The sequence below is a fragment of the Candoia aspera genome, chromosome 4 (assembly GCF_035149785.1).
Source record: "Candoia aspera isolate rCanAsp1 chromosome 4, rCanAsp1.hap2, whole genome shotgun sequence".
Classification (NCBI taxonomy): Eukaryota; Metazoa; Chordata; class Lepidosauria; order Squamata; family Boidae; genus Candoia; species Candoia aspera.
In genome coordinates, this window is record NC_086156.1 from 111,510,389 (window position 1) to 111,612,594 (window position 102,206).

General features: G+C 42.1%; 4 protein-coding genes and 1 gene segment (V, D, J or C); 3 read left to right on the forward strand and 2 right to left on the reverse strand.

Annotated features, from left to right (window-relative positions):
- Positions 1-24,230: 24,230 nt before the first annotated feature.
- On the reverse strand, positions 24,231-28,311 carry LOC134497116 (vomeronasal type-2 receptor 26-like). Its single transcript, XM_063302827.1, has 4 exons — positions 27,532-28,311; positions 26,216-26,443; positions 25,528-25,654; positions 24,231-25,138 (listed from the first exon to the last, which is right to left on the reverse strand). The coding sequence occupies exons 1-4, from the start codon at positions 28,309-28,311 to the stop codon at positions 24,231-24,233; spliced, it is 2,043 nt and encodes a 680-aa protein (XP_063158897.1).
- An 8,402-nt stretch (positions 28,312-36,713) lies between these two features.
- On the reverse strand, positions 36,714-40,782 carry LOC134497117 (vomeronasal type-2 receptor 26-like). Its single transcript, XM_063302828.1, has 4 exons — positions 40,003-40,782; positions 38,687-38,914; positions 38,011-38,137; positions 36,714-37,621 (listed from the first exon to the last, which is right to left on the reverse strand). The coding sequence occupies exons 1-4, from the start codon at positions 40,780-40,782 to the stop codon at positions 36,714-36,716; spliced, it is 2,043 nt and encodes a 680-aa protein (XP_063158898.1).
- A 7,504-nt stretch (positions 40,783-48,286) lies between these two features.
- LOC134497118 (immunoglobulin alpha-2 heavy chain-like) lies at positions 48,287-59,138 on the forward strand (the record flags this gene model as incomplete). The annotated part of the gene is made up of 3 exons (XM_063302829.1): positions 48,287-48,299; positions 50,492-50,800; positions 58,840-59,138. Coding segments are annotated over exons 1-3 (621 nt in total), but the record flags the coding sequence as incomplete, so codon positions are not given.
- Positions 59,139-74,914: 15,776 nt separating this feature from the next.
- LOC134497119 (uncharacterized) lies at positions 74,915-81,494 on the forward strand. Its single transcript, XM_063302831.1, has 4 exons — positions 74,915-74,939; positions 77,694-78,014; positions 78,460-78,747; positions 81,166-81,494. The coding sequence occupies exons 1-4, from the start codon at positions 74,915-74,917 to the stop codon at positions 81,492-81,494; spliced, it is 963 nt and encodes a 320-aa protein (XP_063158901.1).
- A 2,953-nt stretch (positions 81,495-84,447) lies between these two features.
- On the forward strand, positions 84,448-93,866 carry LOC134497120 (Ig heavy chain V-A1 region BS-5-like; the record flags this gene model as incomplete). The annotated part of the segment is given in 2 exon segments: positions 84,448-84,735; positions 93,495-93,866. Coding segments are annotated over 2 exon segments (660 nt in total), but the record flags the coding sequence as incomplete, so codon positions are not given.
- Positions 93,867-102,206: the final 8,340 nt, after the last annotated feature.

Genomic DNA, 102,206 nt, shown 5'->3' on the forward strand with positions numbered 1-102,206 from the left:
TTAGGAGAACAATTATTTTGTTCTGAGAAAGGTGTGCACCATGAATATTATATTAGGAAATATTTATTGTTTGCAGTATTTTTCATATTTGGAAACTGGAAAAAGGGGAAAAAATAAGGCCCCTATAATATCAGTAGATTAATTCAACCCCTAAATTTATCCTCACACCTATGCCATATAGAAACATATTGCTCCATTTCCTCATGCTTAGAATATAAACAAATTTGTTTTGGTGACTATACATTGCTTTGAGTTGGATAAGAATGAAATGGAATTAAAGTATCCTAAGTAAATAAATGGATCAAACTGCCTTGGGGGTTCGGGGGTGGACTTACCTTTGCTGAGGTGTTTCAACAGAAGCCTACCCCTAGATATGGGCAAGAAGGGACAGATGGCATCAGCCTTTATGGTGGTCCAGGAATTAGCTTTGCACAGCAGTTCTTGTAAGGTTTATTCCTGTGCCATAGCTGAGTGAGAACATAATTTGTTTAGTTGCAAAAGAGCTATAAAAGGCCCATGACATCATAAAGACACAAGAGAGGATGTTATCCATCCTGGATTAATGCAAGTGCCATGTGTGGAGGGGTGAAGGGGTCCTTTGTCCTAGACAAGAGGATGCTGGAGATGCAGAAAAGATACTTTCTTGCACTACATGAGTTCAGCTGGCACCCTGACTCAGACTTTGATCAATTGGACTTCAAATCTCATTTATACTCAGTTACTCAGGCTGCAGGAAATGAGATAATGGAATGGTGGGTTCTAGACTTCATTGCTTCTATCTCTATCCCCCATCAGTTCCTTTTTGTTGTACAGTTAAACACTGTGGGGCCCTGGGTCACAGTGATTTCCTCCAGCACAAATACTTCTCAGAAGATTACAGAACCACAGAGAGCATCCAACAATGGGCTTCTACTTTTCTCAACAGCATTGTAACTGCATTTCCTTTGGTGCTATCAAACATTTATGGGCAGCACCAAGGGAAGTTGTGAAGGCCACTGGCTTTTAAAAATCATGCTCATATTAACAAGTAACCAAGGTGATTTGTCTACTAGATTCACATCTTTGCTTTGGTTCCTGGCCACTGAGGCCAACTCTCATAAAATATTGCACCCATAACCTCTGCTGAATGGAAAGAATTCTCATGGAAAGAAAAGTCATGAATTAATAGATTGTGGAGAACTTTCCACTTTTATGGCCATAGAACAAAAATGCAATAAACAGGCAGAGTTCAACGTGATCAATGTGGTGGGTCCCATAACTAGATTCAAGCACAATTATTATCTGTTAGAGGTAGCCGGGCTGTCAACTCTTAGACCACTGTCCAGAAAAAGTTAAAATCTATATATGTATATGCTCAAAACTAGAACCTTTATTTGTAAGCTAAATTTCCTGGGTAATGATATGAAGTGCTCCAAATCCTGGTGTGCATAGGTGCACATTTGCACATGTTTGGTTTCTTCAGGTACGTAATAAGGGGTTAGTAATTGGGATGGCATTTACACAATGACATACAGTGTGAAAGCTGTACACAAAGAGATTTGCTTTCTCACCCATAACTCTAGAACTGGAATAGTCCAGGAAAAGTGAGAATCCTTCCCAGAATTCAGAATTTATCAACTTTATTCATTGCCTCAAGGAGATTATAATGGTCTTTGACATTCCTAACTTTAAAATCCATTGATCGTGACCTGTGATATTTAGGAGTGAAGAAAGAGCTACTTGGAATGAGAACAGATCATAACATCTGGTTTCATTAGAAGATACTGTGTGCACTCTGGAAGTAGAGGAAAAGTTGATAGTTTGGTATACCTACACATGTAGCTGTGGATAAAATGGAATAGGCTTCTCTGCCTACCTCCTATATAGCTAGTTCTGATGGCCTCGTGCAAATTACGTTCTGCTGTTGCCTTCATTAATTGGAAGGCACACATAGAAGAGACTGATCTTTCAGTCCAACAAGATTTCATTCTGCTTCACATTTGCAGAGGTTTTCTCTTTTCTTGAAACCATGGATCTCAGGTTGTTGCTGAATTTCCTGGTGGTTTTCCCGGCATGTAAGTCCGGTTACACTTTCTGTTGAGAGATAGAAATGCTGACACTTGGCCATGTGGTATTTTTTTCACATATTTTCTTCTGCACTGTTTTTCTAAAAATGCAGGCATTTCCTCAGATATTACACTGACTGAATCTGGTGGTGACCTGAAGAAGCCAGGAGAGACTCTACGGCTGACTTGTACACTTTCTGGATTTTCCATCACAAGCTATGGAGAGAACAGGATCCGTCAGGCCCCTGGAAAGGGACTGGACTGGAATGGTGTTATCTGGAGTGGTGGAGGCACTAACTATAACACTGCTCTCCAGAATCGGATCAGAATCACAAGGGATACATCCAACAACCAAGTGTTCCTTCAACTGAATGCTTTAAAGACTGAGGACACCTGCACTTATTACTGTTCAAGAGACATAGTGAAGAAATACTTTGCTTGAGCAACACAGACACTTCTCTCCCTCAAAATGAGGCATTTGGAGTATGGGTGTGGGAGCTGGCCAAAACCTGTTTCTCATGCTTCGTTAACTGCAAACGCCTAACACCCAACACCTCACAAGTTCCACTGTATACTTCAGGTTGCAATGAAATGGAAGATTATAAATCCTTACACTATTCTGTAGTGAATTTTTTTCCAGCAAGGGAGGAAACAAGGAGCTGTGTACATTTATGAGAATATATGTAATGTCCTGTGTTGTGTTGTTTTGTTTTGTTTTTAAATGTGGCAGCTTTAGTTGAAGGATTGATTATGCTTACCCAGGAACTCCAAAGCCTTGCACCTTTCCAAGTTGTGCTTTTCCCTGCTTGGCCTCTGGACTTTCTTCCTCTGGACAGTCCTTCCTTTCTCTGAAGGAAAAGCACCTTCTGTCCTTTTGCTGCTGGACTTCTCTATTTGCTGGTGGCCACAGAGCTCCAAAAACAATACCTTTCCTCTTCTCCCCACATACCTGAGTTAAGGTTGTTCTCTTATTGGCAAGTTTGCCATGCTGATGCTGGGAGAAAGGCTCAAATGGGAGATAAAGTTGACACCAACTTGATGGCACATAATCCATCAATCAGTCAGTCAAATAGAGTACTAAAATCTGCATAGGATGAGAATTGAAAATCAATTATTTTCTTGGAATATAGAGGATAAACTTGCTCAGCAAAGCTACTTGAACGGATTGCATTCAACTGCTACATGTCAAAATGAATCTTTGCCTCTTCTCAATGTTGGTCTCTTATTGCACCTTTTTATATGAACATATGGACAGCTTTCAGATACCACATGAAGCCATGATTGTCTTAAACATGTTTTACTGAATCATTCACCACAGAATCAAAACGAGTCTAATTATTTCAAATGTTTATCAAAAGGCAAAAAAGTTTTGTAAGGTATGGCCCACTTTGACAGGTACAAAAGTGGCTAAATTGATATGAGCTGAAAGCTTCTGCCTTTTAATAAAATTTGTTAGTTGGAAAAGGTGCTGTCAGACCCTTTATAATTTTCTTCCACCACAGATTAACATGCCTCTACTCCTACAATCACCACTGAAGGTGGTAAGTCAGTCAGTGAGCAATGGTACAGCCATATACTTCCCAGGTCCAACAATCTAATGGAATGTTCCATCTCCTTGTTATGAGGCAGCGAGAACTTAAGTCTCTTAAAAGGGAAAACGTATGCAGACTAGTTTATCATAAATTAATCTCTCCCTCTGCTGCAGCTTCATTCACACTTGACCTCCTGTTCCTTCTAGAGAAAGATCTTCAAAGAGATAATAACAGAGAAGAAAAGGGATCATGAATTGGCTTCACCTAATTTTCATTCAAACAACTTTGGAAGGTATGTCACTGCTGATGTCCTCGTTTTCTTCAGCTCATTCTCAGAGATTATCTGTAGATATCAGAAAAAAATGTTTTGATCATTAATTATGATAGTTTTGCTTTCTTATAATTACAGTGATTCATTTCCATCATCTGATGGCCTTCTTGCCTTCCTCCAGGTGCCCTTTCTCAGATTTCTCTCACCCAGGCAAGTCCAGTAATCAAGAACCAGGGAGAATCACTCAAGCTCAAATGTACCATAACTGGTTTTGCTATTAATAACCATTACATGGATTGGGTGATGCAGAGGCCTGGGAACCCATTGGAGTGGCTGGTACACTATCGGATACCGAGGCACAGTGCTTTTTCTCCCACAATACAAGGAAGATTAACAGCTTGCAAAGACAGTTCCAACTTCTACCTACAAATGAATAACTTGAAAGTGGAGGACACAGCTGTATATTATTGTACTAGTGAAATACACAATGATGGAAAGGATTCATGGCAAGCAAAAAGAAACCCCCTTCTTGCTCTGGGGCATTCATGTTTCATGATATACAGCTGTTGGCATGGTTATTTATTATTAGAAACTACTGTTTCTAAGAAAATAGAAAGGGGAATCTCCCTGTCCACAATGAAGTCTAGTTTTGTGCATGAAAAATCCAAGATTTGAATTACCATCTGTTTTCGCAGCCATCTGCCTATCTCACAAATCACGTTCCTCTAAACACCACCCCAAGCAGATGTTGGAGAATGCACATTCACATTGACTTATGTGTGCCTATCCTTAGATTTTAGAAACTGGAACATAACAAATGAAACAAAATGAAACACTGCATTAATGACAACTGTATGTTTAGTTGTAGAACTATGTAACATAAATCAAAGACATTGGAAGTAAGCTTATGATCAAAATGCTTACAATATAAGTATGTCACTAATTAGATGATGAGGCATCTGGCTCTTTAACATTTATTATTGGAAAAAAAATAATACAAAGCAAGGTAACCAAAAACAACACAAGCTTCAAGGGAGTTACTTGATTCCTTCAAGGAGATAACTCGCTAAAGACAGTTTCACAGGGCTATCATAATTCTTCCGTTAGATCTCAGTTGAAGGTCATTGGACCCCAGCAAAAGTTCCTTGAGGATACACATTGTAGCACTTCAGAGACCCTTGGATTGTTAACAAACAAAGGTCCGTAACATCACTATGCAATAGACCCAGAGCCTGAAGACCACACTCTGTGGGTTTAAAACACAAACCATGGTTAGAAATAACTACTGGTAATTGTTTAAGACTCTCAAGAAGGGAATACCAATTTAGAATATCACAACTGTGAGCAGGTGAACCGTATTTGCTCACTTTCAAGTCCCAGGTTTCCTGAAACTGTGAACCGGCAACAGTTGAAACATCTAGTATCCATAGCTGGCCAAGTTTGGATACAGTAAGGTCTGGTTTGGTAAAGGAAGAGCCTGGATCAGTTACACCCATGTTTTTGCCCTGTCTTTGCACACTAGTTGTTCCAATTGTTGCAGAGCCCTGTTGTGCCTGGCACACGTGGTGTCATGTGTGATTCCACATGCCTGCAATATGTGGTGATTTTTTTTCCGAGGCCCCACAGGACCCCTACATTTCTTATCAGTCAACTGCTGGTTTTCTCCTCAAGCACTCCTAGCTCTACTTGGAAGCACCCCACCCCTTAGTTGGATTCCACATAGAAACAACCAAAGGGAAACCCTGGAGGGATCCTTGAGCCAGAGGTTACTGGCTGGATCTACTTTTGACATAGATAGATCCCTCCCATCGATGGATTGCACTTAGGCCCTCTGCCACTCTGCCCATGATTCATCTTTGGTGGTAATACAGTATTATTAACCTTGCATGGGTGATTCACAATATTTGAGATGACTCGAAAGGCCTCCTGCCCCTTCAAAGTTTCAGACAGGGCTCTGGTTTGCACAGCTAACTTTGCAAACCAATCTTTCTGCAGTATCAGAATAGTGGTGGAAAAACAGGGGATCCCTATGCCTATCTTTGATGGAGGCATGCAGGAACCCAAGGGCAGTATCCTTAGGAAGCCGTAGCCACTGTCGGCCTGCCAAACACACCTGTCTGTCTAACTTTCTCAGGGTGTTCCTATGAGCTGCTCCTAAAACCAACTCATGCATAAAATTCGGGACAAGGTAACCTGTAAGTATTCACAATCAAAGGTGCTCTAGAGTTCTCATTCAGCATCCCTTCTAACTTGCCAGTATGTCTAATCTTAACCCATCCTTTCCAATCAAACTGAAACCCTAAATACCTAACTGATTCCTTCAAGTCCAGGGGTCTAATGGAACTACCCATATAGGTATAAGAGAAGACAACATCACCCCTTTCCTCTTCCCATCTTTCACTATGGTCAGACCAATAGATTTTGCGGGGTTCAATGCCAGTCCTGTCATATGTAATCCCTCACCTAACACATCCAGCTTTTCCTGGAGACGAATGGGATGTTCTGCTAATAACACTAAGTCATTGGCATAGGCCATCACTTCCAGATGTTGGCCACAAAAATTGTAGCCAACATCTGGGAGCAACCTTAAGAGAGCCATAGTTACTCCTGCCGTTTACCTGCACTTCATTGAATTTCTACACTTTGACATTCAGAGCACTTACAATATAAGACATATTGAACCAGTCACTTTGCAACCCTTCATGGGACCCTTCAGAATCACGATGAGCCCCAAAATGAGTTGCTACCTGTCCCATCAGTTCTGGTAGGAGGGGTATGTTTTGGGTCTTGTCTATTAAAGAGTATCATCTGGTGGGATCCAGGAAGAGTGCTTTCTCCATTGCAACACCTGCCATTTGGAAGACATTCCATCTGAAATTTGATTGGCCCCAACCTTGCTGGCCTTTTCTAAAGGTCATAAGACTTAGCTTTTCTCTCAGTCATGGGGATTGGGAGGTAGTTGAGCTTGTGAGTTGTGTGAATGTGTTATTGATGAGTTTACCCCTGGTTGCCATTCTTTGCTTTTTGCTTTGTATATTTTTATGGGTTTATTGATTGATTGATTGATTGATTTGCATTACATGGCTATTTTTTTGTATTTAAACCACCCAAAGTCACTTGGTGAGATGGGTGACCATATGAATCTAATAAACTAAACTAAACTAAACTAGTATTGAATTACCAGATTGGCTTGATCTATATTTGATTGGGTTCATAGTTTTTTTCATCATTTTCATTCAATACAGCTTAATTGCCCCTAACACTCAGAAAAGCAATAAGCCAGTTCCCCAGTCCCCAACCACACAACCTTGGAAAAGGCACTTCAGTGATTTTTGTTTACCCTTAATCCTAACTTTCTCATGGTAAAGGGAAGGATCCCTTTGAGTGAAGTGCAGCTACTAGTGACTACATTCATGCAGTTTTCTTGGTGACTGTAAAAAAGTGGTTTACCATGGCTTTCTTTTCAATTGTGCTTTGATTTAGCAGTCTAGCCAACAAATTCAAATTCTCAGATGGTCTTCCATCCAAGTCCACTCTACAAATATTTGAGACATTTGTATCTACAAATATCTGATATTTCTGGTGGACTCCCATCTATATACCATATAAACTCATGGATAAGCTGAGAATTTTAGCTTCCAAAATACACTCCCCAAATTGGGTCCAGCTTATCTGCAGATGGGCTTGTCCATGAGTATTTAAAGTAATACTTCTTTTTTTAAAGTACCCATACATCCCATATATACTCATGGATAAGCCCATCTGCAGATAAGCTGACCCTCAAATGTTTAACCAAAATACCATGAAAAATGCACTATCCATGGATATGCCAACTGTGAAAATTAAAACATACAAAAATTTTGAGGGTTGGCTTATCTGTGGGTGGCACATTTTTCATGGTATTTTGGTTAAAACCCTGAGGGTCAGCTTATCGACAGATGGGCTTATCCATGAGTATATATGGTCCTAAACAGTCTTGACCCTCCTTAGCTTATAAGCCCAGACAAGATTATCCATATATTAAAATTGTTTAATAGATCTTCCACATTTTTGTGGAACTGTAAGTCTAACCTCATCAGGTGTGGCGAAGAGTAAGTACTGTAAAAACTAAATAAGGCCATCAAATGCTTTGCAAATGGTGGGAAGAAAACATGATGGGTCTGAACCCCATAGATGTAAATTTACAAATTCACACTGGCAGTGTATAATTAGCTGCTTCATTTGGCTTCATTTCAGATTATAATCAAGATTCTTATATAGCCAATGCCATTTTTCATTGGCTACTCTTGTGGCTGGCAGAGATTTGATATGGACCAGAAGAGATGGTCCATATCACATCTCCACTAACTTTAGATGTTGCCAACCAGGTACAGAGATGAGATATGGAAATTTGGTCCTCAAGCAGCAAGCATCTGTTTGTGATGCTGTTGGATTTCAATGCACAATTTCTTTTTAAGTAATGGGCACTAAGAATACCATGCAAATTATTTTGTTGCATGGGTTCTTTAAAGGGAAAGATAAGACTACACACAGAGAAACCAAAGATTATTGAGACCATCACGTTCCTTTTAGCCAGAGATCAGATTTGCATTCAGTTTAGAGCTGTAGTCCTGAGCTACTGTATTTGAGATCTACTCAATCTTTTGATTTGAAATTCAGAGCACCTCTCAGTCTTACTGCCTATTCAAAGTGGAGTTGGAGAATACTACGGAAGAAGGAGATAGTTCTATTACTCTCTCCCCTCCTCAAATTCATTCTGCTTTAAAACTAATTGTTGCAGATGTGAGGTCACTCTTTCCCATCCAGCTCTTCTCCACCTTGCATTGTTCATTTCCATTACTCAGGGACAGTGCAGAAGGTCTCACCTTCCATGGGGGTAGATGCTGGAATGTGGAATGCAAAGAAGTGAGGTAACAAGAAGGAAGTTATACAAGATTTGAACCTCAGCATAAACAAAGATCATGAAGGGTCTACTCACATAGTTACAAGGGATGTTGTTGTTTATTCGTTTAGTCGCTTCCGACTCTTCGTGACTTCATGGACCAGCCCACGCCAGAGCTTCCTGTCGGTCGTCAACACCCCCAGCTCCCCCAGGGACGAGTCCATCACCTCTAGAATATCATCCATCCACCTTGCCCTTGGTCGGCCCCTCTTCCTTTTGCCCTCCACTCTCCCTAGCATCAGCATCCTCTCCAGGGTGTCCTGTCTTCTCATGATGTGGCCAAAGTATTTCAGTTTTGCCTTTAATATCATTCCCTCAAGTGAGCAGTCTGGCTTTATTTCCTGGAGGATGGACTGGTTTGATCTTCTTGCAGTCCAAGGCACTCTCAGAATTTTCCTCCAACACCACAGTTCAAAAGCATCAATCTTCCTTCTCTCGGCCTTCCTTATGGTCCACTTGTCGCAGCCATATGTTACTACGGGGAACACCATTGCTTTAACAATGTGGACCTTTGTTGTCAGTGTGATGTCTCTGCTCTTAACTATTTTATCGAGATTTGTCATTGCTCTTCTCCCAAGGATTAAGCGTCTTCTGATTTCCTGACTGCAGTGAGCATCTGCAGTAATCTTCGCACCTAGAAATACAAAGTCTTTCACTGCTTCTACATTTTCTCCCTCTATTTGCCAGTTATCAATCAAGCTGGTTGCCATAATCTTGGTTTTTTTGAGGTTTAGCTGCAAGCCAGCTTTTGCACTTTCTTCTTTCACCTTCATCATCAGGCTCCTCAGTTCCTCTTCGCTTTCCGCCATCAAAGGGGTATCATCTGCATATCTGAGATTGTTAATGTTTCTTCCAGAGATTTTAACTCCAGCCTTGGATTCCTCAAGCCCAGCATGTCACATGATGTGTTCTGCGTACAAGTTGAATAGGTAGGGTGAGAGGATACAGCCCTGCCATACTCCTTTCCCAATCTTAAACCAGTCCGTTGTTCCGTGGTCTGTTCTTACTGTTGCTACTTGGTCATTATACAGATTCTTCAGGAGGCATACAAGATGACTTGGTATCCCCATACCACTAAGAACTTGCCACAATTTGTTATGGTCCACACAGTCAAAGGCTTTAGAATAGTCAATAAAACAGAAATAGATGTTTTTCTGAAACTCCCTGGCTTTTTCCACTATCCATCGGATATTGGCAATTTGGTCCCTAGTTCCTCTGCCTTTTCTAAACCCAGCTTGTACATCTGGCAATTCTCGCTCCTTAAATTGATAAAGTCTACCTTGCAGGATCTTGAGCATTACCTTACTGGAATGTGAAATGAGTGCCACTGTTCGATAGTTTGAACATTCTTTAGTGTTTCCCTTTTTTGGTATGGGGATATAAGTTGATTTTTTCCAATCTGATGGCCATTCTTGTGTTTTCCAAATTTGCTGGCATATAGCATGCATTACCTTGACAGCATCATCTTGCAAGATTTTGAACAGTTCAGCTGGGATGCCGTCGTCTCCTGCTGCCTTGTTATTAGCAATGCTTCTTAAGGCCCACTCAACCTCACTCTTCAGGATGTCTGGCTCTAGCTCACTGACCGCACCATCAAAGCTATCCCTGATATTGTTATCCTTCCTATACAGGTCTTCTGTATATTCTGGCCACCTTTTCTTGATCTCTTCTTCTTCTGTTAGGTCCTTGCCATCTTTGTTTTTGATCATACCCATTTTGGCCTGGAATTTACCTCTGATGTTTCTAATTTTCTGGAAGAGGTCTCTTGTCCTTCCTATTCTATTGTCTTCTTCCACTTCCACGCATTGCTTGTTTAAAAATAATTCCTTATCTTTTCTGGCTAACCTCTGGAATTTTGCATTTAATTGGGCATATTTCCCCCTATCACTGTTGCCTTTTGCTTTCCTTCTTTCTTGGGCTACTTCTAGTGCCTCAGCAGACAGCCATTCTGCCTTCTTGGTCTTCTCTTTCTTTGGGATGTATTTTGTTGCCACATCCTGAACAATGTTGCGAACTTCTGTCCATAGTTCTTCCGGGACCCTATCTACAAGGGATATAACATTGCTTTTCAATCTAGAATGCTTCATAAAGTGTCTGTCCTATATTTAGAATCAATCTGGCTGATTCACTGATTGATTAGTTTGTGTACTGCCAAATCCAAACAGACTTATAGTGGCTTCTGATGTGTGTGCAGAATCCAATGCTTTTGTCAAAGTAAAAACAAAACAAAACAAACAAAAATGCATTGTTGTGCCATTGCATCATTGCACCTTTTGATGGATGTGTGTGATGTCTTCTTGCATGTGCAAAAGTGGCAGAGTTTTCAGCCTGATGGTGTGGGCTGATACAGCATGAGGCCGCTTTCAACATTTGCCCCAACCCTCAACCTCCTCCATATCTCTAAAGTGGATTCGCTTAGCTTGGATTATCCACAAAACCAGCCATTATTTGTGCAAATCATGGTTTATATTGCTGTATATGGGGACTAGGCTTGATGGCTTGTGACTTGCTTATATCCATTGCTTTTATTTAAAGCAAATCATACCTTAGTGTGGTCTGTATGTACCCAATCCTGCACTGAATTTATAATTTTATTTCTCTTTTCCCTTAAGCCCCAGCTTCATCCCAGAAGATCTTTTGCTTGAATCTCATAGCAGTCCTCCTCAAATGAAAGAAAATTTAGGTGGATTTGCTCATGTTTATTCTTGTTCATGCTCATCTCCATCCCCCTGGCAAATGTAGGATCATAAGCTCTATGGCAGGATGCAACCTTACCCAATTTATATTCCAGACAATACCACCAATAGTTTGGTATCCTAAAAAAAGAGTTGGATGCTATGGGCTTTTTGAATTGAGGGCTGATTCCCGTTTGCTCCTTGACATCAACTCTTGCATTTGTGAGCTCTTCCCTCACCTTTTTATTTCATGTTTCTGTAGCCCTATCAAAAATATGCAAACCAAGACTTGCATTTTATTTTTAAAGGCCAGCGTTAACCTTCTCAGAAAAAGGTTAAGACTTCCTTCAGTCTGTGTCAGTCATCACAGATTTATTAAGCCTTCCACTCATCACAATGCTATGGTTCTTACACAACTTGAAGTTCATCACATTGCCTTGTAAATCTTTCTATCTTCTTTTCTTAAAATGATGGGTGTTTAGCAAAGAGTTAAATTTTGGGAAGATTTAGTTGCTTGGTATTGACAGGGATATCGCTTGATCCTACTTGGTTTTGATAATTAATTACAGTCATCTAACTGCCTTTTTGCTTTTCAGATGGGGTTTCACAAATCACTTCCACTCAGTCAGGTCTAGAAGAAAAAAGACCAGGAGAATCCACAAGACTCCCCTGTTCTGTATCAGGAGTTGACCTAAGCAGCTACGGCATGTAAATATCCTGGCAGTTTCCAGGAAAAGTCTGGAATGGTTGGTTTAATACTATACAGCAACTAGCAACAACCATTGTCCAGTCATTTGAGGGAGATTCTTGGCTCCAAAAACAGCTCTGAATTCTATCTGCAAATGAACAGCCTAAAGCAAGAAGACAGGGCTGTCTATTACTGCACAAGAGATACACAGTGCTGAGACCCTTATCTTCTCTCACACAAAAAACTCTTTTTTTGCCTTAGCCTGAGAAAGAAGTTCCTGGAGGTGGTGCTCGTGTTCCACCATGCTGTTATTCAGAAAAATGTTCAGAATCAAAAAATAGGAGAAACCACAAGGAGAGGACAAAAATAGAGACAGAACCATATGTTTACCATATGGAGCAGCTGTCTAGAAATAGTGCCCTCAGAGCTGAAAGACATTATCTTTTGCTTATTCATTGAAGATATTTAGATGTATGAGACTCTCCTCTCCTAATTTGGCATTATACTTTCAAGGATAGAATCGGGGGACTCATAAAAAGGATGGGCACCATTTCTGATGTAGGAAAATGGCTGCAATCCATTATTAAAGTACAGGTCACAGTGCCTATGTGAATTAGAAGTTGAAGGGACTTTGAAATATAATATAAACATGTAAAAGATATTTGGCATGGGAGAAGAGTCCCCCAAACAGGGTTGCCCTCTACAAAATAAGGGCTCTATTTAAGTTGTATTGAACATGGTTATCAAGAGCTTGTTGCCTGAGCACTAACCATGCTCTCTCAAGGCCAGGTAAGGTCAAGTATTGAGCTGATAAACCACAACATTCTAAATCAAGATCAATACTTGCCTACCATGATAAAACAAAGTTATCTCCTAAGGTCAAAGAAGCATGGGGGCTGACTATGAAATCTAACCTAAGACAAAATTTCAGGTAGAAAAACCACACTGGCATTTCTACAGAAATGGGATCTAAACTTAGTAAGAATTATAGAGCCAGTTTGGTCTAGTGGTTAAGGTGCTGGGCGAGAAACCAGGAGTCTGTGAGTTCTAGTCCTGCCTTAGGCACAAAAGCCAGCTGGGTGACCTTGGGCCAGTCGCTCTCTCTCAGCGCAACCCACCTCACAGGGTTGCTGTTGTGGGGAAAACAGGAGGAGGAAGGAGTATTTGGTATTTGGCCTGTTTGCCGCCTTGAGTTATTTATAAAAATAATAAAGGTGGGATATAAAAGGTGGGATATAAAATGAATAAAATAAAATAAATAATAAATAAATTAAGTAGAAGAAACTCCCAACAGTCTTATGTTCTCTGTCATCAGCCTATAATGATAACACAACCAAAGATAAACTGTCTCTGCAGGTATCAGCATCTTGGTCATGTCTGGTTAGTACATGGATAAGAGAATACCAGGGAATACAAGACAGCTAGACTGAGATAAAGGTGTTCCAGTTTTCTATTTCCCTTTCCTTTCCTTTCCTTTCCTTTCCTTTCCTTTCCTTTCCTTTCCTTTCCTTTCCTTTCCTTTCCTTTCCTTTCCTTTCCTTTCCTTTCCTTTCCTTTCCTTTTTTAACTCCCAATAACCACTTCGACCCAAACTCACAAAGCACTGGAAACTTACAGGGCTTTGCATGTCCCTTCGATGGCTGGGGCTGGCGCTGGGGGGTGGGGTGGGGGAGAGACTTTTCTTTCACAAAGAGAAAACTTACAAATAAAACAAAAAAGAAACTGTAAATTATAAATGCCTTCAACTATTTTCCGGAGGCTATTTTTTAAAAAAGTCCAATTTCACAATATTCTCAAATCTTTCTATTCTGTATCTCCAATGTATCTGTCTATGGCTGACTTCTGTCTTTCCGGGATCTTGATCCCTATTGTCTCTCTCATAGAGCTATACATCTTTTTCTATAGAGTTCAATCTGTCTTTTATCCATTTTAGTTTCTGCTTTCTATTTGTGTTCTGATAAAGTCTTCAATTTTTTATTTTTTATTTTGTCTTTTCTGCTTGTTTGATTCAAGCTGGGCTTCTTGACGTTTCTCCTCTTCCGAGTCTTGGCTCCATCTGAAGCTCGAAGAACTTTTACCTCACGTGGGTTCTGAGGGAAGGGGGAAAAAAGGCCCCCTTCTCCCCCATTTTATCAGCTGCTGCCTCCTTTCAGGCTGCCTCTTCTCATCAGGGCCATCTATCTCTGAGTTTGTCTCTTTATTTGACTCCTGGGCTTTGGCTGTGTTTGTTCAGCCTCTTCTTCATGAGCCCTGTGGCTGCAGAGCTCCCCAGTAGCCATCTTGTCTTCCCTCCTTCTTGCCTTCTGCCCAGTGCTGCTGTTTGATTGGCAGCTGCTGTTGATTGGCAGCTGGAGTATCCTGACGATGGGGGAGGCCCAAGAAGGGAGGCGGGGGACCGAGAACAGGGCCTTTTCATCTGCTCAGGCAGGCTGTCCTTCCACAAGAGAAAAGGGGAAATACTGATTGATTTTCACTGGAATAGGGGTGCTGTGACCTTCCTGGTCCTGCTTCAACTCTTTTGATACCCCTGACCATGATATTCAACTGAGTGTTTTAAAGGCTGAAGATATGGGCACTTTTAACCGTGCAAGAGACACAATGAAGGAATGCTTTGCTTGGGCAGCCAAGAAACATCCCTTCCTCAAAATGAAGCATTTTGGGTGTGGGAGCTGGCCAAAATCTATTTGTCAGGCTCTATTAACTGTAAATGTGTCATAGCCAACACCACACAAAATTCCACTGTATACCTCAGGTTGCAATGAAATAGAAGATTACAAATCTTTACACGATTATATAGTTAATTTCTTCCAGCAGATCCGGTGGATCGAACTACTGTACCGCAAGGTCACCAGTATGGTCCGATGCGCAGTGGGAACATGGCCTCCCTTCGCCATCAACATCGGAGTACATCAAGGATCGGCGCTTTTGCCCCTACTATTCATCCTCTGCATGGACACTGTGACACATGACCTCCAATCGCCTCATCCATGGTCACCCTTCTATGCCGATGACGTCTTCTTGGCAAATAAACAACGTGCAGACCTCCAAGAGCAAATACAGCAATGGAATGAACGGCTCGGTGAATTTGGACTTCAACTGAACATTATTTTATAATTCATATATAATTCATTCATTCATTATTTTATTTATTCATTATTTATTTATTAAATTTATATCACCACCCATCTCCCCCAATGGGGGACTCTGGGTGGTTAATTTTTTTTTCCCCCCAGACGGCTGTCGTGTTTTTGAAAGCCGCCTTGATCAGCGTTACAGGCAAGTGTGCACTTTGGGGGTTCAAGACACTTCTTCCAAAATGGGCATCCCAGGGAGGGGAGGGGAGAAGGGGGTTACCGGAGGCAGCAGCTGGGTGGGCACATGGGTCAAGAGTCATCCAACCCCTTGGGCCACCAGAGGGTGGCAGCGGGGGCAGGAGGCGTGGGGCCCGGGGAGGCGGCGGTGCATCCGGCCGCCTTGTAGTCTGCGATCCTGTGCTGGACAATGGAGGGCATCAGCTGCACGTAGGCGGCCATTAGACAGTGGTTGGAGCGCACCAGCTTCCCGGCACAGCCGTCCAGGCAGGCCTCCTCATCGCGGGTCAGCGCGCGGTAGTTGAGGTTGGCGAAGCATCATTACCCAGCCAGGTAACATCATCAGTGTCTGCAAGCAAACAACCAAGCTCAGAGAGCACCAAGGTCTCCACTGTTCAACTCTGGGCTACATATATTCTCTTCTATTGGGTTCTATTTGCTACTGTAACTGAGAAAACTTTCTGTGAATGTTTTCTGGGATTAATATATTGTCCAATGAATCATCTGAGAACAAAAGAGTTAGTAGTAACCATCTGGGTAGCCATGTATTCTTCTCGGTATTTCTGTTCTTTTTCTCCAAGCCCTCCATCTTCCCCTACCTGAATTTTCAGCCGCTGTCATGTTTTTGGCTCTTAAGAGAGGCAGTGTTGGCTATTCCTCAATGGATATATAAGTGTTATTTCATTAAATTGTTTATGTCCATTGGTGCTCAGTTTAAAAGGCAATAGAGCCTTCATATAATCAAAATTTCTAAGAACAATTTTCTAAATAGGTCTGCTTTTACTGACTAAATGTTACAAGAAAAATGACATTTATTAACCTATCAATATTCCTTAGGCAGGGAAATTAAGACTTTTCTAGAACTTGGATGGGAGCATATAGAATTCCCAGGGCTCTAGTCTAGACTGGAAAGTCAAAACCAATTCTGGAAGACAATCACATCAAACTACTTCCCTATCAGTGCAAAGAAAACAACTTGGTCTTGTCTGTGGGTTCACCCTGAACTGAGTTAAACTAGGTGGCAAAGTTCAAAAGAGGAAACTATAGGAACATGTGGGGTAAGCAGATATTCTTGGGAGAAGGCGGCCGCACAAGTAACCCAGTCCTATAACATGTAGGGCTTCAATGGTGATACCATCACCTTGACTCACACCTGGAAACTTACTGGAAACCAGTGCAGCTCACAGACTAGCAGTGTTACATGGGCATTCCACACCAAGTGAAGCTTCCAGATGGTCTTCAAGGGCAGCCCCATGTAGAATGCATTGCAGTACTCCAATTGACAGGTCACTAATGTGTGATCCCATTCAGCAACGGGCAAAACTGGTGCCCAAGATGCAGTTGCACAAAGGTCCCTGTGGCCCTCAGGGTTGAGCTGCAACTCGTTCTACCCCATCCAGACCCCCAAGCCTCCAGACACTGGGGCAGAACCTCAACAGCTTAACTTGGATGGATGGGGAGAAAGATGCATCACTGGGTATCATCTGCATATTGATGATGCCTCACCCTATACTGGCAGATGACCTCATCCAGTGGCTTCAAGTCAATATTGAAAAGGAGGGGGAAAGGGCAGAGCTCTGAGGCACACCACAAAACAGGGGCCAAGGGCTTAGTCACTCCCCTCCCACCAGCACTGACTGGAACCAGCCTCAGAGGTAGGAGGAGAATCTCCACAAAATTATCAACTTTGTTCTCTTTTGACAGGTTTGCATAGCTTGGTAGAATGTGAGTAAGACTTGACTGCACTTCCATAGAAAATAAAGTTGTTTACATTACATTGCATTGCATTGCATTGCATTGCATTGCATTGCATTGCATTGCATTGCATTGCATTGCATTTATAATTTTCAAATAAAAGAACTGTTAAGGAAACTTTCTGTGTGGTTGATAAATCTCTATACTATTATGCAGTCATGGACTTGCTGAGGTTACCATATTTCACGTTTGTTTGTTTGTTTGTTTATCTATCAGATTTGTCACCACCCATCTCCTCCCACTGGTATATGAATGTTAATGTTTTAATAAAACCAACACACGAAGAGGTTCATGCGTATGTAACAACCGAGGGGATGCCAGGGAGGATTTTGAATTTGTGGTCCTGAACTCTACACCATCTTCTTTAGATTCTTCTCATGCAGTCCAGTTCAAATTTGAAAAATGCTGGAGAATACCATGAACATATGTATTCTGTGTCAGGGTTTGACCTTAGCAGCAAGAGCATGTGTCCACAAGTCTCCAGATAAACATCCTAGTATTTATCAACTGACGGTGCTAATATGATCACCGTCAAAGAGAAAGAGATACTTCCATCACTGTAATGGATACAAAGTGGTGTGAAGGTGGCTTTTTCTCATGCAAAGGAGAAAGCTTCTAGAAAAATGACCCTCAAGGCCGCCCTTATATTCCACCATACTGTCACTTTGGAAGTAAATACTGTATTATAAAATGAGAAATAGGAGTAACTACAAGTGGAAGACGAAACCAGAGCAGTTTTATGTTAAAAGCAGGTGCTTAGAAAGCATACTCTTTTAGGAGAAAGATGGTTTGACTATTGACCTGCCTATCCCTTTCTTTGACTTTCAGGTTTTCAGCTGCAGAATGGAAGAACTAAGGGACAGCATCTCTCCCAATTGAAACTCTGATTTCACTCCATCAATTAGTGGTTGTGTTTATGAATGTGCATGTGTTACTGTGTGGGTGAGTTGAGTTCCCCTGACCTTTGTGAAGAGGAGGAGGTGGGAGGTTGATTTTGTAGTATCCTGCATCTGTATGATTGCAAACAATCATATCTGCTGTTGGTTCTCTGAATGAAGATATTAAAATCCCCAGAGATGAACCACAGCAGCATCTGGACAACCATACTAGGGCTCAGAAACTAAGCAGAGTCACACCTGTTTAGTCCCTAGCTGAGAAGGTAAAAGGAGAAAAAGCAACAGGCATCTGTTTTTAGGGAATAGCAGGATTATAGGCTAGACTGAGAAGATTCTGTAGGAAGATAATGGCAAACCAATATCACAGCTAAGGAAGCTGCTTGGATTTGTCCATGAATTCACCAGGAGCTGAATGTGACTTGAAAAACATACTTGGCCCAATATGCAACTAAATTTGATTCTCATTTTGTATCTTCTTATACAATTATTAACTGGCATTCTTTGCAATGCCAGATAATAAGTGTATAAGAAGATACAAAGTAGACATGTGGCATTCATGCTCTGAGATAATGTCATTTTTTTTTTTTTTTCTGATGATACTGCTACTGTGCTGTATTGGTCCCATCTTTAGCATCATGCAAATGTTTCAGGCCTTCTTTAGAGTCACAGGTTGGAGCTGAAGTCTCTAATTTGTCAATATTTTTTTAAAGATATTTTTATCTGCCTTTATTATTTTTATAAATAACGCAAGGCAGCGAACATACCTAATACTCCTTCCTCCTCCTATTTTCCCCACATCAATAACCCGGTGATGTGAATTGGGCTGAGAAGGAATGACTGGCCCAAAGTCACCCAGCCGGCTTTCATGCCTAAGGTGGGACTAGAACTCATGGTCTCCTGGTTTCCAGCCTGGTGCCTTAACCACTAGACCAAACTGGCTGTTTTTGCTTTCTTCAGGTCCCCAAGGATTAATCATGGATCTGATCCTCTAGATAAATGTCTTAATGATCTTCCATGCATGTAAAAAACAAACACAATTTTATCCTTATATGAGGCAATGATTTTTCTTTTTCCATCACATTTGCTTGTCACCTTTTTTATTTTTGTCCCTTTCCATATTCTTTCCTGATGAACACAGGTATCTCTTCACAAATGACAGCATCTGTATATTTATACAACATAGTGTAAACTACTATATTGTAGTTTATATTTGTAAATTGTTTTATTTTTATAGGATTTTAATTGTTTATTATTATAGTTTTAATTTTATTGAAAACCTCCCAGAGTCCCTCTTTTGGGGGAGATGGGCAGTAGCAAAATTTGAATAATAAATAAATAAATCTGGTAGCGGGTTGAAGATGTTAGGAGAGAGTCTACAATTGACTTGTACTGTCTCTGGATTTACCATCACCAGCTACAAAATACACTGGATCTGTTACTCCTCTGAAAAGGGATGGGAATGGGTTGCTGTTATCTGGTGTGGTAGAAGTGCTGTATATAACAGTATGCTCCAAACACTGTCACAAGGGATGCATCCAAAGGGCAGGTGGTTCTCCAAATGAATTGCTTGAAGTCCGATGACATGGCTGTGCAAGAGACACAGTGAAAGAATCCTTTGTGTGAGCAAAACCACAACTTCCTCAAAATCACACACTTGTCATCCATGTCCTTGTGGGTAGGGGTTGAAGGCAAAGTTATTTTTGACATCAGATCAACAATAACTCCTGATGTCCTACACTATATACAGTTCAATTGTATTTCCTCATTTGAATATCAAATGTAAGCATAGACATTCTCAGACATTTTTATAGTGAACGCTTGAGGCAGCACATTTTATTTGAATTTATCAAAGATCCTGTTGTGGCTGGTAGTTTTCTGAAAATAGAACCTTCAGCCCTCATATATGTATGTATGTATGTATGTATGTATGTATGTATTATGTTACGCAGGGACAGTGCTTGGATGGGGAACTACCTACAATTCTAGGCCCATGAGATAATTTTGTAAATGTTTAAACAATGTATCAAAAATACTTGTACTACATCATTTAAATTGGGTTATAAATAGTTTCCCTTAATATTGATATTAATACTAATGCTTAATACTGATCCTTTTATTTTCCCAAATCTGTAATTAAAGATTGGAGTGTTACAACTGGCAGGATGTTCATAATTCATTCTATGTTAACCATAAACCTCTGATGACCTGCATCAAACCATCTTGCTCCTTCCTTTATAGTGTAACAGAATAATAGATGCTTGTTTCCTGGCATGAGAAGTGGTCGATATCTCTGTCTTATTATTGTAACACCTTCCTTTTGATTATGCTAGCTCTAGAAGCCCTCTAGCTTCTACACCTTGTTACCCCTTCCCTGTGAACCTGACCATGGCACTAATGTAGCCTGCTGAGATCCATGTTTTTGCTGTTTCCCCATGATGTTGACTTCATGGAGGAAAGTTGCCATGTCTGGATTTGCTAAAATCTGGAGAACCACAAGATGGAAGCAAAGAGATAAAGAAGATTGTTGATTGCCATCTCTTCCAGATTTTTGTAGTTCAGATAACAATAGTTCTACATTTAGTTATGGTATGGTAAATTTAACCTAAATTAAATTAAATCAGGACAGATAGTTGGTGTTGCAGATATGAAATCACAAAGGAAGTCCTACTTCTGGGCTGAGACTGATTGATGGACTTAAGCCACCCTTCTTATAAACAGGTTTTAACTTCCACGTGAAACTCAGATGCAAATGAACTCACTGAGCTGTTTCTCCTTTAAAGAATCACAACCACACAGAAGAGCATCACAGACCCAAAGGTGCCATTGCTCTAAAGGAAGGGTGCTTTCCTTACTGCCCAATGGATCTTGCCATTCTTCTTCTTTCCTTCATAGCAGCTCCTGTGTGTGAGTATCTTGAAGACAGAACAATGAGATAAAACAAAAGCAAGGTTGTGTGCTAATTCCTGCTTTGTCATTAACTTAGATGTCCACTCCAGTGTCCAACTTGTGGAATCTGGAGCAGGAACCGTGGCTCCTGGAGGATCCTTCAAATTAACTTGCACAGTTACGGGTGACTCCATCAAGAATGTATACTGGGAGTGGATCCGCCAGGCTCCAGGAAAAGGATTGGAATGGGTGGGCCAGATCGACTGGGCTGGTAGTAACTGGAGGACATACTATGCCTCATCCCTCCAAAGCCGAGCCACCTTGACTGCCGATGCCTCCCGCAATGAGTATTATTTGTCAATGAGGTCCCTGACAGCTGCAGACTCAGCCACATATTACTGTGCACGGAGGTCACAGTGGGATGAAGCAAAGGAGGAAGTGTGCAAAATATAGTTTTGGAGAAGATAGCTGCTTCTGGGCCTTTGCCTGAGGAAATTGTATGCATTCCCAGAGATGGATTGAGATATCTTAGTTCTTCTTTCAGGCTTAAGAGGGGAACAAGCTACTCTTTCAGGTCAACAAGCTGTAGGACTACACTTTAGAGTTTGTGCCGCACCGGGAGTCAAAGCAATAGAGGCAGGATGTGGATTGGCAATGGCACTACAAATTCCATGCCAGTTTATTTTTTTCTGTTGCAAGAATGGATGGAAGAGTATTTGAATTCAGAGGTGTGGATTGACTGGCCCTTAATGATAGTTATTCTCAAGCAGTGCTGTATATTGGAGGATTTTAAGGATTTTATTCTGTTGTTTAATCTCTCTCTCTCCTATCTATTCAATCACTGGAAAAATTATGTGATATAATATCTATCTGTAGCTATAGAGGTATCTATACACACACATACACTCATGGTGGCACCCTTGATCCATCATCCAGTAAATGAGCCAAATAACAGAATGATAAAAACCAAAATCAGGCAAGAGAGTTGTATTTTTTTAAATCAGGAAACAGATGTCAAGAAAATCCTGTCTTGAAGGAGTAGCTGATTTTGGTAGCTGCAGAACTTAAACAGTAATATATTTTGAAGCAGACAGTAAGTTGTTATTGAACAAATATAGCCAATTATAAAGCCAAATTTCCTTTCTCCCATCTTAGAAATGTCCCTCAGTTGATCACAGGTCCAGATCTGCTTCAATATAATTGGATTTTCACAAGGACCAAGTCTGCATTTTCAGCACTGTGCATTGATTCCCATCTTCCATGATTCAGCTGTATATGAACTACATGCAGGAACCATAAGGAGAATGCATAATTAGAAAACCAGATTAATCAAGTTGAACCTCCAATCTCTCTGAGATTTCCTCCCATCCATACAAATTGATTTTTTTGTGAAATTTTGCTCTGTCTTCAAGAAACTGGCAAAGAATTAAAGAGCACTGCAAAGTTGCAAATGTTTGCCATACATGTATTCTTGTGAGTGAGTCTTAAGAGGTGCATACCTGGACATCTCTCTGCTTGATCATTAAATATAATAAATGGGAAAATGGTGTTGATTTATTTTGTTCTGTAAGCTGAAAATAAGTCTTAATATAGCTGTGGATATAGCCATCTGTTCACACACCAAAACAAATGTATCAATATATCATGTCACATGGCTGCTTTCATTAGAATTTGCATGGAGAGGAGATGCAAGATGGATGCCTCATAGTTATTGTGCAGTTTGAGTTCAGCTCATACTGGTTTCTTATAGAAGGAGCATTAGCTGGAAAATGCAAATTGTTTTGGGTAGTGCTCTTTTTACAGGGGAAAGGTCCCAGATGGAGGGTGCAATAACACGGTTAATTGTTAGAACACAACTGGTTTTTAAGTCCTCTAGTAGTTGCCATCTTTCAGAGTGATGGACCTAAATCTGTTGATGTGTTCCTTAATTATATTCTCTACATGTAAGAAAGGGTTATATCTTTTCATTAAATTGATGCTGTTATAGATTCTGTGGTCCTTCCTTCCTTCCTTCCTTCCTTCCTTCCTTCCTTCCTTCCTTCCTTCCTTCCTTCCTTCCTTCCTTCCTTCCTTTTGTATTTTTAAGGTATTTTGTTTTGTTTCTTTCTTCTGTTCTTCCTTGCCATGTAGATGTTTCCTCAGATGTTCCTCTAGTAGGTGACGGGGGCTTTGTCATGTTGAACCAAAAGTCATTCCCTCCAACATCTTCAGTAATCTCTTGAAATCATCAGTCTCACAGACGTTACAGTTAGGGTTAGGGTTAGCGTACACTACAGTTTAATTCAGACCACCTAGCATCTTAAATTGAAGGATGTGAAATGTGCCTTGTATGAAACTGGTAAACCAATAGCCCACTTTGAAGCATCAGCATTAAAGATCTCCAAGCGACCCATCGGAGAAGGATAAATGTGTGCCTTTATGTTGGGTGATATGCAAATACAGCAGGCCCTACCTTTTATAATCTCCCTCGTCAAAAGCAAGGGAGCATTTGGAAAGCCTGAAGGGCCTTGCTGCAACCCCAATGCCTGTTGAATCTCTCCCAAGTCATAGGGGAAAATGATGCCGTGGCTATATTTGATGCTTTTTTCTGGGCATCTGGGAAGGTACCTTACTCCTCTTTTAAACCTGGGGGAATGATTTATGGTCTATAGTGCAAAGATTGGACGGTACTTTTCTTTGTGATGGATATCAGGAATGAGAATAATTCTGAGAATGATTGAATGGGATGATCCTATTTGGTTTTGCTTGTGTTTCACTTCTCGTTTTCATTCACTCATCATTTTGACCCAAGAGGGTTCAGAATTGATACGACCTGGGGAGTCTGTACAGTTGAAATGTGCCACCAGCAGATTTATTCTGAATAACTATTATACAGATTGGGTAAGACAGAAAACAGGGAAAGGATTGGATTAGTTGGTGAGGGACTGGAAATCTCAGAAACCAATTTGTTATTCACCTGCCATTCAAGGGCACTTCACAGCCTGCAAGGACAACGCCAATTTTTATTTGCAAATGAACTATTTGAAGTCTAGTGTCAGACATATTTGAACAGCAATCAGGCCAAATGCAAATCACAAACCTATTCTTCATCTTTCATTGTATAGTTTTCTAGCATCTTCACTTTAATTCTGGGAGGGTGAACAAGTAAATTGAAAAAATAAATTGACACTAAATTGAATTATTTGATCTGCAGATACATAGTCCATTGGATCTCTCCCAAAGTAGGTATTCATAGTGCACTCTTTCTTCTCATGAGCTGCTCCTTGTTGTTCAGCTCAGGCTTTAGCACAATTATGAAACATTTGGGGAAAAAGATGCATCCCAACAGCCCAGCACTGGAAGCCAAGATGGAGAAGATCTCCACAGCTACCATGTATTTCCCTTTGGTGCTGAGGTAGGTTGGCACAAAGGACAACCAAACACTGGTGAAGACCAGCATGCTGAAGGTGATGAATTTGGCTTCATTGAAACTATCTGGCAACTTCCTAGCTAGAAAAGCAACACTGAAGCTGACGATGGACAGAAGCCCCATGTAGCCTAAGACTAGATAAAACATAGCAGCAGAGCCTTCGTTACACTCTGCTACTATCTCAGTGGTCAGCGAGTCCATGTCCAAATTGGGGAACGGGGGAGAGATTGCTAGCCATACAGCACAGATGACCACTGGGACGGAAGAGCCAGAAAGGACAACGCAACTGGTGAGCCTCTTCCCCACCCACTTCCTCATACTGGATCCTGGCTTGGTGGCCATGAAAGCTACCACCACTGTGATGGTTTTAGCCAACACACAGGAAACAGCCAGTGAGAAGATGATGCCAAAGGCCGGTTGCCGGAGGAAGCAAGTCAGTACCCCGGGCTTACCAAGGAATAGGAAAGGTGAGAAGAAGCAGAGCAGAAGAGAGATGAGGAGAGCATAGGTGAGGTCCCGATTGTTGGCTTTGACTATGGGACTATCTTTATGCAGGTGGAATATTTTTAATACCAGAACTGTGACTGAGAAAAAGAAGGTGGAGACTGAAGCTAAAGAGATGCCCAGAGGTTCTTCATAGGACAAATAAACTACGATTTTGGGAAAACATTGATCTTGTTCCTGGTTTGGATACTGATCATCTGGACATTTGAAGCAATCTTCTGTATCTGGAGCCAGGAAAACAGATAAAAGCACTGTCAATGCATATGTGAAATCAGACAGTTCTCATGTCAACCTTTAAAAGGAGGTCCATTGTTCATCAGATTTTTGTCATGGTTCCATGAAAGAAACAAATGTTGTGATGAAACGCCCATTATTGTGAAACTGTCCTATTGTGCGACCACTATGCTAGAAAAGTCAGTATATTCATTATTTGGATTAATCACATTAGCTTAAAATTATACTGTGTTCTGGATTTCCTTCAGAGCACAATACCTGTACAAATTACCTCCTTCAGTGCAATCTCAAAACTCTTCATATTAATGTGGTACTGCTTTAAATTTTTAAGAGGGATTTCACACGTTGTAAAGCATCAACAAGCCAAAGGAATATTTACCTCTTTTGTTGGAAATCTTCCCTTCTGGGCACTGATCACAAGTGTAGCAGCAAAACTTCTTTCCTTCTTCTTTTCTCTTTTGATAGCCAGGCTGGCAGTAATCATTACACAGGGAAAGGGGAGGGGCCTTTTTCAAAAACATTTTAATAGATCGGTTAGGTAGAGTTTATCTGCTATTATACAACAAATGAGTGAGACAGTTAAACAGCAAGGAAGGAAGGAAGGAAGGAAGGAAGGAAGGAAGGAAGGAAGGAAGGAAGGAAGGAAGGAAGGAAGGAAGGAAGGGAGGGAGGGAGGGAGGGAGGGAGGGAGGGAGGGAGGACTTTTTTCATAAATCTGATGTTGGTCTACAGGTTAAAAAATGAATAAAAGAGGAAACAGGAAAATTAGATTGGATAGATTTGTCCATTAATTTCTACTAAAAATAGAGGAACAATAACTGCCTTCCTTTTGCTCCCCACCCCAAACAGCAATACTGCAAAAATAGGGCATCTCTCTGAAAATATTCTTTCCATTGCAAGTATTCCATTTCTCCTAGGAGTGGGATTTAGGAGTGACCCATATAGATTTTAATATTCTAATGTATATGGGACATTATGGAGATTGAGTTTATTTGTTTGCTTGTAATGGAAAGGGAGAACATCCCAACAATTAAATTGGCCCTTTGAGAAGACTTAGCAATCCTCACTTGGTTGATGCTTCCATGCCATTTAATCTTGTCATCCTCAATGACTAATTTCTTTCCTTGAGAATCCTTGGTCCCCACCCTTCCAACCTTCACTTTGTGGAAGGAGTTGTTAGAGGAAATGAACATGTTTATTATGTCGAATCCAGATCCCATCTCCTTATTATCATTAAAGGACACCGTTTCTCCATCTGTGTTGTTAAACGAAATGGTCTGAAGGAAGCGGTAGAGCTAAGAAGATAAAGGAGAACAAAGCAAGGGAGAGTTAAGAGAAGGGATCTTTTCATAACTCAGACTAAGAATAAATCAATACAAATGTTGGCCCTGTCATTTGTCACCCTTCTTCTTGTTCTCTTAAACGGTAGCCCACCTTCCTCTTCTTATATCAAGCTCTTCATGGTGGACCATGGTAGACCAGATAAGGAAGGAGAGTCCATGGGATAACCAGAAGTATACTTTACTGAGATATAATAGAGCCTTTATTAAGGCTATAATAACAGAATCTTACAAGTCTGCCTGTTTCTTCCCTCTCCTCCCATTTACACCTGAGCCAGTTGGGAGTGTGTATGTGTCAGTCTCTTTGTGATGCTTTCCCACCTCTTTGGGAAGCTTAACGCATGTTTCTTCTCCCCCAATGTTTTCCTAACAGCCTTTGGATTCCTTCTTTATCTCCCTGGAGCCCTACAAAATATTACTAACTTTGTTAAGGGACTGAACTAATGCAATAATGGAATAAGAGAACCAACTCTAATAATGTAGTGATCTCAACCAAAAATTCATTCATTCATTCATTCATTCATTCATTCATTCATTCATTCATGCATTCATTTGTTTTCTCTCCCACCTTCATTATTTTTATAAATAACTCAAGGTGGGGAACATACTTAATACTCCTTCCTCCTCCTATGTATTCTTCCTCCTATCTATGCAGAAATCTCTGTCTGGAAGCCTGAATCTATACATTTCGCTTCTCCATTTCTTTAAAAAAAAAAACTGCTTTTAACCTGATTCATCAACACATGTGTGGATTTTTGAAAATTCTTCTTTACAAAATATAGTTGTAAAGATGAGTGAAAAGAGTTTTCTCATCTTCAGAACTAGCAAATGCAAGAGAACTCTTCTCCTCTCCTCGATGAAGGAAAATATTTTAAAACATCCATGAATACTGTATTTTCCTGCTAGTTATCAGTGGGGAAGGGACTTCCATGTAATTTAGTTTCATATGATAACGTTTTTCAATGGTTCGTAGAGTTTTTTTTTGTTTTTTTTTTCATTCTCTCTTTCCTTTTTTTTTTTTTTTTTCATTCTGGAGACATTACCTGCCAAGGATTTATATCTTCCAGATGTTTTGTACTCCTGACAGCGTTGTGTTTTGGTCTAGATAAATCCATGCTGTGTAACGCATGGGCTACAGCAAGGACTGCATTGTAGATGCTGTAGCTATGGCCAGTCATGACCATTTCAAACAGAACCCCTGGTAGATCACTCAAGGACTCTGTTCCACTACAAAGTCTGTGAGTCTCTATTAGGTTCTCAGGAGCTGGAACTAAGCAACCAAAGGCTTGTGACCAGAACTCTTTGAAAAAGTCATCAGGTTGTGCTTTTTCTGGTTTTATATTCTGAAGGTAGATCTGAAACTCTTCACATTCACTGGAGTGGATTGCGAAAAGAAGGGTACCTTGGAATATTTCAAATTTCCAATCCTTTGACATAGCTGTTGCAGCAAAATCAATCTGGCCTGTCATAATCCACACCTTTTCCGTATAGTTAGTACCAGCCAAAAATAACGCAGTGCTTAGCCACATAATAGTTAAAGTTTCACCATAGACAACAAGGGTCCTAACGTTCGGATCTGAGTAGAAAGCATTGATATTTGCAGAAATAATGTTCAGTTCTTCGAGTTCAGGGAACCGGCTATCAACTGGCATTCTTTGTACAAAGGCTGAACAAATTTCATTCCAAAGGAATAACGACTCCAGCTTTTCCAGGAAACGTTCTCCGCTTTCATCATCTCCAGCCAACAGGCCAACCCAGGTCCACCCAAAATGTTTAAGTAAGTAGATAATCCCTGTATACTGATGACCTTCATTGGAGACCATGTGGTAAAAGGAAGATGTCTGTACCATATCGCTAATTTGCATAGGAAACGATCCATATGTGAGCTGAAAGGACATGCTCAGAGATATTCAGATATAGATGAGGAGCGGGTTTCTCAATGCATTTTTATAGACATTATTTGTAAGGATAGGAATTAACAGTGAATGAAAGAATATATCTATCTATCTATCTATCTATCTATCTATCTATCTATATATATCGATATATAATTTATTATGCATTTTGTTTACTAAGCGTATTAAACACTAAGATCCCTCAAAGGTTTAATAGCAAAGCAATAAACACCCACATTAACAATTCAAAATTTATTTAGAAAGATACGTTTGGGTACTGGGATGCTTTAAAAACTAATAAAGAAGTTATGTCCCTCAAGTCAGCAGAAAATAGATTCTAAAGAACTGGAATCTGGAGTAGGTGGAACGAGTTTTTGACTGAAGACCACTCTCAGTTGAGCATGCAGCATCTGTACATAACATTTCTCACATTATATCAAAATGAGAAGGTGGCCTGACACAATCAAATACAAAAAGGGGTTTCTCTCAAGGAACTGGAACCCAAGGAGTATATGGTTTTAAAAATAATAACCAGGACTTGGTATATTGTCTGCAAATAAATTTGCAGAGTTGGAATGGAGTGTCCCCAGTCCAAATGGGCTGCTGAATTTTGTATTGATTGAACTATCTGCTGACAGCTCTGTGTGAAATCTGTGATGGGAGTCAATCCTGGAGAGTGCTAGTACATGTAGCCCCATAATTTTAGGGTTATTTCTTCTACCAAATAGGACAATTGGTCCATTCAGCTCTGCACCCTTAGCACTGAAATGGTAATCTGAGACTTCAAGAAACAGAAACATGCAGTAAACATTTTACTATGGAGCTAGAATTCATTCCATCAGGTAGGATCATGATTAGAATTCCGACGATGGTGGAATCTGGGACAGTCCAAGTCATGGACTCTTGTGCCAGAACCTTGGGACTAATGATGCAGCTACTGGAAACAGGCATGACGACGGCATTGGCAAGAAATCCCAGTTTCTACCATATGCTTCTATCTCTTCCAAATCTTTGGTACTCATTTCTTCATTCACTTACACACTTCTCTCTCCCTCTGGAATGTAAGACTCACTTTTGGAATGACAAAAGGAATTATTAGAACAAAGTGATAGGGCTGCTCTGTTGAGGTGCGGATCTTACCTGCGGAATCTTGTAGAGATTTAAAATGTCTGCCACATAGGAGGAAATGTCGGGGCTGATTCCCCCAATGAGTGCTAAATGTCTTCTGTGAGGGTCACATTTGTAATTGGGGATAAATGTCTGTGACTTGAAAAGCAGGTCCAAAGTGATACGGTAGGTCATCCTTGCATCAAAATGGCTGTCATAGATATGGAAGCCAAGGGTGAAATTTGGCAAGATCGTTGGATTCTGGTTGATCTTATTCACAGCAAAGGCAAGGGACAGGAGGTGCTGGTAGAACTTCGGCAACATACTACAAATAGAATCATACAACTTTTGTGAACCACATCTACAAAGCATGTCCTCCTATTGCCACCTTCCTGGATCACTCAGCTTTCAATAAGACACAATTAATTGGAAATGTTCCCATCAACCTTTTTCAGCTCCTTCATTAGAAAAATCAGGGAACTTGATAGAGGAAAGCTCCAATGATTTAGAAAACAATCATGAAACTGATTAGGGACAATTCCAGTAGAGAACTCCAAATGGATAAAATGGGATTTAGCAGATGTTGGTATCTGGCTATGCAATTACTGAATGCAACTGATATAATCCCCTTCTTGGCTTGTAATTAACCGCATATATTGTTCCTTTTGTCGGAGGGAGAAAAAAAAAATCCTTTGAACAATTTTCTTCTCTATGCTTCCTCTTTTGTCCTGCCGTTGTGATCTCTACTGTCTCTACTTTCATAGCTATTTATTAATGTGATTTTAATTTAAACGTCAAAAATCATTGACCTTTTGAAATTTCTCAAATGTATTAAGGCTTTACCTTAATTTACTTTTACCTTTATTATTTTCCTTATGTTTCATGTTTAACGTGCCAGTTAAAGAGCAAAAATTCACATCAGTGCTGAGGTGCAAAATTCAGGGTAACTACTAGATGGTAAAGAGCAGATAGGATGTTCTCCTGCTTTTGCCGCCATTAAATGCCTGACCAGTTATTTTGCAGGTCAGAGAGGATAGCCCTGATGGCAGAGAAGGGGAACAGGCAGCAACACAGACATACTTACAGAGGAAGTTCATCACCCAGTTTCTTAGAAGGAGCTTCATTAAAGGTGTATTGGAAATATATATTTAAGATATGAGAAACAATCCCACCAATCAGGACTTTTCCAGGTTGGTACCACTCATGTGGAACAGGAAAGGACTCATTAATAGAGCACTTCCTGGTGTCTGGTTTACCTCTCCCATAAGGCAGAAGAAGTGCAAGTATTGTTAACGCAAACATCTGACTCCAAATCTCTCTAGATGGAAGCACTTTTGGGGCCATCTGTCGGTTGAGAGCTGATCCTTGCAAACGTAAGCAAGCTACATCATCTGGCAACCAACTCCGTAAGTGTAGCACAGAAAAGGAAGCATCGTTAAGGACAGCACAGCTTTGAAAGTGCCCCTCAGACTTCTAGCAACGTGGTGATAAGGAAATCATTAGCTAAATGGGTTGAGGAAAGCTACAGTATTCAATGAGACAGAACTCTGTCTTCTTCCTGGTCCTCTCCCAGCTTGGAATTTTGCAAAATAAAGGTTTTATAGCTCCTTGCAAGATTGCTTATGGATTGCATTTTTGACGCTGTCTAGAAGTCCCTTGGGTGAACCCATTACAGAGAACAAATGGCCTCAGATAATTGCAGGGAAGATAATTACTACTACTGCAATACTGGGTCTCTTTGCAGCAGAAAAGGGAGTAAACATTTTTTTTTTCCTTTCATGTATGTTTAGAGAAACACATGGAAGTTGATTTCATGATGATGCAATGAGATGATTGAGCTGAAATGACTCAGATGACCTTTGCAGAGGAAAACTCTCAGAATATGATTTTCCTCAAACTCCATTTTGGTAGAATAATCCCTGGGAAGCACGTCCCCTTTGCACTAGCTCAGGTTTGGACAACAGTCAACCAAACCCTGCAACACCAACATCAACATACTGAAGATGATGAATTTAGTTTCAGTCAAGAGTGTCTGATAACTTCCTAGCCAAGAAAGCGGCTATGAAGCTAATTATGAACAGAAAACCCAAGTAGGCCAGGACAAGATAGAACATGATGTTAGATCTTTCCCTGCATTCTGCTAGGATGTCTCCAGTCACTGAGCCTAAGTCAAAATCTGGGAATGGAGCAGAGGTGGCCAACTATACAACACAAATGCCTGTTTGAATGAAAGAATAGGAAAGCACGGTGGAGTTAGACAGCCTTTTTTCCAACCACTTCTTCAACTTTGATTCTGGTTTGGTGGCCATGAAAACTACAACCACATTAATGGCCTTAGCCAGTAGCCTGCCCTTGGCCTACTGCAGTTATTGACCATTTTTTCTCATTCTGCTTGAAAAGTGGTGTTTTCAGCTGCTGCCAGTAAAAATTGTGCCCAGAAATCTTTCTGTGGTGCATCATTCTGAAGGAAGTTTGGGAATGGTCCCATTAGTTTCTGTGGAATACCCCTGGGTATCTGGCCACTGATTTTCAGTGATGTTCCCATTCTGCCTAACAGAAATATCACTGCAGAGAGAAGCCCTATTCTGCTGCATGGCCAAGGCAGAAGAAACATCCAAGGTGCAGTCAATATTTCTTTGAGCCATTTCTTCTTCTGCACTAGGGCTCCCATAGACTTCTCCAGGGTGAAGGAAATGCAGGTGCACTTCAGACTTGGTAGACAGCTAAGATAATAATAATTTGAAGTTGCTCTTTATATATCATAGGCCTTTAGGTTATGGACCCATCTCTATGTCCACTCTGCATTTACCATTACATGGTAATATGAATTACAATTGCAATATTTAATATGACAAGACAAGACATCAAGTTAATTTCTTACTTTAATTTCTTACGGTCTTAGACCAGTACAAAGATAGTGTTCTGTAAAATATATGTACATAGTCTTTCTTAACATGATAGCAACTTAGGATAAAACAGGAGGATAAACACTAAAAGAAAATTAAGATACATTTATAGACTATCTAACTAAGCTCTTTCAGTGCAATCTAAGATACAGCCTATACTTAATAAGAATATAGATATGAAGAATGTATTAAGAATATTTTAAGTCTATAACGTAAAACATGAGTATCTAAAATTACCACTATGTTTTATATATAAAAAGAAAATTTAAATGATTTACTATTATATGCAGTACATCACAGTAATTAGCCCATCAGGGTCTGATGGATCTTCATTGCTGCAGCACAGAACCTTGCTACCTGTGCTGTGACGATAGAGTTTTCATCTATAAGCAGCAATTGGGTATAGTCAGTATCTGTGTGACCTGGGTATTTACTAATCAGGGGTATGATGAGTTTGGTATGAATGTCTTTATAAAAAACGCAATGCAGAAGAACGTGGTCTACAGTTTCTACCTCTCTGGAGTCACAAGGACAAAGCCTTGCAGCCAGTGGTATTTTTTTGTATTTACCCTCCAATACCACAGAGGGGAGAGCATGACAATGAGCGAAAGAAAAGGCTCTCCGATGGCTGCATGTTTCAAGCTGTGTGGACGACAGGTTCATAGGGAGGTATCATATAAATTCTATTTAACTCACTGAGGTGCCATATCTGGCTTTGCTAAAACCTGGAGAACCACAAGATGGAAGCAAAGAGATAAAGGTGATTATTGATTGCTATCTGTTCCAGATTTTTTCAGTACAGATACAATAGCCTTACATTTAGTTATGGTATGGTAAATGGTGTTGCAGATATGAAACCACAATGGAAGTCCTACTTCTGGGCTGAGACTTTAGCCACCCTTCTTATAAACAGGTTTTAACTTCCACGTGAAACTCAGATGCAAATGAACTCACTGAGCTGTTTCTCCTTTAAAGAATCACAACCACACAGAAGAGCATCACAGACCCAAAGGTGCCATTGCTCTAAAGGAAGGGTGCTTTCCTTACTGCCCAATGGATCTTGCCATCTCCTTCTTTCCTTCGTAGCAGCTCCTGTGTGTGAGTATCTTGAAGACAGAACAATGAGATAAAACAAAAGCAAGGTTGTGTACTAATTCCTGCTTTGTCATTAACTTAGATGTCCACTCCAGTGTCCAACTTGTGGAATCTGGACCAGGAACCGTGGCTCCTGGAGGATCCTTCAAATTAACTTGCACAGTTACGGGTGACTCCATCAAGAATGTATACTGGGAGTGGATCCGCCAGGCTCCAGGAAAAGGATTGGAATGGGTGGGCCAGATCGACTGGGCTGGTAGTAACTGGAGGACATACTATGCCTCATCCCTCCAAAGCCGGACCACCTTGACTGCCGATGCCTCCTGCAATGAGTATTATTTGTCAATGAGGTCCCTGACAGCTGCAGACTCAGCCACATATTACTGTGCACGGAGGTCACAGTGGGATGAAGCAAAGGAGGAAGTGTGCAAAAGATAGTTTTGGAGAAGATAGCTGCTTCTGGGCCTTTGCCTGAGGAAATTGTATGCATTCCCAGAGATGGATTGAGATATCTTAGTTCTTCTTTCAGGCTTAAGAGGGGAACAAGCTACTCTTTCAGGTCAACAAGCTGTAGGACTACACTTTAGAGTTTGTGCCGCACTGGGAGTCAAAGCAATAGAGGCAGGATGTGGATTGGCAATGGCACTACAAATTCCATGCCAGTTTATTTTTTTCTGTTGCAAGAATGGATGGAAGAGTATTTGAATTCAGAGGTGTGGATTGACTGGCCCTTAATGATAGTTATTCTCAAGCAGTGCTGTATATTGGAGGATTTTAAGGATTTTATTCTGTTGTTTAATCTCTCTCTCTCCTATCTATTCAATCACTGGAAAAATTATGTGATATAATATCTATCTGTAGCTATAGAGGTATCTATACACACACATACACTCATGGTGGCACCCTTGATCCATCATCCAGTAAATGAGCCAAATAACAGAATGATAAAAACCAAAATCAGGCAAGAGAGTTGTATTTTTTTAAATCAGGAAACAGATGTCAAGAAAATCCTGTCTTGAGGGAGTAGCTGATTTTGGTAGCTGCAGAACTTAAACAGTAATATATTTTGAAGCAGACAGTAAGTTGTTATTGAACAAATATAGCCAATTATAAAGCCAAATTTCCTTTCTCCCATCTTAGAAATGTCCCTCAGTTGATCACAGGTCCAGATCTGCTTCAATATAATTGGATTTTCACAAGGACCAAGTCTGCATTTTCAGCACTGTGCATTGATTCCCATCTTCCATGATTCAGCTGTATATGAACTACATGCAGGAACCATAAGGAGAATGCATAATTAGAAAACCAGATTAATCAAGTTGAACCTCCAATCTCTCTGAGATTTCCTCCCATCCATACAAATTGATTTTTTTGTGAAATTTTGCTCTGTCTTCAAGAAACTGGCAAAGAATTAAAGAGCACTGCAAAGTTGCAAATGTTTGCCATACATGTATTCTTGTGAGTGAGTCTTAAGAGGTGCATACCTGGACATCTCTCTGCTTGATCATTAAATATAATAAATGGGAAAATGGTGTTGATTTATTTTGTTCTGTAAGCTGAAAATAAGTCTTAATATAGCTGTGGATATAGCCATCTGTTCACACACCAAAACAAATGTATCAATATATCATGTCACATGGCTGCTTTCATTAGAATTTGCATGGAGAGGAGATGCAAGATGGATGCCTCATAGTTATTGTGCAGTTTGAGTTCAGCTCATACTGGTTTCTTATAGAAGGAGCATTAGCTGGAAAATGCAAATTGTTTTGGGTAGTGCTCTTTTTACAGGGGAAAGGTCCCAGATGGAGGGTGCAATAACACGGTTAATTGTTAGAACACAACTGGTTTTTAAGTCCTCTAGTAGTTGCCATCTTTCAGAGTGATGGACCTAAATCTGTTGATGTGTTCCTTAATTATATTCTCTACATGTAAGAAAGGGTTATATCTTTTCATTAAATTGATGCTGTTATAGATTCTGTGGTCCTTCCTTCCTTCCTTCCTTCCTTCCTTCCTTCCTTCCTTCCTTCCTTCCTTCCTTCCTTCCTTCCTTCCTTCCTTCCTTCCTTTTGTATTTTTAAGGTATTTTGTTTTGTTTCTTTCTTCTGTTCTTCCTTGCCATGTAGATGTTTCCTCAGATGTTCCTCTAGTAGGTGACGGGGGCTTTGTCATGTTGAACCAAAAGTCATTCCCTCCAACATCTTCAGTAATCTCTTGAAATCATCAGTCTCACAGACGTTACAGTTAGGGTTAGGGTTAGCGTACACTACAGTTTAATTCAGACCACCTAGCATCTTAAATTGAAGGATGTGAAATGTGCCTTGTATGAAACTGGTAAACCAATAGCCCACTTTGAAGCATCAGCATTAAAGATCTCCAAGCGACCCATCGGAGAAGGATAAATGTGTGCCTTTATGTTGGGTGATATGCAAATACAGCAGGCCCTACCTTTTATAATCTCCCTCGTCAAAAGCAAGGGAGCATTTGGAAAGCCTGAAGGGCCTTGCTGCAACCCCAATGCCTGTTGAATCTCTCCCAAGTCATAGGGGAAAATGATGCCGTGGCTATATTTGATGCTTTTTTCTGGGCATCTGGGAAGGTACCTTACTCCTCTTTTAAACCTGGGGGAATGATTTATGGTCTATAGTGCAAAGATTGGACGGTACTTTTCTTTGTGATGGATATCAGGAATGAGAATAATTCTGAGAATGATTGAATGGGATGATCCTATTTGGTTTTGCTTGTGTTTCACTTCTCGTTTTCATTCACTCATCATTTTGACCCAAGAGGGTTCAGAATTGATACGACCTGGGGAGTCTGTACAGTTGAAATGTGCCACCAGCAGATTTATTCTGAATAACTATTATACAGATTGGGTAAGACAGAAAACAGGGAAAGGATTGGATTAGTTGGTGAGGGACTGGAAATCTCAGAAACCAATTTGTTATTCACCTGCCATTCAAGGGCACTTCACAGCCTGCAAGGACAACGCCAATTTTTATTTGCAAATGAACTATTTGAAGTCTAGTGTCAGACATATTTGAACAGCAATCAGGCCAAATGCAAATCACAAACCTATTCTTCATCTTTCATTGTATAGTTTTCTAGCATCTTCACTTTAATTCTGGGAGGGTGAACAAGTAAATTGAAAAAATAAATTGACACTAAATTGAATTATTTGATCTGCAGATACATAGTCCATTGGATCTCTCCCAAAGTAGGTATTCATAGTGCACTCTTTCTTCTCATGAGCTGCTCCTTGTTGTTCAGCTCAGGCTTTAGCACAATTATGAAACATTTGGGGAAAAAGATGCATCCCAACAGCCCAGCACTGGAAGCCAAGATGGAGAAGATCTCCACAGCTACCATGTATTTCCCTTTGGTGCTGAGGTAGGTTGGCACAAAGGACAACCAAACACTGGTGAAGACCAGCATGCTGAAGGTGATGAATTTGGCTTCATTGAAACTATCTGGCAACTTCCTAGCTAGAAAAGCAACACTGAAGCTGACGATGGACAGAAGCCCCATGTAGCCTAAGACTAGATAAAACATAGCAGCAGAGCCTTCGTTACACTCTGCTACTATCTCAGTGGTCAGCGAGTCCATGTCCAAATTGGGGAACGGGGGAGAGATTGCTAGCCATACAGCACAGATGACCACTGGGACGGAAGAGCCAGAAAGGACAACGCAACTGGTGAGCCTCTTCCCCACCCACTTCCTCATACTGGATCCTGGCTTGGTGGCCATGAAAGCTACCACCACTGTGATGGTTTTAGCCAACACACAGGAAACAGCCAGTGAGAAGATGATGCCAAAGGCCGGTTGCCGGAGGAAGCAAGTCAGTACCCCGGGCTTACCAAGGAATAGGAAAGGTGAGAAGAAGCAGAGCAGAAGAGAGATGAGGAGAGCATAGGTGAGGTCCCGATTGTTGGCTTTGACTATGGGACTATCTTTATGCAGGTGGAATATTTTTAATACCAGAACTGTGACTGAGAAAAAGAAGGTGGAGACTGAAGCTAAAGAGATGCCCAGAGGTTCTTCATAGGACAAATAAACTACGATTTTGGGAAAACATTGATCTTGTTCCTGGTTTGGATACTGATCATCTGGACATTTGAAGCAATCTTCTGTATCTGGAGCCAGGAAAACAGATAAAAGCACTGTCAATGCATATGTGAAATCAGACAGTTCTCATGTCAACCTTTAAAAGGAGGTCCATTGTTCATCAGATTTTTGTCATGGTTCCATGAAAGAAACAAATGTTGTGATGAAACGCCCATTATTGTGAAACTGTCCTATTGTGCGACCACTATGCTAGAAAAGTCAGTATATTCATTATTTGGATTAATCACATTAGCTTAAAATTATACTGTGTTCTGGATTTCCTTCAGAGCACAATACCTGTACAAATTACCTCCTTCAGTGCAATCTCAAAACTCTTCATATTAATGTGGTACTGCTTTAAATTTTTAAGAGGGATTTCACACGTTGTAAAGCATCAACAAGCCAAAGGAATATTTACCTCTTTTGTTGGAAATCTTCCCTTCTGGGCACTGATCACAAGTGTAGCAGCAAAACTTCTTTCCTTCTTCTTTTCTCTTTTGATAGCCAGGCTGGCAGTAATCATTACACAGGGAAAGGGGAGGGGCCTTTTTCAAAAACATTTTAATAGATCGGTTAGGTAGAGTTTATCTGCTATTATACAACAAATGAGTGAGACAGTTAAACAGCAAGGAAGGAAGGAAGGAAGGAAGGAAGGAAGGAAGGAAGGAAGGAAGGAAGGGAGGGAGGGAGGGAGGGAGGGAGGGAGGGAGGGAGGGAGGGAGGGAGGACTTTTTTCATAAATCTGATGTTGGTCTACAGGTTAAAAAATGAATAAAAGAGGAAACAGGAAAATTAGATTGGATAGATTTGTCCATTAATTTCTACTAAAAATAGAGGAACAATAACTGCCTTCCTTTTGCTCCCCACCCCAAACAGCAATACTGCAAAAATAGGGCATCTCTCTGAAAATATTCTTTCCATTGCAAGTATTCCATTTCTCCTAGGAGTGGGATTTAGGAGTGACCCATATAGATTTTAATATTCTAATGTATATGGGACATTATGGAGATTGAGTTTATTTGTTTGCTTGTAATGGAAAGGGAGAACATCCCAACAATTAAATTGGCCCTTTGAGAAGACTTAGCAATCCTCACTTGGTTGATGCTTCCATGCCATTTAATCTTGTCATCCTCAATGACTAATTTCTTTCCTTGAGAATCCTTGGTCCCCACCCTTCCAACCTTCACTTTGTGGAAGGAGTTGTTAGAGGAAATGAACATGTTTATTATGTCGAATCCAGATCCCATCTCCTTATTATCATTAAAGGACACCGTTTCTCCATCTGTGTTGTTAAACGAAATGGTCTGAAGGAAGCGGTAGAGCTAAGAAGATAAAGGAGAACAAAGCAAGGGAGAGTTAAGAGAAGGGATCTTTTCATAACTCAGACTAAGAATAAATCAATACAAATGTTGGCCCTGTCATTTGTCACCCTTCTTCTTGTTCTCTTAAACGGTAGCCCACCTTCCTCTTCTTATATCAAGCTCTTCATGGTGGACCATGGTAGACCAGATAAGGAAGGAGAGTCCATGGGATAACCAGAAGTATACTTTACTGAGATATAATAGAGCCTTTATTAAGGCTATAATAACAGAATCTTACAAGTCTGCCTGTTTCTTCCCTCTCCTCCCATTTACACCTGAGCCAGTTGGGAGTGTGTATGTGTCAGTCTCTTTGTGATGCTTTCCCACCTCTTTGGGAAGCTTAACGCATGTTTCTTCTCCCCCAATGTTTTCCTAACAGCCTTTGGATTCCTTCTTTATCTCCCTGGAGCCCTACAAAATATTACTAACTTTGTTAAGGGACTGAACTAATGCAATAATGGAATAAGAGAACCAACTCTAATAATGTAGTGATCTCAACCAAAAATTCATTCATTCATTCATTCATTCATTCATTCATTCATTCATTCATGCATTCATTTGTTTTCTCTCCCACCTTCATTATTTTTATAAATAACTCAAGGTGGGGAACATACTTAATACTCCTTCCTCCTCCTATGTATTCTTCCTCCTATCTATGCAGAAATCTCTGTCTGGAAGCCTGAATCTATACATTTCGCTTCTCCATTTCTTTAAAAAAAAAAACTGCTTTTAACCTGATTCATCAACACATGTGTGGATTTTTGAAAATTCTTCTTTACAAAATATAGTTGTAAAGATGAGTGAAAAGAGTTTTCTCATCTTCAGAACTAGCAAATGCAAGAGAACTCTTCTCCTCTCCTCGATGAAGGAAAATATTTTAAAACATCCATGAATACTGTATTTTCCTGCTAGTTATCAGTGGGGAAGGGACTTCCATGTAATTTAGTTTCATATGATAACGTTTTTCAATGGTTCGTAGAGTTTTTTTTTGTTTTTTTTTTCATTCTCTCTTTCCTTTTTTTTTTTTTTTTTCATTCTGGAGACATTACCTGCCAAGGATTTATATCTTCCAGATGTTTTGTACTCCTGACAGCGTTGTGTTTTGGTCTAGATAAATCCATGCTGTGTAACGCATGGGCTACAGCAAGGACTGCATTGTAGATGCTGTAGCTATGGCCAGTCATGACCATTTCAAACAGAACCCCTGGTAGATCACTCAAGGACTCTGTTCCACTACAAAGTCTGTGAGTCTCTATTAGGTTCTCAGGAGCTGGAACTAAGCAACCAAAGGCTTGTGACCAGAACTCTTTGAAAAAGTCATCAGGTTGTGCTTTTTCTGGTTTTATATTCTGAAGGTAGATCTGAAACTCTTCACATTCACTGGAGTGGATTGCGAAAAGAAGGGTACCTTGGAATATTTCAAATTTCCAATCCTTTGACATAGCTGTTGCAGCAAAATCAATCTGGCCTGTCATAATCCACACCTTTTCCGTATAGTTAGTACCAGCCAAAAATAACGCAGTGCTTAGCCACATAATAGTTAAAGTTTCACCATAGACAACAAGGGTCCTAACGTTCGGATCTGAGTAGAAAGCATTGATATTTGCAGAAATAATGTTCAGTTCTTCGAGTTCAGGGAACCGGCTATCAACTGGCATTCTTTGTACAAAGGCTGAACAAATTTCATTCCAAAGGAATAACGACTCCAGCTTTTCCAGGAAACGTTCTCCGCTTTCATCATCTCCAGCCAACAGGCCAACCCAGGTCCACCCAAAATGTTTAAGTAAGTAGATAATCCCTGTATACTGATGACCTTCATTGGAGACCATGTGGTAAAAGGAAGATGTCTGTACCATATCGCTAATTTGCATAGGAAACGATCCATATGTGAGCTGAAAGGACATGCTCAGAGATATTCAGATATAGATGAGGAGCGGGTTTCTCAATGCATTTTTATAGACATTATTTGTAAGGATAGGAATTAACAGTGAATGAAAGAATATATCTATCTATCTATCTATCTATCTATCTATCTATCTATATATATCGATATATAATTTATTATGCATTTTGTTTACTAAGCGTATTAAACACTAAGATCCCTCAAAGGTTTAATAGCAAAGCAATAAACACCCACATTAACAATTCAAAATTTATTTAGAAAGATACGTTTGGGTACTGGGATGCTTTAAAAACTAATAAAGAAGTTATGTCCCTCAAGTCAGCAGAAAATAGATTCTAAAGAACTGGAATCTGGAGTAGGTGGAACGAGTTTTTGACTGAAGACCACTCTCAGTTGAGCATGCAGCATCTGTACATAACATTTCTCACATTATATCAAAATGAGAAGGTGGCCTGACACAATCAAATACAAAAAGGGGTTTCTCTCAAGGAACTGGAACCCAAGGAGTATATGGTTTTAAAAATAATAACCAGGACTTGGTATATTGTCTGCAAATAAATTTGCAGAGTTGGAATGGAGTGTCCCCAGTCCAAATGGGCTGCTGAATTTTGTATTGATTGAACTATCTGCTGACAGCTCTGTGTGAAATCTGTGATGGGAGTCAATCCTGGAGAGTGCTAGTACATGTAGCCCCATAATTTTAGGGTTATTTCTTCTACCAAATAGGACAATTGGTCCATTCAGCTCTGCACCCTTAGCACTGAAATGGTAATCTGAGACTTCAAGAAACAGAAACATGCAGTAAACATTTTACTATGGAGCTAGAATTCATTCCATCAGGTAGGATCATGATTAGAATTCCGACGATGGTGGAATCTGGGACAGTCCAAGTCATGGACTCTTGTGCCAGAACCTTGGGACTAATGATGCAGCTACTGGAAACAGGCATGACGACGGCATTGGCAAGAAATCCCAGTTTCTACCATATGCTTCTATCTCTTCCAAATCTTTGGTACTCATTTCTTCATTCACTTACACACTTCTCTCTCCCTCTGGAATGTAAGACTCACTTTTGGAATGACAAAAGGAATTATTAGAACAAAGTGATAGGGCTGCTCTGTTGAGGTGCGGATCTTACCTGCGGAATCTTGTAGAGATTTAAAATGTCTGCCACATAGGAGGAAATGTCGGGGCTGATTCCCCCAATGAGTGCTAAATGTCTTCTGTGAGGGTCACATTTGTAATTGGGGATAAATGTCTGTGACTTGAAAAGCAGGTCCAAAGTGATACGGTAGGTCATCCTTGCATCAAAATGGCTGTCATAGATATGGAAGCCAAGGGTGAAATTTGGCAAGATCGTTGGATTCTGGTTGATCTTATTCACAGCAAAGGCAAGGGACAGGAGGTGCTGGTAGAACTTCGGCAACATACTACAAATAGAATCATACAACTTTTGTGAACCACATCTACAAAGCATGTCCTCCTATTGCCACCTTCCTGGATCACTCAGCTTTCAATAAGACACAATTAATTGGAAATGTTCCCATCAACCTTTTTCAGCTCCTTCATTAGAAAAATCAGGGAACTTGATAGAGGAAAGCTCCAATGATTTAGAAAACAATCATGAAACTGATTAGGGACAATTCCAGTAGAGAACTCCAAATGGATAAAATGGGATTTAGCAGATGTTGGTATCTGGCTATGCAATTACTGAATGCAACTGATATAATCCCCTTCTTGGCTTGTAATTAACCGCATATATTGTTCCTTTTGTCGGAGGGAGAAAAAAAAAATCCTTTGAACAATTTTCTTCTCTATGCTTCCTCTTTTGTCCTGCCGTTGTGATCTCTACTGTCTCTACTTTCATAGCTATTTATTAATGTGATTTTAATTTAAACGTCAAAAATCATTGACCTTTTGAAATTTCTCAAATGTATTAAGGCTTTACCTTAATTTACTTTTACCTTTATTATTTTCCTTATGTTTCATGTTTAACGTGCCAGTTAAAGAGCAAAAATTCACATCAGTGCTGAGGTGCAAAATTCAGGGTAACTACTAGATGGTAAAGAGCAGATAGGATGTTCTCCTGCTTTTGCCGCCATTAAATGCCTGACCAGTTATTTTGCAGGTCAGAGAGGATAGCCCTGATGGCAGAGAAGGGGAACAGGCAGCAACACAGACATACTTACAGAGGAAGTTCATCACCCAGTTTCTTAGAAGGAGCTTCATTAAAGGTGTATTGGAAATATATATTTAAGATATGAGAAACAATCCCACCAATCAGGACTTTTCCAGGTTGGTACCACTCATGTGGAACAGGAAAGGACTCATTAATAGAGCACTTCCTGGTGTCTGGTTTACCTCTCCCATAAGGCAGAAGAAGTGCAAGTATTGTTAACGCAAACATCTGACTCCAAATCTCTCTAGATGGAAGCACTTTTGGGGCCATCTGTCGGTTGAGAGCTGATCCTTGCAAACGTAAGCAAGCTACATCATCTGGCAACCAACTCCGTAAGTGTAGCACAGAAAAGGAAGCATCGTTAAGGACAGCACAGCTTTGAAAGTGCCCCTCAGACTTCTAGCAACGTGGTGATAAGGAAATCATTAGCTAAATGGGTTGAGGAAAGCTACAGTATTCAATGAGACAGAACTCTGTCTTCTTCCTGGTCCTCTCCCAGCTTGGAATTTTGCAAAATAAAGGTTTTATAGCTCCTTGCAAGATTGCTTATGGATTGCATTTTTGACGCTGTCTAGAAGTCCCTTGGGTGAACCCATTACAGAGAACAAATGGCCTCAGATAATTGCAGGGAAGATAATTACTACTACTGCAATACTGGGTCTCTTTGCAGCAGAAAAGGGAGTAAACATTTTTTTTTTCCTTTCATGTATGTTTAGAGAAACACATGGAAGTTGATTTCATGATGATGCAATGAGATGATTGAGCTGAAATGACTCAGATGACCTTTGCAGAGGAAAACTCTCAGAATATGATTTTCCTCAAACTCCATTTTGGTAGAATAATCCCTGGGAAGCACGTCCCCTTTGCACTAGCTCAGGTTTGGACAACAGTCAACCAAACCCTGCAACACCAACATCAACATACTGAAGATGATGAATTTAGTTTCAGTCAAGAGTGTCTGATAACTTCCTAGCCAAGAAAGCGGCTATGAAGCTAATTATGAACAGAAAACCCAAGTAGGCCAGGACAAGATAGAACATGATGTTAGATCTTTCCCTGCATTCTGCTAGGATGTCTCCAGTCACTGAGCCTAAGTCAAAATCTGGGAATGGAGCAGAGGTGGCCAACTATACAACACAAATGCCTGTTTGAATGAAAGAATAGGAAAGCACGGTGGAGTTAGACAGCCTTTTTTCCAACCACTTCTTCAACTTTGATTCTGGTTTGGTGGCCATGAAAACTACAACCACATTAATGGCCTTAGCCAGTAGCCTGCCCTTGGCCTACTGCAGTTATTGACCATTTTTTCTCATTCTGCTTGAAAAGTGGTGTTTTCAGCTGCTGCCAGTAAAAATTGTGCCCAGAAATCTTTCTGTGGTGCATCATTCTGAAGGAAGTTTGGGAATGGTCCCATTAGTTTCTGTGGAATACCCCTGGGTATCTGGCCACTGATTTTCAGTGATGTTCCCATTCTGCCTAACAGAAATATCACTGCAGAGAGAAGCCCTATTCTGCTGCATGGCCAAGGCAGAAGAAACATCCAAGGTGCAGTCAATATTTCTTTGAGCCATTTCTTCTTCTGCACTAGGGCTCCCATAGACTTCTCCAGGGTGAAGGAAATGCAGGTGCACTTCAGACTTGGTAGACAGCTAAGATAATAATAATTTGAAGTTGCTCTTTATATATCATAGGCCTTTAGGTTATGGACCCATCTCTATGTCCACTCTGCATTTACCATTACATGGTAATATGAATTACAATTGCAATATTTAATATGACAAGACAAGACATCAAGTTAATTTCTTACTTTAATTTCTTACGGTCTTAGACCAGTACAAAGATAGTGTTCTGTAAAATATATGTACATAGTCTTTCTTAACATGATAGCAACTTAGGATAAAACAGGAGGATAAGCACTAAAAGAAAATTAAGATACATTTATAGACTATCTAACTAAGCTCTTCCAGTGCAATCTAAGATACAGCCTGTACTTAATAAGAATATAGATATGAAGAATGTATTAAGAATATTTTAAGTCTATAACATAAAACATGAGTATCTAAAATTACCACTATGTTTTATATATAAAAAGAAAATTTAAATGATTTACTATTATATGCAGTACATCACAGTAATTAGCCCATCAGGGTCTGATGGATCTTCATTGCTGCAGCACAGAACCTTGCTACCTGTGCTGTGATGATAGAGTTTTCATCTATAAGCAGCAATTGAGTATAGTCAGTATCTGTGTGACCTGGGTATTTACTAATCAGGGGTATGATGAGTTTGGTATGAATGTCTTTATAAAAAACGCAATGCAGAAGAACGTGGTCTACAGTTTCTACCTCTCTGGAGTCACAAGGACAAAGCCTTGCAGCCAGTGGTATTTTTTTGTATTTACCCTCCAATACCACAGAGGGGAGAGCATGACAATGAGCGAAAGAAAAGGCTCTCCGATGGCTGCAGGTTTCAAGCTGTGTGGACGTCAGGTTCATAGGGAGGTATCATATACAATCTATTTAACTCACTGAGGTGCCATATCTGGCTTTGCTAAAACCTGGAGAACCACAAGATGGAAGCAAAGAGATAAAGGTGATTATTGATTGCTATCTGTTCCAGATTTTTTCAGTACAGATACAATAGCCTTACATTTAGTTATGGTATGGTAAATGGTGTTGTAGATATGAAACCACAATGGAAGTCCTACTTCTGGGCTGAGACTGATTGATGGACTTAAGCCACCCTTCTTATAAACAGGTTTTAACTTCCACGTGAAACTCAGATGCAAATGAACTCACTGAGCTGTTTCTCCTTTAAAGAATCACAACCACACAGAAGAGCATCACAGACCCAAAGGTGCCATTGCTCTAAAGGAAGGGTGCTTTCCTTACTGCCCAATGGATCTTGCCATTCTTCTTCTTTCCTTCATAGCAGCTCCTGTGTGTGAGTGTCTTGAAGACAGAACAATGAGATAAAACAAAAGCAAGGTTGTGTACTAATTCCTGCTTTGTCATTAACTTAGATGTCCACTCCAGTGTCCAACTTGTGGAATCTGGACCAGGAACTGTGGCTCCTGGAGGATCCTTCAAATTAACTTGCACAGTTACGGGTTACTCCATCAAGAATGCATACTGGGAGTGGATCCGCCAGGCTCCAGGAAAAGGATTGGAATGGGTGGGCCAGATCGACTGGGCTGGTAGTAACTGGAGGACATACTATGCCTCATCCCTCCAAAGCCGAGCCACCTTGTCTGCCGATGCCTCCCGCAATGAGTATTATTTGTCAATGAGGTCCCTGACAGCTGCAGACTCAGCCACATATTACTGTGCACGGAGGTCACAGTGAGATGAAGCAAAGGAGGAAGTGTGCAAAAGATAGTTTTGGAGAAGATAGCTGCTTCTGGGCCTTTGCCTGAGGAAAATGTGTGCATTCACGGGGATGGACTTAGAAAACATAGTTCTTCTATCAGACTGCCATTGTCTGCAGAGGGGAAAAAGCTACTCTTTCAAGTCAACAAGAAGTATTATTAGACCTTAGAGTTACTGCTCATATTCACAACAGTATATAACATGTTTTTTTGCTTCTTCTTTCTTTTTCTTTTGTTTCCTTTTTCCTATTTGCACAGTTTTCTCAAGAACTGGCTGCAGCATCATTCTCAAGGACAAGGATTAAGTGATAAAGTGCTCTGGAGGCTGGGCTGATTACAAGTCCTGAGAGTTAATTCAACCTTCTCTCTTCCCATTCCTCCTTGGTATGTTCAGATGTACATTGGATTTCAAACCAGGACAGTATGGACATGAGATGGTAGGACTGAAAAGAATCTGATCAGTCACTGTACAGAATTCTACATCATAAGTTTCATCAGGGCTGAACTACACATTACATCTGAGACAATGAGTATCTCCTAATTCTTAAGAAATAGATATGAGTGTGTGTGTGTCTGTGTGTAATATTATATTACATTTTTATCAATTAAATGTATTAAATATTTACAAAATGAATCTTTATGGAGGGTAGTGCCCAAGAATAAATATATTGCATAAGTTGAGCAGATGGAGAATGGAACAAATTTGCTCATGTTTGAAATGCTAATGTTTTGGAGTAGATGGGTTTCTTCATTCTCGTGAGGTATCTCATACTGAATGATACAACCACAAGGTCTAATAAGAGTTATTCTAATCAATTTTCTGTTTTAAGTCTTCCAAAGTATTACATTTCTAGACAATACCTATACATGTGATGGATGCTTGTCCCTTCGCATCTTTCATCCCTTCTCATGTTGAAAAACATGATGACAAATGATGGTTGGTTATATGCCATCAAGTTGGTGCCTACTCTTAGCAACCATATAGATAAATCTTATTCAGGATAGATACAGTATCTATGGAGGACCAAGCCATTCTCTAAGACCCTTGAATCAAAATGGTAGCTTTTCTACACATAAAATGTATTAAAAGGATAATCTTTGCACAGACCATGACACTTGGAATATGTGTGCTGGATTTTACGACACCTGTCCAAAAATGTGTGGCAGGATGTGGATATACTGTATCTTTAGCCAAACCATTCCAGCTAAGATGGAAGCTGTGCTCCTATCAGGCATACCATTGAGGATAGAAAAGAGCTAAATGAAGAAGAAGAATTTATTTATTTATTTGCTTGCTTGCTTACTTGCTTTCCAGATTTCTACTCCACCACAGTGCATAGATTCTTGGTAGCTTACATTACTGAATTTATTATTTGTTTCTCATTTTTATTTTTGCAGTATCTGAGGTGGGGCTATTGGACTCATCCCATTCAGTCTGGAAACTCTGGAGAACTCCTGGAGATCAGAATCATTGTCCCCAGCCCTCTTTCCTTATCTATATAATGACATTTCTTCAGACCCTGAGCCTGATGGCTCTCTTCCACCTGCTTTGCACAGGAGGGCAGCAGTGTTTGACAAACTGGCATTCTCACTGAGACAAATAAAAATGTGGTTTCAGCTGCGAGGCTGATGATTTCCTCTGCTGCTTCAGAATTATCACTCAACAGGTCCCTGAAGAGCATCTTTTCCCAAGAGACTTTCTCATAACTCTTTCTTTAGCTCTGAGACATAATTCCTCCCCCCACTTTTTTTTTTTTTTTAAATTTGCAGACCAAGCTTGACATGTTTAAAACAGTTCCTCCCTCTTGGTTCAATACCTGTCCTCTTTGTTCATTCACAACTGTGGTTGGGGATGGCAGAAACATGCATAAAAAATATCGCTGCATGGAACGAGCAGGTACATTGGGGAAAACCTTACACAGAGACTGCTAACAGCTAAGAGAGAGAGAGAGAGAGAGAGAGAGACTGTGGCATTAGGTATTGGGGGCACTGTTTAGAAAGGTTTTGTTCTTTCCTCAGTAGCTGATTCCAGTTAATTGCAATGTGCTTCCCAGTGGGCACATATTACACCAATTTTGCAGACCCCGCATTGGCTTCTGATTAACTTCTAAGGGCAATTTAACATGCTGGCTCCAACCTATGAAATCCTTTGGCCTGGCACTAGGTGACTTTCAAGGATGCATCTCTCCACTGGAATTGGCCTGACCCCTTTGATCATGTCAGGAGAAGCAGCTGGTTGTCCCTCACTCTGGGGAGGGCAGAGGGGGTTGAGGGCTGGAGGCACTCCTTTTCCGTCATCAGAATGACCCACTGGAGTGGTCTCCTGCAAGAAGTATGTTTCATCCCAGCTCTGATCACCACCTGGAAGCTTGTGAAAATGGAACATTGCTGGAGGGTGCTTGGGGGCTAAAAACAGATGTTATCTGGAATGCATTTCTGTATTTTTCACTGTCAATTTTTGTATGTTGTATTGCCATTTATTGTTCTTTTTTTCATATTGTGAACTGCCAAGAGGCTATATAGAATTGCAGTGGGATATACATGTTCAATTGTGTCCAATTCTTGGAGACTGTCTGGACAAGTCCTTGCAGTTTTCTCAGCAAGGTTTTTTGGAAGTGGTTTGCCCTTGCCTCCTTCTTCCTAGGGCTGAGAGAGAGGGACTGGCCCAAGGTAACCCTGCTGTCTTTATGGCTGAGGCAGGACAGTTTTCTTCCAACTTTCTAGCCTGAGCTACAATCCTAGGATTTCCTGCTGGTTTCTCATTCAAGTTCTAAACAGGTCCAACCCAATTTAGCTTTTCTGGAGATAAGCTAAGATCAGCCAGGTGTTGATAATTGCTGCAGCACATTAAAAATGCAGTATCAACATGCACTTTAATTGGCCAGAGGTAGGACCAAGAATGGCCTTTTGGTTCTCAAAAATTAAACTCTTGTCTGTTAGCCAACAGTTTAAGGCATGAGTGCCGAGCCAAGCATTTGTAGGTCAACCCAATTCATGCATTCATCTAAATCATTTTATAGTTTGTTCAGTTTGGGCTGAATATGGTTGCTAAACACAGCATATTTTGTACACCACAATCTATTACTTAGAATTTTGGTTCAGCCTAGTTCATTGCAGATTCTTCCAGAATTTACAGTTAAGTGAACACTTGATTTCAAGCCAGAAGCTATTATTCAACACAAGGAATTCAAGAAATGTGGTGCAGATTTTCCTACTGAACAACTGTCTTGATTGGATCATCAGTTTTGTAGAAGATGAAGAACCCTCCTTAAGTTTTTCTCCTGAACTAACTTTTCTTCAACTTCTCTTTTAAAGGATTCTCACCTTTGATGGAAAACAGATGCAAATCTTTTGTCCATTTGGATAACTACAAGAAGAAAGAGGGGCCCAGGATCTTCAGCTAACCCAAACGCACCATTGCCCTAAAGGAAGGAGCTTCTTTTCCTGTATAACGAAACTCCCCTTCCTTTTTCTTTCTTTAGCGGCAGCTCCAGTGTGTGAGCATCTGTGATGGTTGCCTTATTCAGAAAAAACACAGACTCACCAGCCAGGGCTAAGGATATCTGGTTTATTAAGAATAGAATGCAGACACGGAGAAAGACGGGAATGAGCACATGGTGTGCGAGGTAGCCGGTAAATACCCACGGTGCGGACCTGATCCTTCCCCACCCCCCATTGTCCCAAAGTCCTGACCGACAGTGAACCCGGAGTCTCGATGGGCGATCAGGGGGCGATTCCGGAGTCTCGATGGGCGATCAGGGGGATTAGCGCTGATTACCTCTGTCCTCTTCCTGTGTCCAGAGCAGGTGTGTCCCCCGTGGTAATGCAGAGATGTCAGGGAGATAGGATGATGGCTTCCCGGGTCAGGGCAAAGGTATGGCTCCTTTGTCCTTTATCTGTATTGTCTTTCAGTGCTTATGGGATTAGCACTGATTCTTTCCTCCCCCCTCCCCTTCACCAGAACAGCATGTTCCCCGTTCTGATGTATGTATACATCGCAATGGGGGACATGACAGCATCTTGGAGATGAACAATGAAACAAACCTTTTTAAAAAATGTGAACTAATTCCTGCAATGTCATTAACCTAGGTGTCCATTGCAGTGTGGAATTCATAGAAGCTGGACCAGGAATAATTGCACCTGGGGGATCCTTCAGGTTAACATGCAGAGTCATGGGGGACTCTTTCATGGACACATACTGGCATTGGATCCGCCAGGCTCCAGGGAAAGGGTTAGAATGGGTGGACCAGATAAACTGGGACAATAGTAACTGGAGGGCAAAGTATGCCCCGTCCCACCAAACCAGAGCAACCTTGACTGCTGATGCCTCCTGCAATGAATATCATCTAATGCTGAAGTCCCTGACAGTTGCAGACTCAGCCCTGTATTACTGTCCATGTTACCCACAGTGAAACCAAGCAGAAAAGGAAGTCATCACAGAGAATGCCTTGAGATTTTCTTTTTACCCTTGAGAAATTTCAAGATGAAGGCAAGACAGTGATGGTACTATACCAGAAATGCCGAGTCAAGTAATGATTAAAATATGGTTATCCTTCCTACATTTACTACTACTAATGCTATTAATGTTCCAATGCAAAGAATTTACATGTAGAGAGCAGTAGAAAATGTGTATAAAAATATACAGAAATGTGTATAAAAATATACAGAAATGTGTATAAAAATATACAGAAATGTGTATAAAAATCTCTAACTCTAACTCATTTTCTGTATTCTGGACTGCTCTTCTGCCACTGGAATTCTCCCTGTTCCAACATCTCATCTCTACTTAAATATGGATCATGCATTCTTATTTCTTAATTCTTTTCCATAATTCATGCCAGTAGATATTCCAACCATCTGTTTGTTGTCCCCAAATCGAGATGACTGAAGAGCCTGGATGCTCTTTTTTCCTGTGAAGTATGTAAATCTAGGACATCTTTATGTTTAAAGGCATGTACAGTATATTCTCAACTGCAGCAAGATTATTGTATGCAAAAAGTTGGAAAAGCAATGAAATACCTAGAGTTGAAGGCTGGATTATAAAATTAACTGAACTCAGCTTGGTCAGAGAAAAAAAAAAGAGACAAAGATCTTTTTGAAAGACTGGAAACCTTATATGGGCTTTTTGTTGAAAGAAGAAAAGATTGAATTGATGACTTCAGGATTTCGGATTAGGATTTCGCTAAAAAAGGACAAAGAGGATGTGGAAAAGGTTAAGACGATACTTACTTGACAAAGAGAAGGGTAGAAGGCATAATTCTATGTTTTCTTTTTTCATTCCTTTTTTTTTTTACTTTCTATCTCTTTGTTCATGTTTACTGTATTGAATGAATGAATGAATGAACAAATGAATGAATATATATATATATATGTGTGTGTGTGTGTGTGTGTGCATGTATGTTCTCTCTCTGAATGCTAAACCCACAGATACAATCCCTTTTCACTCTAGAAATATTTTTTTTTTATTATCCTTTCTGACCCACACAGAAGAATGATTTCATTTACTGCACCAATCTCACATAGTAGCTACTGAAGTTGAAGCCAGAGGCTTAGTTATTAAGTTAAAAGTATATTCACGGTCAAAGATCAAAATGGCAAACACATTATAATACAGTGAGATCAAACAGAGAATAAAATTAAAAGAAATGTGAAACTTCTGGATAAAAATAAACCACCCAGCAGACGTTGTCAGTGTTAAACCCCAAATTTCTCACAACTATCGTATCTGGGAGGCTTCTGAATATTTCTAAAGATCTATCTGCTATTAAGAATAGAATGTTATCCTCATCTGATTAGCCTAATGGGAAGATTAATAACTTATAGTGCCATAGTTGACTGGATTGCTGAAAAAGGCTCTAAGGCTCTAATGCTGGGAAAGTTAGAAGGAAAGAGAAGAAGAGGATGATCAGCAGCAGGGTGGACAGACTCAGTTAGAGTGGCGATGAATGTACCATTGGAAGACCTGAAGGACCAAGTTAGGAACAGATTGTCATAGAGAAAATCTACCTATGCGGTTGCTAGCAGTAAAAATAGGAATTGATGGCACATAATCAATCAATCAATCAATCAATCAATCAATAGTTGACTGAAAGAGTAGCACAGTAGTTGTACATGCATATTGTTTCCCTTGCTCATCTAGACAGTACACAGTAAAAGCAGAAACAGACCACCTTCAATACCTACTGTATGAGATCGGTGCAGCAAACTTTTGAAAAGCCTTAGAAGGTATGACATATATGAATACATTTGCTACACAGTGAAGGGATGATTTGTCCTTTCCAAGGACAATTCAGCCAGCTGCGTCTGAAAAGGAATATCCTGATGCCTGAGGACACCGCAAAATAGTATTATGCAAATTACAGAGCATGAGGAAGCTCACTTGAAACCAGGGAAAAACTGTTATTCAAAACAGCTCTCCCAAGAGATTCAGAAGAAGTTGGGATTCATCAGTCAGAACAGAACAGTAGAGGAAAAGTATGAAGTTTTGTGGAACACCAATCTTGGCTCAGCAAGATATACACTTGCTTTTAAAATAAGAACGTTAAAAACCTAGAGGTGGAGCTTTGCTCAGAGACTGATATTGAATAGTACGTGGATGGAGGACTATATAGGAAGTCCAAGGTTATTGACTAGACTGAAGATTTGAAAAGATATTCTGGAAGAAGGCAAACTACTTCTCCAATACTGCCAAGGAAATTACATGGAGGATGAATTTCAGAGGAAAGGATCTTGAATCAAGACTGCCTTTATCATTTATATGCATGTAATGGTATGCGGGAATGACCTTGGGAGACACAACGAGACACAGCCAAGGGAATAGTCCGATAAAAATCAGCTTAGCCCACAGCAGGAATGTGGGTGGGGCAAGAGGCTCGGAAGGAACCCTCCCTAGTTTTGGGCTGTAAAGGGGATGGGGAGAGAGAAGTACTTTCAGACTTGCAAAACCCTGTTAACGTAGCCTTACAATAAAGTAGAATTAGCTCATCTGATCGTGTTTCCTGTCTGGTCCACCTTGTAAGGCTGACAATGCATGGAACAAATGTCTGGAGACTTAAAGAGGGCCTTTCAGAAGTGGATCATTCCATATGTTTCCTGAGTTTCACAAGGATGAACAGTGCTGTGGCTACAGATGTTTCCCATTTATCTAAGGATGAGATGAGAGGCTGTGCCATCTGACACAGTCATCTGACTGCCCCCAAGTACTGGTTCAATAAAGTTCTGTAGATATTTGAAGCAATGATGAAAGAATCCAGAAATACGGGCATGTCTGGACTATTTCCCAGGTGAAACAATAGGTTATGTGTCTATGAAAACACCACGTCCTTGAGCCAAAAGTGCTTTCTGGGTTTTCTCAAATCTACCCCTTTCTGATGAGTAACTCTGAATGGTTTTGCTTGGTCCTTTATCTTCAGGTTTATGCAAATATGGAGACAGTTGTTTTTTAAAACTTTGCATCCATCCTTCTACCAACAGAGAAACAACACTGTGGGTTTTTTTACAGAGTGAGAGGAACGGAAAAATGATCATTTGGCTGCAATTAGCTTTCTTTCAAACTCTCTTTAGAGGTAATCATTCCTGTTTAGGATATATAGAAGTAGGGATGGGCAACATCTGATGGCTCGGGGTTGTAAGATGATCTCCCGACCTTCAGATATGGCTGCAGTGAGGGCATTGCAGAAAGTGGCTGATCTTAATCGTTTGTCCCCTTTTCCACTGGTGGGGAGATTTAAGGCTGGAAATTGAAGTGGGGGAGCAAACTAGAAAAATTGAAAACACTTGGGTGTCCAGATGGGTGAATTTCACTGACAAACTTGCAGATGATTTTCAGACAGATTTGGGGACATCAATACCAGGAATGGAAGTGGATTGAATCTTAGTGGCTTCTCACTTCCATTGGCACCGTCAACGTTGCAAACAAAAAGCCAACACATTGGCAACTTGCCTGCCAGATTTTGACTGCAAAATCTGGGGATGTTCTAAGCCTGTATACAATTCAGAGGCATCTGATGATCACCATCACCCATGAACTGGGGGAATAAAAAGATGGCATCTGTCTGTTAAGTAATATGAAGAGATGGAATGTTATACTATTTTTTTTTTGTCCAGGTATCTGGCTGGAGGTCCAATTGCTGGAATCTAGAGATGACACAAAAAGACCTGGGGACTCCCTCCACCTCTCCTGCCAGTACTCTGGGTCCACATTCAGGAGAGATGAAATGCACTGGGTGAGACAAGCTCCTGGGAAAGGACTGGAATGGGTTGCATGGGTAGACAACACGGGTGATCAAAGCCCTGGGTACTATGCTGATTCGGTGAGAGGGCACTTCACCATCTCCAGGAGAGATGCCTCCAACATGATCTATCTGCAAATGAACTACCTCAAACCTGAAGACTCTGCTGTGTATTTCTGTGTAAGAGAGCCACCTGCATAGTGAGAAGAAGGAAGGCAAAAAACTCTTTTGCTTATGGAAACTCCACAAGGCAGTTCAGATGCAGTCTATTGAAAGGGGAAGGAAAAGACCAGACTGATAGTCCATTGCTCAGCCGGGCTGAGTCAGAAACAACAAGCTGATTTAGCTTCCTCCAGATGTGACTGATGGCCATTTCCATGTAAAGAAATGAGAGGAAATTGTTTGCAATCAAGAACTCTACACTGATGTTTCCATTTTCCTAAGTGGATCAACAAGGAGAAACTCATAGATTTGGGGAATGTGATGATGATTTGTTGTTTATTCATTCAGTCACTTCTGACTCTTTGTGACTTCATGGACCAGCCCACGCCAGAGCTTCCTGTCAGTCGTCACCAACCCCAGCTCCCCCAGGGACGAATCCATCACCTCTAGAATATCATCCATCCACCTTGCCCTTGGTTGACCCCTCTTCCTTTTGCCCTCCACTCTCCCTAGCATCAGCACCTTCTCCAGGGTGTCCTGTCTTCTCATTATGTGGCCAAAGTATTTCAGTTTTGCCTTTAATATCATTCCCTCAAGTGAGCAGTCTGGCTTTATTTCCCGGAGGATGGACTGGTTTGATCTTCTTGCAGTCCAAGGCACTCTCAGAATTTTCCTCCAACACCACAGTTCAAAAGCATCGATCTTCCTTCTCTCAGCCTTCCTTATGGTCCAGCTCTCGCAGCCATATGTTACTATGGGGAACACCATTGCTTATGTATATGGACCTTTGTTGTCAGTGTGATGTCTCTGCTCTTAACTATTTTATCGAGATTTGTCATTGCTCTTCTCCCAAGGATTAAGCATCTTCTGATTTCCTGACTACAGTCAGCATCTGCAGTAATCTTCGCACCTAGAAATACAAAGTCTTTCACTGCTTCTACATTTTCTCCCTCTATTTGCCAGTTATCAATCAAGCTGGTTGCCATAATCTTGGTTTTTTTGAGGTTTAGCTGCAAGCCAGCTTTTGCACTTTCTTCTTTCACCTTCATCATAAGGCTCCTCAGTTCCTCTTCGCTTTCAGCCATCAAAGTGGTATCATCTGCATATCTGAGATTGTTAATGTTTCTTCCAGCAATTTTAACTCCAGCCTTGGATTCCTCAAGCCCAGAATGTCGCATAATGTGTTCTGCGTACAAGTTGAATAGGTAGGGTGAGAGTATACAGCCCTGCCGTACTCCTTTCCCAATCTTAAACCAGTCCGTTGTTCCATGGTCTGTTCTTACTGTTGCTACTTGGTTGTTATACAGATTCTTCAGGAGGCAGACAAGATGACTTGGTATCCCCATACCACTAAGAACTTGCCACAATTTGTTATGGTCCACACAGTCAAAGGCTTTAGAATAGTCAATGAAACAGAAATAGATGTTTTTCTGAAACTCCCTGGCTTTTCCCATTATCCAGCGGATATTGGCAATTTGGTCCCTAGTTCCTCTGCCTTTTCTAAACCCAGCTTGTGCATCTGGCAATTCTCGCTCCATGAACTGCTGAAGTCTACCTTGCAGGAGCTTGAGCATTACCTTACTGGCATGTGAAATGAGTGCCACTGTTCGATAGTTTGAACATTCTTTAGTGTTTCCCTTTTTTGGTATGGGGATATAAGTTGATTTTTTCCAATCTGATGGCCATTCTTGTGATGAGGATAGACTAGAAAAACATGATGGTGCTTGGGAAAATTGAAGGATGTAGAAGAAAGGGAAGAGATAAGGGGGGAGGATAGAACCAAGAAGATCACTAGATTGTCTTTGGAGGAGTTTTAGGTAATAGGGGAAGAATGGTCAAGATGGTGAACCTTTGTCCATATATTTACATTTCTTTCTTTTTTTCTATTTTCTATGTTCTTCTTTTCTTCTTTTGCACCTTTCACTCTTTTTTCCCTATTTTTCTTTCTTTTAATTTGTATTAGATTTTACAATTGTAATTAAAATCCTAAATAAACATTATATATAAAAGGTTATGGTACAAACCACAGACCAAGAGGCTGAACACTTTCCTTTGATATTATATACATACACACACACACACACATATCATTTTGATTGACCAGACTGTCGCCGGACAGAGTCCTGCTGATTGCAACTTGCTTTCCATTCATCTCAAATCCTGGCTTTTCTTCTCCAGGTTGAGCCAAAGTCCTTGACTATTGGATCTTCCCATCTCTTTGGAGGTTGGCCGATAGGTCTTTTTATTATATATAAAGTGTATTTATAGATATAGATATAGATATAGATATCTTTATATACAGAGACACACATCTGATCTACTTATCTGTGCCGCATTAAATTTATAAGTGACAATGATATGGTGATAAGTGAAAAGTGACACGACTTGACAAACTTACAGGTTTTGTTTTTTCCCTGTGTTGTTCAACTGCCCGTCTTTTCTAGCAATAAAGGCAGTATTGCCACAGTTCTTTCCCTAGCCCTACCCTTTATGGAGTGCACACTCTGTTCCTTTTACTCAGGACTTAATGTCCTCTTAGGGCATTATGATCTTAGGCCCGTATGATCTTCTGTCTTCTAGCCTTTATACTTCACTAGTATAGTTCAGTTGCTCCCTTTTATTGTGTTGCTTCTCCATCACTCAGTCCTTACCAGTTTCTAGGAGGGAGAAAACAATTACTTGTTCCTGGCTACTCTGCCTCTTTGGAAGGTTTGTGAGGCTCTGCTACTCCTTGCTCAGCTGTAGTAGCTTCCAAACCTCTTTACTCACTCCACCAACTGTTTTGGTCTCACCTCCTCCACACACAACTGGTTGCTTTAGCTTTCCAACACACGTTCTTTTCTCTCTTCCCTGTGCCTTCAGCGAAGGTTCCTCTTTTGTCTCGCTGCAGTCCTGTTAAAGTCCCATAGAAACCATCCATGAGGAAGGAAAACTCAGATCAACAGCCTTGAGTCTTTCCTTCCAGAGGCCTGATGACTCTATTAGATTGTCAGAAAGAAGAAGATCACCCGTCTCCAAACCCTCCAGGCCAGTAACAGTCCCAAGTCTATTTCTGATGGGGAAATGAAAGAGCAGGTTTGCTTCCTCACTGGACCTGCTTCAATCTTCTGGAGCTCAGCCCGGGGGTCAGTATTGGTCCACAGAATCCCGTTGGCTACGGAGACAGGCAGGGAGTTACTCTGTGACCTGCAAAGATGCAATATCTCTCTTTGGAAATCACCCTTGTTGCTTAGCCTGTATCAAATTAACCCTGATTGCTTTGACAAACCATGGTAGCTTATCAATAATGGGTCAACCATCATATGCCCTGCCACTCTATCTCTCATGTAGCTGTTAATTAATTATGTACGAGTGTTTCTGCATGCTAGTTTTGAGTTTGGATTCTTGAAACACTTTTCTCAGCTGGAGTTTTTGCAGGACTATGTTTTACTTTCTCTCTTGAAAATGTGCCCCTCATAGGTATAACAACTTGAGTATATTATCTTGATGGGCTAAGGATTTGTTCGTCAGCTAAATCTCATGTGTGTAATATAGGCTCAAGGAAATGGGGAAAGTCAAAGCACTGAGCCGTATGATATCTAATGTGGCAAGACATGGTTTTACTTCCTATAAGATTAACCTGCTGCTTCATATATTTCCTAAAGATGAAAAAAAAATCTGCCTTGACTGGTGTTGGGCCTTGTTCAGCATTCGAAGACCATGTCTAAAATATCAGTTGAAGAAGCTCTAGAAGATCAAAGGAGCCCTTTGCTCTTTTATGCTGAGGGCTATGTAAATTTAGTGACAGCTTCCTGTTCAAAGCAGCCATATCATCCTGCTCTCCTGCTACACTCAAGAACAGGAAGTTTGAGTGCTTGTCTGAATGTTTTCCCATCAGTAGGAATCCTCCGATCTTTAGAGCAAGCAAAAATGACACCCTGGCTCAACCTCATGTTGTTATTAGCAGTGCTCAGAGGTATTATTTTCCCCTCCAGACAGAGGGGTTTTTCCTCCTTGTTTTGTGTTTACCTGCAGGAGGCCTTATTAAAAAATGTTTCTTTCTAGGTGTTGAATCAGAGGCCCAGTTGGTGGAGTCTGGAGGGGATGTGAGAAGACCTGGAGAGTCCCTCCGTCTCTCCTGCCAAGCCTCCGGGTTCACCTTCAGCAGCAATGACATGTACTGGGTGAGACAGGCCCCTGGAAAAGGACTGGAATGGGTGGCATACATAACTCCAGGTTCTGGTACTATTTACTCGGACAAAGTCAAGGGACGCTTCACCATCTCCAGGGACAACTCCAAAAGCCAACTCTATCTGCAAATGAACAGCCTGAAGCTGGAGGACTTGGCAGTCTATTACTGTGCAAGAGACACAGTGGGAGGAAGTGAGTCTGAAGCCTGGCAAAAACCTGCCGTTGCTCAGAGCAGCACTCCAAGTTCACCCATTAACCAGCGTTTTGAATTGGTACATTTGCATTCGTAAGAATCATACAAAAGCATCATTAAACAGTTACTCTCCTGAAAAGCATACACAAACACACACAGAGAAATGGAGATACAGAGAGAGAGAGCTGTAAGAGAGAGGCCATGAGCAAATGAAAAACCCTTGGTTACTTGCCAAACATATTTTGTATGAGAACTAGTCAAGAGGAAGTAAATCTGAAGCCAAATGGAGAAATTTCTTCATTCAAAACTGCTTCCCAGGATGATTCAGTGTGGATTTTTTAAAATGAGATTGATAATGCAGGAGAATTCTCCCGGAAATATGTTTAAAGTGTTATCCAGGACACAGCAGCATGGAAGCACAAGTTGGTTTATAGACAGGAGGCAAAGGCAGAGCTAAAGTGTGGGTGGGAGGTGACAATCTCTCATTGAAGATGTGTGCAAATGGGAGTGCAGAAGGGGCTGGTAGAGCAAGATGGTACCCCTAACCTTGTCTTTCACTTAACAGGACATCAATCGCCATTGTAACTGAGTCCATCCTCCTTGCTGCTGGTCATTGCCTTCTCTTTTCTTCCACATTTCCCAGCATTATAGACTTCTCCAGAATGCTGGGTCTTCTCATAATGTGTCCAAAGTAGGATAATTTGAACCTGGTCATTTGTGCCTCAAATGAAAACTCTGGGTTGATTTGTTAGATAAACCATTTGTTTGTTTCCTGGGCTGTCCCAGGTATTCTCAGGAGTCTTCCTCGACACCAAGTTCAAGGGCGTCAATATGCTACCTATCCTGCTTCCTTAAAGTCCAACTTTCACTCTCGTAGAGTGAGTGACATGAGGAACACCATGGTAGAGCAACAAGGCATTGGATTGGCTATAGCACATCACATACCTAGTGAGGCCAGTGGGGTGGACAATGGAGAGAATGGGGGCTTTCAAAGAACAAAAAGGCCGAATTCCATGAACAGAATTTCTTTCTTGGGACTTAATTACTTATACTGTTCCATGCATTCCCAATGTTTCAACTAACTTATCAATGTCCACATCTGCGTTCCTTCCTGTTTAATTTTTTTCTTTTCTCTCGCTGAACTGACAGTTTATTTTCCTTGGAAATGGGTTTTTGAGGACAGAGTAATTTTACTTGCCTAACTTGACACTGAAATACTTTGGCCACATAATGAGAAGACAGGACACCCTGGAGAAGATGCTGATGCTAGGGAGAGTGGAAGGCAAAAGGAAGAGGGGCCGACCAAGGGCAAGATGGATGGATGATATTCTAGAGGTGACGGACTCGTCCCTGGGGGAGCTGGGGGTGTTGACGACCGACAGGAAGCTCTGGCGTGGGCTGGTCCATGAAGTCACGAAGAGTTGGAAGCGACTAAACGAATAAACAACAACAACTTGACACCATATACTGTAGCTAAGTTTTTCCCTGGCAAGATATATTTGGGTTAAGGACTTTGCTGTTACTTTTCTAGTTTAATAGCACTCTCCTGCCTCATGCTTGATCAGTGGTCTGCAAGAACACCCAGATCCTTCTCAGAATCACTACTGCTGAGCTGGGTACCACTTAGCTTCTACCTGTGCATTTGGTTTTTCCTGCCCAAGTGCAGAACCATACGATTCTCACTACCGAACAACACTTTCTTGGATTTCCTCTGGTAGGGCCCAACGTTCAAGTCTATCCATATCCGTTTGAATCTTGAGCCTCTCTTCTGGGGTGTAAGAAATCTCTCACAGATGTGTGTCATGCACAGGCTTTATGGACATCCCATCTATTCCTTCATCTACATTCTCCTGGTCTCCTAATCTAGTCAGATTATCAAAGAAAGCAATAAGGTCTGTCTGGCATGACCTGTTTTTTAATAGATTCATTAGGGCTTCTAGTAAACACCCTGTTCATTTCTAAGTGATTGCAAACCTACTAATTAGTTATATTTTCAAATTTCCTAGGTATTGATGTCAAGCTGATTGGCTTATAGTTTCCTGGGTCTTCTTTTCCCCCTTTCTGAAACATTGGAACAATCCTGGCTCTTCTCCAGTCTTATGGCCCTTCTCTTGTGCTTCAGCATTTGAAAGAGTTATTGCTCATTTCCTTTTCCTCTTCTCTCTCTCAATCACAATTTTTGCTCATTTGGAATACTTGGCTTTCTGAGGTGATTTTTTTTTTTCTTTTGTTTGTTTGTTTGCTTATTTCCTGGCCATGGATGCTTGCTTTATTGAAGTAGAAGATTTTGGGGAGTAGGAAATGAGAAAAGTGAATAAAAATAGACATGAAAAACAGGATCCTAAAATACACTGGAGAGCCAGTTTAGTGCAGTGGTTAAGGCACCAGGCTAGAAACTGGGGAACTGGGAGTTCTAGTCCCACCTTAGACACAAATCCCGATGGGTGACCTTGGGCCAGTCAGTATCTCTTGGCCCTAGGAAGGAGGCAATGGCCAACCACTTCTGAAAAACCTTGCCAAGAAAACTGCAGGCAGTCACTAAGAATTGGACATGATTGAATGGATAAAGAAAAACAAATACACTGAGAGATATTTACCTGCCAGAAGTGGAATATTGTAAGGAATGCCTAAGACCAAATAAAAGACTCAGACTCTAAATCAAGTTTAAGCTCTGGCTTTTATTTAGAATAGAATGCACACCAGTAGAAAGCTGAGAGTGAGGGAAGCGCGCCAAAAGTTGAATTAAATAGTCTCGCGCCAAACAGCGCTCCACCCCCACACTCCCCGGGTGTGCCCCACGAGCTCCATGGAGTGACAGGCCATCAAGGCTTGATAGGTGAGAGGTCGTCCAGCCCCATTTGCCCCGGGCATCACCCTGTTTATCTTCCTGCGGGGTAATGGTCCATTACCGGGCGATTAGACCTCGATATTCCTCGAAAGCCCGGACGCGCCCTTCCGAACCTCACCCTGATCATTTCTTTGACAGTGGTATCAATGGTTGATTACCAGGCAATGAGACCTTGTTGTTCAATAGATCTCCCAAACCCATTACCTTCTTTGTCCAGTTTATCGCCCGCACCTCTCCAGTCATTGACACGCATCCGCGCTTTGTCATGCGAGCCATTACAATGTCGCAAACATTGCAACGGCGATCATGACATACCGCCCCCCTGAAGAAAATCAAGCCGAGGGCTTGGAGGGATATGCAACATGGAAGTTGTGGACTAGCTCGGGGGCCTGAATGTCACGGGCAGCGACCCACTCGGCATGGGGAAAGTGTTTCCAGCACACTAAGTATTGGAGAGAGCCATGAAGCTTGCGGGAGTTGAGAACCTCCTTGACTTCAAAGTGCTGCTGTCCATCGATCATGACGGGTGGAGGGGGGGAGCGCGTGGATGCCACCGGGAGGGGTCACTGGCTGGCTTGAGTAAGTTGCAGTGGGACACAGGGTGCAGCCACTTCAAATTATGAGGTAGATCCAAACGCACCGTGACCGGGTTCACAATTTGTGTAACCTGAAAGGGGCCAATAAATTTGGGGGCCAGTTTCTTGGAAGGCTGAAGTGACTTGATAAATTTAGTGGAGAGATAAACCAGGTCCCCTACTCGAAAAGGCGGCTGTTGGCACCTGTGCTTGTCAGCTTGAAGTTTGTATGAGGTCTGTGCCTCATTGAGATCATCCTTAATGATGGGCCAGGAGTCTGTGAGATTAGAGCCCCAATCACAGGCCCCCACTACTGGAGATGGGGGCTGTGGGAGCTCGGGAATGGGAACGAAGTCCCGACCCGACACCACCCTGAAGGGGGTTTGTCCCGTGCTTTGATGCACAGCATTATTGTATGCAACCTCCACGAAAGGGAGCAAATCCACCTGGTGGTAGTTGATGTAGGAGCGGAGGAATTGTTCAAGGGTGGCATTGAGGATCTCAGTAGATCCGTCAGTCTGGAGATGCCAGGAGGTTGACAATGCTTGCTCGGTGCCAATTAATTTCAAAAAAGCCCGCCAAAACCGTGAGGTAAATTGTGTGCCCCTATCGGTCACCAAGCGAGAGGGGCAGCTGTGAAGGCAGTACACGTGCACCAAAAAGAGCTTCGCCAGCCGTTGTGCTGATGGGATAGAGGCACAGGGGACAAAATGAGCTTGTTTGGAAAAGTAGTCTTTGACTACCCAAATGACTGTTTTCTTTTGACTGGGCGGTAAATCCATGATGAAATCCATAGAGATTTCATCCCAAGGGCGTGAAGGGTTAGCCACAGGCTGCAGCAGCCCCTGGGATTTATCAGACAGTCGCTTAGACATTGCGCAAACAGGGCAGGATGCCACATACATTTTGACATCCTTCCTCAGCGAGGGCCACCAAAATTGGCATCGGGTGAAGTGGAGGGATTTGAGGAACCCGAAATGACCAGCCTGTTTGCTGTCATGAGACCGGCTGAGGATAGTTGATCATTGCGAGTCAGGGACGTATAAACGACCCTCCACCCAGGCGAGGTCTTGTTCCATGGAAACCTTGTCAGGGTTAGCAAGGAGCCAGGGATCAGACTTTAATGCGAGGGCAAAATCTGCATGCAACCCACCCAGCAACTGTGGTTGCCTGCGGCCCGGAGTGGGCTGCGCCGGAGTCGTTTGCAAGGGGGAGAGGCTGTTCCCGAGCGCGGCTCCGGGTGACAGCGGCCAAACCCAATTGAGACTCAGAGAGCACAGTCCCCACAACATCGGAGACAGGCTCTGTGTCCTGGGGCGGTCAGGAAAGTGCATCTGCCAAAAAATTCTTCTTCCCCGGAATAAACTTCAGCTGAAAGTTAAAACGGCTGAAAAATTGAGCCCAGCGAATCTGCTTAGGGCTGAGGCGCCTGGGCATGTGGAGCACCTCGAGGTTGCGGTGGTCTGTCCAGACCTCAAAAGGGCAAGTCACCCCTTCTAAAAGGTGATGCCAAGCCTCCAGTGCCACTTTTACTGCAAATGCCTCTTTTTCCCAGACATGCCAGTGCCTTTCTGTCTCAGAAAATTTCCGGGAGAGATAGGCACAGGGCTTCAAGAGTCCAGCAGAATCCTTTTGTAATAGGATAGCCCCAATTGAAAAATCAGAGGCATCAGCCTGAACAACAAAAGGCCATTTGGGGTTGGGATAGGATAAAATTGGCTCCGCTGTAAAGAGAGCTTTCAACCGGTCGAAAGCAGCCTGACAGGCGGGAGTCCAATTGAGCACAGCCCCTGGGTTTTTTACCTTGTACATCTCCCCGATGCCTTTGGTCCGCAACAAATCAGTCAAGGGCAGGGCAATCTCTGCAAACCCTTTTGTGAAGGATCTGTAGAAATTTGCGAATCCCAGGAAACTTTGGAGCTGGCGCCAGGTGCGTGGGCGCTCCCAGCTCAAAACAGCCTGAACCTTTGCAGGATCCATTTCAATGCCCTTATCTGATATCCTGTAGCATAAGTAATCCAGGCGCGACTTATGGAATTCGCACTTGGAAAGCTTAGCATAAAGTTTAGTGTGCCAGAGCTTGGTGAGAACCTGTCTTACCAATCTTTCGTGTTCTCTCTCAGTTTTGGAGTATATCAGAACATTGTCCAGATAAACCAGTACTCCTTTAAACAAATAGTCATGCAGAACCTCATTAATTAGTTGCATGAAAACCCCCGGGGCCCCTGCAAGACCAAAAGGCAGTACTTTATACTGGAAGGAGCCCAAGGGACAGTTAAAAGCTGTTTTCCATTCGTCCCCCTCCCTGATGCAAATGCGGTAATACGCCTCGCGGAGGTCAAGTTTGGAAAAAAATGTTTCCAGTCGACAAGTGTGCCAACATGTCTTTCATGAGGGGGAGGGGGTACTTGTTTCCCAAGGAGGCTGAATTTAACCCACAATAGTCTGTACACAGTCTTAGGGTACCATCCTTCTTCTCACGGAACAGAACGGGTGCTCCAACCGGCGAGTTTGCCGGTTCGATGAAGCCCCGAGCCAGGTTTTTATCGAGGAAGTCCTGCAACGCCGCCAATTCCTTTTGTGTCATTGGGTAAATTTTTGGCTTAGGTAATGGGACATGAGGGAGCAGTTCAATGGCACAGTCCATCTTGTGATGGGGGGGGGGTAACTGGTCCGCCTCCTCCTCCCCGAAGACGTCAGCGAAGTCTGCGTATTGTTCCGGCAACCCCTCCATGGGGGAAGTGTGAACTTGAGGGTCGACAATCTCAGCCCTCCCTACAGTCAAAGTGAGGGATTTCCCCTTAGCAGGTGCCTGGTAGAACCCATCCTCAAACGTTATCGTACGGGTCCTCCAGTTAATGTAGGGATTGTGGTGAGTTAGCCAGGGGATTCCCAGAACCACTATAGGCTTGCCCATCAGGTTGACTACGAATTCTATGGTTTCCCTGTGCATGCCTATTTGTAGGGTAACATTCTCTGTACCCTGGGTGCCCCCCCCCCCGCCATGGAACCATCAAGTTGCTGGAAGATCAGCGGCTTCGGGAGAGGGAAACAGGGTAAATTTAGCGCAGCGACTAGGTTGGGGTGGATCAGGCATCTGGAACACCTGGAGTCCACCAAAGCCCCGACTTTGATGGTCTTGGAGCAGTAGCTCAGTTCAATTTTTACAGCCAGGATGGGACAGTCTGTACTCACCCTGGTGGTATTGCACCCATTCTCCACCACCTGCCCAGCGGCGCTGTTTAGGACAGGTGGAAGGCGTTTTCCACTGGCTGCTCCGGGGTGGCCAATCCATCCCCCATGAGGTAGACGTCCTCTTCTTTGTCCGGGGTTGCTAGTGCCCCTGTCAGCCATCGGGGAGGGTTGGGTGGTTTCTGCGGAGCCTTCTGCTTCAGTCTAGGTGGGCGATCCGCCGTCCTAGCCTTGTGGCATTCTGCTGCACGGTGACCTGCCTTGCCGCACTTGATGCATTGCCCACGGGCAAAGCAACATTGTCTTTCGGCATCCCATGTCGGGCCCGACTGTGGCACTGGCCCTTTCCCACTGGGAGAATGCCTGTCTCTCTTAGCCACCAGCATGAAGTTGCGCTGGGTGTGTTCAGCCTTCCCGGCAAGACAGATCCAGTCATGCAGTGAGTCCGGATTGTCTCTGTACAGCACCCATTGCAACACCTCTCAATTGAGGCCATCCTTAAACATATCGATCAGGGTGGCCTCCGACCATTCAGGGACCTTCCCTGCCAAGACCTTAAATTCTAGGGCATAATCTGCAACCGATTTCTGCCCCTGATTAAGTTCTTTCAGAGCGCCTTTAGCCCTCTCCTTCACCAGGGGGTCTTCAAAGTACCGCTTCAAGGCAGTCAGGAAGGTGTGGAAGGTAGCCAGGGCTGGGGCTCCAGACTCTGACATTTGTACGTACCAGTCCGTGGCTCTCCCCTTAAGTTTTGTGGCAATAGCCGAGATTTTAGCCCCTTCCGATGCAAAACAATGTCAGTATAGCTGGATGTAGTTTGTTGCATTAGTTAAAAAGAATGACAGGTTCGTGGGGTTGCCATCAAATTTTACTGGAAAGTCTTTAGCGATCTCACCAACTAGAGAAACCCCAACCTGTGAGTGAGTAGGAGTAACCCCCACCGGAATAAAACCACGGGGCCCTGGGAAAAAGTCCCACACCTGGCCTCTTCCTCTTGGGGCCAGCGACAGGGTTGGTGGGATGCCGAGACCCCTCCCTGCGCCCTGCACAGCAGCACTCTTCGTGAGCTCACTCACCACCATTGACATGGATCGCAGCATGTGTTCTAATGATTGCACCTTGGAGCCAGAGCCCTGATCCTGTCCAGTGTGACAGGATCATCCATCCTCAGTGCTGCCGGTTGTTGCCCGATCGGCAGTCCTGCAAATTCCATCTTGGGCGTCTGGGGGTATTGGAGTCTCCAAGTGGTGTGGGATGTCCCCGGCCGGGGGTCCGCTACGCCATCCCACCTGAAGTGTTGTTGACTCATGACTCCCTCTTCCATCGGGGTCCTCCACTCCAGGCCGGGGCTCCAGGCTCCAAACTGGGGTGCGGTGTGGGTAGGGAGGGGGCTCGTGTCCCATCTCGGGAGCGCCAATTCCAGAAGTTGTCTGGTTGCCTCCCCCACTCGTGTTGAGTCCTTCGTGTCTCCGCTCTGAAGCGCCAACTCCAGGATCATCCCCAGTTCAGTCATAGCTAGTTGCTTCTCTTGCAAAAAAAAAAAAAAAAATCCTGGTAGAGGCTAGCGAGGTCTGTTCTTAAAAGACTCCCAGCTTTATGTAAGGAATGCCTAAGACCAAATAAAAGACTCCGACTCTATATCAAGTTTAAGCTCTGGCTTTTATTTAGAATAGAATGCACACCAGTAAAAAGCTGAGAGTGAGGGAAGCATGCCAAAAGTTGAATTAAATAGTCTCACGCCAAAGAGCGCTCCACCCCCACACTCCCCGGGTGTGCCCTACGAGTTCCACGGGGTGACAGGCCATCAAGACTTGATAGGTGAGAGGTCGTCCAGCCCCATTCGCCCCGGGCATTGCCCTGTTTATCTTCCTGCGAGGTAATGGTCCATTACCGGGCGATTAGACCTCGATATTCCTCGAAAGCCTGGACGTGCCTTTCCAAAGCCCTGATCCTTTCTTTATCAGGGGCGTCAATGGCCGATTACCGGGCAATGAGACCTTGTTGTTCAATAGATCTCCCAAACCCATTACCTTCTTTGTCCGGTTTATCGCCCGCACCTCTCCAGTCATTGACACGCATCCGTGCTTTGTCATGCGAGCCGTTACGATGTCGCAAACATCGCAATGGCGATCATGACAAATATATAAAGAATGTTTAAACTAAGGCTTGTGCTAGAAAAACCCACATTCATCTAAAGAAACTATAACAGGAGATTAATAAGGGAGAGTAAGAATTATTCTGCTGAGCAAATTAACAGGAAATGAAATGATGATAGGAATTTATTTGACAAATTTAAAGAGCTGCTAACTCTACACCCTAAGATGTAATCCATCTTGTCCAGGAGATGTCAATTCATTCAAATCAACTAGATGTTCTCTAACCAATTCCTTTCCGATTTTAATCTTTTTTTCTTTTCTTTTTTTTTTTGTCCTTTCCCCTTAGCGCAATTCCTGAGAAATTGGATCCTGAGATCCTCCTTAGGTATCCAGGAGCTCAGTCATTTCTCCCAAAAATCATTGTTCCCTCTTGCAATACAATAATCTCCTGGAAATCAGTCTCATATTGCTACTCCTCTTCTGGCACACCAGGGGGCAGTATTGTCAAACATATCATACCCAACACCTCCCAATCTGTCTTGCCTGTGTAGGACCAAAGAATGTTGTTGTTTATTTGTTCAGTCACTTCCGACTCTTCGTGACTTCATGGACCAGCCCACGCCAGAGCTTCCTGTTGGTCAAAGAATAAATGTCCCCAAATGGAAAAGCTGCTCTTTGAATTCTAATGCATATCTGGTTGTAGGATCTAATCTATTTAATCAAGAACTAATTCATTATAAAATTAACCTTTGTGTTTCTGTGTCCATTTTCCAGCCAACTCCAATAGACCATAGGGGGTGGAATGAGAGGACAAAGACAAATGTAATATTTTTGTTCCAATTTGTTTCCTGTTCAGTCCACAACAGTGGGATTTATTCTGTATTCGTCCTTGAGGAGAAGAAATCAGCCATTGGGTGAGAACATTAAGACTCTTTTGTTCCAGGTATCCAATTAGAGTGTTTTTGGTAGAAAATGAAAAATGATGAAAAGGGCCTGAAGATTCCAGTTTCACCTTCACCATTGGAAATGTAGGCTGGCAGAGACTGATCTCAGCCAAATTACTGGATATTGTTTCATGTCATGGCAGCAGGCAGGAAGTAAACCTTTGGAATTGTCTTCTAAATATCCAAATTTGCAGTACACATTCGGTATAGGGAGGAAATATCTGCCTGAGAGGCAGGGATTCATCAAAGAGTCCAGACTACCAAGGCCAACTACGAGGCAGCTCTGCTTCTCTTTTATCCTGAAGTGTATGTTAATGCAGAGACACCCTTCCTCTTTATATGCCTCCTTCTCCTCCCTCCTCAAGCTGTAGCTAGAGGTCCAGAGCCAGACTGCCTGGAACTTCCCACTGACACACTGAGACAGGAAAGTGAGATTTTTGCTCCAACTCATTTCCATTTTAGCAGCCTTCCAAGGTAATGGTTCTTCCATCCAGAGATGGAAGCCAAAAGGCTGTAATGTGCTTGAGGTTAATGGACTAGAGCACAATGGATAGTTAAGTCTACATATCAATATTTCCTTTCCAGCTGTCCAAATGGAGGTCTGGCTGGTAGAATCTGGAGGGGATATAAAAAGGCCTGGAGAGTCCCTCCGTCTCTCCTGCCAAGCTTCGGGCTTCACCTCCAGCAGCGATGAGATGAGCTGGGTGAGACAGGCTCCAGGGAAAGGACTGGAATGGGTTGCATGGATAAATGATGATGCAGATGGCAGCAACCAATCCTATGCCAATTCAGTGAAAGGCCGTTTCACCATCTCCAGGTGAGATGCCTCCAGCATGCTTTACCTCCAAATGAATGGCTTGAAACCAGAGGACACCACCGTGTATTACAGTGCTAGAGACTCACAGTGAGAGGAAGCTATGCTGAAGACTGACAAAATCCCTCCTTCACTCATGGCTGCTGCCCACATTGAATCAACTTCCATAGTCCAAGTTGAGTCAACTCCCACAGACTGAATTAAAAAGCATGAAAGGAAGGAAGTTCACCATGCAGATGAATGGAGCCAAGGCCTTTGATTTTCTCCATTGCTAAGGAAGAAAAGCCACCAAAATGCAATGGGTTGTATGGCACTGATCACTAGTGCTGCAGCTTCTGCTTCTTCTTATCAGGGTCACCACATGTGAATGACTGTTTTCCTCAATAAATAAGACTTGGAGTAAACTCAGTCCTGCATGGAACTTCAGGTATGTCCCTGTTATATGCTGTTATCTATAGGTAAGTGGGCTTTTGGCTCATGAAGAAACTGTTGGGGGCAAGGGAGGGCAAAAGATGCATTGTGCATGACCCATTCCTTCTGCCATTGCCACAACATATGTACCACCATCAGACATATACAAACCTAGAAATCTTGTATGAAAAATAGCTTTGTAGGAATTGAAGAAAAACTCACAAATGAATGTTCCCACCATATAACTGAAGGAAATTAGAATTAAAAAGATACCTTTTTTTCTAGAATTGATGGTAAGGGGAACCTCTGCATTTACAGTCACAAGGAGGCAGTAATGGTACAAAGAGCACACAATACGATGTCTAACCATGATAGAAATAAGACCTGCTTATGTATCTGAGAACTTGCCTACTTCTCCAGCTGCTTCCATGAGGCTAAAATAGAACTTATTATAAACCCTTGAGATGAAAAGAGTGCTGGTCCTTCGAGGGACTGATTTCTGAAGGGTTCTGAAAACGTCCTCATGTTCAAGCTCATTTTTCTCCATCAGGCTAAATTGCTCAGTCTCTCCATGACTTGTCTTCTCCCTAGGCTGCAAAATAGCATGTATCATGGAAAAATGAAAGACACTCACAAAATCTGCCTGGATTGAAAGGAGTCCATCTAAAGGAAGATGTAAAGTAAAAGCCATACATCAGGACTTCTTCAATGGGAAGTCCTATATGGTCAAATAAAATTTTATACAGGGTTAATTCTAATTTCATTATCTTGTTTGTTGTTTATTCGTTTAGTCGCTTCCAACTCTTTGTGACTTCATGGACCAGCCCACGCCAGAGCTTCCTGTCAGTCGTCAACACCCCCAGCTCCCCCAGGGATGAGTCTGTCACCTCTAGAATATCATCCATCCACCTTGCCCTTGGTCAGCCCCTCTTCCTTTTGCCCTCCACTCTCCCTAGCATCAGCATCTTCTCCAGGGTGTCCTGTCTTCTCATTATGTGGCCAAAGTATTTCAGTTTTGCCTTTAATATCAAGTGAGCAGTGTGGCTTTATTTCCTGGAGGATGGACTGGTTTGATCTTCTTGCAGTCCAAGGCACTCTCAGAATTTTCCTCCAACACCACAGTTCAAAAGCATCTATCTTCCTTCTCTCAGCCTTCCTTATGGTCCAGCTCTCACAGCCATATGTTACTATGGGGAACAACATTGCTTTAACTATGCGGACATTTGTTGTCAGTGTGATGTCTCTGCTCTTAACTATTTTATCGAGATTTGTCATTGCTCTTCTCCCAAGGATTAAGCGTCTTCTGATTTCCTGACTGCAGTCAGCATCTGCAGTCATCTTCGCACCTAGAAATACAAAGTCTTTCACTGCTTCTACATTTTCTCCCTCTATTTGCCAGTTATCAATCAAGCTGGTTGCCATAATCTTGGATTTTTTTTTTTTGAGGTTTAGCTGCAAGCCAGCTTTTGCACTTTCTTCTTTCACCTTCATCATCAGGCTCCTCAGTTCCTCTTCACTTTCAGCCATCAAAGTGGTATCACCAGCATATCTGAGATTGTGAATGTTTCTTCCAGTGATTTTAACTCCAGCCTTGGATTCCTCAAGCCCAGCATGTCACATGATGTGTTCTGCATACAAGTTGAATAGGTAGGGTGAGAGTATACAGCCCTGCCGTACTCCTTTCCTAATCTTAAACCAGTCCGTTGTTCTGTGGTCTGTTCTTACTGTTGCTACCTTGTCGTTATACAGATTCTTCAGGAGGCAGACAAGACAACTTGGTATCCCCATACCACTAAGAACTTGCCACAATTTGTTATGGTCCACACAGTCAAAGGCTTTAGAATAGCCAATAAAACAGAAATAGATGTTCTTCTGAAACTCCCTGGCTTTTTCCATTATCCAGTGCATATTGGCAATTTGGTCTCTAGTTCCTCTGCCTTTTCTAAACCCAGCTTGTACATCTGGCAATTCTCGCTCCATGAATTGCTGAAGTCTACCTTGCAGGAGCTTGAGCATTACCTTACTGGCATGAGAAATGAGTGCCACTGTTCAATAGTTTGAACATTCTTTAGTGTTTCCCTTTTTTGGTATGAGGATATAAGTTGATTTTTTCCAGTCTGATGGCCATTCCTGTTTTTTCCAAATTTGCTGGCATATAGCATGCATTACCTTGACAGCATCATCTTGCAAGATTTTGAACAGTTCAGCTGGGATGCCGTCATCTCCTGCTGCCTTGTTATTAGCAATGCTTCTTAAGGCCCATTCAACCTCACTCTTCAGGATGTCTGGCTCTAGCTCATTGACCACATCATCAAAGCTATCCCCGATATTGTTATCCTTCTTATACAGGTCTTCCAAATATTCTTGCCACCTTTTCTTGATCTCTTCTTCTTCTGTTAGGTCCTTGCCATCTTTGTTTTTGATCATACCCATTTTTGCCTGGAATTTACCTCTGATGTTTCTAATTTTCTGGAAGAGGTCTCTTGTCCTTGCTATTCTCTTCTCTTCTTCCACATCCACACATTGCTTGTTTAAAAATAATTTCTTATTCATTACCTAAGGAGCCACAATTTCTCCAGTTTCTTCCATGAGGCTAAACCTTTGAGATGAACACAGTACTGGCCCTGTGAGGGACTGATTTCCCATGGGTTCTGAAAACTTAATCCTAGTGAAGGTCCAGTATCTCCAGCAGGGTAAATTGCTTAGGCTCTCCATGCCTTCTCTCCCGCTCACTTAGTAGGACCTCTTGGTGAAATATGAAAGATGCTCACATTAAAATGGCTCCATCTAAAAAAAAAATGATGTAAAATAAAACCCATGCATAAGGACTTCCTCAAAAGGAAGGCTTAGAGGTCCCAATAAACCGTAATACAGGGTTAATTTTAACTTAATTATCTAGGAAGCCATGATTTGTGGTCCTTTCTATGAAGCAACACTCTCTGCTCCATACAGATTAAGGATGAAATGCCCGCTTCCCTCACTGTTTCATGCTTCTCAGCTATATAGAATTTCTCAACAGCAGGGACCATAAGAATTATTCTGCTCTGAATAAAAACACAAAACTAGTACAGACCAGATTTTGACAAATGATCAACACTGCCATCCTGTGTGCCTAGAGGGAACCTGGGATGAGGGAGGGACATGGCAGACTCTGCTCAGTGTGGGAAGAGAAGTCTCTTTTGGTGGCAGGTCTGCAGACAGGACCTCGATGGCCACCTCTCAAGGACAGTTTCTATTAGACGACCTAGAATGTTTTCCCTAACTAATTCGTTCTATAAATTTATGAGATTTAAGAGAAAAGAGAAGAAACCCCCCCCCGTCTCCAGAAAATACAATCTCGCAGAAAGTAACCCATCGAAAGCAATTTCCTATAATATAATGGAAGATCAGCTTCGGATTTCTCCCTAAATCTGCTTAGATCTCCTGGAGATCCTTCATTTCCTCTTCGCCGTAATTCCTATTTTTGACGAGAAGAATCTCCTGGGAAAATTAAGTAGATGTCTCCCCTCCTCCCATTTCACATCAGGGGGCAGTGTTGTCACACTGAATGGCTTTCCCCATGTGTGGGGTGGGGGTGGGGCAGAGGGATAAAGCAATTGTCTGCAGACTTTGTCTCATTTTGGAGGCCAGATTTTATTTACTCTTATTTTCCTAAGAGATCACTAAAAAATCACAAGGAAAAGCCACATCTCGAGAAGCCGCAGTGTTCACTGTGGCCATGTCTGAGTTGACAACAGATGGGCACTGCTACGTAATGAGCAAACAGAATTCTTTGGAAAACAGTGATTGATTTATGTTTCTCACTCACAAAGAGAGGGTATTTGGTCAGGTTAATATTAATGTGAGGCTTGCCATTATTATTATTTCAATTTCAATGGCTGCCCATCTTGCAGAATCAACCTTGGCAGCTAGCAACCAATGAAATCACCATACAAACTAATCACCACCATCAGCACCCCCAGTATCTAAAATCCATCCAACTGCTGAGTAAAAACCAAGCTAATAAAACAAAAAAAGACTCAACAGGGTCCAGCTATTTCTAATTTGCCTGTGATTTCTTTGATTCTGATTTTGCAACTTGGACTTATAAGTGCAATCCCACTCTGCCTTCCAAATTGTGCCTTATGGCTTGGTCTACATTCTGTTGTTTTGGGGTTCTTCAAAGAACATGATCAAGGGAGGAACCGTGGAGCAAAGATCCTGGACTCAGATGTGGGCTTCTTTTCCTGTTCAGTCTCTAACAGGGCTGTTTAAATGATTTTCAGCACGTCCTTTATTTTTCTTATCTTTAAACGCTTTCCCCAACAGATGAGATTTAATCAGATCTTGCTTTACTTATTTTCATCTAAACCTGTCCTTTTTTGTATATACTGATAATAATAATAAAGTCTTGCTCGATTGTTCTGAGATTTTTCCATCAATTCAAATTCATATCTGAAAGCTGTGTACAAAGACATCTTTACCCCAGTGGCCTGAGGGGCACTTTTATCCAGAGCGATATGTAAATCAGGATACCATTTCCTCTTTAAAGGAGCCCCAGCGTTTCCCCTTCATACTACACCCACCAACACAAAGTTTGTGCACTTTCCTGAATCCTTTCTGTCAATTTTATCTCCATTCATTAGCGGGAGGAAAAAATGATCCTGTGGCTGAATTTGGTTTCCTTACTAGCAGTCCTCAGAGTTAATTCTCACCTCTCTATTGAATTTGCTTCTATTTGCTGTTCTTGTATACAGGGGGTTTCACCAAAACACCTTTCTTTCTAGGTGTCCAGTCAGAGGGCCAGTTGGTGGAGTCCAGTGGGGATGTGAGGAGGCCTGGAGAGTCCCTCTGTCTCTCCTGCCAAGCCTCCGGCTTCACCTTCAGCAGCCACAACATGCACTGGGTGAGACAGGCCCCTGGTAAAGGGCTGGAATGGGTGGCATTCATATATATTGATTCCAGTGGAAAATTCTACTCGGACAAAGTCAAGGGACGCTTCACCATCTCCAGGGACAACTCCAAAAGCCAACTCTATTTGCAAATGAACAGCCTGAAGCCGGAGGACTCGGCAGTCTATTACTGTGCGGGAGACACAGTGGGAGGAAGTGAGTCTGAAGCCTGGCAAAAACTGCCTGTTCCTCAGAGCCGCTCTGCAAGTGCATCCATGAACCACCATTTGAATTGGTACACTGTAGTTGTGAAGAATCATACCAAAAAAAACAAAACAAAACCAGAAAAAGATTCTGTCTGGAAAAGAAAAAAAAAACACACACACACATGAAAAGGCAGAGGTGGAAGAGAGAGGCTGGGAACAAATGCAAAACCTTTGCTAAGCTGCCAGTCATATTTGCTGTGAGTAGAACTAGAGGAAAGGAAGTCAGTCGGAGGCAAATGGAAGCAAATGGAAAACCGCCTTTGTTCAGAACTGCTCTCTACATTGATTCTTCCACACTTCTGGATTTGTAAATTTCACTGAATATACAGGTTAATTTTCCCAGGGTATATTCAAGCTGCTGAGATGGAGCCATTGGCACTGAAACCAAAATAGGTTGTTTGAGGGAAAGAGAAGGCTGAAGCGGGTGGGGGGAGAGGAGAGCGTCCCTCCTTACAGGCCTCTGCAAAAGGGAGCCTGGAAGGGATTGGGCAGAGCCAGGAGTCCCTGGATGGTCTGAAGCACGTCTTGCCTCCAGACAGGCCAGTGGGGAGGACAGTGGTGGGCATTTAAGAGGAAAGAGAAGTTGTGTTTTGTTTTTTTTAAAATAAATTAAACTAAACCTTAAATCAAAAAAGTGAATGGTGTCATTTTTTATCTCACTCTAGTGAAAACCAGAGTCATCCAGGGAAACTAAAAGAGGGTGATAAAGTTAGGATCATTCTCACAGGCAAGAGAACGAAGGAGAAGCATGAGAGGGAATCTTTAGAAAGCAAACAGCTGCCATCCTTCTTTTCTGTGAGCCACGCTAGGAAGAAGGAAGAACAGGGCAGCCTTGCCTAACTCTGCTGGAGCAGTCCTGATCTCCTCTGGACGAGAAGAAGAAGATGGTCCTCTCTAAGCCCTCTGGACCAGAAACCTTTCCAAGCCCTGTTCTGATGAGGAAATGAAAGAGCAGCTTTGCTCTCCCACTAGGTCAGCTTCGAGCTCCTGGAGCTCAGCCCGGCCTTCCCAGAACAGCTTCCTCTTGGCAAGACAAGCATCTCCCTGGAGAGCAAGGCCTGCTTCTGCTCATCCTGCCACCAGGGGGCAGCATCGTCCCATAGAATCCCATTGCCCGTGGGGGGAGGGGCAGGGCACTGAAACCAGGATTTCCTAATGTGGCTTCAGTTCTGAGGTGGATTATTTTCTTGGTTTGTGGCTTGAAAATTCATAGAGATGGTCCCTTACCAGTTCTGTTCCTCGAGAAGCTTCTTTTCTCACCACAAAACCAAGGCTGAGTCAACTATACTCCTCCTTTCTTGAATATAAAGCAAACTGAATGTTTTGGAGGCCACAAGGTGATTTATTCAAGATTTCCCGAGAAAATTTTTGGCCATAAAAGGATTTATTTATTTATTTATTTATCCAATTTGTCCCCCCCCATCTCCCCACACTGGGGGACTCTGGGCGGTTCACAACAATCAGTTAAAACAACCACAAAAATTACATATCAATTACAATAATAAATAATAGAAATAATAATAGAAATAAAAGTTTAAAAGTCCAAGCAGCGAGAAAGCTACAAATTCCTTGATTCCTTGGTTTTACTCTGCAATCTTCAAAGATGCCATCCTTGTCCTTTGGAAATCAGCCTTGTAGCTTAGCCTGCATCCAATTAACCCTGATTCCTTTAACAAATCATGGTAGCTTATCAATAATGGGTGAACCCATTCTGTCTCTTATGTGCCTCTTAAATAATTTTGTATCAGTGCCTGTGTACACGTCGGAGTGTGAATGACAAAGGGGATCCCCAAGTTATGTTTTGAGTCTGGATTCTAGGAACACTTTTCTGAGTTGAAGCTTTAGAAAGAAAATGCTTTACTTCCTTCCCTGAAAATATGCACCTCCTTCTTTAATTGTTTGATGGGCTTAGAACCGGTTCATAATCCAAACCTCATCTGCATTACAAAGCTTGATGAGAATCTGGAACGTCAGAGCAGAGACCGGCATTTTGATCCAGAAGGCTATGCAAATTCAGGAGCAGTTTCCTGCTCAAATGAGACACATGGCCTTTAAGACGTGGTTTTACTGTACCTCCCATAAGATAGACCTGCTACTTCATATATTTGTTAAGGATTAAAAAAAAAAAAATCTCCCTTGACTGGTGTTGGGACTTGTTCAGCATTCGAAGACCATGTCTAAAATGTAAGTTGAAGGAACTCCCCAAGAACAAAGCAGCATGTGGCTGTTTTATCCTGAGGGCTATGTAAATTCAGTGACAGCTTCCTGTTCAAAGCAGCCATATCATCCTGCTCTCCTGCTACACTCAAGAACTCGAAGTTTGAGTGCTTCTCTGAATGTTTTCCCATCAGTAGGAATCCTCCAATCTTTAGAGCAAGCAAAAATGAGACCCTGGCTAAACCTCAGGTTGTTATTAGCAGTCCACAGAGGTATTATTTTCCCCTCCAGACAGAGGGGTTCTTCCTCCTTGTTTTGTGTTTACCTGCAGGAGGCCTTATTAAGCTATCTTTCTTTTTAGGTGTCCGGTCTCAGGTCCAGTTGGTGGAGTCTGGAGGGGGCATGAGCAGACCTGGAGCGTCCCTTCGTCTCTCCTGCCAGGCCGCTGGCTCCACCTTCAGCAGCTATTGGATGAGCTGGGTGAGACAGGCTCCTGGAAAAGGGCTGGAATGGATTGCATTCATATATACTGATTCCAGTGGACAATTCTACTCGGACAAAGTCAAGGGACGCTTCACCATCTCCAGGGACAACTCCCAAAGCCAACTCTATCTGCAAATGAACAGCCTGAAGCCAGAGGACATGGCAGTCTATTACTCTGCGGGAGACACAGTGAGAGGAAGTGAGTCTGAAGCCGGGCAAAAACTGCCTGTTCCTCAGGGCCGTTCTCCAAATTGTTTTGTCAATAACAATTTAGCTTCATTAATTAGGATTCTTCCTTCATGTCTTCAATTTGCAGTTCAGCCTTAAATCATTCTTTCTGGATGAACCAGACTTTTTTCTTTTCTGCCATTAATCAGTCCCTCACCTCTATTTCTGATTCCATCCAGGCTGATGTTTCCTCAGTCCAATCCTTTCTGAACCCCCCTCTCATTCCCCCCACACACTTCTTCATATCCCCATCTTAATTTCTTTCAAACCTTAGGATTCTGCGTCTGCTGTCATTCCAGAAACTGCTTTTTTGGCCTTTCAATCAAACAGCTGCCAAAACCCTTCCCAGGTACAGTTCACAGACTTACCCATGGAGTTTGTCCATTTACTTTTCTTACCTCTCCTGGTGGATGCAGTTTCCCTTCTGGAAACATGTATCCCCCTTTCCTGCCCCTATGACTTTGATCTCCCAAGGAAAAACTGTACAGGGCTTAACCGGATTCATACTCCTCATGGCAGGCGCCAATACCGGAAACACAAATGGGGGCTGGTCAATCATTCCAACTGTGACTGTGGGAATGTCCTGCAAACTTTACATTGCATCACGATGGAAGGCCTTCTCCGAATGCTCCCTGGCTCCCTGCAAGAACTTCATCGTCTGATGGCACTGCTGTCCAATGGCCAAAAGATCGAGATATCTGGCCGTATGCTTAGCCACTCTAGTAACTGCTCATACATAATTTAATTTTATGATTTTACTCTTTATTCATGTTGCATGTTTTTAAAATAATCTACTCTCCCAACGTTTTATATTTGATACATATTTTATATATTGTTCGGTGAACTTTTATGCAATAATGCTGTATGCTGCTATGCCATACAAAATAAATAAAAATACTTAGCATCTTTTGAACCCTGCAATATAAGCCAGCGTTGGGAAGAACATCTACTCCCCTTGATTAATTAGATCCCTGTATGCAGAACTGTTCATCAGAATACCTGTCACTCAACCTATTTCCATGACCTGCACTTTTGAGAACATCTCTCTCTCTCCCTCTGATATTAGCAGCACTATTTGCCCACATCTGCTTTTGGACCTGCCTTGAAGCCACTGCAAACAATGCAGCTTGTTTTGCTCCATGTTCATCAACCTCAGTCAACAGAAAAAAGGGCTTGGAGCTCCGGTCCTTTCTTTTCATGCTGAGAGAAGGAGTCACGTTGGGTGTTCCCGTTTTCTCTGACACTCCTTTAGTCCTCCTGTTATTTCTCCTGTGATAATCCTGTATATCTGCCACCTGCAGCAGAAATCTGCAACATTTCTTCACAAGTGACTGCGATTTCTAGATACCCCGAGAGAAAAAGAAAAAGATTACTGAGTGCAATAATCTGGAAAGCTCCAGAATCTAAAGCACTGTGCTTGATCGCCTCAAGCGCAAGGATCTGTGAGTTCAGTTAGTGGAAGAGGGTTTGAACCTCAAAGATGTCCATACACACCTGAGGTTCCATAGGAAAAGGTGCAACTCATCCATGGCAGTTTTCCAACATTGGACTGAAGTTTCAGGAGTGAGGAACACAGCTGTATGGGTCGAACATTCTTCTGATCAGTTCTGAACATCAGCTGAGAATAACCATCGATCACTTATCCTCTGATTGGGAGATGGCAAAAATAAATCCTGATCCTGCCTGGCTCCCCAAAGTGAGGAAGGAGGCAGTTTTTCATGTCATCATTTTAAAATATGCATCTATTCTGTTAACCACTAGTTAAGTGCCTTAGATTTTCTCTCTCGATGAAAACACAGCTAATCTTCTGTTGTCCTGTGTGGACGGTATATGTGGAAAATTTCTAGATGGACAATCATTGAGTGTCTACCATTAGAAAACTTCTTCCTTCCCTCCTTTGGGCTCACCTAATGGACAAACAGAAAAGTTGACAGCCCATCTGTCAACTGGCTCTCATTTTTGGGTCACATCAACTGTATGTTCCAGGATCTCCCCTGCAATTGATCAAGAGACCTCATCAATCTCCTGGAGATCCTTCATTTCTTCTCCACCTCATCCCCCCCCCCCCCGCCCCAGATTACAAAAATCTCCTTGGAGAATGTAGTGCTTGCCTCCCTGGGTCATCTTGCACACCAGGGGGCAGTATGGTCACACTGATACCATTGGCTGGGGGGCAGCAGGAAATAAAACCTGTGTGCACAAATAGGGTCTCATTTCCAAGGCAGATATTTTCCTTCGGGTCTGTTTAAAAATCCCCCAGAGAATGTCGCTTCTCACTTCTGAAGAGACCACAATCGCCTCCATAAAGCCACGTCTGAGTTCAGAGCAGATGTGCCTTGCTAACTGTGTATCTCTGAAATCTCTGCAAAGTAGGAAGCATCATACTCATCTTTCTTGAACCACTGAGAGAGTGGACAGTATGTAGTCATGTTGATTTTGACCTTGCAACTTGGGGAGGACCCATTGTCTGTGGCTCGCCAACTGTGCTGTATGTCTCAGTCTCCATGCAGTTAATATGAGTTTATTCAGAACAAAACCAGGATAAGGAAACAAAGTTTCCTGAACTCAGATGTACCACATTTTTAAGTCCTGTCTCTAACAGGTCTGTTTCAACCATTCTTGGTCCATGCTTCCTCGGTGTTACTTAGACCCACTTTCCATAGCCTTAACCCTAAAGACTTTCTTTTACTTAATGTGATGTAAACCTGACCTTTATACTCACAATGAATGAAATAAAGAACAGGCTTGTCTTGACTGTTCTTAGGTTTTTCCGAAGTTTTACAAACACTTTATAAGGTATTGAAAGTGATCAATAAACAAAAGTGGTGAGTGTTTCTTTCATCCCAGATGATATGTAAATTGAGGCACCGTTTCCGGTTTCCAAGAGCCCTATAAATTCCTTTCCGAGGTGACACTCATAAGCACAAACTTGTACACCTTCCTGTTCTTTCCTCTCAATTCATTAGAGGGAGCAGAAATGATCTTTTGGCTAATGTTGGGATCCTTGGTAGTTGTCCTCAAAGGTAATTCTTCCATCTTTATAGAGTTTCCTTCCTTCCTCCTCCTCCTCCTCCTCCTCCTCCTCCTTTGCAAGGAAGCTCACAGAAACACCTTTTTTCCAGGTGTCCAGTCAGTGATCCCACTGCTAGAGTCTGGAGGGGATGTGAGAAGGCCTGGAGAGTCCCTCCGCCTCTCCTGCCAAGCTTCTGGCTTTGCCTTCGGCAGTTCTGGCATGCACTGGGTGAGACAGTGTCCAGGGAAAGGACTGGAATGGGTTGCCTACATAGGAACCTCCTCAACTCCTATGCACTATTTGGATAAAGTCAAGGGACGCTTCACCATCTCCAGGGACAATGCCGAGAACCAGCTGTATCTGCAAATGAACAGCCTGAGACCTGATGACACAGCAGTCTATTACTGTGCGAGACACGGTGGGAAGAAGTCAGCCTGAAGTCAAGCAAATACCTCCTGCTCCTCAGAACAGCTCTCCAAGTTGAGGAAAGAAGGTTGGATTTGCCCATCAGAATGGAAAAGAGAAGTCTGCATCACAGGAAAGTGGATGACAGGGTGGATCTCGATCAAAAGCAGTGTGGGACTTCTTTAACAGACATCTCAGGGCACAAAATAAAGTGGGAAAATGAATAAATAATTAAAAAAAAAAATTCCTGAAAGAAGGAAATGGCAAACTCCTGAAAAAGCTCAGCTCTCTGAAATTTCTTTAGAATTACACATTGGGATTAAGGAATCAGAATTCCTGATTTGCATGCTTGTTCCGAAGTTCAGGCTAACTCTAGCTCTAGGGCTAGGTGGCCAGACCTTCTCAAAGTTCTTTCATACAGGTCATTTATGTTTTCATTCAATCTACTTTCATTTATATTTTACCTGGATGTGTGATGAGCCCATCAGCATGATTCCTTCTTGTATTACCATGATTTTTTTTATATATATATTGTTTGATTAGATTGCCCTCAGAGAGAAATGGTGGGCCCCAGAAGGAGAGCCGTTTATGACGTGGCATCCACCCAGTGGAACATCATTCCCTCTGAGATTAGATTGGCCTGTCCTTGTTGGAAGTCCAAAAGGCCTTGAAAACCTGGCTTTGTTCTTGACTCTGGGGCCCTGGCATGGGTTACCGTCCATCTTTTTTTGTAAGGAAGATACATTAGACAATGCCCAGCTGGTATGGGTTTTTTTGTTTTGTTTTATATTATGTATTTTGTATTTGTTTTATTGTAGGGTGCCTAGAGTCAGGTAAAATTGAGATCGATGGCTATATAAATTGAAATAATCATGTTATTCTCATTTTTTATCTTTATTTTTATTTTTTCCCTTAAAATATTTCAGTTTGTTTTTCAATTGAATTGTACATGTGTTATGTTATGCTGAAGGTGGAAAAAATTCTGAAGTGATTTATCTTGGTCTGATTTTTTTACATCTCAGAAACCTGGCATTTTAAGAGGGGTGTGTAGACTTTCTATATCTACTATAGAACAAACTGAATTCTTTGGAAAATGCAAAGTGATTTATTTGTATTTCTCAGTCCAGGGAGTGAGTGTCTTGGGGGCATTTTTACTAGCATTAATGTTACTACTGTCAGGATTATTATCTCATTTTTTATGGTTGTCCATCTTGCGGAATCAACTCAGAGCAACTAAAGGCAGATAAGAAGACCATATGAAATTGGAAACAAAAAAGTATTTAATATATGAAATCCATGCAACTGCTGAGTTAAAAAACCCAATTTATAAGGGACAACCCTCAGGCTTCCAATGTGATTTCTTTGATTCCAGCTTTGAGACTTGGATGCGTATCTGTAATTCAATTGTGGCTTATAATGCTGCCTTAAGGCTTCGTCTGCATTCAGTTGTTTTTGGTTTCTTCAGAAAGACATGGTCAAAGGGAACAGTTGTGGAGCAAATGTCCTGGACTCAGATGTGTCTTTCTTTTCACGTTCAGTCTCTAACACAGCCATTTAAGGAAATTTCAGTGCATTATTTCTTTCTGTCACCTTAAAATCCTTTGTTGAAATGAGGAGCCTCAGTCAGATTTCACTTCACTTACTCCAGTGGAAAACTGCCCTTTCGCCTATGTACTCACAATTAAACAAAGGACTTTCTTGACCGTTCTTAGGACTGGAACATCACTTGAAAATCATGTGTGAAATGTATGTGCAAAGAAGTCTATAGGTCAATGAATGGAGGGGCTCTTTTATCCCAAGAGATATGCAAATCAACAAACAATTTCCTCATTAAAGGAGCCCCATGGTTTCCCTTGTCAGGCTGGACCAACCAACACAAAGTTTGTGCACTTTCCCAAAGTGGGAAAGGAAAGGTCTACAGGCCTTGTCTCATTTCGGAGACATCATTATATTTACTCTCATTTTCCTAAGAGATCACTGAAGGCAATTCAGAGAAATTTAAGCTCCCAGGAGATTACATTCCTCACCATGAACCCACATCCGAGTTAAGAACAGATGGGCTTTGCTAATTATAAAACAAACTGAATTGTTTGGAAAATGCAAAGTCATTCATTTGTGTTTCTCAGCCCACGGACTAAGTGTAGGAGAGGCATTTTTATTAGTCTTTGTATGAATCAACTCTGGGCAGCTAATAACACATAAGAAGACCATACAAAATGGGAACCAACCCCCCGCCCCCAATATACAGTATGTAATCCGTAGAATTGCCGAGTAAAAAAACAAACTAATCCGGAACAACCTACAGGCTTCCAATACATTCATTTTTTTTTTATTCAAACTTTCAGACTTCGATGTTTGTGTAAAATTCAATTGTTGCTTACAAATTGGGCCTTTTGGCTTGGTCTGCAATCACTTGATTTGGGTTTCTTCCAAAGAACGTGGTCAAGGGAACAACTGTGGAGCAACCATTTTGAACTCTGATGTGCCATCCTCTTTATTTGCGGACTGTAACATGGCTATTTGAGGAAATTTCAATGCCTGATTTCTTCCTGTCACCTTAACACCCTTACTTAAAAGGAGGAGCTTCTGACAGAAGCTTACTCCAGTGTAAAGCTGCCCTTTCTTCTACATCCCATGTGTGAAAGGTGTGTTGAACTAAATCTATACCTCAATGCCCCGAGGGGCTTTTTTATGCTGAGCAATATGTAAATCAGGCCACAATTTCCCCTTTAAAGGAGCCCCAGGGTGTCTCTTTTCAGGCTACTCCCACCAAGACAAAGTTTGTGCCCTCTCCTGAATCCTTTCCTATCAAGTCCCCTCTATTCTTTAACGGGAGCAAAAATGATCCTGTGGCTGAATTTGGTTTCCTTCCTAGCAGTCCTCAGAGGTAATTGGTTCCCTCCTATTCAGGTTCTTTCCATTTTAATTCTTGCATAAAGGAGAGCTCATTAAAATAACATTTATTTTAGGTGTCCTGTCAGAGGCCCAGCTGGTGGAGTCTGGAGGGGACGTGAGAAGGCCTGGAGAGTCCCTCTGCCTCACCTGCCAAGCCTCTGGGTTCAACTGTGGCAGCTATCCCATGCACTGGGTGAGACAGGCCCCTGGAAAAGGGCTGGAATGGGTTGCAGCAATGGGTACATCTGACACTTACTACTCGGACAAAGTCAAGGGATGCTTCACCATCTCCAGGGACAACTCCAAAAGCCAAGTCTATCTGCAGATGAACAGCCTGAAGCCAGAGGACACGGCAGTCTATTACTTTGCAGGAGACAAAGTGAAAGGAAGTGAATCTGAAACCTGGAAAATAACCATCCCTTCTTTAGAGCCGCTCTCCAAGTTGATTCAGTCAATAGTATAGCGTAAAAGTAATATTATAGAATATAACAAAGTAATAATAGGTAACACTCTATGATATTGTCTCTTTAGTAATATAGGATATAAGTTAGGATATTAATTTTTAGTCCTGGAGAACACTCACATAGAAATTTGAAAGTTTCACTTTTGTAATTTAGATATGTTTTGATTGTTTGTTTAAAATAAAACATCACCCCACCCCATACAGGGAGAGCCTGGCTGGTCTAGTGGTTAAGGAAACAGGCTAGAATCCAGGAGGCCGTGAGTTCTCGCCCCGCCTGAGGCCTGACAGCCAGCTGGGTGACCGTGGGCCAGTCGCTATCTCTCAGCCCAACCCGCCTCACAGGGTTGCTGTTGTAGGGAAAATAGGAGGAGGAGGGAGTATTTGGCCTTGAGTTATTAACAAAAAAAAAACTAAAAATATAGGCAGGGTAGAAAATGAATGAATGAAATGAATTAAGTTAAAAACTCCAATTGTCATAGGATCTGCTGCTTTGGGGGGATCTTTTGAGCCTGAGGCAATCAACTTGGGGATAGTTTAAAAAGAACCCATGACAGGTTCAAGAAGGAAATATTAGGGCAAGAGGATGTATTAGGAAGCTATATATATATATATGTATGTATGTATGTATGTATGTATGTATGTATGTATATATAAAATGTTAAAATGTCTTGAGAGGTACAAATAGGGATTCATTACCTAGGTTTCTTCCTTAATGAATACTTCAGTTCATTCCCATGACTTTGCCATGACCATCAAACAGCAGGCCATGGAGGTGTTTTCAAAACTCTCCATAGAGCTCTGAGAGACTACTGGTGGCCTAAGATGTCTGCAGACATAAAGGGCTACGTGGCTTCTTGTCATACATGTAGACTAGCCAAGCCTCTCACAGGGAGGCCCACAGGACACGTGCAAGCCCTACCCACCCCCAGCCAGCCTTGGGATACAATCTCCATGGATTTCATCACTGATTTACCCCCGGTCCAGGGGCTGACTTCCATACTAGTGGTGGTGGACCTTTTCACTAAAATGGCACATTTTATTCCTTCCAAGGGCCTCCCATCTGCGCAAGCCACAGCGCAGTTGTTCATGGACCATGTTTTTATGTATAGAGGCATGGTAAATCACTTGGTGAGTGACAGAGGCCCTCAGTTCACTTCCAGGTTCTGGAGCGCCCTTTTCCAGTCATTAGGGGTACAGATCCACCTCTCATCATCACATCATCCGGCTAGTAACGGGCAAGCTGAGAAAATTAACCAATGGTTACAGCAGTATCTCAGGTGTTACACCACTCATCAGGAAGACAATTGGCCAGCCCTGCTCCCCATGGCAGAATTTACTTATAACAACTCTGTGCAATACCAAGATGTCTCCCTTCCAAGCACTCTACGGGGTTAACCCTCAGGTGTTGCCCACCTCCTCCCAACAGGGATCTGTTCCAGCCACGGAGGATTTTCTTAAAGAGCAACAAGCCGGATAGGAGTTGTTAAAGGAGCAGCTAAACAGGGCAAAGAGAGCTTACAAGAGAGCTGCAGATGCTCACAGTCAAGAAGGGCCTGCGATTGTGGTAAGAGACAAAGTGTGGCTCTCTAACAAGTTTTTGACCTCTACCAGGCCTTCCAAGAATTTGGACTCTACGTTTGTGGGCCCTTTCACTGTGGTACAGCAGATAAATCCAGTGGCTTATCGTTTACAGCTGCCAGCATCCATAAAAGTCCATCCAGTGTTTCAGAGAGCCTTGCTAGCCAAGGATCCTCCCCCAAGTGCCTTACGATCGCAACTACCCCTCCACCTCCAGTAATTGTGGAGGGGGAGGAAGAATACATAGTCGAGGAAATTCTGGACTCTAGGAGGAGGGGAAGGGGCATCCAATATTTAATACACTGGAAAGGGTACCCTGAGGAAGAGCGCAGTGGGAGAATGCCAGAGTTGTACGTGCACCAGCACTGGCTCATCAGTTCCATCAGCTTTTCCCTCACAAACTGAAGCCTCGCACTCTGCAAGAGATTCCTCACTTGGCTGAGCAAGCAGAGGAATCCCAAGCAGTGGAGTTCATAAGTTTGCATTTTCAAACCCTGCCTGAACCTCAGAGGCCGGAGCGGCAGGATGGGGGGGAACCATGGCCCTCCACATCAGCCTTCCAGTTCCCAGAGGGGAGGGGGGAAGAAACTTCTAATCATCTAGCTATCTTCCAGATGCAGCCACCTGGGCCGGAAGTGTTATTAGACCTGGAGAGCAGCCCAACTTCGTCCTTGGAGTTTTCCTTTGAAGACTGTCCATTGTTGCCAGTTCCCATGGGAGCTTGGCAAGGGACATGGCCTCTTATCCATCTTCGGGAAGGGAGGGGGCTGAAATGGAATGTGAATCTGGAGGGGAGGGTGATGTTGTGAGTACTGATGGCAAGCAGGAGGGGGCCCCTATCCAGGTGGCAAAACGCATGCGTAGTACTGAGGAAGTAAGCAGTCATTCAAAGAGACACAGATCAGACCCGCCTTAACTTTTGGGGTTTATCTGTCTGGGTTTTTCCCACGCTTTTTCAGTTTGTTAGGATTCTGTCTAATTAGCAGCAATAACAATAGAGAATTAACCATCATCTCAGCGTGTTTCCTGACTGTTAGGACAGCAGTGTTCTAAATTGGCAGAGACCTGCCATGCAAAGCTTTATTTAACCTGAAGAAAAGGCACCTTTGGTCATTCGTAAGGATTAATCACATGTTCCACATTTCGAAGTTATGCCGTAGTACAGAGACACATTGCAGTAAGCTCCAAGGAGGGGTGCCAAGATGTTGAGGGAGCACAGTCCCTCCCCTCTTTTGGATTTCAATCTGCCATTTGTTTTCCTGAAAATTTCTGAAAATGTAAATTTCACAGATAGCTCTTGATGTCTCTTTTATTGTACTTCATTTGTGTTGAATCGGTAAGTTCATTCCTTTGCTTCCACACACCTACACTTCATATTCCTTCGTTGTAATGTTGAGTTCCTCCAAGTTCCCTCTAGTGTCCAAGCTTCAAAGACCCATCCTATCATTTTTAAGAAGAATTCAAAACAAAGGCATTTTATGGCTCCAATCTTATTCATATATTTTCCCCTAATATTCCTTTTTTTTAGTTTTCTATAGTTTTAAATGTTTTTAATAATTAAAACAATTGTTTAGCATTTATTAAATATTCTTACACTGTGTTCTATGCTGCCCAGAGTCACTTGATAAAGTTAAACTGATAATTTGATAAATAACAAAATTAATAACCAAATAAATAAATAAATAAATAACATTTTCCGATGGGGAGGGTTCTGATAATTAATTTCAAACTCTTATTTCAGATGCATCTGGACCCTTACACCATCAGTAACGATGACCAATGTTACACTAGGGGGCACTTGGTGTCCTTTCAAAGGTGTCATCTGTGGCTAGAGCAAAAAGATGGCTACTCCCTTGTCTCCCAGAGGGCTAAACCTGCTGGAGACTGCTGTGTTGTGGTCTTCCCATGAGGAGCAACTGTCTGGAGGAGTTTCACATTTCTACTGTAGATATATATTTTTTCTTTGTTTAAAAGAAAACATCTCCCCAACCCTCATAGGGAGATACGAAAACTCCAGTTGTCTTGGGGTCTGCTGCTTTGGGCTGATCTTTTGAGCCTGAGGCAATCAAATTGGGTATAAATTAAATGGAACCATGACAAGGAAAAAAGGAAGTATTGGGGCAGGAGAATATACTAGGAAGTTTAAAAATAAGAAAAATAAAGTTTAAATTTCATGAGAGGAACAAATAGGGATTCAGTACCTATATTTCTTCGTTGATGAATATTTCAGTTCATTCCCATTTGTTTCTCTGAATACTGCCATCTCTCCTCAGTTAAACTATTTTCTACCTGATGCTCGTTTCCCATTCCTTCTATGTTAATATATATTCAATTCCCTTAATCCTGACACTCCCTCCCTAATGCTGGGTAGAGTCAAGAAATCAAAACTTTGGGAATTGCAGAGATCCTCTCCCAGAAGCCTCCTGGGTCTGTTGAGATTGGACTCTCTTCCAGCCTTTGTTAGCTGCCTGGCAGGTCCTGCTGCCACCCCCTCCCCACCCAGGGATACCTCAACCTGCCATCCCCTCCACTAACTTCCGGGTGGGGGGAAGATTGGAATTGGTCTGCCTTTTTGCTCAACAGGAAAGTAAAATGGAAAAAAATATTGAAACAACTCTAATGGTCTCACCTTGTAGTTTTTGATCTGTGATTTATGAAAATCAACCCCACAACTTCCACATGGCAATGCTAGATTTTTATGTAATACAATGTACATTTGTATTCATGACATTTAGGGGAGAAAAAAAAAATAAGAATACACAACCTCAAGAAAATACAGTATCTGATAGAATAAGCCATCAAAAGGAATTTCCTATTATGTAACAAAAAATTAGGATTTCTCCCTACACCGGCTTAAGTTCCCTGGAGATCTTTCATTTCTTCTGAGCCCTAATTACCATTTCTTAATGGAAGAATCTCTCTGGAAAGTTAAGTAGATGCCTCCCCTCCTCAGGTTTTCCACCAGGGGGCAGTGTTGCCACACGGAATCACTTTCCATATGTGTGGGGTGGGGGAGGGGGAGGGGAATAAAGGAAGGGTCTACAGGCCTTGTCTCACTTCGGAGGCATCATTATATTTACTCTCATTTTCCTGAGAGACCACTGAAGGCAAATCAAAGAAATTTAACATCCCAGGAGATTACATTCCTCACCATGAAGCGACATCCGAGTTGAGAACAGATGTGCTTTGCTAAATATAGAACAAACTGAAGTGTTTGGAAAATGAAAAGTCATTTATTTGTGTTTCTCAGTCCATGGAATAAGTGTAGGAGAGGGTTTTTTTTGAGTCTTAGTATGAATTAACTCTGGGCAGGTAATAACAGATAAGAAGACCATAAAAATGGCAACCCAAAAACCTTGCAATATTTGTAATCGGTATGGCTGCAAAGTTAAAAACCAATCCATTAAGAAACATCATACAGGCTTCCAACGATTTATATTCCAACTTTGAGACTTGGTTGTGTATGTAAAATTGATCTGTGGCCTATTAATTGGGCCTTTTGGCTTGGTCTGCAATCACTTGATTTGGGTTTCTTCCAAAGAACGTGGTCAAGGGAAAAACTGTGGAGCAACCACTTGGAACTCCCATGTGCCATCCTCTTTATTTCCGGACTGTAGCATGGCTTTTTGAGGAAATTTCAATGCTTGATTTCTTTCTGTCACCTTAAAACCCTTACATTAAGTGAGGAGCATCTGTCAGAAGGTTTAATTATTCCAGTGTAAAGCTGCCCTTTCTTCTATGTCCCATGTGTGGAAGGTGTGTGGAAAGACATCTATACCTCAAAGCCCCGAGGGGCTCTTTTATGCTGAGCAATATGTAAATCAGGCCACAATTTCCCCTTTAAAGGAGCCCCAGGGTGTCTCTTTTTCAGCCTCACCCACCAACACAAAGTTTGTGCCCTTTCCTGAATCCTTTCCTGTCAAGTCCCCTCTAATCTTTAACGGGAGCAAAAATGATCCTGTGGCTGAATTTGGTTTCCTTACTGGCAGTCCTCAGAGGTAATTGGTTCCCTCCTATTCAGGTCCTTTCCATTTTAATTCTTGCATAAAGGAGAGCTCATTAAAACAACTTTTATTTCAGGTGTCCTGTCAGAGGCCCAGTTGGTGGAGTCTGGAGGGGACATGAGGAGGCCTGGAGAGTCCCTCCGTCTCCTGCCAAGGCTCCGGATTCACGTTCAGCAGCTACTGGATGCACTGGGTGAGACAGGCTCCAGGGAAAGGACTGGAATGGGTGGCAGGGATAAGCACTGCTTCCACTACTTACTACTCGGACAAAGTGAAGGGACGCTTCACCATCTCCAGGGACAACTCCAAAAGCCAAGTCTATCTGCAAATGAACAGCCTGAAACTGGAGGACTCGGCAGTCTATTACTGTGTGAGAGACACAGTGGGAGGAAGTGAGTCTGAAGCCTGGCAAAAACCTGCCTTTGCTCCTCAAGTCAGCTCAGCAGCAAAAGGCTGGATTTTCCCAGGAGACTTGAGAGGGACCTGAGAAAGCTGCCTGAGTGCCAAGAGGGACCAACAGCTGATCTTGGCCTGGGCATTCAGGGATCTGTTCTCCTTTTGGATAGGAAGAAAATGGCAAATCTCATTAACCCCCTGAAAGCAGCGAAGGGAAATTGTTCTCAAGTTCTGCTCTCAAAAAGTATCAGGACATACAGAATTGATTCAGTAATTAGAACTCTTATTTTTTTTATTGGTGTTGAAGTTCAACCTTCATTTACTCTTTCTTGAGACGGAGATCTTCCCCTCTCCCTCTTTATGTGCATTTGTTTCTGTGTCTATATATCCTCTCTCCCTCTCTCCATAGATGTACTACATATATGTACACACACCCAGACACACACAAATGAATGCATGCACACACATATAGGCATTTGGAAGTTTAAATGCGTTTAAAATCATTTTCCTCTGCTAGCAGTCGAAAGTTAGTAATAAATTCAGGATGCTGCTAGGCCTGCAAGAGTTTGTTGTGGTCTGACACCAAGGAAGGGGGCAGAAGCCAGAAAATAAGGCCTAAAAACGTCAGGCCAAGGGTAGCCTAAATGCCGTTGTGTTATAATACTTAGAATAGCAAAGGAACGTAGATCGGAGGTTTCAAGTCAGTTCCAGGGAAAGTCATGTTCTTGGTGGTTCAGGAAAATTGCCTCCCCACCTGCCGTCGTCCCCAGTAACTTCTGGGTGGGAGAAAGGTTGGAATTGCTCAGCCTCTTTGCTCAACAGGGAAATTAAATGGAAAATAAATATTGAAATAACTCCTATGGTCTCACCTTGTAGTTTTCGATCTGTGATGAAGGAAATGCTAGGATTTTATTTAATCAAATGTAGCCCTGCTCCTTATCCTAGGTATGAATTATTCAACAGGCCTGTCTTGACTCCAATAAGGACTTGCCCAAAATTTCAAAATTCTTTTTAAAAAATCCATATTATGTGAATGGATAGTGTATCTCCTTTATCCAAAGTTATATATAAATTTAGGGATGATAGAAGATTGTCCCTTAGTTTTCATGCATTTCTTGCATTCCAACTGGGAGAAGGCAAAGTGATTTGCAAAATGGTCCTTCCTTTGTGAACATTTACAACATACATTAGAAACGTTTTTATACAATTTTGCATATTTTTGTGGTGTTACGTTCCACCTGAACATCATTTTATACAAGTTTTCCTTTAAATGATAACACTAAGTAAATTTTCATCCCTTTGTCCACATTTTCTCCCAGTTCTCTAATAAAATACTATATCCAAAATTTCTCGCCCAATTAATCATACACTCTTTGATCTGTTCATCTTCTTGATTTAATTGTAAGAACATTTTCTACATCTTTGGCATAATATGCTCATTATTTATATATAACTGTTTTTCGATCTCTGTTTTTTCTTTTTTTAAATTTATATAAATTTTTATCTCATTTAAATCGTTCATTTAACTGCATATATGTGAACCAATGACACCAGTGTCCTTCTCCTCCTATTTCTTCTCTTGTTTTTAGCATAGATGTATCTTGTTCATATTTGATTATATCTTTATAATTTAACCATTTTATCTTATCACATATACTTTCCCTCCTTGCAAAAGCTTCTTGTGGCAATATCCACATTGGTATGTTTGGTAATAATCTACTGCTATACTTATCCGAAACCCTCAATAATACTTTTCTAATTTTATGATTTCTCAATTCTTCGTTCATTATTACGTTTTCATTTGAAATAGATGCATGCCACCCACATCTAAGTTCATGTCCCTCTCGCTGTAGAAGTTTTGGATTTTCTAACGGTAACCATTCTCTTATCCACAGAAAGCAACAAGCTTCAAAGTACAATTTAAGATCTGGTAACCCCAACCCTCCTCTTTCTTTAGCATCTTGTAATAATTTAAATTTAATTTGTTGTCTTTTTCCTTGCCAAATAAAATTTGAGATATCTTTTTGCCATATTTTAAATATTATTTCATTGATTAGAGTAGGTAATGTTTGAAAAAGAAATAGCATCTTCAGTAATACATTTATTTTGATTATGGATATCTTTCCCAGCAAAGATTGTTTTAATTTTCCCCATTTTTCCATATCAATTTATCAATATATATTCAATTCCCTTAATCCTGACACTCCCTCCCCACCGCTGGGCACAGCCAAGAAACTCAAACACTGGGAATTGCAGAGATCCTCTCTCAGAGGCCTTCTGTGTCTCTTTCTTGAAATGAGTTTCTGTCAGAATGTGATTTACTTATTCCAGTCTAAACAGCCCTTTCTCCTATGTTCTGTATGTGAAAGGTGTGTTGAAAGACATTTATACCTCAATGCCCTGCGGGGCTCTTTTATGCTGAGCGATATGTAAATAGGGCCAAAATTTCCCCTTTAAATGAGCCCCACGGTTTCTCTTTTCAGGCTATACCCACCAACACAAAGTTTGTGCAGTCTCCCAAATCCTCACCTGTCAATTCCCCTTCAATCATTAGAGGGAGCAAAATGATCCTGTGGCTGAACTTGGTGTCCTTCCTAGCAGTCCTCAGAGGTAATTATTTCTATCATATTCAGGTCCTTTCCATCTTAATTCTTGTATATAGGAGATTTCACCAAAACACCTTTCTTTGTAGGTGTCCAGTCAGAGGGCCAGTTGGTGGAGTCTGGAGGGGACGTGAGGAGGCCTGGAAAGTCCCTTCTTCTCTCCTGCCAAGCTTCTGGCTTTGCCTCCAGCAGTTCTGGCATGCACTGGGTGAGACAGTATCCAGGCAAAGGACTGGAATGGGTTGCCTACATAGGCACCTCCTCAACTCCTACGCACTATTTGGATAAAGTCGAGGGACGCTTCACCATCTCCAGGGACAGTGCCGAGAACCAGCTGTATCTGCAGATGAACAGCCTGAGACCTGATGACACAGCAGTCTATTACTGTGCGAGAGACACAGTGCAAAGAAGTCAGCCTGACGCCAAGCAGATACCTTCTGCTCCTCAGAACAGCTCTCCAAGTTGAGGAAAGAAGGTTGGATTTGCCCATCAGAATGGAAAAGAGAAGTCTGCATCACAGGAAGGAGGATGACAGGGCGGATCTCAATCACAAGCAGTGTGGGACTTGTTTAACAGACATCTCAGGGCAGAAAATAAAGTGGGAAAATGAATAAATAAATAAATTCCTGAAAGAAGGAAATGGCAAACTCCTGAAAAAGCTCAGCTCTCTGAAATGTCTTTAGAATTACACATTGGGATTAAGGAATCAGAATTCCTGATTTGTATGCTTGTTCCGAAGTTCAGGCTAACTCTAGCTCTAGGGCTTGGTGGCCAGACCTTCTCAAAGTTCTTTCATGCAGGTCATTGATGTTTTCATTCAATCTTCTTTCATTTATATTTTACCTGGATGTGTGATGAGGCCATCAGCATGATTCCTTCTTGTATTACCATGATTTTTTTTGTATATATATTGTTTGATTAGATTGCCCTCAGAGAGAAATGGTGGGCCCCAGAAGGAGAGCCGTTTATGACGTGGCATCCACCCAGTGGAACATCGTTCCCTCTGAGATTAGATTGGCCTGTCCTTGTTGGACGTTCATAAGGCCTTGAAAACCTGGCTTTGTTCTTGACTCTGGGGCCCTGGCATGGGATACCGTCCATCTTTTTTTGTAAGGAAGATACATTAGACAATGCCCAGCTGGTATGGGTTTTTTTGTTTTGTTTTATATTATGTATTTTGTATTTGTTTTATTGTAGGGTGCCTAGAGTCAGGTAAAATTGAGATCGATGGCTATATAAATTGAAATAATCATGTTATTCTCATTTTTATCTTTATTTTTATTTTTTCCCATAAAAGATTTGTTTGTTTTTCAATTGAATTGTACATATTTTATGTTATGCTGAAGGTGGAAAAAATTCTGAAGTGATTTATCTTGGTCTGATTTTTTTACATCTCAAAAACCTGGCATTTTAACAGGGGTGTGTACACTTTTTATATGTACTGTAGAACAAACTGAATTATTTGGAAAATGCAAAGTGATTTATTTGTATTTCTCAGTGCAGGGAGTGAGTGTCTTGGGGGCATTTTTACTTTCCAGCTTTGAGACTTGGATCCATATCTGTAATTCAACTGTGGCTTATAATGGTGCGTTAAGGTTTGGTCTGCATTCAGTTGTTTTTAGTTTCTTCCGAAGGACATGGTCAAAGGGAACAGCTGTGGAGCAAATGTCCTGGACTCAGATGTGTCTTTCTTTTCACGTTCAGTCTCTAACACAGCCATTTAAGGAATTTTCAGTGCATTATTTCTTTCTCTCGCCTTAAAACCCTTTCTTGAAATGAGCTTCAGTCAGATTTCACTTTACTTACTCCAGTGGAAAACTGCTCTTTCGCCTATGAACTCACAATTAAACAAAGCACTGTCTTGACCGTTGTTAGGATTGGAACATCACTTGAAAATCATGTTTGAAATGTATGTGCAAAGAAGTCTATAGGTCAATGAATGGAGGGTCTCTTTTATCCCAAGAGATATGCAAATCAACAAACAATTTCCTCATTAAAGGAGCCCCATGGTTTCCCTTGTCAGGCTACACCCACCAACACAAACTTTGTGCACTTTCCCGAATCCTTTGCTGTCAATTCCCTCCATTCATTCGAGGGAGCAAAAATGATCCTATGGCTGAACTTGGTGTCCTTCCTAGCAGTCCTCAGAGGTAATTGTTTCCAATCAGGTATCAGGTACTTTCTATGTGTTCTGCTTGTATACAGGAGATTTCACCAAAACACCTTTCTTTGTAGGTGTCCAGTCAGAGGTCCAGTTGGTGGAGTCTGGAGGGGACGTGAGAAGGCTTGGAGAATCCCTCCTTCTCTCCTCCCAAGCCTCTGGATTCTCCTTCAGCAGCTATTGGATGAGCTGGGTGAGACAGGCTCCTGGAAAAGGACTGGAATGGGTGGCCAGCATATTTCCAGCAATTATTGGCTCTACCACTGCCTATTGAGACAAAGTCAAGGGAGGCTTCACCATCTCCAGGGATGATTCCCGCAGCCAGCTGTATCTGCAAATGGGCAGCCTGAAGCCAGAGGACACGGCAGTCTATTACTGTGCAAGGGACACAGTGAGAGGAAGTGAGTCGGAAATCTGGCAAAAACCGTCCCTTCTGTAGAGCCGCTCTCCAAGTTGATTCAGTCAATAGTATACTGTAAAAGTAATATTATAGAGTATACCAAAGTAATAATAAGTAACACTCTATGATATTGTCTCTTTAGTAGTATAGGACATAAGATAGGATATTAATTAATAGCCCTAGAGAGCACTCACATTATTTCAAAATAGTTTCAAAGAAATCTCTCATGTGAATGGAGAGAGTGACTCTTTATCAAAAGACATTTGCAAACTAAGGAAGAATTCCCCTCTCCTCTCCTCTCCTCACCTCTCCTCTCCGCTCCTCTCTGGAATATACCTTCAAGGAAAAGAGGAAGGTCAATGCACCGAGTACCTCTTTTTTTTCTGGAGGACTCTATAATCAGTTACTGCTTCTGAGTTAAGTGAACCATACAAAATAGCCAAAAATGGTCCAACGTATGTAGAGATGGAATTTACCTAGGAAAAATGGAATACATTTTGAAGAAATAAAGAAAACTAAAAAAAGGATAAAAAATATGTTTTCCTCTAAGTCTCATATATAGCAAAACCACAGTCATCCACCCTGAATGAATGGTAGAAGAAGGACAAGAGGTGTTATGAATTATTCTCTTATCAGACAGAATACAAAACCAGGACAGAGAAGATTTTGACCAATGATAAGCCCTTCCAACCCGGTCGGCCAAGAGTAAAACGATGGTGAGGGAAGAATGAGGGGGACCTGCTTTAATCTGGCTGGAACAGACTCTTTTGGTTGGAGGTCTGCAGTGAGGGTCTGGCTCCCCACAAGTTAGGGATGGTTTGTACTAGACAACCGAGGTGGTCCTTCCCAACTCATTTTTACACGATTTCATGATAGGAGAAAAATTAAGAATAGACGACCTAAAGAAAGTACATTATCTCATAGAATAACCCATCACAGGAATTTCCTGTCATATAACAAAAGAGCAGTTTTGGGTTACTCCCTAGATGGGCTTCAGTTCCCTGGAGCTCTTTCATTTCTTCTGAGAAATGAAAAAAAAATACCATTTCTTGATGTGAGAATCTCTTTGGGAAGTTAATTAGATGCCTCCCCTCTTCAGGTTTTACACCAGGGGGCAGTATTGCCACACGGAATCACTTTGCATATGTGTGGGGTGGGGGTGAGGGAGGGGGAGGGGAACAAAGGAAGGGTCTGCAGGCCTTGTCTCACTTCGGAGGCATCATTACTTTTACTCTCATTTTCCTGAGAGACCACTGAAGGCAATTCAGAGAAATTTGACATCCCAGGAGATTACATTCCTCACCATGAAGCCACATCCAAGTTGGGAACAGATGTGCTTTGCTAAATATAGAACAAACTGAATTGTTTGGGAAATGAAAACTCATTTATTTGTGTTTCTCAGTCCACGGACTAAGTGTAGGAGAGGCATTTTTATTAGTCTCTGTATGAATCAACTCTGGGCAGCTAATAACCCAAAAGACCACCATACAAAATGGGAACCAACCCCTCCCCCCCTCCCAATATACAGTATGTAATCCGTAGAATTGCTGAGTAAAAAATCAAACTAATCCGGAAGACCCTACAGGCTTCCAATACATTCATTTTTTTTTTATTCCAACTTTCAGACTTCGATGTTTGTGTAAAATTCATTTGTTGCTTACAAATTGGGCCTTATGGCTTGGTCTGCATTGACTTAATTTTGATTTCTTCCAAAGAACGCGGTCAAGGGAACAACTATGGAGCAACCATTCTGATCTCCAATGTGCCATCCTTTCCAGGTCCGGCTCTAACGTGGCTGTTTAAGGAAATTTTAGGGCATGATTTCTTCCTGTCACCTTAAAACCCTTAGCTGAATTGAGGAGCTTCTGTCAGATTTGCTTTAATTATTCGAGTCTAAACTGCCCTTTCTCCTATGTCCTGTATGTGAAAGGTGTGTTGAAAGACATCTATACCTCTGTGCCCTGAGGGGCTCTTTTATGCTGAGTGATATGTAAATCAGGCCACAATTTCCCCTTTAAAGGAGCCCCAGGGTGTCTCTTTTCAGGCTTCACCCACCAACACAAAGTTTGTGCAGTCTCCCAAATCTTTACCTGTCAATTCTCCTCCAATCATTAAAGGGAGCAAAAATGATCCTGTGGCTGAACTTGGTGTCCTTCCTAGCAGTCCTCAGAGGTAATTGTTTCTATCGTATTCAGGTCCTTTCCATCTTAATTCTTGTATACAGGACATTTCACCAAAACACTTTTCTTTGTAGGTGTCCTGTCAGAGGCCCAGCTGGTGGAGTCCGGAGGGGACGTGAGAAGGCCTGGAGAGTCCCTCCGTCTCTCCTGCCAAGGCTCTGGATTTGACTTCAGCAGCTATTGGATGACCTGGGTGAGACAGGCCCATGGGAAAGGCCTGGAATGGGTGGCAGAAATAAAGTACGATTCTAGTACTATTAACTACTCGGACAAAGTCAAGGGACGCTTCACCATCTCCAGGGACAACGCCAAAAGCCAGCTGTATATGCAAATGAACGGCCTGAAGCCAGAGGACTCGGCAGTCTATTACTGTGCGAGAGACACAGTGGGAGGAAGTGAGTCTGAAGCCTGGCAAAAACTCTCTCTTCCCTAGAGCAGCTGTCCAATTTGATTCAGTCACAGAAGGTTGAGTTTGTGTAGTTGGAATGAGCAGCAGCAAATAAATCTCCACAGAATGAAGTGAGAGCCCACAGCCGATCTTGGAAGACGTGGTGGGTAATGTGGTGTCAGAAGGAGTCAAGATCTCTCTCTTCCTCCTTACTTTCTGCCCCAAATGCTCCTTTTCCCGCCATACAGATTTCCCTTCCTAAGCATGGCAAAAGGTGAAAAGGGAACAGGAAGCACCCAGCTGTTCTGAAAAAAGATCCCTTTCAGACTTGGCCAGAGATCTTTCACATAAAAGGACCCATTCAGGTCAACATTCTTCCTAGGCCGAAGAGATCTCCACAAAAGATTCCTTCTCCAGAAAGTTCACCTTCCGATCTAGCAGCGCCAAACAGGAAGAGATCCCAGCTCGGTCGGAAGCCAAACTGCCCTAAGTAAAGGGAACCCCGACCCAGCAGGGGCCCCACCACAGAGCGCCCCCCCTCTGAACACCGGGGAATTGCTCCTTCCCAGAATTCCTAGAGAGCGCCCCCTTTCCATCCACTGGCCAAGACTTTCACAAAAGAACCGCAAAGATTTTCCACGTAAAGGCTGGCAGGAAATTCCAGACTGTGGCCACTGCCGTTGTTGTACGAGCACTTCGAAAATCGGCTTTCAACCTGTTCACACAACGGCCTGAGCACTTTTTATTCCCAGCTCTGAATGCAGCGGGTGAGATTTCCTTCCAACCGTGGTTAGAACCTCAGACAGGGAGATGAAGGGAATCTCAGGGCAGTGGAATAAACTGGGCCCTTTTGAGAAGTTAAAATATAAGCTGAGGTAGAAATATTGATTCCTTACCAACAATTGTTTCTTGAGATATTTTGCAGTTCAGTCCCCTTTGGTTCTCAACATTGCCACCCCTCCTCAGTTTAGTTCTTTTCTACATGTTGCACTTTACTTGTTCCCTCCACATGAATATACAGGAAGTCCTCACTTAACGACTGATTGCTTAATGATTGTTCAAAGCAATGACGGCCTTGGAAAGGGTGCTTTATGGCCAGTGAAGCACTTCTGGCCATCGTGAAACGTTGCAGGAACGTCCCCCGCCCCCCATGATCATGTGACCACATTTTGGGCCCTCAGCATCCAGCTCGCATTTACATATTGTTGCTAGGGGGCTGCGATCACGTGATCGCCATCTGCAATCTTCTCTGCTTGCTTCCCCAGAAAGTCAATGGGGAAGCCAGAAGGGAAGGTTGCAAGTGATCTAATTAAGAAAGAACACCCTATTGGCTCAACCTTTTTCTTCTCTTCCTCTGATTTCTCTGATTAAACTCTGACTTAAGAATTGTGCCTCGTGGCTTGGTCGGTGTACAGTCCTTTTGGGTTTCTACAGAAGGGCGTCGTTAAGGCGAAATGTAAAAATTTTCCTGAACTCAGATGCGCTGCTCTGTTCATTTCTCTTTCAAAAATTCTTAGTGCATGTTCATTCTCTCTTACCCTGAATCACTTTTGAAAAGTGGTGAAAACTTTCAAGTCTTTGTTTTAATTACTCTAAGGTAAACCTCCCCTTTCTCCTACGTCCTCAGTGTAAAACAAGAAGAACAACAGTTTTCCTGAACTTTTCCTAGCACTAGAAAACTATGTGAAAATCACCCCTGTAAGGTATGTGCACAGAGATCTATGAGATCAGTGCCATGAGGGGCTCTTTTACCCCAACAGATATGCAAATCATCAAACAATTTCCCCTTTAAAGGAGCCCCATGGTTCTCCTTTCAGGCTACACCCACCAACACAAAGTTGGTGCACTTTCCTGAATCCTTTCCTGTCAATTCCTGTCGTAACAGCCAGGAACCAGGCTGAGACAAGGAATAGGTCTCTAGTGTTTTATGACTGCTACATTAGACAGAAAATCCTAACAAACTGAAGAAGCGTGGGAAAAACCCAGACAGATTGTCATGAGTAAGGATGGCGAGCAGGGGGCTCCCACCCAGACTGTCAAGCGCATGCGTAGCACTGAGGAACTGTTCAGCCATTCAAAGAGACACAGATTGGGACCGCCTTAACCTTTGGGGTTTATATGGCTGGGTTTTTCCCACGCTTCCTCAGTTTGTTAGGATTCTTGTTAAGTACTAGTAATAAATATTAGAGACCAAGTCATTGTCTCAGTGTGTTTCCTGGTAGTTAGGACATAGATAAACCCCAAAAGTTAAGGCAGGTCTGATCTGTGTCTCTTTGAATGGCTGCTTAATTCCTCAGTACTACGTATGCGTTTCCCCCCCTGGATAGGGGCCCCCTCCTGCTCGCCATCAGTACTCATGACATCACCCTCCCCTCCAGACTCACATTCCATTTCAGCCCCCTCCCTTCCAGAGTTCCTTCCTCCCTCCAGGGTCTCATGAGAGTCCATCTCCCCCTCCAAGCTACCATGGGAACTGGGCAACGATGGAAATTCTTCAAAGGAAAACTGCTCCAAGGACCAATCAATGCTGCTCTCTAGGTCTCATAACGCTTCTGGCCCAGGTGGCTGCTGCTGGAAAATAGCTAGATAATTAGAAGATTCTGCCCCCCTCCCCCTTGGGAAATGCAAGCCGGAGGTGGAGGGCTGCAGCTCCCCCTCCTCCTCTCTCCCTGGCCTCAGAGCCTCTGGCGGGGGTGGGGGTGCCAACTTACGAACTCCTCTGCTTGGGATTCCTCTGCTTGCTCAGACAAGTGAGGAATCTCTGGTAGAGTGCGAGGCTTGTTTTTGTGAGGGAAAAGCTGATGGAATCAATGAACCAGCGCTGGTGTATGCACATCTCTGGCATTTTCCCATGTGCGCTCTTCCTCGGGGTACCCTTTCCAGTGTATTAAATATTGGATTCCCCTTCTCCTCCTCCTATAGTCCAGAATTTCCTCCACTTCATATTCCTCCCCCCCCTCCACATTTACTGGAGGTGGGGGGGCATTTTTGATCGTAAGGTACTTGCGGGAGGGTCTTTGACTAGCAAGGCTCTGTGAAAGCCTGGATGAATTTTCATGGATGCTGGCAGCTTTAAGCGATAAGCCATTGGATTTATCTGCTGCACCACAGTGAAAGGGCCCACAAACTTAGAGTCCAACTTCTTGGAGGGCCTGGTAGAGGTCAAAAACTTGGTAGAGAGCCACACTTTGACTCCTACTGCAATCACTGGCCCCTCTTGTCTGTGAGCATCTGCAGCTCTCTTGTAAGCACTCTTTGCCCTGTTCAGCTGCTCCTTTAACAACTCCTGTGCAGCTTGTTGCTCTTTAAGAAAATCAGCCGTGGCTGGAACAGTTCCCTGCTGGGAGGAGGTGGGCAACACCCGAGGGTTAACCCCGTAGAGTGCTTGGAAGGGAGACATCTTGGTAGAGGATTGCACAGAGCTGTTAGAAGTAAATTCGGCCATGGGGAGCAGGGCTGGCCAATTGTCTTGCTGATAAGTGGTGTAACACCTGCGATACTGCTGTAACCATTGGTTAATTTTCTCAGCTTGCCCATTACTACCTGGATGATGCGATGATGATAGGTGGATCTGGACCCATAATGACTGGAAAAGGGCCCTCCAGAACCTGGAAGTCAACTGAGGGCCTCTGTCACTCACCAAGTGATTTATCATGCCTCTATACCTAAAAACTGTT

Excerpts from the sequence above, each read along its gene's own strand:
- LOC134497116 (XM_063302827.1), bottom strand. The coding sequence starts at position 28,311 with ATGGTCTCCAATGAAGGTCATCAGTATACAGGGATTATCTACTTACTT. Across the intron at positions 26,444-27,531 it reads AAGATATAAATCCTTGGCAG|CTCTACCGCTTCCTTCAGAC; the intron begins GTAATGTCTCCA and ends TTATCTTCTTAG. Across the intron at positions 25,655-26,215 it reads GGCATGGAAGCATCAACCAA|GCCCCTCCCCTTTCCCTGTG; the intron begins GTGAGGATTGCT and ends TTTTTGAAAAAG.
- LOC134497117 (XM_063302828.1), bottom strand. The coding sequence starts at position 40,782 with ATGGTCTCCAATGAAGGTCATCAGTATACAGGGATTATCTACTTACTT. Across the intron at positions 38,915-40,002 it reads AAGATATAAATCCTTGGCAG|CTCTACCGCTTCCTTCAGAC; the intron begins GTAATGTCTCCA and ends TTATCTTCTTAG. Across the intron at positions 37,622-38,010 it reads GAAGATTTCCAACAAAAGAG|ATACAGAAGATTGCTTCAAA; the intron begins GTAAATATTCCT and ends TCCTGGCTCCAG.
- LOC134497119 (XM_063302831.1), top strand. The coding sequence starts at position 74,915 with ATGCACTGGGTGAGACAGGCCCCTG. Across the intron at positions 74,940-77,693 it reads CTGGGTGAGACAGGCCCCTG|GTGTCCGGTCTCAGGTCCAG; the intron begins GTAAAGGGCTGG and ends CTTTCTTTTTAG. Across the intron at positions 78,748-81,165 it reads AAAGATCGAGATATCTGGCC|GTGTCCAGTCAGTGATCCCA; the intron begins GTATGCTTAGCC and ends CCTTTTTTCCAG.